The sequence below is a fragment of the Misgurnus anguillicaudatus genome, chromosome 16 (assembly GCF_027580225.2).
Source record: "Misgurnus anguillicaudatus chromosome 16, ASM2758022v2, whole genome shotgun sequence".
NCBI lineage: Eukaryota > Metazoa > Chordata > Actinopteri > Cypriniformes > Cobitidae > Misgurnus > Misgurnus anguillicaudatus.
Genome location: NC_073352.2, coordinates 2442300 through 2586478, shown reverse-complemented (window position 1 = coordinate 2586478; position 144179 = coordinate 2442300). Strand labels below are relative to the sequence as shown.

The 144179-nt window shown below is 38.7% G+C and overlaps 4 protein-coding genes across 10 annotated transcripts in view; 2 read left to right on the top strand and 2 right to left on the bottom strand.

The window, feature by feature from the left end:
* The first annotated feature begins 31871 nt into the window (after positions 1-31871).
* On the top strand, positions 31872-107411 carry LOC129422700 (mitogen-activated protein kinase kinase kinase kinase 4). Of its 7 annotated transcripts, none has more exons than XM_073854003.1 (31): positions 31874-32042; positions 32626-32691; positions 45953-46009; positions 52425-52550; positions 54398-54509; positions 54821-54910; positions 66990-67120; positions 67632-67686; positions 67783-67861; positions 68582-68757; positions 70675-70747; positions 71131-71320; positions 71667-71735; positions 71818-71907; positions 72006-72146; positions 72691-72813; positions 73966-74030; positions 74133-74197; positions 74283-74347; positions 74605-74690; positions 76404-76494; positions 77625-77771; positions 78328-78445; positions 78529-78669; positions 80849-80992; positions 85704-85838; positions 86021-86121; positions 86734-86883; positions 97750-97909; positions 105996-106135; positions 107073-107411. In XM_073854003.1, the coding sequence occupies exons 1-31, from the start codon at positions 31986-31988 to the stop codon at positions 107154-107156; spliced, it is 3327 nt and encodes a 1108-aa protein (XP_073710104.1). In that variant the 5' UTR covers positions 31874-31985; the 3' UTR covers positions 107157-107411. The 7 variants fall into 7 exon arrangements, with proteins under 7 accessions (XP_073710108.1, XP_073710104.1, XP_073710103.1 ...); XM_073854002.1 differs by having other exon boundaries at positions 74133-74203; positions 77628-77771; XM_073854004.1 differs by having other exon boundaries at positions 74133-74203; positions 78409-78445.
* Positions 107412-111562: 4151 nt separating this feature from the next.
* Positions 111563-113799, bottom strand: tmem129 (transmembrane protein 129, E3 ubiquitin protein ligase). Its single transcript, XM_073854000.1, has 3 exons — positions 113391-113799; positions 112088-112722; positions 111563-111907 (listed from the first exon to the last, which is right to left on the bottom strand). The coding sequence occupies exons 1-3, from the start codon at positions 113593-113595 to the stop codon at positions 111665-111667; spliced, it is 1083 nt and encodes a 360-aa protein (XP_073710101.1). The 5' UTR covers positions 113596-113799; the 3' UTR covers positions 111563-111664.
* A 176-nt stretch (positions 113800-113975) lies between these two features.
* On the top strand, positions 113976-119138 carry LOC129422702 (uncharacterized). Its single transcript, XM_055178755.2, has 3 exons — positions 113976-115049; positions 115741-115938; positions 118690-119138. Exons 1-3 carry the CDS (start codon positions 114644-114646, stop codon positions 119091-119093), a joined length of 1008 nt encoding a protein of 335 aa, XP_055034730.1. The 5' UTR covers positions 113976-114643; the 3' UTR covers positions 119094-119138.
* Positions 119139-137252: 18114 nt separating this feature from the next.
* Positions 137253-144179, bottom strand: part of LOC141350008 (uncharacterized) — a 7615-nt gene continuing 688 nt past the window's right edge. Inside the window, exon 2 of the mRNA XM_073853999.1 lies at positions 137253-144158. Coding sequence (XP_073710100.1) covers positions 138218-143932 — 5715 coding nt within the window. The 5' untranslated portion in view covers positions 143933-144158 and the 3' untranslated portion in view covers positions 137253-138217. The remainder of the gene's footprint in view (positions 144159-144179) is intronic.

Below are 144179 nucleotides of genomic sequence, written 5' to 3'. Positions count from 1 at the left end.
AACCCACAAATACATGAAATTTATCAGATCTAAAGAAGATTTGTTTGCTTCTTTCAATACCCAAAGACACTGTTGGCATCTGCTGTATCATTTGCTAATTTTATGTCCAGGAATCTTTCTCAAATTCAAACTTACATGAATCCATTTGCTTAAAAGCACTGAATGTTATGTCCAGAACTTTATATAAAATTTTTACTCAAATGTCCAGCAGAAACCTTAAGCCCACATCAGCTATGAAGACTGCTTCAGGAGACATAGGAACAGTAATAAAATGAACAACCTACTGGATTTGGGTAGGCAAAATAGAATTTGCAGCCTATAAGCTGACCACAAACTCTATCAGAGATAAAGAAGTGACTACTTGTCAGTAGAGAAATCCACTTAAACCTGGGGGATTTGAACCTGGGACTCCCAAATGGGAGAATCAGTGCTCTAACCACTAGACTACAGAGGATGAGTTGAAGCCGGGCTGACAAAATCAGCTCCTGTTTATTGCTGCCTATGCTCAGACTGTTGGCTTGTACAGTCAGAGTTAAACCCACAAATACATAAAAACTATGAGATCTAAAGAAGATTTGTTTGCTTCTTTCAAAACACAAAGACACTGTTGGCATCTGCTGTATTATTTGCTAATTTTATGTCCAGGAATCTTTCTTAAATTGAAACTTACATGAATACATTTAGCCTGAAAGCACTGAATGTTATGTCCAGAACTCTATCTTAAATTTCATCTCAAATGTCCAGCAGAAATCTTAAGCCTACATCAGCTATGAAGACTGCTTCAGGAGACATAGGAACAGTAATAAAATGAACAACCCCCTAGAATACAGAGGATGTGTCGAAGCCAGGGAGCCAAAATCTGGTCCTGTTTATTGCTGCCTATGCTCAGACTGTTGGCTTGTACAGTCAGAGTCAAACCCACAAATACATGAAAACTATCAGATCTAAAGAAGATTTGTTTGCTTCTTTCAATACCCAAAGACACTGTTGGCTTCTGCTGTATCATTTGCTAATTTTATGTCCAGGAATCTTTCTCAAATTGAAACTTACATTAATCCATTTTGCTTGAAAGCACTGAATGTTATGTCCAGAACTCTATATAAAATTTGTACTCAAATGTCCAGCAGAAACCTTAAGCCCACATCAGCTATGAAGACTGCTTCAGGAGACATAGGAACAGTAATAAAATGAACAACCTACTGGATTTGGGTAGGCAAAATAGAATTTGCAGCCTTTAAGCTGCCCAGAAACTCTATCTGAGCTTAAGCAGTGACTACTTGTCACTGGAGAACTCCATTTAAACCCTGTGGGACTTGAACCCAGGTTTCCCATATGGGAGAATCAATGCTCTAACCACTAGACTACAGAGGATGAGCTGAAACCCGGCTGACAAAATCTGCTCCTGTTTATTGCTGCCTATGCTCAGACTGTTGGCTTGTACAGTCAGAGTTAAACCCACAAATACATAAAAACTATCAGATCTAAAGAAGATTTGTTTGCTTCTTTCAAAACCCAAAGACACTGTTGGCATCTGCTGTATCATTTGCTAATTTTATGTCCAGGAATCTTTCTCAAATTGAAACTTACATGAATCCATTTTGCTTGAAAGCACTGAATGTTATGTCCAGAACTCTATATAAAATTTGAACTCAAATGTCCAGCAGAAACCTTAAGCCCACATCAGCTATGAAGACTGCTTCAGGAGACATAGGAACAGTAATAAAATGAACAACCTACTGGATTTGGGTCTGCAAAATAGAATTTGCAGGCTATAAGCTGCCCACAAACTCTATCAGAGCTAAAGAAGTGACTACTTGTCAGTAGAGAAATCCACTTAAACCTGTGGGATTTGAACCTGGGACTCCCAAATGGGAGAATCAGTGGTCTAACCCCTAGAATACAGAGGATGTGTTGAAGCTGGGGAGCCAAAATCTGGTCCTGTTTATTGCTGCCTATGCTCAGACTGTTGGCTTGTACAGTCAGAGTCAAACCCACAAATACATGAAAACTATCAGATCTAAAGAAGATTTGTTTGCTTCTTTCAAAACCCAAAGAGACTGTTGGCATCTGCTGTATCATTTGCTAATTTTATGTCCAGGAATCTTTCTTAATTTGAAACTTACATGAATCCATTTTGCTTGAAAGCACTGAATGTTATGTCCAGAACTCTATATTAAATTTGAACTCAAATGTCCAGCAGAAACCTTAAGCCCACATCAGCTTTGAAGACTGCTTCAGGAGACATAGGAACAGTAATAAAATGAACAACCTACTGGATTTGGGTAGGCAAAATAGAATTTGCAGGTTATAAGCTGCCCACAAACTCTATCAGAGATAAAGAAGTGACTACTTGTCAGTAGAGAAATCCACTTAAACCTGTGGGATTTGAACCTGGGACTCCCAAATGGGAGAATCAGTGCTCTAAGCCCTATAATACAGAAGATGTGTTGAAGCCGGGGAGCCAAAATCTGGTCCTGTTTATTGCTGCCTATGCTCAGACTGTTGGCTTGTACAGTCAGAGTCAAACCCACAAATACATGAAAACTATCAGATCTAAAGAAGATTTGTTTGCTTCTTTCAAAACACAAAGACACTACCGGCATCTGCTGTATCATTTGCTAATTTTATGTCCACGAATCTTTCTTAATTTGAAACTTACATGAATCCATTTTGCTTGAAAGCACTGAATGTTATGTCCAGAACTCTATATTAAATTTGAACTCAAATGTCCAGCAGAAACCTTAAGCCCACATCAGCTATGAAGACTGCTTCAGGAGACATAGGAACGGTAATAAAATGAACAACCTACTGGATTTGGGTAGGCAAAATAGAATTTGCAGGTTATAAGCTGCCCACAAACTCTATCAGAGATAAAGAATTGACTACTTGTCAGTAGAGAAATCCACTTAAACCTGTGGGATTTGAACCTGGGACTCCCAAATGGGAGAATCAGTGCTCTAACCCCTAGATAACAGAGGATGTGTTGAAGCCGGGGAGCCAAAATCTGGTCCTGTTTATTGCTGCCTATGCTCAGACTGTTGGCTTGTACAGTCAGAGTCAAACCCACAAATACATGAAAACTATCAGATCTAAAGAAGATTTGTTTGCTTCTTTCAAAACACAAAGACACTACCGGCATCTGCTGTATCATTTGCTAATTTTATGTCCAGGAATCTTTCTTAAATTGAAACTTACATGAATCCATTTTGCTTGAAAGCACTCAATGTTATGTCCAGAACTCTATATTAAATTTGAACTCAAATGTCCAGCAGAAACCTTAAGCCCACATCAGCTATGAAGACTGCTTCAGGAGACATAGGAACGGTAATAAAATGAACAACCTACTGGATTTGGGTAGGCAAAATAGAATTTGCAGGTTATAAGCTGCCCACAAACTCTATCAGAGATAAAGAATTGACTACTTGTCAGTAGAGAAATCCACTTAAACCTGTGGGATTTGAACCTGGGACTCCCAAATGGGAGAATCAGTGCTCTAACCCCTAGATAACAGAGGATGTGTTGAAGCCGGGGAGCCAAAATCTGGTCCTGTTTATTGCTGCCTATGCTCAGACTGTTGGCTTGTACAGTCAGAGTCAAACCCACAAATACATGAAAACTATCAGATCTAAAGAAGATTTGTTTGCTTCTTTCAAAACACAAAGACACTACCGGCATCTGCTGTATCATTTGCTAATTTTATGTCCAGGAATCTTTCTTAAATTGAAACTTACATGAATCCATTTTGCTTGAAAGCACTCAATGTTATGTCCAGAACTCTATATTAAATTTGAACTCAAATGTCCAACAGAAACCTTAAGCCCACATCAGCTATGAAGACTGCTTCAGGAGACATAGGAACAGTAATAAAATGAACAACCTACTGGATTTGGGTAGGCAAAATAGAATTTGCAGGCTATAAGCTGCCCACAAACTTTATCAGAGCTAAAGAAGTGACCACTTGTCAGTGGAGAACTCCACTTAAACCATGTGGGTCTTCCATATTGGAGAACCCAGGTCTTCCATATTGGAGATTTAGTGCCCTAACCACTAGACTACAGAGGATGAGTTGAAGCCGGGCTGACAAAATCTGCTCCTGTTTATTGCTGCGTATGCTCAGACTGTTGGCTTGTACAGTCAGAGTTAAACCCACAAATACATAAAAACTATCAGATCTAAATTCAATTCAATTCAATTCAATTTTATTTATATAGCGCTTTTCACAATTTGGTAATTGTATCAAATCAGCTTTACATAATAGATGCAGTGAAAAGCACAGAAAATCGACAGATAGCACAACATAATAAACGATAGCACAAGCAGTTAAATTTGCTACGGCTATAAATCAACATTATAAGCAAACGTATTACTAATGTAACGTATAGAAGTTAAGCCCAAAAAGGCTGCCTCCCCGGGTTGAAAAACCCCCTAGGAGAAAAAAACCCCGGAATTTTAGCCGGGGAAGTAAAAAAAGTCATAGGAGGAAAAAACCCTTGGGAGTTATATATATATATATATACACATTGAAACGGAAGGAGATTAAGCGGAGAGTAAGCGGAGATTAAGCGGATATTAAGCGGAGATTAAGCGGAGATTAAGCGGAGATTAAGCGGGTTCTGCCGGTGGTCTTTGGTCAGGCATCAGCTGGACATCACGTTGAAGAACAGCTAGTAGATCAGTTGTGTGCCGACTTTCACATGTACCGGAACTGGATCTGTTTGTCTCGTCCTCGGGATCAAGGACGAGACAGGGAGAGAGAAACAAAATCTTATTAGCGTAGGGGCCGTTCACATAGAAAACAAGTGTCACACAGTAATGTGGTTTTAGTCAGCTCGGTTCCGGACAGGCTAACTATTGCTGGTTAAGTGTATTACATATAGTTGATGATTTTAGAAACGGAAACAGAACTCGTTTGACTAAGGCCAGAGGCCCCACTGCTGTCGTTAATACTAACGTACAGTGGCAAACGGTTCTGTATGACATACTATTTTAAGGTCATGGGAAAAGGCCAAAATTGCAAGCCGGCCATATTTGGCAGTTAAGACTCAATCGAAAACCAATTCAAAGTTTCAGCATATTACTAAAGAGTATTAATGAGATTTACCATGCTTTGAAGTGTTGACGAAAAAAAGGTTTTAATTTATTAATTAATTTATTTATTTATTAGGTTGTACAAGCTAGCTATTAGGAGATAAGTACCATTGTTAAAACAACTATTTGAAAGCCCTGGTTAAAGAGAAAAGTTTTAAGTCTAGATTTAAAGTTATCTACTGTCTCTGATTTTCGGACGTCGGTTGGTAAATCATTCCATAGCTTAGGGGCTAAGTAGGAAAAGGATCTGCCACCTTTAGACACTTTTGATATTTTAGGGATAATTAAGAGGCCAGAATTTTGTGACCGCAATGCACGTGATGGATTGTATTCTGATAATAATTCTCTAAGATATGAGGGTGCTAGGCCATTTAAGGCTTTGTAGGTGATTAGTAATATTTTAAATTGTATACGATATTTAACTGGTAGCCAGTGTAAAGATGCCAGAATTGGGCTTATGCGGTCATACTTCTTAGTTCGAGTAAGAACTCTTGCAGAAGCGTTTTGAACTAGCTGAAGCTTGTTGACCTGTTTTGCATGGCATCCTCCGAGTAACGAGTTACAATAGTCTATTCTAGAGGTCATAAAAGCGTGGATAAGCTTCTCTGCATCTGATGCAGACAACATATGGCGTATTTTTGAGATATTTCTAAGGTGGAAGAATGCTGTGCGGCAGACATTGGAGATATGGATGTTGAAGGATAAACTGCTGTCGAACATCACACCTAAATTCTTAACCGTGGAGGTTGGCACCACAGTGCAGCAATCTATGGGCAACTTGTAATCTGTCATATTATATTTGTAGCGATTCGGTTCGATAACAAGTATCTCTGTCTTATTGGAGTTTAGCATAAGAAAGTTATGTGACATCCAGTCACTTATATCGCTGATGCAGTCTGATAGCTTAGAAAAATTTTGTGTTTCGCTAGGATGCGAGGAGATGTAAAGCTGTGTGTCATCTGCATAGCAGTGAAACTGTATGTTATGATTTCTGATAATATCTCCCAGAGGTAACATATATAACGAGAACAGGATAGGACCTAAAACTGATCCCTGCGGTACGCCGTATTTAACCAGGGAGTGATGTGACTCCTCCTCATTTACATAAACAAAGTGATAGCGATTGGTTAGATACGATCTGAACCAAGCTAGCGCCTGACCACTGATGCCAACATAGTTTTCTAGCCTATTAAGTAAGATTGTGTGATCTATTGTGTTAAAGGCTGCACTAAGGTCTAAAAATATAAGGAGTGATATTTCACCACGGTCGGATGTTAGGAGAAGGTCATTTGTAACTCTAAGCAGCGCTGTCTCTGTGCTATGGTGGGGCCTGAATCCTGATTGGAACTTTTCATACGTACTATTATTTGCTAAGAATGTGCGTAGCTGGCTTGCCACTACCTTTTCTAATATTTTGGAAAGAAAAGGGAGATTTGAGATTGGTCTAAAGTTATTTAGATCTCCCTGGTCAAGGTTTGGTTTTTTAATGAGCGGTCTAATAACTGCTAGTTTGAAAGCTGTTGGTACGTAGCCTAATTCTAATGATGAGTTAAAGACATTTAGTACTGGGTTAGACACTATAGGGAATACCTCTTTGAGTAATTTTGTGGGAACAGGGTCCAATATACAGGACGATGATTTGGATGACGCTACTAATTTAGTTAGCTCATCTAATGTAGTAGGTATAAATGACTCAAGATGTTCGTATGGTAGGCAAGCGTTAAATGTATTACTGGGTAGAGTGGTGGCTGCTTGGGTACCTACAATGTTTTCCCTAATAATCATAATTTTCTTAGTAAAGAAGTTCATGAAGTCGTTACTATTGTGTGGGAGTTTATTAGTGGGTTCTGTTTGTTCTTTATTTCTAGTCAGTTTCGAAACTGTGCTAAAGAGGAAGCGAGGGTTATTATGATTTTCTTTAATTGCTGAGATACGTAGATCTGGCGATTTTTATAGCCTGTCTGTAGTGTTTAACACTCTTTTTCCATGCTGCACGCCATACCTCTAACTTTGTGCTTCTATAATTTCTTTCCATTTTTCTAGCAGCCTTTTTAAGGGCAGCGGTATGATGGTCGTACCATGGAGCTGGCGTTTTTTCTTTGATTCTCTTTTTTCGAATTGGAGCTACGGCATCCAATGTGTTAGAACAAATACTGTTCAGGTTTTCTATTACAATATCTAGATCTTCAGGGTTATCTGCTACATGTTTCATTTGGGACAGGTCTGGAAGAGTGCTAATAAAGTTATCTTTAGTGGTGGAAATTATTGTTCTGGCTAGTCGGTAGCGTATTGTGGATCGAGTGATCATATCTAGAAGTACCGTGTATGAGACAAGGCAATGGTCTGAAACTGCATCGCTCTGAGGTGATATCTCGATTTCATTAATATTGAGCCCGAGTGACAGAATTAAGTCTAATGTGTGCCTATGAGTATGCGTGGGCCCTGTCACGTTTTGTCTAATATTGAGAGAATTTAGAATATCCATAAATGCTAATCCTAATGTATCTGTTGGGTTATCAACATGTATATTAAAGTCACCAACGATAAGAGCTTTATCTACAGTGACTACGAGGTCAGACAGGAAATTTGATATTTCTTTAAGAAAATCTACATGAAGGTTCATCTGTAAACGTATTGTTTTCTAATTTATATGTTAGTAAGATTTGTACGAGACGAGGTAAACGGTGCTCTGTATTCGTTTGTTCGAGGAACGCACACAGTTGAAATGTGTTGATACTCTGGTAAGATAGACTCTAAGTTCTGGGATATATGTGATCTTGACATGTCAGAGCAACTAACAGATGGACGGGTAGGCCAATCTATCTGTTTCCTGACCTGGGCCCTGTGTAGTCAAACTGTATTGGAATTTATAGTATTGGTCAGATTTCTAGAGAGTATAGCATTTCCTTCCGATGACGGATGAAGGCCATCTCTCTTTAGCAGGTCAGGTCTCCCCCTGAAGTGTTTCCAATTATCTATAAACCCTACGTTATGCTGAGGGCACAATTTTGACATCCAGTGTTGAAGAGACACTAATCTGCTATAAGTTTCATCACCCCGGTAGGCGGGGAGGGGACCAGAGCAAATTACATTATCTGACATTGTTTTTGCAATTTCACACACCTCTTTAATAGTATATTTGGTGATCTCTGACTGGCGGAGTCTGGTGTCATTTGCGCCGGCATGAATAACAATTTTAGAAAACTTACGCTTAGCATTAGCCAGTACTTTAAGTTTGGATCTAATGTCTGACGATCTGGCTCCCGGTATACAGTCATCTATGGTGGCTGGTGCCTCAATGTTCACGTTCTTAAGTATCGAGTCTCCAATAACAAGGGCACCTTTAACAGATTTCTCATCCGGTGTATTGTTTAGAATGTCGAATCTGTTAGAGATTACTAGGGTGGACTTCGATGGGCATCGAATATGACTACGCCGCCTGACAGTCACCCAGTTAGTCGGCCGTGTTAAATCAGTTGCCGGAACTGAGCTATGCGTACTACGCGTTACCGTAGGCGCACCAGAAACAGTGTTTGAAACATTAACATTAGCATTAGCGGTCTTACTGTCCTCAACGAGCGTTCGGATGTGCGCTTCTAGTTCTGCAACCTTCTCCGTCAGCCTTACTACTTCAATACACTTAACACATGTAAACCCCTCTGTGCTGACGGAAGAAGCTAAACTGTACATGTGGCAAGCAGTGCAGGTTACAATGACAAGCGGAGTCTTACCGTTTTCATTTTGGGCGATGGCGTCTCTGTTCGCCTGAACGCGGTCCGTGAAGCTGCATCGAGACCGGTGCTCGCTCGCTGGCTGCCTCGTACGTCTCCGGGTGTCTGGAGCCAGGGTGATGTGAGGCACGCTGTACCGACTGTTGCGAATGCCGGGCCACAACTCCTCCACAGCTTCCAGCTCTGGTGAGGAAAGGTCTGAAAAGCATACATCGGATGAGTCCGCCATTAGACCGAAAAGGAAGGCAGATTTACAGTAAACAAACAGTGAGGAAACGGTAAACAAACTTCAGCCGGCACGTTTGTTGAAGCTAGCGGGCTATATGCTAACACTAAGTGTTTACCAGTGATAAATCGATTTAGTTATAAATACTGTTGAATAATCTTCACGCTAAAGTATTCCTAAGATGAACTAGTAAGTTATATTATATAGATAGTAACAAGATAGTAAGAAAATAGGATTTGGATGATGAACTCGACGGAGCTCCGATAACAGTGTTGCCACTCTCTCTTGTGTCTCTCTCTTGCGTCTCTCTCTTGCGTCTCTCTCTTGCGTCTCTTGCGAACATGTGAACATGCTGTACCTTTCGTAAACGTTGATCGGGAAATCTCCACGATGAACCTTATACTTACTTCACAAAGGACTTTTGTCAAAAAAGGAATTTATTTAAAAGTAAATATGGATTATTCTTTTTTCTTTACGAAGCTACAGAAGTGCACTCAGTCAGGAGCAGCGAGTGATTTTCTATTCTTCTTTTGCTATTTAACTTTAACGACAGAGACTTTACAGGTTAGGCTTATTATGAGACTAAAAGCAATGAAATGTTTATTCGTTTAAGACATACAGTAACCAATCGTTTACTGTTGTAACGCTCGCAACTATTTTAAGTCACAGAGTGTACAAAATATAATAAAGGGGAAGATGCTCGCCTTTTAATCAGTAAATATGATAATAGAATATAATGACACAGACACCAATAACTTTTAACTTGCCCAAGTGTATTATACAAAAGACACAGATATATACAATAACAAAAATATACAAGACAAACAACGAGTAATACCGTGATTGTGCGTGTATGTGTGTGCGTGAAAGTCTCAAGTCCAATTTATTTACAAGTTTAATTAATAAAATGTAATATCTTTATTAATTAACATTACCATTCCGGAGTTGAACAACTTTGAACTGAGTTTCTTATAATGTTAATGATATTACAGTGTTTAGTCTTAACAGTGTATGATATTCAGCTCGTCTTGATTTAATTACTTTATTTTGCCGAATGCGAAAAAACATTTATATCTGAATGAATGGGACTCAGGAAATACAATATACGCACATTAGTAAAACCTACGGCAGATCACGTTGGCCAAAACACGAAATGAACCGCGTTTTCAAAAGATATTGCGGGCAAACACAGACATTTGCATCCGGACGGGATACAATTTCTCAGAGGACCTCTGAGTTCGACGAAAAACAGTAGGTAAATTGCTCTGGAATTGTTACGGAGGTCGTCAGAGAAAAACACAGACATGGCCAATTCGGACGGGATTAAAAACACAGAGGACCTCTGAGAAGCACGATTTTCTCAGAGGTCCCCCTGTAAAACTAATCCCGTCCGAATAGGGCTTAAAGCCCTATTCGCACGGGATTAGTATTACCTGGTGACCTCTAGTGATTTGTAATAATTACAGAGGTTGTCTGTGATCTTAATCCCGTGCGAATCGGCCATGTCTGTAATTTGTAAAGTAAAAATTCCTCCGCAAATGACCTACCATATTTCGCTGAACACCGAGGTCCTCTGATAATATTAGTCCCGTGCGAATCGGCATCTCTGTAATTTGGCCAGCATTTGTTACCAGTGAGCCTTTTTTATTTATTTATTTTCTCAGTTTCTGCGCCTCTCGCACTGCAGCTGTGAAGCGCACATACAGAGACACATCCCTTCGATTTTTTTGGCTTTCATTGTGAAACTTGAGGACTTTATTAGTATATTTCTAATTTTAAACTTCTAATCAGTCTCTCTCGTCCATCTTGATGATTAAAATATGCAGAACTGTCAATATTTGCGATCTCTAAGTTTAGGTGGAGCTATGGATGTCGTGGTAAAGGAATTTCATTTGCGGTGATTTTGCGTGGCTTACTAGCGTGTTATACCTTGTTTATTAAAATAAGATTATTACTTAAATCCAGAACAACGAGATGCACTGAGGTAGAACGCAGGGTGCTATCTTTCCCCTATGAGAATATATATATTATATTAAAGAACATTGTTTAGGCTTGAAGGCAATACACATTAGGACATTTTCAATTTGTATCTATAAAGTTTGAAATTAAGTTGTAAGATCATTTTTAGTCATTTGGCTTTTTTCATCATTTCAGAACAAGCTTAACTGCTATTCATAAAAACTTATATTATATTCCGTGTGTTCCTTGGTTGAAAATATGTAGAAATATATGCGAGTAAAAAAGTACAGAACAAAAACATTTAGCTCACGCGGAGCGAACGAAAAGCCGTTAATAAAGCAGACTCTCCGTAGAGGACGTGCTGAAACAGTCGAGTCGGCAGATGATCATGATGTTAATGTTTCACGCAGATATTGTTGATGAAAAACTTGCATATCTAAATGTCCAGGGGAGAGTCAAGTGTTCAGTCAGTTAATATAAAGACAGACGTTACATTGGCTGCTGCCTCCTCGTCCACGGAGCGGAGAAATTCGGTTTTTATTAAAAGCGGTTTTAATGCTGGTAAGCAATCATATTTTGGCGCTTGTATTTGTGTTGATCAGATAGTTAAAAGTAATTTTAATCTTTAAAACGGCATCTAGAGGCAGAGGACGCTAATTCTGTCATCTCAGTTTCACTTTTTTCCCCACACTTTCACTCACTGTATGATTTAACGAAGTATGATTTGGTAAAGGTACCTTTTACAGCATGTCGCGGTGTTGCGTGATAGTGTTATGCAAAGCCTCAACATTATATCAGGGAGATAAGTCAGTAAATTTGAGTGAAATCACAGGCTTTGCTTATCCCGTGCGAACCGGCCACACGAAACTCAGACGTAGGGAGGTAATTTCTAAATCACACAGGGTCCCCAGGTAATACTAATCCCGTGCGAATAGTACATAAGAGTGTATATGTTGTGGATGGTCGGGATTTTATGGTTGCGGCTTGTGTCTTCAGCTTTTAAAAATCTTGATATTGCATGTTTGGACGAAACAAATGCACAGTTTGCACAAGACTCATAACTTACCTAATCAACATCATTTTCCTCAAATCCGAAATATCCAAAGAACTGAGTATATGACCCTTTTCGGGGAACTAACGTACGTATTTCTGCACTTTCTTCTTGTTGCTCTGCCATTATGTTTGTTCAAGATGAATGACTGTAAATCTCGTGATACCAACTTAATTTTACCATAACACAGATTGCGCTTGCAAATATCCACTCCGTATACTCTGACTCCGCCCATATCAAGCAAACACATTGCTTGATTCTAGACCGTCTGCTTTGTGCTTGGTCTTTACACAATAATTGCGACGATTGTCTTTAACTAATCGTGAACAAAATTTTTTAACTTTTTTGTCATCATTTACTATATGCCCCAAAGTAAACCATGAGACTGAACAAAATCAGTCACTTTGTGCATTTAAAGGTAAATACATCAATGCGGTGCATTATGAGAGTAAAAATAAGTCGCTAGATCTATGAGGAATTTTATGTTCCTATTAACAATTTTGTGCTCTATTAGTAAAATCTTTGGTTGCATACAGTTGTGGCCAAAAATATCAGCACCCTTGGTAAATATGATCAAACAAGACTGTAAAAAACTCATCTGCACTGTCAATCCCCCTGATTTCCTATTCAAAAAATTCACAAAAATGCATCCCTTCACTGGATAATAAGAATTTAAAATGGAGGGGAAATATCATTATGAAATTAATGTTTTTCTCAAATACTTGTTGGACACAATTATTAGCACCCCTAGAAAATCTTATTGGTAAAATATCTCTGAAGTATATTCCCATTCATATTCACAATTTTGAGAACTCCAGCATGATTGTAAACACAAAATCATTCAGCTCTGGCTTCTGTTTCACAAAAATATAAAGAGGATGGGAAACAAAGCCTAAATTCCCTTAATCATCCATCACAATGAGAAAAACCAAAGAATATATTTCTGATGTGCAGCAAAAGATAAATGATCTCCACAAATTGGTGAAGTGGCTTTAAGAAAAGAGCTAGAGCAGTGAAATGACCATTTCCATCATCAGGGCAATAATTAAGAATTTCCAACAATCAGAAAATGTTACAAAACTGCCTGGAAGAGGACGTGTGTCTATATTGTCCTAATGTGCGGTGAGAAGGAGAGTTTGAGTAGCTAAAGACTCTCCTAGGGTCACAGCTGGAGATTTGCAGAAAATTGTTGAGTCTCTGGTTCAGAAAACCTTTAAAAAAAGTGTCAAACAGAACCTATATCAACACATGTTGTTTGGGAGGGTTACAATAAAAATTCTCCTAGCTCATTCAAAAACAAACTAAAGCATATTCAGTTATCAGCCATGACTGGAACTTTAAATGGGAATGGCTTCTATGGTCAGATGAAACTAAAAAATGAGCTTTTAGCAGCAAACACTCAAGATGGGTTTGGTAAACACAGAGAAAAAAAGTACCCCATGTGTACAATGAAATATACTGCTGTGTTTTTGATGTTGTGGGCCTATATTTCTGCTGGAGGTTCTGGACATCTTGTTAAAATACATGGCATCATGGATTCTATCAAATACCAACAGATAAAAAATCTGTAAGTTACTGACTCGGTTAGAATTCTTATGATGGGCCATGTTTGGATCCTCTAACTGTACAATAACCAAAACACAAACCTCAAAAACAACACAAAAATGCGTCACTGAGCTCAAAACCAAGCTTCTGCTAAAGCCTTCCACTCTTCTGACCTGAACCCCACAGAAAATGAGAGGAGTGAACTGAAGAGGAGAAGCAACAACATGTAGCTGGGAATCTAAAAGGTCTGGAGTGATTCTGGATGAAGGAATGGTCTCTGATCTCTTGTCAGGTGTTTTCTTACCTCATCAGGCATTATAGGAGAAAATTTAGACCTGTTAAACTGGCAAATGGAGGTTTTAAAAAGTATTGAATAAAAGGGTGCCAATAATTGTGGACAATCTGTATTAGAGAAAAACATTTATTTTATAATCATATTTCCCCCCATTTTAAATTTTTATTATCCAATAAAAGAATAAATTTTTGTGAATTTTTTTTAATAAAAAATCAAAAGGATTAACAATGCAGATGAATTTTCACAGCCTTATTTGATCATATTTACCAAGGGTGCTAATATTTTTGGCCACAACTGTATATGTATGGTAATAATAGGGCACACAAGCCACATACACAACATGTTAAATGAGATTCATTGTTGGTCAAAACATGTTTAATGTTTATATAATAATTAGACTGAGCATTTAATAAATATTTATTAGGGGTGTTACGAGACACGAGATTGGGTTTATGAGAAGGAGACGAGATTTTTACACTTTTTTAAGAAATCCTCAGTGATTAAATAAATGGGAAACTGAAATCATATTATTTTTTAAATTATTTAACTAATCTAGGACTGTCCCAGACAATTATTTTGCTAATTGATAGTGAAGTAATTTGATATTTTTCGTAATAAAAATAGACTCAAGTGAGCAATAACCTTTAGGGCTCTATCTTACACCCGGCGCAATGCAGCGCAATGCGCGACGCAAGTGTCTTTCGCTAGTTTCCACCCTAATTTTCACGTTTAGCGCTGCGTTGTTTAAATAGCAAATGCATTTGCGCCCCCTTTGCGCTCATGGGCGTTCTGGTCTGAAAAACGAGGTGTGTTCAGGCGCATTGTTGGCGCGTTGCTATTTTGAGGCAACTAAAATAGACTACGCCATTGACCAACAAAAACCTGGTCTAAAGTCTAAAGTCAATGGCGCAATTTGTTTTATGTTATTTAAAGAGCGCATTAGTAATATGCGCCTATAAATGGGAGGACAACGCGGGTTTGCTTATCACAAAGTACATAAATGCGCAGCAGCACAAAAATGCTTTTAAATATGAAAGATTAAAGGATTGAATTTAAGAGATTATTATTGAGTCTCTTGGACATATTTATAAATGGGGACTGATTATGAGACGTTAGAAGGCGCAAAGAGCTGCTTTACCTGCAGCCTGATATGTAAATAAATGCTTTGCTTTAAACAAATGCGTCTGTTTTTAAATGTTTTTTTTTAATGCTACCTCACGGATTTATTGTATATGATGTACCTGTGGATATGGCGAGATGAGAAACATTTGTAAGTAATGCTTAAAAAAACTCTTTGCTAAAAAAACGCTGTCCAAAGTGCTGAAACGTGAGGAGAGCCGTTTGTAAATTCTTTAGCTCCTGTTTGTTACAAATAAAGTATTTTTAGAGTACAAACCTTATCTTAGATACTTGTAAATTATTTTTTGATGATATTGGATAGCCATACATTTAAAGCAATTACAAGCCTGCTTTTTACTTCCATGACTAAAAGAAAACGGGTTTTAAAGGTTTTAATAAAAAAAGAACAATTTCAATATAAGGGAAAAACAACACAATTATTTAACATTAATCTTAAACTGGGGATCTTCTACCTCCGCTTAGTTTTTCAGTTTACAAAGTCCGTCATCTAAATATGGATTAGACATAGTGCCAGCGCAACTTGCTTTTAAAGGGAATGAGAGCTGTGACTCTCATTGGTTTACTGCACGTTACGCCCAAAATACTCCCATTACAATAGGACCTACCCTTTTCGACCATGCGCTCGGCGCAAAAACGATTTTTCCCGTCGTTAAATTAGCAAAAGTGGATTCGGACACGCCCATTTAGACGTTGCGCTGTGCGCTTTAGACAATGCGCTTAGATCGTTAAAATAGGGCCCTTTAAATTACATAATAATTATGATCCAATAATAATTGTAAATAAAGTATCAAAACCAAGTTACATTAAACAACATTACAATAACAAACACATTACATTTATGTAGCCTGTGTAATAAACCAGCTTTATGTATTATAACAAATGCCTGCAAAGGGCGCTAGAGAACTCGTCTCGCGGATGTTATTAGCACTTTCACTTTAGACGGAGAAATGCTTATTTTTAGCCAACGTTTAATATTTGTCAAATTCTTTACACAAGAAATGATAGACCCACTGTTATTCTTGAGCAAGAGCATGCAGACATTAAATCATATAAACTCAGATAAGGGTTTAATCTCCTGACTGAGACAACATATGATCAACAGACAATCACAACGCGTCTCAGACTTTATACGATTTGATTTCCCAAACGAACATTATTGGAAACCCAAACAAAAAAAGCACATGCAGTAAAAGACATATATAATACAGGCACTGTAAGTAGGTCAAACAGAAAGCTGCATTCTCCGGACGTCGCATATGCATGCATACGTCATCAAGGTTTATTTATGTTAACCATAGACTGTAAAAAAGATGGACGACGCCTGTTCGTTCTTTTCCATTGGTGAAAAGTGAAGCCGCCAGTTGCCCGATATGGCGCTGACATCTTGGGTCTTGAGTCTGCGCAATAGCGATTTCAGGACCAGTCATGCGCAGTAGTGAGCAGGAAGGGAAGGTGTGAAGTCAAAACCCCGCCCTCGCTCTCGTAGAATGCGCATATCACACGATATCACAGCTGTCAATCATGACGTGACACCACCGTTTTTATATCATTAAATAACTAACTAAACACAAACCTATTTTAAAAACAAACATTTGAATTTACATCAGCGTGATAAAAGCTACAGTAAATGACAGAAACCAGCTTCGGAAAAAAAGATAATTGAAGTGTAATTAATTTTTTTAGTTGGTCTCAAGTCCCATTGAATAACATGGGGAGGCGGGCTTTACGACCTATACTGGGACCGGTCACTGGGGGGCGATCGAGACGTTTTGGCTTCACTTTTTAGGGCTTATGTTAACGCTTGATGTTAACTGGTTAACTGAGCATTGCATTCGCAAGTCATAAGCATATTACAACAACGTGATCAACTAAATACATTTAGTAAACTTTATAATTCTTAATATTCCCTAATAAGACAGTCGTTATGAGGTATATGCAGTCTACTAATTAATTTGAGAAACGGCCAGCATTTCACCTCCACGAAAAATCTTGTGACATAATTAATTTCGCGAGATCTCGTCACACCCCTAATATTTATTATTAATCTAATATTTATTACACAATCTTTGCACCCTTCATTTGAAGTGGATAATGTAACATTAAAGTTACTTAATTCAAATGATGTTGCGACTTAAACATTCCTAGGTGTCTGGAAAGCCAGTCAAGTGCACTTGTCTTTTGCATCAAGAGCTCCGCGAGCTTCTCGTCATCATATTATTCTGTAATCACATGCACTAACGCATGCACGCACCAGAATAACGAACCATCAAGAGGCGCGAATGTATGCGGGTATTTAGGGTGATGGTTTGCGTGGATGCGTGCGTTAATGCGTTACATAATAATATAATACAAGCAAACATTTTGACACAAACGCAACTTTATACTGAAATGGCGAGACAGCATTTCAACTCGACGAGAATTCATGTAACGCTTTTATACACTCCTTATATTTACATAGTCAAAGCCATATCTATGGTCTAAGCAGCAAGCAAATGTCTTCGGTCTCCGCTCGGCATCTGCAGCTGGCTCTCAACCACACTTCAAAGACCCGCCCCATCCTACTTCTGATTGGCTAGTTTGTTAGAGTGAAATATGTGTGGCTCTCATACTATTTGTAGGCGAACGCATGTACTTAAACTGATTTTTTTTACATTTGTCCCCAACGCCGCACGCCGGAGATCCGGCACAGTGCCGGAAAACTTTTAGCCCTGGAGGTCTCTGAGGGGAAATAATTCGACCCATTTTGAGTGATAATCCACCAAAACAAGGAGGTAAGCATTTTGGTTCTTGCTAGGTGGAAAGGGCCCCATGAACTCCATGCCCAGCATGTGTCCTGGCTCTGTGACTTGGGTGTGTTGCAAGTAACCACTGGATTTGGTGTTCTCTGGTTTGTGTTTCTGACACATCTTACAGTCCTTAACTCTTTCCCAGTCAGCATTTTTCATGATTTTAACAAAAGTTTAATGCCTTCCAGAAAATGCTCCTTTTTAAATATATAAACATACAATATATGATTTAAAAGAACAGACCCTCTGCTTTCAAACAAAAAATCTGTTTCATCCTACCTTCATGTGTTCTGTTTTTATCACCTCTCAAATATGTGTAGGTTTAATCAAAAACACCAAATTTTGAGCAAAAAGCTGAGATAATTCCACTTTTGTGAAGGACTTTTGATAGAGATCAGATGCAGAGCGATCTTTAAAACATACACGGACATACAACTGTTTGCCCTAGGGCAATACATCCGGGTTTTATAAGTTGTGGAATAATAGGTGGATAATAGCGGTATTGCAGATTGACAAGATAACTCGTCAGAAAGAGTTAACATACTGCCCTACATCTTTTCGTACAGTCGGCCACCACGCTACCTCCAACAGCCTCAGCAGTGTTTTCAGCCTCCCATGATGTCCGCCCAGAGGGTTGCCATGGTAGTAGTGGAGAAATTGTGGTACTACCAACTGAAACTTTTCTCCCATGTTCTTTGAAGGAACTCTGCGATACATCACCCCTTGGTGGCACTCAAAGGAAATCTGCTGGTCTTTACGGTCTTTATGAACCGACTGTAGATGGCTGATGGTGCTGTCTGTGATTTGTGCTCTGGCTATGTCCTCCAGGTTGTCCGCGTCAGATCCTGACGTGATGGCCGGTGGCAACTTGCTTAATGATGGGAGATTTCTTGTGGGAGGTAAAGCATAGTGTATGGTTAATGCAGCATCGTTGACAAGTGCATGTGGAAATACCTTGGCTTTGGCTGACACCGGGGTTGTAGGCTGAGGGATGGATGAAATATGAGAGGTGGTTTGAGTGACTGCTTGCAATCGTGAGAGTGAGGGTGTCCGAAGTTTCTTCATCTGACGTTCCCATTTTGCATCTCTCCTTAAGCCCAGGATACATTGCACGATAATTGGCTGTCCCAGACGAAAGATTGCCATCGTGAAACTATCGTCGCGATTTCTGTGATCGTGGCTCTCCATCGGTGGTCCTATGTCGCACAGTGAGAGAGGCTAAAAAACGGCCGTTCTCCCGGTCCTGCGTCCAAAGATAGCCTACGATAGATTTCTGGCAGTGTCAAAAATTCGGCATGATCACCGCACAGTGTGTTTGCTGCTACGACCTGCGCGCCGGTACAACCTGTTTGTTATGGCAACGAAAGAGACAAAAGTGTCAAGTGTTATTCTATTGTGGTGGTTAGGATATAGTGTCAAAAATTGTCATGTAAAAAACTGATTTGCTATTTTAGTGTTTGTTTACCAAACATTTTTTTTCTGTCAAGAATGTGATACTGAAGTATGACATCTGGCGCTCTCATATCAGTTTGTCATTTAGACACCCAAACATAAAGAATCAGAGTATGGATCTCAATAATAAAATGAAAAGCTTCATGCTGCAATGCATTCTGGGTATCAACAAATTACAACTCCCAGAATGCACTGCGGTATGAAATAATCATTTTGGCATTATTCTTTGTAACCATTGTTGAGATTCATACTCTGAGACTTGATGTTTGTGTGTTAAAATTACACCGTGGTTAATTTTTAAGTATACATTGTTTAACATTATAACAGCCAGAGTCCAACTAAAACAAACAATGATCATCATGATGGTGACTTTAAATAAATCAAAGAGATCAAAAACAGAAAAATCAAACAGAGATGGTGATAGAGAAGATAAAGTCACAGATTAACTCCACACTATTTAATTTGTGTGGACCTTAATAAACACTGAGCAGCATTAATTTAACTCTGGGGATTTTGCTGTCTACATTGGCTCCAACAATAATTTTTATAGAATGTTTGTAGTTGTTGTGGTTCTGCTGGTATTTTCTCTTTATTCTCTTCTTGTCCATCTTTCTTTAGTGATTCTGTTTATTAACAGCAGGTGTTTAGCATTAATGGTCAATCATCACTTCATTCATCTCTTCATTATCTAAATAACTTCATCACTTCTTCAACCCAACCACACCCATACTTGGCTTTGGTTTAGGGGGCGTGCACACCAACGCTTTTTTACGCCCGCGGCCGGCGCATGTTTTCAATTGTTTTCAATGGAAGCTCGGCGTTTTTCAAATAAGCCAGCTGCTAGCGGTTTTCTTCCGCGCTGAAAACCGGCGCCGCCAGTTTTTCCGCGCTCAGCGCTGAGCACCGAGAGTTGAGAAATGTTCAAGAAGAAAAGCTCCGCTCGTCAATGTCAGTTCTCACGCGGCCGTCCAATCACAGTGGAGGAGGGGCGGGACATTACCACAGCAGCCAATCGGCTCGCATCTGAAGTATCACAGCTAACAAAGGGCTCAGCTGAAGAAAGCTGGCACTCAGCTGAAAAACAGCTGGCATTCGGCGTCCTCAAGGCGTTTTCAGCCGCGTTTAAAAGTTTTGGTGTGTCCAGCCCCTTAGTCCACATTGGCTTCTGTTTCTACATAAGGTTCATGTGGGCTAAGTGCGTCAGATGGGGCCAGCATGGAACCTGCTGACAAACCAACTTGGGGCCCATATTGCAAGGCCAAATGTGGCCTAATTGGCCCCACAAAGCAATGTTAGCTGGGGACTTGCCTGTTGTTTTTCATATCAACTGCTATTGACATTTTTTAATCTGGACAAATGACGAGTGATTCAGAAGGAAACCATTTGCAACACATCCATTCCAGGTGGCTAATTTCTGTCCTTTTGAGTTTTTTGTCCTTTTGAGCAGTATTTTTTTATTGTAAAGCTGTAAGGGACTTGGCCTAGACATCTTTGCATACACCATTTGGCATAATTTCTGATTTCCTTAAATCTCCTTAAACAGAGGTGAACCTTGCGTTTGCAAGACCACAATAGACAAACAATGGAAAATGCTTTAGGTTCAAAGAAAGCACCATTATCAATGTGAAACATATCCTGTAATACACACAGGTTGCTTTATATCATGAGCCTAATCCTATTTTCATGAGGACACAGTCAAAGCTTTAAAAGGTAAACTGAGAAGTTAACAAAACTTTCATGTGTGAATATCTATGCCAATTTATTTCAAACATGGATAGGCAAATGTTCATTCATTATTGGATAATTTTGTATATATTCTGTTTCCTTTTCACAGACCTTGTGATAAAGCAGTCTTCAATTACTACAGTGTCTGAATGGCAAGTGACCCTCCACTGTTTTGTGTTTTGGTTCAGCTATTTACAGGTTTATCTTAAGTTGATTAAATGGCAGAGAATTACATTATGATTATTATATAATCATTGCTATATTCAGTGATTGCATACTTTTCATTATGTAATGTTAATGTTGTACAATTTGATAAAAGTAACTCTGTAATTGAATTTCTCTGATATTTGTTTTATATTGTTTCTCTCTGGTCAAGAGATTATGTATGTCTCTGTGCTTGATTCATTTACTTTAGATATTTTGGTAATGTACACAACATAATATGAAGTATATTACATTGTTCTGGATTCAAAATCTGTGTATGTGTCTTAATAATTCATTATTTTGCATATTTTAATATAACATTTTAAATATTAAAATCAGCTTTATAATAAAATGGTAGTGTAATGCTAATACATTTCTATTAATGTAATGCTATTTCTCTTGGTGTAATGCTAGTATATTTCTAATATGCTGAAGTACTATCAAAGTGTTCTTAAAGCACAGCTAAATTAAGCTAAAACTGTATTTTGACTGTATGAGGAGAGCATTTCAAATGAATTTTAAAGAAGTACACTTAAATTGCACTAAATGTATTTAAAGCTGTTCCAACACAATTTCAATATATTAAATATAATGCAAATAGATTACTTTAAATTGACTTTAAATATATCTTGAAATGCATTTAATATGTTTGAAGTTGTTTTAAAATAATACATTTAATATGCATTTAGTATAGTATCATTTAAATGTCAAAAAAAACTATTTAAATATATTACTTTTTCACCTGCATGGGTCTCATTTATCATAAACGGTTTTGAGGCGTGTGCAGCAGGCACTTATTTTGACAAATGCAAATTTTTTGTGATGCACATGGTTTACATGACACAACAGACACATATTTTGAAAAAGCAAGCAACACACATGACACTCCGAACACTTATTTTGAATTAGCGCGCCTCAAATGAGCAGTCATGAGAAGCCACTTACCTATAGTAATTATTCTGTATTGATATCGATGATATTTGAATTGATGCACTACAGTGGTTGCATTATAACAACATTGCTTAAAATGTTGGACTTAAATAAAATGGCCCTAGGCAAACCCGTTTTCATGGTCCTAGGGCCTCATAAACCCAAGGGCGGCACAGGTAACATAAGCCAAATGTCCCCCCTGTTACAGGAGATTCTCAGCTGTTTTAATAAGTGTTTAGAATAAATAGTTACTTTAATATTTATTTTTTATTAATTTTTTATTTTTCTAAAATGTACCTCAGTTTACCCTGCAAATGTATTTTACAAAAAGTATTAGTAAACAATTTTGGTATTAGTAAATAGTAAGTATTAGTAAAACATTATTTTAAAGTACGTAATTTTTTAGCAAATTAAATTTTGTCGCATTTAGTTTAAAATGATACTTAAATGCAATTAAGTCCCATTTTTAAGTGACTTCATTTTGTCAATGAATTCCTTGCAAGTAACCACAAATACATGCATAGTATTTGTTGATTTTGTAGGTGATAATCCATGGCTAGCCATGCATTAAAGCAGGGATGGGCAACTTCGGTCCTGGAGGGCCAGTGTCCTGCAGAGTTTAGCTCCAACCATAATTAAACACACCTGAAGCAGCCAATTAAGGACTTATTGGGCATACTAGAAACATTAGGCAGGTGTGCTGAGGCAAGTTGGAGCTAAACTCTGCAGGACACTGGCCCTCCAGGACCGAAGTTGCCCATCTCTGCATTAAAGGATTTTAATGCACGACGTAGAGGCAAAGAACCACCCGACGCGTAGCCATCCTTTAATGCATGGCTAGCCGTGGATTATCCCGCTTGGTTATTTGCCCGTTAAAAACAAGTTACAGCTGTAATTAATGTTTACAGTGTCATTTTTTAACAAACGGGTAAAACGACGGTCATTTTCTTAAGTTAAGGCTCGCACTCTGTCCGCTTTAAATAAAGTAGGTCCATCGTATTGCTTTTATTTAAATGAATTATCACATTTACTTAAATTCATTATTAAAAGAGAGAGACAAGACTAGAGAGAGAGAGAGACACACGCACACATAGTAGCGGATTAATTTCTAACTGTAATCAAACTGACTGGAACTACCTGTGCATTGAACGGTTTTAATGCACACCTTCCAGCCAATCAGAATCGAGTATTTAAACAGACCATGGTATAAATTTAATTAATATAAAAAACTGCACAGGTAACTGTCACGGTAGGATAAGTCCATCGTGACTTTCTGTGTTGTGTTTGTCTGTATGACTGAACGGTGTGTGTGTGTGCGTGTCTGATCGCTAATGATCTGAGTGAGTGCAGGTGTGCGTGATTGCTTTGCTCCAGCTGGTGGTAGTTACCTATACGGCATATATACTCATCCATTCTCTCCTCTCACTGCCAGATGATTACGCTACATGTCTCACCTGTGTTCTCGTGTTCGTGTGTTCCTGTGATCTCGTCTTCGTGTGGAGTTTTGCCCGTTTGTGTATCCGGTTTCACCCGACCACCAAACTTCATCCACGCTCACCAGGAATTGTCACCGCAGCCTTTGTCTGTCCAACCATTTCAGCATTATCATCTGTGTCATCTGTTTCAATAAACCTTTGTTCATCTCACCTTGCATTTGCTTCCTGTTATTCTCATCCGATCATAACAGAATCATCTGGCCATAATGGAAGCAGCAGGTAAAGGATCCCCGGCTCGGTTCGAAGAATTCATCACCGCTGCCATTCATCGCTTCACCACTCAGGATAGTCGTATCGAGGAACTGAGCCGGGGAATGAAGGATATGACAGACAAAGTGTCTGAGCTCACCCAGGCGATCCAACAGCTGACGCTACCCACTGCGCCACCCGCACCGTCTGTTCCTACCACACCACCCGTGAGCGCCTCCCGTCAGGAACCAAAGCTCTCCACGCCAGATAAATACGCAGGTGATCCAGAAGGTTGTAGATCATTTCTATCTCAATGCTCTCTTCATTTCTTTCTTCAGCCCCAGACCTACGTTTCAGAAGAAAGCAAGGTTGGATTTGTGTTGTCTCTGCTGACGGGAAAGGCGGCGCGTTGGGGAACAGCGGTGTGGGAGAATCGCGATCCGTGTACCCAGAATTTTGAGGCGCTTTCCACGATGATGAGAAAGGTGTTCGATCGATCTGCCGTGGGAAGAGACGCTGCCAGGAAATTGGCTGATCTTCGTCAGGGTACACGGTCGGTTTCTGATTACGCCATTGACTTTCGTACGCTTGCAGCGGACACGCATTGGAACGAAGAGGCGCAGTGGGATATTTTCCTGCATGGGTTAACCGGCCGCATTCAACGTGAGCTCCAACACGGAGAGATCCCAGCCTCTCTGAATGGTTTGATTGAGGTGGCCATCCGTGCGGATATTCGATTAAGGACTATTTCTGCTTACGACGATGAAGATGGGTCTCAGACTGGCAGGGAGAAGACGCCCCCGTCGAGAGAGTCTGCGGCCGGTTCATCCTTTTCCGATCCGGAGCCCATGCAGGTGGGTCGAGCTCGGCTTTCCCGGGAGGAGAGGATTCGTCGTCGATCACTGGGTCTTTGCATGTACTGTGGAGAGGCCGGGCACCCCCTCCATCGGTGTCCGGTAAAAGGCAACGCCCGAGAGTAGTGCTGGGGTTACTTTCGGGCGGAATCTCTTCAGAAAAGACCCCATTAACATCTACCCTCCTCCCGGTGAAGCTGCGGTGGCGCAATACACATCTCACCTGTGACGCACTACTGGACTCGGGAGCCGAGGGGAATTTAATCGATCACCACTTTGCACGAAAGCTCCAGGTTCCATTGACAGTTCTCTCCAAACCCATCTCACCCTTCGCACTCAATGGTAGTGAACTATCTGTCATTACACACATCACGGACCCGGTCACCATCTGTATTTCTGGAAATCACTCTGAGACTTTGCAATTCTACGTCACCGTTTCCCCTCTGGCTCCCATTGTACTTGGACATCCTTGGCTGCTTAAACATAACCCATCTATCAACTGGAGATTAGGAACTATCACCAGTTGGAGTGAAGCTTGTCATAAGTCTTGTCTTGTTTCTGCTTGTGTATCTGTCTCTGCATCTGTGTTTCCTGAGGAGACGGTGGACTTGACTAACGTGCCCGTGGAGTACCAGGACCTGAAGGGAGTGTTCAGTAAGTCTCGGGCCGATTCTCTACCTCCTCATCGTCCCTATGACTGTGCCATATAGTTATTGCCAGGTACGTCTCCGCCTAAGGGCAAGCTTTACTCTCTATCTGTTCCTGAGATGAAGGCCATGGAGAAATACATTTCTGATTCTCTAGCAACCGGATTCATCCGTCCTTCCTCATCTCCAGCGGGGGCAGGGTTCTTTTTTGTTAGTAAGAAGGATGGATCCTTGCGACCTTGTATTGATTACCGAGGGTTGAATAACATTACGGTAAAGAATACTTATCCTTTGCCGTTAATGTCTTCAGCTTTCGAGAGGTTGCAAGGAGCATCCGTTTTCACAAAATTGGATTTACGCAATGCTTATAATTTGGTTCGCATAAGGGAGGGGGACGAATGGAAAACTGCTTTTAACACCCCTCGTGGCCATTTTGATTACTGCGTTATGCCTTTCGGTCTATCTAACTCGCCGGCAGTTTTCCAAGCACTCGTTAATGACGTGTTGCGAGACATGGTAGATCAGTTTCTGTATGTTTACCTGGATGACATACTGATTTTTTCTTCGTCTCTCCAGGAACATGTGCAACACGTACGACGAGTGCTTCTTAGGTTGCTAGAGAATGGGCTTTTTGTCAAGGCGGAGAAATGCGAATTTCACGCACAGTCTGTTTCTTTCCTAGGGCACATCATTTCGACTGAGGGTGTCCGTATGGATCCGGAGAAGGTTAAGGCTGTGGTTGATTGGCCATCCCCAGAGTCTCGCAAGGCCCTGCAGAGATTTCTGGGGTTCGCCAATTTTTACCGGCGTTTTATTCGCAATTTCAGCCAACTAGCCGCACCTCTGACTGCCTTGACCTCCGCTAGTACTGCGTTCAGGTGGTCGGAGGCAGCCCAGACTGCCTTTACCAAACTGAAAGGCTGCTTTGTTTCAGCCCCAATTCTTGTGGCCCCTGATCGTAAGCGTCAGTTCATAGTGGAGGTCGATGCGTCAGATGTGGGGGTAGGAGCCGTGTTATCTCAACGCACATCCTCAGACGGAAAGGTGCATCCCTGCGCGTTTTATTCCCATCGTTTATCGCCTGCCGAACGTAATTACGACATTGGTAATCGGGAATTGTTGGCTGTCAAACTAGCACTGGAAGAATGGCGGCATTGGCTTGAGGGGTCGGGTGTGCCTTTCATAGTTTACACTGATCACAAGAATCTCGAGTACATCAAATCTGCTAAACGTTTGAACTCTAGGCAGGCTCGGTGGGCTTTATTTTTCGGTCGTTTCGATTTCACTTTGTCCTACCGTCCAGGTTCTAAAAACACCAAACCTGATGCTTTGTCCCGCATTTTTGAGCGTTCCGATCGTGCCTCCTCTCCCGAGCCCATTTTACCGGAGACCATATTCATCTCCGCGCTCTCATGGGAGATCGAATCGAAGGTGACCAAAGCCTTAGAAGGGGTAACGCCCCCGGCCCGTTGCCCACCGAACCGGTTATTTGTGCCAGAGGGACTGAGATCAGAGGTACTTAAATGGAGCCATAATTCCAGTATAGCTTGCCATCCAGGGGTCAGTCGAACCAAGTTTTTGGTTAAGCAACGATTTTGGTGGCCAGGGATGGCTCGTGACACACACGATTTTGTATTGGCTTGTTCGGTTTGTGCTGTGGGTAAGGCATCTAATCGTCCTCCTGACGGGTTACTTAGACCGCTGCCAGTCCCTTCGAGACCCTGGTCCCATATTTCGCTCGATTTCATTACCGCCCTCCCACCCTCCCAGGGTAATACGGTGATTTTAACCATAGTGGACCGATTCTCGAAGGCGGCTCATTTTATTCCCTTGCCCAAATTGCCTTCAGCCAAGGAGACAGCGGTCGCTATCGTTGACCACGTATTCCGGTTACATGGCCTTCCGACAGACGTGGTCTCCGATAGGGGTCCCCAATTTATATCTAAATTTTGGCGTGAGTTTTGCAAGTTGCTAGGGGCTACGGTTAGTCTGTCTTCGGGGTTTCATCCTCAAACCAATGGTCAAACCGAGCGAGCCAATCAGGATGTGGAAAGAGTGTTGCGATGTTTGGTCTCCAAAAATCCTTCCTCCTGGAGCCAACAACTCTCTATGGTGGAGTACACGCACAATTCATTACCAGTGTCAGCTACGGGCCTGTCTCCGTTTAAGTGTAGTTTAGGTTACCAACCACCATTATTTCCCAGTCTGGAATCCGAGGTCGCGGTTCCCTCCGCACACGCTTTCGTCCAGTGGTGTCGTCGCACTTGGAGTAGGGCACGTGAGGTCATACTCCAGGTGAGACAGCGCACCAAGGCCAAGGCCGATCGCCACCGGTCGAAGCCTCCCGTTTACGTCGTGGGTCAAAAAGTGTGGCTTTCTACTCAGAATATTCCGATGCGTTCCGTCTCGAATAAATTGACTCCCAAATTTATAGGCCCATTTGCTGTTGCTAAAATCATTAATCCAGTAACAGTCCGCCTTAATCTCCCTCCTGTGTACAGACGAATTCATCCGGTGTTCCACATTTCTAAAATTAAACCCGTGTTTAAATCTCGTCTTAATCCGCCTGTCCCGGTCCCCCCCCCCCCCCGCCTCGTATCGTAGATGGGGAACCAACCTATTCGATCAATCGTATTCTGGACTCTAGACGGAGGGGACGCGGATTTCAGTACTTGGTGGATTGGGAAGGTTACGGTCCGGAGGAGAGAAGTTGGGTTCCGGCTCGGGACATATTGGATCACTCCCTTATTGATGATTTCCATCGCAGGTCAAGGAGCCCGGGAACGTCATGTGACGTTCGTGGGGGAGGGGGTACTGTCACGGTAGGATAAGTCCATCGTGACTTTCTGTGTTGTGTTTGTCTGTATGACTGAACGGTGTGTGTGTGCGTGTCTGATCGCTAATGATCTGAGTGAGTGCAGGTGTGCGTGATTGCTTTGCTCCAGCTGGTGGTAGTTACCTATACGGCATATATACTCATCCATTCTCTCCTCTCACTGCCAGATGATTACGCTACATGTCTCACCAGTGTTCTCGTGTTCGTGTGTTCCTGTGATCTCGTCTTCGTGTGGAGTTTTGCCCGTTTGTGTATCCGGTTTCACCCGACCACCAAACTTCATCCACGCTCACCAGGAATTGTCACCGCAGCCTTTGTCTGTCCAACCATTTCAGCATTATCATCTGTGTCATCTGTTTCAATAAACCTTTGTTCATCTCACCTTGCATTTGCTTCCTGTTATTCTCATCCGATCATAACAGTAACAGGGTGGTCATCACACCAGTGAACAACAAAACATTTCATTAAAGAAAGGCAACTCATTTACTCCACCCTCACCCCACCTGCAATAATAAACTGTACTGAAACCATGCAAATTGTTAAACTAATCTTATTTGAATGTATAAAATAATAAATAAATAAATATCAATACAGTGTATACAAGTACAATCATTCCTACAGTAACAGGGTGGACGGTAACAGGAGTGACATTTTATGTGGTAAACAACATGTTTATTAACAATATTTATCAAAATTAGAAAAAGAATCCTCTAAAAATAAGCATAACGGGGGATGTGTTATGCTTTACCACATCAGTGAACTATTTTAAATTGGTAAATAAAAAATAAAAGATAAAAGACTGATACTTGCTTCTAGATGATTTCCCTCTAAAATTGTAAGCTTATTCCTGAGGAGCAACCAGGGGTTGTGTTCAGGGGAATTTCCATAAGAATATAAGGGGGGACATTTATCTTAGGGACACAACTTTATTTAAAGATTTTAATAACTAAAAATACATTAATAATTAAAAAATCATTTGGTGAGGAATTTTATAAATATGGCTATACAACAGCAATGAAAATTTTAGTTTAATTTTTATTTAATTAGATATATTTGTAACTAAAATTAAGTATACATGAATCTGGACATGGCAGCCTACTTGCCCTAAATAACGAGTCATTATTTTAAATTTAATTTAATTTTAGGTACATGTCATTGTGTTCTATGTTGGAGGGGAGTTTATCATATAAGACAAGCTTTAAAAATGTATAGCATTTTTAAATAAAATGACCAAGCTGCTGCCACCTTAAACCAACTGGATTTTTCAGTAGGGGTCTGGCAAATGTGTATAGCCTATGTAGATGTAAATATTAAAATAAAGAAATACTAAAATTACAAAAAAAATTTACCACTGAACTTTCCATCTAATACTGTATTTAATGCTATGTTTATATCATTATTATAATTCGTATTTTCAATATGTATTTTTTATATGATTAAAGGAACAGTATGTATGAAATTTATATCAATTAATCATAAAATGGCCCTGATATGTCACTAGACATTAAGAAATCATTTCCATTTCAAATACTTATATCACTTACAACAGTGGTTTGGTCAGGATATTGTCATTTAAAAAGTGGAGTTGCAGCCCTCAACTGATGTTTATGTTGTTATTTTGTGTATTGGCCACCAGTTGGGTGATTGCAGTACCAGTCTTAGCCACAAGTTTTGTGATTCCAATACCAGTTTTGGCCACAATCCTACATACTGTTCCTATAATGTTACCAATTTTCCTTCGTTTTGACTCCCTGAGGTTTTTTACTCTTACAGTGTTTGTCTTTTATTGTGCGGTAGTTAATGTTTGCTTGGTTAAAGTTTGACTTACAGAAACTGGGGTGTATTACAGAAAGCAGGGTTAACTTACCATCAGATTAACCCTGAACTTTGGGTTGATCAACCATAAACTTGCTTACTCTGGGTATGTCGGTTCCAAAACACAGTTTAAGAGTTAGTTCAATCAACCCACTGAAAGTAACCCAGAGTTAATGCGCACTCACGGTAACAACATAAAGGCATTGTCAATGGATTTCACGAGTCACCATGGAAAAGTTTTTAAATGAGAAATAACATTATAAACCAATACTTTCTGTCAAAATCAATGTTTTATAATCGGCTTAGAAGTGTGTGATTACAAAACAGATAAAATTAATTTATTAAATAATTAATACGAACCTTTTAAGTCCAAAATTATATGTGTCTCAACAAAAATACACATAATATTATTTAAATATTATTTAAAAGCCTGTAAAAATAATCATAGATTTTATATATGATTTTTAAATATATTAATTATATCTAATTAGATATAATTAGACATAATTAAGATGATCTTTTCTCTTAAAAAAATTAACAATGGTTTTACTACAGTTAAAAAAAACATGGTAAAACCATGGTAACCACAAAATAACCATGGTTTTGACAACCATGGTTTTCAAAAACCATAGTTAAACCACAGTTAGTGTAGTAAAACCATGGTTTTGCTGATCAATGCCCCCCCCCCAAAAAAAAAAACATGGTTACCACAACTTACACCAATAAAACTATGGTTAATTTTCGTAAAGGTTGTGGCACATCAAGTGCATAATCTGTCATAAGGCTTATTTACAGGATTTTTTTTAGATATTATTGTATTGTGTATGCATAAAATGCACTATGATTATATTCACTATATTGTTCACTTCTGCTCCTTTGGAAGACCCCGTTTAGTTTTTGGACTTTCCATTGTATGACACTATCACCTTGGAACTTTAGATTAATCTCAGATTATCTAGTAAGTGAAAGATGAGGTTATTTATGAATTGACAAAATTGATACGGAAATGTACTTTATTGTTAAAATTAATTAACTGATGGAAATGTGTTTCATACATCCACTGATATTTGGAGATATATTAATAATGAACATAATTAAATGTATAGTATTTAGTCCACACACAAATATGAATAAATTTTTATTAAAAATGGACATAATTTAATGTATAGTAATTAGTCCAATCACAAATATCAATCCATGTTATTAAAAAAATGTTTCTTTAAAGAAAAATCATAATTTTTTAAGAAAGCAATAAATATTTGCGACTGTAAATGTAATAAAATAAATGCTTTAACATTGTATATTATGCAAAATATATGCTTCCACGCCCGCTGCACGCTCATCATATGTACACGCACATCCTCCGGAGCCTCGTTTTATTAACTAAAATGAATTTACCCTGCAACATAACCTGGTCCGGAGCAGGTTATCTTCAGAGAGTCAGTTGCTGTGGTTACTTACATAACCCGAAAGTTACCTCCGTTTTTGGAACCGAAAGCAGAGGTTATTCGCTTACTCCTAAACTTACCCGGGTAAGTCACATAACCTGCTTTCTGGAATACACCCCTGTAAAGTTGTGTTGTGTGTTGTTTTAGGCAAAGGAAGCGGCAGTTTTTCACTTTCTTCTCGTGTTCCGGGTTTCCCGTGTTTGTTTGTCCTGGGATAAAACAAATTCTACAACGTTGAAGGCTTCGCTCATGAATATTAATTCATTAATCATGGTAATCTTCCATCAACGTCAGTCACGTAACCTAATTAATATTTAAAAGACGAACGTTAACTGGAGCAGGATTCGTTTGTTCGTTAGATCACTAACGCCCACTTACTGGTGTTAGCCAATCAGATAATGGTATAGAGCGAACGTCCCGTTATATGATAAATATTTATCAGTACGTGCCTTCGCTATAGTAGGACTGGTGAATCCGCTACTGAGGAGCTGGAGATGGGCAGACATACTGTTGTTTAAACCATGATCAGTTAGTAAACTATGTAACTTAAGTTATCGAGCTCATTAAAATGGCTAGAGACTTTACAACAACAAGTTTAAGCAATATTGATCTCGCTTCCTTACGAGTAAGTATTGTGTTTTGTTCTTATTGTAAGTTAGTTTGTTTACATGTTTTCATCGTCAGCGATTGTTCGAGGATTCACACAAAGTTACTTCCAAGACATAATGTTTCGGTGGCGATTACGTAAAAACTTTGCATTTATAATAATTTCCTCAAATGATCAGTCTTTAAACACAACTGTCAAAGATTATTTACTAACTTACTCGTTACTTTAAGCTTTTTGTTTGTTTTTTATTTTACTTTAATGTTTTTTTTCTTTGCTTATTTACAGTATCTTACATGATTATGACAATCGAAATGTACACCGTTACAACTGACGTTAATTAAATGTTTTATTCGACTAAACGTGGGCTGCGTTTCACATTTTCGGAAATATTATGCATAACATGATGCATTTTTTTGGGCGTGATATATGGATGATATTCAAAAATGGTGTCAAATAAGTTTTTAGACACAGGCATGATGTTGCTTTAATCATACTATGTCATTTTGCCAAAGGTCTGTAGTACATCATGAATGACTGACACACACAAAACTCACTATTGGCTCAGAGATGTTTTACAGTATTTCTATGTTATTTATTTTAGGATCCTGCAGGAATATTTGAGCTCATTGAGGTGGTTGGCAATGGGACGTATGGGCAAGTGTATAAGGTTTGTGCTGGCGTCTCTTTTCATTTTATTTGACCGTGCATATAACTGCAGCAAGCATAATGCAACAATTATTGTAAATGTGGCTCAACCGATTGTGTCATTGTGAGTTCTTCATGAACATGTTCTTTTTTGGGTATTCCTGTGTTTCTAGTAGAACTTACATGTGTGGTTTTGCTCTTTGACACCCTTTGGGTGGAGCTCACTTCCTCATGAAGGTCAGGACATGTTTCACATCAAATCGAATGTTTTTGAAGAAGTGTGAAATAGGCCTCACTAAAACATACTGTGTGCTGTGTAATATGTTGACACATTCTCTGAGGTTTTCAGACATATGTCTTTCATTCAGATTAGGGTGGATCTGTTGCAGTTAGTTTAACAGAAGTCACTCGCACTGAATCAGCAATTCAAAACAATATTCCCATTGTGGATCATCTTGTGCAATACATATCTGTGTGACTGTTTCTCACTGTTTCATTGCCCTTTCCAGCATTCCTCTGATAACCCACGTGCACTAATAGCAGCACATCGTGTTAATATTTTTTATCATTGTGCAAATGTCTTAAGGCATATAAGATGTTTCAAAAAGAGTTTGTAAGATATTTGTTTATAATGTTTTGCCTTAGTGTGTCAGGAGCAACAAAAGAGAAAGATCCGCACACCAAACAAGCTCCCTTTCACATGTGCGGATCTTTCTCTTTTGTTGCTTATATATTTATTTGATCCTGGACCCGTATTAAATTTGGATGTGCGTGATTCTATCATTTTGCCTTAGTGTGTCAGGAGGAAATATCTGATCTCTGCGTGAGACCATACTGTCTGTAGTAAAGCTTGTTTTACATAAATAAATCTTACTTGATTATTATAGCCAATGGTAAACATCTACATTTATTCCTGACACACTAAGGCAAAATATATAAATCATCTAATATGCCCTTTGCACAGTAATGTTTAATACACTTACCGGACACTGTATTAGGTACACATGTTTAAATGCTTGTTGACATAAATTTCTTGAAGTTTGCAACTCAATGCATCTAGACATGGTGAAGACGGGTTGCTGTCAAGTTCAAACTGAGCATCGGAATGGGGAAAAAAGGGATTTAAGTGACTTTAAATGTGGCGTGGTTGCTGGTGCAAGACATACTGAGTACTGCTGATCTACTGGGATTTTCATGCACAACCATCTCTAGGGTTCACAGAGAATGGTCCGAATAAGATAATATCATCTTTATTACCTTGTCAATACGAGCATGAATCTTATAAAGAAATGTAGATGAGCAAGCTGATCGATCAACTTTGCCAGCGCGACTTGAGCAGAACGTAACAGATTGGTAAGGTAAGGATTACTAAAACATTAAATCCATGTCTGCATGATCGTAGTAACGACAAACAACAAGCGCTACTTGTGTTTGGGTCCCGGTTTGGTCAGTGGTGGATTCTTTGAGTGTGAAGACATAGAAGCGGGCAGAATTGTGGTGATGTCTGTCTTGTCCACGTCAACAGGCCCAGGATTAAACTGTGGCCTACAATCGTGTGCGTTTGTTATAGTCCAAGAGAAGAGATTATATTGGAGGTGATAACTCGGGTCATTGTAGACTTTGGGATTTGTAACTTTGTGTAACTTTTACACACCAAAGGAAATGTAAAATCAGGAAATGAAAATAGAGGCTCTTTAACAAATGAAATAAGATTAGAAAAAAATTAGAAAATTGGCCACATAATTATTCATCACATTTACAGTATGTTTTAGTTATTTAGTAGTTGTTTTTATCCAAAAAGCTTACAAATGAGGAACTTCAAAAGCTAACTTATGCATTCTGTACTGCAATTGCAAGTCATATTATGCATTACACAATTTAATGACAGTTTTAGAAACATGCAAGGATGTCTTAAAATAAGTTTAAATGGAAAAAACTTGACTTCCTCTTTTGTGGGTTCCTCTTTTAAAACTGCGTCCTTGAAATCAAGTGAACATTCGGTTTTACACAATTTATTTAAGCGTAGCTTTGTGATTTGTTTTCAGCTGTCATTTCTTCTGCAGTTTTCTTTTAACAGCGCTTCCTGTTTATGGTCTAGCCGTCTAATACAATGTGGCGCTTCACAGGCATCCTGGAGATCATGAGGAAATCCCCTTAGACAGAAATATCATCTGAAACTCAGTTTATATCTTTACCTCAAATAATGTTTTTCCTCCATTTAATCTGTACTTCACTTAGCTTTGCACTTGAATTTTTTTCAAAATATTCTAAGTTGACAAATATTGTTTGCATTACCTGTGTACATTACTAATTTCTGAGCCTCTAGCAGTTTGAAGAGATTATTGTTTTCAGTAGGATTTTCAGAACACTCCAAGCAAATAGTGACATCCTAAAGTCATGCTATTGGCTGAGCCAGTGTTGTTGTATCTGTCTGATTGGGTCACATGGCAAAAAGAGCCATGATTACATGTAACCAAATAATCTAAGTAATAAGTGTCATGGCTTAATCAGACTTTATGTAAACGCCTTTATCGATCTGATTTAGGTCAACTTTACTGTAATCGGACAAATTGGATTGAAAATGGTGGTGTAGACCAATCTGTGATATAATCATCAGGAGAAAAATATGCATGTAAATACATAAATCACAGTTTTGTATCAATCAGATCCAAAAATACCTTTTGCAAATGCACAGTGAAATTATGCTTATGTTCACATCATATATCTACTTCTTACTTGCGATACTCATCACAAAAACATGTAATAGCAAGCAGGGTTTTTTTTCTGGTTCAAAATGAGGTAAAGATGGTGCTATCCTGATGCACACATGAATGTGTACCGTGGCTCATCAACACACTTTACAAGCAATGTATTTTTAGTGTTAATAATTAATTGATTAAAGACAATATATCTTTTTATTTTATATGAAAACATTAAATTAATTAAACTGTTTAACTGTAAACACTTTGCTAAGTAAAATCAAATAAAATATATCATAACCTTTTTATTTACTGTTCATTATGCTCTTTTGCAGAAAGTGCCGCACAGTAAAAGTGTGAGGGAGACAGACTTACCTGTGCAGTAATATTAAAAATTGAAGATCAAGATATCGGATTAAATCAAATTATTAACATAATAATCATAATTGAATCGAATCGTGAGACCAATGATGATTCACGTTACTATCATTGCTTTTATATGAACGCATCACCTCATGCCAAAACTGAATGATTTTGTGGATAATTAACTTAGCTTGACTTGTAATATATTGAAAAGTTTGTCAATAATTTGCATTATAAGTCTTACTAATAAGTCTTGTATGCGTAGAAATGCTACCTCGCGTCCTTCATAATACATTTCACTCACTAATCTGATTTACTGAGCTCTGATTGATTTACTTGCTGACTGAATTGTTTTAAAGAGCACCTATAATGCGATTAATGATTTTACATTTCCTTTGGTGTGTAAGTGTGTGTTAGTAAATGTTAATGATATGCAAAAGTTACAAATCCCAAAGTAAACGATGACACAAGTTATTGTTTCCAACTTAAATCTCTTTTCTTGGACTACAACAAACAAACGGATTGTAGGCAACAGTTTTCTTCCTGGGCCTGTTGACGTGGACATGACGGTATTTATCATAATTCTGCCCGCTTCTATGTTTTTATATTTAAAGAATTTACTACTGACTAAATCATGACTCAACATGAGGTTTGAGCAGTGCAGAGTAGCGCTTGTTGTTTGTCGTTTCTACGATAACAAATGCAGACATGGTTTTAATGTTTTAGTATCCTTACCTTTCCAATCTATTACGTTCTGCTCAAGCCGCACTGGTAAAGATGATCGATCAGCTTGGTCATCTGCATTTTCTGGATCAGATTTGGCTTATATCAATAAGGTAGTAAAGACGATATTAAGTAGGGATGCACCGAATATTCGGCCACTGAAAATTTTCGGCCGAAAATGGCCCAAAAGAGCATTTTCGGTTTTCGGCCGAAAGACTTTTATCACCGAAACAATATACGGCTGAAATTTTGTGATGACGCAAACAGAAATCACGACCTGCACGTGCTTGTCTGAAGCAACATGTATGCGGTGTGGATTTATTTAACCGCAAAAAGGCGCTAGAGTGAGCAGTTGTCTGTACGCACAGAGGCACATGCGGTTGTGTCCGGTCCAGACGTGATCATCACAGTATGCCCTTCAAAGATCAGAACTCTTGATGTGTACACTTTAGAGAGAGTCGCGCAAATTTGTCTCATACTGTAGTCCATTAACATACATTTGCAGAATAAAGCAAAAACAACATAACGATTTTGTGCTGCGCTGTTTGGGATTCGCCCTCGGTCTCTGTGTGCGCGCACGTTTAAGTGCCCTCAATAGTGCACACACGAGTGAGACACAAACAAGCGAACGTAAAATCTTTCTGTTATTGACAGGGCACATATAAACAAAATTATCTCCAAAGTATTCAAAGTATTCTTTTTCTAATAAAAAACATTTGTTTATGTCTTAAGTGTAAGTATAGATTACAGTCAGAAACCAGTCTCTGCTTATTTAAAGAGACAGTAACCTCAATTAACCTACTTAAGTCTGTGTCATTAATGTTAATCAAACAACCCAAGACAAAGAGAAAATCACTTCTGTAGCTCTAAAAATAATAATATATTTAATTTATACAATAAAGACAGTGTTATAACTCATTTAATTCGATTTCTGTACCTAATGCTAATGTTAGCCCTTATTAATGTGCAACTTTGTTCTTTTTTATAAATGTTTGCAATTTCTTTATTTGTTCTTAGATTTTCCCCACCCCCTTTTTGCTGATCTGAAAAATAATCCGATCCGTGTCTCAAAAACTGTAATGTCATCTGAACCGTTTTCAGTTTTGTGATCCGTCACACACCCCTAGTAAAGTTAGTACACAGTGATAGCCATAAATGCATTTGTAGTAATAATTGGCATAATAATTTATTTTGGTGTTTCGGTTTTTCGGCCTTGGTTTCCTCATATTCGGTTTTCGGTTTCGGTCAAGAATTTTCATTTCGGTGCATCCCTAATATTAAGTCCTGTCAGCACTGCATTGGGAGCTGATCTTTCAAACATGGTAAGGAGCGTCACATTTCCTGCTGATGTCAGAGGTATTCAGGCCAATCACAAAGTACAGGTTAGCTGGCCAATCAGAGGACACTGCACTTTTCGGAACGGTGAGCTTTGTACAATATCAACACATTTCATGATATTAATCAGCCTAGATACAAAACATAAATGTATTACACAACGTGCATCTATCTGCACAAAATGCAAGACTTAAACTATGTACTGGACAGAAAGTTTAACTCTAGTTAATGGATGCGCACCATGACCATAACAGCATCTTGAAGTCTTTTGCAATTTATCTTCGCGATTAGCTGTGTCATGTCATCCTCTCATCTTTTCTCAGTCAAGATGTTATGTTCGTAGGGCTCTCTGGTATCTTTTGACATTTGATGTTTAAATATGAGATGATATTGCATTGAACTTGTGACGGCGCTGCACCTTTACCTCTTGACAGGTGTCAAACTTATATGCAGGAAAAGACCTGGCATAAGTAAGATCACTATAATGCTAAAGATGTATTGTCATGACTGTAGAAAAAATGTGGTAATTGTTGAGACAAACACTAGGACCACATCAAACACAAAGTGCAAAAAATCTGTTCAATCAGTGTCGTTTGACAGTGAGAAGACACAGAGCTAAGGAGCAGAAATGTGTGATGTGGTGTGAACTTGTGTGAAATATATAAAGTATTTCTATAAAAAGATACATTGCTGTTCACTTGTATCTCTTTTGTCCTGTTTAGGGCTGTAACAATTGATTTATCTGTATCAATTGAGGTTTTATTTAAACGTTTTCATTGGTGTTGCTCAATTATAATAATGATATTGGGGAAATAATAATAGTGGCATAGCACTGTGTCCGCTACCCTCCAGTTTACCCCCGAGTTATGCTTTTTTAACACGCGTTCATCATAATTTGTACTGAAAACCCTCATCATCAGGAGATCAAATAGAATGAGCTGTTTATTTCTTATACGTCTGAATAAAACGACACCACTGGTGGGACTAATCAATGATGCAAGGATTGCAGATTTTAAGCAATTACGTGGGCAAATAGGTTGCATGGCTCAAGGGCTCGTTATAGTTGCACGTGGGTCCTACGGCGTAGGTTCCGCGTCGGTTTTCATTTATACTTTTGCATCGACGTGCAAACACCAGGCAGTAACCACACGTGTAACCACAGTAGCAGCGCAAATGTCAATGAAGAAGAAGCTTCGTAAGTTTACCCACAAACGAAGAAGAAACACACGTTTTTCCCTCCTAGGACTTTTTATTTTTTTTTCCTCGGCTCAACAACCCGGGGTTTTTGTTTTTTTTCTCCTAGGGGGTTTTTTACCCCGGGGAGGTAGCCTGCTTGGGCTTAATTTAGCTTCTTCTCCTAGACGTTACATTAGTAATACGCTCGTTCATAATGTCGAGTCATAGCCTCAGCAAATTTGACAGCTTATGCTATTGTGTATTATGTTGTGCTATCTGTCATTTTTCTGTGCTTTTACTGCTTCTATTAATGTAAAGCTGCTTTGAAACAATTGAGTATTGTGAAAAGCGCTATATAAATAAAATTGAATTGAATTGAATTGAAACAGCAACTTGTTATGTATAATTTGAGAAGACCAGCAATAATGGAAGCAAATAAACAACGACTTTTGATGCAGTTTAAGTTAAATCGCTCCTCAACTTGGCTCATCTTTGTTTCACCATCACAAACGGAACTTCCTATGACGCAGTTTTTTTTTACCTGACGGGAGGGGTTCTGGTGGGCCAATCACAGCGCTTGCGGTCCGTGTAGATCCGACGCGCAGTTAAAATTTTTGCGATGTGCACTAGGGCTGTGCTGATTAATCGTGCAAATGCGCGTTTTCTTAATGAATGAATTTTAATGAATTACGGTGAAATGCCGCCACATCCAAAAGCCAGAGGGCGCTCTCGTGCAAAAACGACATTTGTGCCACAGAAAAAGTACCATTACAAACGCTATTCCAGGAAATGTCTATAGGAATATTTGTATTGCTGTTCTTCAGATTGTTTCAGTTATTTTCATGATAATAAAGATTACTTTTAATTATTATTTTTGACGAGTGTTGCTTTTTTAAATGCACGTTATAAACGACTCATAGTGATTTTAGATTGATAAGGACTTCCTATTGATCACATAGCCGTAGTACATACACAAGCTGTGCATGAAACACAGAATCGGAGCTTAGCGATTTAGAATCGATTTCAGAGAGGGATTTTTTAATGGGGAACGCGATGTATCGGCACAGCCCTAATGTGCACGTCAGGCTACGCACTCGCAGAGCTACGCACAGGCTACGGATAGCCTAAGCCATAGCTACGACGTAGAACTTGCGTACAACTATAAACCGGGCTTAAGGTTGAAAATGTCAACAAAATGTCAAGATTTTATGTGTAAAATAAATGGTACTAAGTTTATAGTTATGTTAGATGATAGTTTATCTAGTTTTCACCACAAAAAAAAAGAAGGAAGAATGTGTTTCTTCCTCCATAACTGTACATATAAACTTTTCATGGAAAGTGTCCAGTAACTGGGAAATGATCAGTGAAGTTTCTTCATCATTCTTACAACATGTGGTTTTGGCAACACCACACACCCATTTTCTTGAAACTGTCAGCGTTGTGTCTCAATGAATGCGACTGTGCTTGAGAAACTGGAGTGTGAACACAGCATATGAAACACAAGTGTAGTTTTTAGGATGCAAGTCATGTGTCAGATAAACAATGATGAGTTTGAAATATGAGTCATAGCTATTGTGCCTTTCAGTCTGGCTACCAAAATGTCTGTCTGGGCTGTCTTGTGAAGGAAAATATATATGCTTTTGCATTCTCTCACAGATTTGTTGTAATTTGGGCTTTGGCTATTGAAATTGCGCTTGCTTTTTACTCACAGTATGGATTGGATACACAAAATTATGTTCTCTTTCGTGTCTTTACCTGACACATACATACAAAACAATCTTAGCATGTTTTCTTGAAAGAAAACAATTATTTATATCTTGAAGTAAACAATTTTGAATCGATCTGGTTTTGTTTGTGATCTATTAGTTGCGGTGAATCGGCCATTATTATTGTTTTATACTGTTTCTGGGGTCTACTTAAGACATTCGCGTGGATTTTACATTCAAAAACTTAAAAAGCAATAAGTAATAGGCTATTTTGTACCCTGTTCTTCATTCTACAATAACGCTTGGGCTGTTGAGAATGCACTCCACTCTGTGGTTATCTGGTTAGCAGGGGCGCCACTAGCAATTTTGGGCCCTATGAAAGAATATGATGTCTGGCCCTAGGGCTGCACGATTAATCGAAAAATAACCGAAACCGAAATTCAGAAACGTTAACCGACCCTATTTTATCATGTCGGTTATTTCGGTTTTTAATCCTGTTAATACTTTCCCTTTAAAACATACTACCGCGTGTGAGGTTACGTGGCTCCGCCCCATCCATTCAGTTGCATAGAGAGACATGGAGGAAAACTCAAGCACTGTGTTAACTGAGCAGATCATTTAGTGCCAAAGAAATACGAAGTAGTCGCGCATGTGCAGGCCGCGTGATAAAACTACGGAATGCGCACACTGGTTTTTACCGCAAATTTGCATGACGCGTAAAAGTTTTATGTCACCTTGCGCTCAGTTGAATCTACCGATGAGTCTACGCAGCCCGAGAAAAGTCAACACATGCCTCAGAACCGCGAGAAGACGCGGGAGCGCCCGCACATGTTTAATTAGACATGGCAGAGATGAGAGAGAGAGAACGGGAGAACTTCTAATCTACATTAACACCAAATCATTATAGATGAGATTAAGGTATTGTATAGCAGTGCCCAGTTAAGGAACACTGAATAGAAGACAAGAAACGTGTAAAGGATACAATGTGTATTATCCTGCTACTCATCTCATTATCTGGATATAACTTGTATATGTATCTTATGGCTAGAATTAGTCATGTGGGTTGTATAATTCTTTGGTTCATAAGTTTCTATTCTGAAAGTTTCATCAGTTGTGCATAATAACATGTGCAGCAACTGCATATGGTCAAGTTTGAAATTTCAAATTTAGTATTTTTCAGTAATGCAGTTATTTTGGGGAGAAATGTAAATAATTGCATTGCAGGCTGATTTAAGTTGTGCTCTAAATTTTCTGCTTGTGCTCCTTAAATTTTCAGTCAGGGGGTACAGTTCTCCTAATGACAAAAAAGTTAGCCTGGAGCCCTGAAGTACTAGACTTAAAAATTGTTACTTATTTATTTTCTACTTTTTCTTTAGGAAACTTGCAGTAGACAGTAAACTAAAATGTGACTGTTTTCATTTCAAGCAATGTGTGCTAAATAACCTTCACACAAAATACTTTCCTCTTCACTTAATTCTTTTAAAATCACAAAGATAACAACAAATGCCCTTTCAATAGAAAAATATATCCCACCTTTAATATCTGAGCATATTTAAAATACAAACCTTGTCAGCGAACTATGAGGCAAAAAATTATAATAATCGCTCATTAATCGTAACTGATGTCAAATGTTAAATTAACCAAGGTTTTGATTTTAGGTCAAATCGTTCAGCCCTATCTGGCCCCCTACCATACCCATTTCGCACCAAACCATTCAACCTAGCTATTCAAAATCTTTGTCTGCAATTTAATAATACAGGCTTATTTCTTTTGCTATTGTTTTGACCACAATTTAAGATTTTTTAAATACCTACAATGTCTGCAGCTAAGATAATTGATTGTGCAAATGTAAATTTAATTGAAATACAGTACAGTAATCAAATATTCAGAGAAAATGCAACATTCTTAAACAAATATTAAAGATAATTGTGACCCCGTGTGTAAAAACCCAGCTGAATTATTTATTTGTGGTTTACTGTTTTCATCCTAATCATCCTACATAATGTAAAGAACTAAGGGTGGGTTGCACCAACAAGGATTAAATGAAGCAGAGTTTAGAGCTATTCTAGAGTTTGTTGATCTCAGTTTAATTTTAATTCGAGTTGTGTTGCCCCACTTAAATTTAAACACAGATTACAAATCTTAGATTCAAACTTTAAACTGTATTAAACCCTTCATCTGTGATTTATTTTGTCCGCCATATTGAATTTTCCGGTGTAATTAAACAGCAACAATGTTGACGTAGTCTTTCAAAAAGGAAATAAACAGTTTATGCAAGCAAAGGTAATTTTTTTTATTATAAATCACCTACATACACCGGTAGGCTAATCTAATCTAAAGGTCTGATTCAAATAAAAACATGTAACGATCTTTTAAAACAATTGTATTGATTAACAGACCAGGAAATATAGTGACAGGAAATATCGCAAAGCTCAGATATTGTGATGCATTTGTCATGAAGTGCCACCGTGTGTCCGTTCATTCACTGCCCTTCGTCTGACTGGAGCGCGCGTGACAGAGGAGAAGCACATACGAGCATCGGTAGCTGTCAATAATCTTTTTGAGCCACCAAACTCACTTTGTTGAGACGTTATAATAAACGCATCTTTGAATAGCGCCACCACGCTCGCGGTATGTGATTCTAATCATTTAGCCAGACATTTAATTGTAAAAAAACCTCATATGCAAGTTTAAAGTTAATCCCTCACTGAGATTTAAAACGGAGTTTTAAGTAATGGAGCAACAGGATTAAAGATAATCTAGATTTACTGTAAAATTTAAACCTGGATCAAAATGACAGTTTAAATTTAAACCTGTTTATTTTTAAACAGGTTTAAATTTTGGTGCAATGGAATTATTAAATAACCTTTGATTTAAACCAGATTTAGGCCTAATCCTTGTTAGTGCAACCCACCCTAAGTATCTTTAATATTGACTGAGTAATGTCATTGACTGAGTAATGCTTGAAATCAAACTGTGACGCTTTAATATTGACTGAGTAATGTCATTATTGAGTAATGCTTGAAATCAAACTGTGGCGCTCTTTATCAAAATGCTTGACCAAAGCTTGTATTATAATTATTAGCATTATTTATAAGGTAAATAACAGGTTTCACAAACCAGCAGCTTCAGTAAACCAAAAATAACAACAGACCATTAAAACTGTGAACTGGAGAAAACAGCTTATATCCTAAATGATCGTCAGACTGTTTTGTATCAATGGGGTTCTAAAATGAAGTGAAAAGGACAACTATAGCAGATTACAGCATACATTTCCATTGATTTTTTGACGCTGTTGCAAGGTGAGAAGCTTTATTATACATAATTTGACTAGTTTAGCCTTCGTTGCATTTCTGTTTTATCACAATCATCTCGATTCTCGACTGCATAAAAACACTTCCTTGGCATATTGTGTTACAAAACATTGGAGTGTTTAACTGATACCGTTTCTAGTTTGTTAGCTTATATGGGCTACATTAATTAAAACAGCTTATATGGGCTGACTTCGCATTAGAATCATAACACCAAACAGGGAACGTAAATCACCTTGTTTGTTTTTTTACTGTGGTGAACAAAGCGAAGACTTTATAGTGGAAAGAAAATTGCACTGTATTGCTCCAGCGTCACATTATGTAAACTGCATTTATAGTAAGGAAGTGCACATATGCAGATGTCATTGCAAATAGCAGTAAATACACAAACCTTGTTCTCTTCTGAAGTTCACTGCGCACGGTGAGACCGTGGATTGAAGAAGGTGATAAAAACACAGAGTAAAGACAGGGCAGAGCTAAGAGGACCCAGCTTAAGGGGGTTCCGCAAGCGGCACAGTCCTTGGCTGGGGCCCCCAAAAGTTAATGGGCCCTTAGAATTATCCTAAGCCCCCCACGGCACCCCTGCTGGTTAGAACAACAGACGAATCTGAATTTGGATCTGAAGAATATCTGACAGACTATCTAACATTTTACAAATAATGTTAACTAACTTGATACTTCATTGCTGATGGTGCAAAGATACAATATTAATTTAACAACACTTCAGAAAGACAGAGCTATTGCTTTCTGTTTGCTATTAAGCAGCCATCTGCAGATTTCAGGTTCATTCTCCACAGAGCACCGCATGTAATAAATGTTCTCCTTTTTGTTTCGTTCTATGTGTCTGTTTCGTTTAGCTTTGTTTTTACAAAATCAAGTAGGCTATATATCAGGAGCTAACAAATCTCTTATGATGCATTATACCACGCGTCTGTTGAATGCTGCATTCTGATTGGCTGAGAAATGTTCTATGGGTGTTGATTATTTTTCTGTAAATAATCAGACCTAACTTGTCAAATGTCTTAAAAATAGGCACCAGAGCAATGTTTGTGGTAACCGTGGTATAAGCGGAATAATTGACTCCGGTCCTTTGAATTATTTGAAAATAATGCACACCTGCGGTGTAACGGCACTCCGCTTCGCGTCGTGAAGAAATGGCCCGTCGTCAATTATTCCTTACGTAATGCAGAGCATGTCTAAATAACATGTGAGCCGGTGGACGAAAACAAACAACCTGACGTTAAAACTCTAAGCTTAATCCTGGAATAGATCTTAGTTTTATTAGGAAATATAACTAGTTTTAACAAACATGCTTTACTAAAAACATTACTTGTGTGCATTTTGAGGCAAAACAAAGGGCACTGATGTATATTAATATGCATATAAATTTAATATTATAAGTTGTTTTCAGTTTGAACAGCTCTTACATTTATTTTAGTCTAGTCTAATCTCTGTTCGGGAAAACGCCCCTAAATATCTAAATTAGTCTGTAATCTAAATTGCCAAAACAATCAGAAATACATACAAATTCATTTTCATTTATATTTTACCTGAACATTTGTAAAAGACGGTACAGGTGAAGTTATAAAGCATTAAATAAGCAGTAGCCTTAACCCTTTGATGGCACATTAAAAATCAAACATCCAAATAGCATTTTATATATTTAAATAATTACTGAAGATCGAATGTTCGACCATTCATGCACATCTCTGATGGCCAATGGGCTGGTTTTGTGGATCTGGCAACTCTGCCTTTCACTATTGTTTGGGAGCTGGTCAATGAGAGCAATAAAAACTTGATTTTCTCCACAGGGTGTCTTTAAAAAACGCAATAGTCTGTTTTAAGCAAACAAATAAACTGGATCAGTTTCATACATGGTTTCAATACTACAGTATGTTTTATAGTATCAGGCTCTTTTATCTGACATGTTCACAAGTGGAATTTCTCATTGATGACCTTGTGTTTGACAGGGTCGGCATGTGAAAACAGGACAGCTGGCAGCAATCAAGGTCATGGACGTGACAGAGGTACAGTCATTTTTCTTTAGCCCTAAGAAACCAGTCTATGTGATACATAGCATCTACACCGCACGCTAGTGGTATGATGCAGTAGATGTGAAGTCAGGTGTAGACAGAATCTACTGTCTACAGTCTTCTATTGAATTTAGTGCTTTCAGGAGCCCACTGATTCACAGTCACCTATGTGTGTTCATATTGTGTCAAATGGATAAAACTTTGTCATTACTTACTCAACCTTGCATGTGTTGTTTGAATCCCCAATGTCTTTCTTTGTTTTTTTTTGAACCCAAACACAGAATTTGTGTTATTTTTGGGATGGCGACCACATCTTTAAGCTTTAAAAGGGCCCAAAAGTGTTAAACAAATAACTCCACTCAACTTGTGTCACATATTTTAAGTGTCTTTAAGCCACGCAAAAGCGTTTGGTAAAACAATATTTAAAATATAGTCCTTTATTTGATGAAAGTCTTGACCTGAGCCTCTCTTTTAGTGCACATTCTCTGTCTGAACTTATTTAACACTTTCTTCACTGAACTTCAAAGAGTTTTCTGGTTACTATGGGAGTTAATGGTGACTGTCGCTGTCCCATTGCCACCAGAAAACCCAGAAAAACACTTTTTTTTTTTTTTTAAATCTGGATTTGGGTTCTATAAAAACTAAGAAAGATTTTGAAGTTCGAACAACATGTGGGTGAGCAAATGGTGTATTCCTACCTGTCTTGTTTTGTTTGATTGAATTCAACTCGAGTTCATTTCCCTTGTTGGTGTGGATCTTTTGGGCAGGTATTAATATAGCAATCGTGCTGGAGTGCGGACCAAACATCCGTACCAAGACCCAGTTGAAGGAGTGGTCTCAGTCCTGTTCCAAACTAACTCTGGTATGGTTCGTTGAAGATGTGAACATAGCCCGACTTCCATCTGACCCAATTACAGAAAGCACTGAATCTTTTTGAGGTAAAGGCCTCCCGTAGTCAGGTGCATAGGCGCTGATTTCAGTTTCTGCTGGTGGGTGCTTCACAACGTCACCCAGCGCTTAGGCTAAGCAACAGCAGATGCTATGAAAGTGCCCAAGTGCTTTGGAAAGTAGGAGGAAAACGGCGTAACCAAACGGTTGTAGGCGCGAAATGTAAAGCTCTCCTTATTGAGCTTATTTGTAAAAGCATTGTAGATATTACAACTTGGAAGATTTTCCAGTCTAAATCTAATTATAACATCGTTTAGATGACTTTCATACAAGTTTCTGCATATTGTGTTAGTAGCTGATGACACAAAATCTTTGAAAACCAAAAATTGCACTACAAAATATGTCCATGATTAGCATATTTTTGCACTTCCTGCTTTTCCCCACATGACAATTTCTGTCTAATAAATGGATAACCATTTTGTTTACAAATTTTGCAAAAAGTGCAGTGTGAAAGCAAACTCAAAAAAAAATTGATTTGGTGCTATCAGCTACTAACGTAATATGCAGAAACTTATAAGCATCATATGATTTAATGTCATCTAAAACATTTTGTATTTACGATTTTGCAAAGATGAAGATGTGCGGGAAGACTATTCTCTTCGGAGCTTCAGGTCAAACCATGTCTCATTTTGCAATGGTTAGCAAATGCAGCAAACACAACTCTTTCCCATAAAAGCCCATTTGCCCCAGAAGGCTGCGGTGCTTTTTGCGTTTGGGTCGTGTGGAGATCAGGCCGTGTCCGCACTTTGGACGAGGCATACCAGAGTTTGTTTGGTCCGCACCGGAATGCCTGATCAGATTTAAATCCCTCATCTGTACCTTGCGTCAAATTATATCATTGTCACCATGTGATCAATTAATCTGGTTGGGACTTTGGAGTGTTTGCCCAGAGAAGAGCTGTCACCACTGATCTATATAAATGACAGGATTGCGCTTGATTACACAATTGTGATACCACCGCCCCGCCATATTGTTATGCCCCAAACATTCTATTAAATGAATAGGACGTTATCAGATTTTAATGATAAAACAGTACTTTACCAGTCTCCGTTTTAATATCTGAAGTCTCCCTGTGCATTATTACAACGCAAATGTCCTGTACATGGTTATTTATTGAAAGTTGTACATTTTACTTTTTAAACATTCATCTCTATTACAGTATCAGATCAGCAGAGAGAATGCAGTATATGTATTATTAATCACAAACGTGTTCATTCTGAAATCTAAATAAATAATCATGCTTTAAGTACTGTATGTGCATGCAATAATTTGCTAGTTTTGTAATTGTTATGTTACACAGTATTGTTTTTGTTCGTACAGGAAAATGCGTAAAATGTTAATGGCATGTATTTTAAAACCGTTAAGATAACCTTTAAACTGTGGTTAAACTAACACGTGATTCAGCAATATAAAAACAACATCCAATTTTGATGGCGCTGTGCTTATGAAAAGCCATAGAATTTAAGTTTTTATTACTTTACAACTTAAAGAGGACAGAGAATTAAAAATGTTACAACAATAATCTACCCGCATTCACGAACATGTGAAAAGTGTTAGACATTCTGAACATCTCCGTTTCATAGAAATTCTGTTTCATAGAAATTCCTTTTTTAGAAATGTTCACCGGAAAATGGCCCAATCTGAACAATGGATACATGTTACATAAAATGCATCTCACTTCCCCCCATTCTCATTCAATTCCCTCCCCTTCAAAATAATTTGCATAAATCCGGCCTCTCCCCTCCAACGGGAAGTAAATTGCGGCAGTGTTCGCGAAGTTCAAGGTGAAATATCGAGTCACGCTCCGAGGTGTTCTCTTCTATCTGTAAAATTTTGGTCTGTCCGTGTTCTGAAGAAGTTTACATTCTTTTGAAAGGCAGCCAATCAGCGTCAAGTGCTTGCATTTCATAATGAGGTTGCCAGTTAAGCCTGAAGGGACTCCAAATAGGCTAAACACCACACGTTTAAAATCCTCCACCCTAATATAACTTTCTGAGAGAGGTTTTTAGGAAGCTTCAAAGGCATTACAGACACAACAAAAATTTTGTTGTCTACATGTCACATCACAGAACAAGTATAAATACCTTGTTCAATCATTCTACGTCACCTTTAAACTTATTCAGAGAAATAACGCTGACCGTGTAGCTCTTAATGTCATAAAACTTTATTTACACCTGTTTCATTACAACAGAATGCAGCTATAAATCCCTTATCCGATTAAAACAATTAAAGTAACAATTAATTTATGTACATATATCCTAAAAATGTGTGACTGATATGCTGTTAACTGGGTGAATATAGATCATGATTTTGAATGTAAGTCAATGATGCCCTCTGCCGGTTGCGAATACAAAGATGGCGGCTCGAACTCTGCCGGTGGCTTCACCACTTGCTGTTACGTTAAGCATTCTAGGCGCAATCCAGTCATTTATATAGATAAGTGGCTGTCACTGAGAAGTACGAGAAGGAGGTGTGGGGTTAGTTTGGATCAAGTCACAGCTTCCAATGGTGACACCATAATAGGAAGAAAGAACGGGAGATGTAATGCAACACAATCTAATTTACGTATGAGAAAAATAGGCTTAAGCCATCAGATTAGAAAAGGGGAAAGATTAGAAACGTGCATAAGATAAAAGTATTTATGCAGCTATGACACTCATCTCATTATAATTATAATATGTATATAATGTAGTATGGTCATATTTAATATATCATTATGTAGCTTGCTATGTAATTATGAATGAATCTTTCTGTCCAACTATCTTATGTAACATTAAATAGCATACTAGCATTTTATGAGTTTGAATTAACATGTAATCGATAGGGAATAAAAGAAAGCATATTTGGTGTGCTGTCCGAGGGGAGGGCTCCGAGCTCGGAATTTTAGCCTGAACCCAGAGTACTCACCCCTCTTTAACTAGGTTAGATGTTCTAGCTGAGAGTAAGGTGATGGGGTGGAGGAGGGATGCTGAAAAAAAACTGTCATGGGACAGAGGTTAGGGATTCTATTTTTAAGCACCTCTTCGCACTGATTGGTTGGATCACATGACCATGCTCTTCCCGAACATAGTTAAATAAACTTCATTCAAAAGTTTTAGGGCCACTTTACTCAGGCTATTTATTTATATTTTTCCACATTATTACTATAATAGCAAATGAATCAAAACTATGTAACTATGAAAGTCAATACTGTGACTGAAGAAATACATAGTTTGAGGTATAACTAATAAGGTATTTATTTATTTATTTATTTATTTATTGGTAAATCCAGAACAACAAGCAGCAATGAGGTAGAACGGAAACTTCAAAACTGCATTTAGATTCAAGCGACACTAATTCTGTCATCAGTTTCACTCAAGGCTTTTCATACATTCACTGCATGATATAACAATATGAACAGCCTAGTATTTTTTTACATTTTAAATAGGGGTGTGACGAGACACTTAATCCACGAGACGAGACACAAGATTGAGTTCACGAGACAATATTTTTACACTTTTTAAGAAATCCTCAATGATTAAATAAATGAATAAGAAACTGAAATCATGTTATTTTTAAAAGTTTTAACTAATCAAGGACTGTCCTTAACAATTATTTTGCTAACTGATAATGAAGTAATTTGTTATTTTTGGGTAATAAAAATAGACCCAAGTGAGCAGTACCCTTTAAAATTACATAATAACGAAGATGCAATAATTATTGGTTCAAATAAAGTATTAAAACCAAGTTACATTAAACAACATTAACAAAGGCATTACATTTGTGCCCTATAAAAAAAAAGCATTATGAATGTATTATAACAAATGCCTGCAGGGGGCGATAGCGGACTCTATCGCTATGTTCACTTTCCCTTTTAACGGAGAGAAACGTTATTTTTAACCAAACAATGTTTAAATCCATTTTAATATTTAATATATGTCCATTTCTTTACACTAAAAATGATACAGCCACTGTCATTTTTGAGCAAGAACATGCAAACATTAAATCATGTAACCTCTGTGTGAAGGTTTAATCTGCTAAAACTTCACATCTGACACTGATCAACAGACAAACACAACGCGTCTCAGACTTTACACAAGTTCACAAACGAACATTATTGGAAACCCAAACAATAAAGCAAACGCAGTAAAAGACAAATATAATGCATGCACTTTAAAAAGGTCTAACAGAAAGCTGCATCCTCCGGAGGTCGCATATGCAGGCTGCATACGTCATCAAGGTTTATTTCAGATCATTAACTGAGCATTACATTCGCAAGTCGTGAGCATATTAAAAAATTTGCAATTAACTAAATGATTAATAAACTTTATAATTGTTAATAGTCTCTAATAAGACAGTCTTTATGAAGTAAATGCAGTTTAAAAATGCGACCTCCGAAGGATGCAGTCTTTTATTTGAGAAACGGCCAGCATTTCACCTCCACAAGAAATCTCGCAAGACACATTTAATTTCGCGAGACAGATTTAATCTCGCACGTCGCACGAGATCTCGTCACACCCCTAATTTTAAATACACAAAATACAAGATAGTATCTCAACATTGACAATTTATTTAGCCTTTATTATACATGTATGAAGTTTAAAGGAGGAAGGATCATGCTTTATGAATTAAAACCTGAACAGCATGGTCTGCGTTTGGCTTGTCAATAAAAGAGGAAGGACAACGATTCATGATTTAAAACGTGAACAGCACGGCCTGCGTTTGGCTTGTCAGTGAAAATACAAGATACTATCTCAACATTTGTTGTCATTGACAATTTATTTAGCCTTTATACATGTATGAAGTTTAAAGGAGGAAGGACAATGCTTTATGAATTAAAACGTGAATAGCACTGTCTGCGTTTGGCTTGTCAGTAGCGCAGTAATACGGGATTGCGGTTACCGCGACACCCCTACAAGGCCCCCCTATTGTCCGCAAGAATGTTTGAAGGCCCCCCCCACTCACAATTTCTAGCAAATAACAAATACTAGAGCTTGGCATAACTAGATAGATGAATATGCGTTAAAAAAATAACCAAACATTAAGAAATATCTTAATGATATGAAACTCCCTCAATGCAGAACAGTGTTTGGGACCCATGGGGGCCAACCGTGGGCCCCAACCACTGCTCTGCATTTATGGAGTTTCAAGCTTTTAAACATCTTCGTATGTTGATAATGAATTTTATGTTATTCAACGGTTCAGTGATGACATTCTTTTGTTCTTAAAGTCATTATTCACGATAAAAATACAAGTAAGAAATGAGAGACCAAAAGATCTAAGGGTCTTAGATATTTCGTAGAAATATTTTATGGTTTCCTAGAATGTATTTTCTTTTTTGCCTTACTCAAAAATATATCCCACAATGCAAAAATATTAATGTGCAAATAGCATTGCATGTTTGCTTTATGTTTAATCTCTAGTGCTTCTTTAAGAGAGACCTTTATTTAAAATTCTTTGTTTTGTTCAATGTCTTTCATAGGAGGAGGAAGATGAAATCAAACTGGAGATAAACATGTTAAAAACTCATTCCCATCACAGGAACATAGCTACATATTATGGTGCTTTTGTTAAGAAGAGTCCTGCGGGTCAGGATGACCAGCTGTGGGTGAGTAACCAGTAAACCCAAATAAACATCAGTGTGACTTCCTGTGGAACACACACACACACACACACACACACACACTGAAATCTAGTTTCTTTATTTGTGAGGTCTTAAAATGTGCAGACATTAAACATTTGACTAATTTTGTGGCTCCAAGCAATCTCGGATGATAGTTAGATAAGATCTTAACATAACATAGTATAAAATAATTTCATATTAGTTGCTTGTGTAAAACTTGGTGTCACTTTAGCTTGAAAAATGTGTAATGGAAATAAACCATCAATTTACAAATACCCATAGGGCGCTTGCTCATTACTAGGGCTGAAACGATTCATTGAGTTACTCGATTTACTCGATTCAAAAAATTCCTCGAGGCAAAAATTCTACCTCGAAGCCTCGTTAAATTCCTATGACGCGCACTACACGCGCCGAGATCTGATTCACACGGACCGTTGTTCAATGTTCAGGAAGCACATCATAGCGCGTGGTACATTTTGAATTTAGTTGGCGCAATGGCGGAGCGAGTATGTCCATAAACGGCAGAGAGAGAATGTCTAAAGTTTGGGATCATTACATTATCATTACATTCAGCATCTGAACTGAAAACATCCACCAAGCGTCGATGAAACAAGGTAACGTAGCTTCCGCTGATTTTAATCCCATACTGTATTTGTAGCGATGTCGTTATGCGGTTTGACTTGATATGATGTTTAGCTTTGATGTTTTTAAGTAGTAAACGTATTCACGTTCAATTGCAGAAGAGTATAGCTTAAAAAAGAACCTCTTCACACACGCGCATGCACTTTACAAGTGTGTGTACCAAAAAACGGCACCACAGTGCAATCATATATGGGCAACTTGTAATCTGATATATATTTTGTTCAATAATAATAATCTGTGTCTTATTGGAGTTTAGCATAAGGAAATTATTCTCTCTCACGCGAGTCAGACCGATCGGGCAATGCATCACATATGCTTAAACTTTTATGTAGCCACGCAACAATAATTTCAGCATGCATTCACTGTATACAGCGGGACGTGATGTTGTGATTTTTCAAACGGATTCGTAACCTAAAATGCACCGCAATGCAAGTGATGCAAACCAAATGCAGCGTTCTATTGAAAATGAATGTATGTATTTCTGCCGTACCAAAATGCAATGAAGCAACTGAACGTCTGACTGGGGTGTCACTCTTCCTCACGCACAGAACGCGTGCACACACACACATACAAACACAGGTTGTTACCATAGCAAATAGGCTCTCCCCAGAAATGATATATTATATGTTAGTAGCCTAATGGTAAATGCTGCAGGTGTAGAAAGGTACATAAACCAGATATTTACTTTGATGTCAGGGCTAGATCACAGCATGAAACCAGTTGTGCATATTAATAAATTAAAGTGCTTAATTGTTGGCACTGGCACTTATAAACACTAAATGGGTAAAAATTGAAATAAATAGGCTTATTTTTGGAGCCAAATTTTTTTTTAGAAATAAAAGCCAAATGCTTGAACATTTTACAGCCAAGTCATTTTCGTTATGCATTATTTGTTTTGGTTGTTTAAAAACACACACAAAATTTTTATCCGATTACTCGATTAATCGATCAATTCAGTGCTAGATTAATCGATTACAAAAAGAATCAATAGCTGCAGCCCAACTCATTACAGAAAATTTCAATGTTTGATGTGAGCATGTTGCTAAACTAATAAATGTAACTGATGAAGCTACTCAGATACGTCATGACATGTCTACAGTATATGGACCACAAGTTAATAAATAAAAACTTCATATATATTTATCATGCCCTTTGTACGAGATGACATGTAAGTTTGATTGAACCATCAGCTGGTAATGGAGTACTGTGGTGCGGGTTCAGTCACGGACCTGCTGAAGAAGACCAAAGGAAACTGTCTAAAAGAGGACTGGATTGCTTACATATGCCGGGAGGTGCTCAGGGTGAGTGATCCCCTTCAGACCAACATTTAATACATCACTTTTGAACATCACATATCAATGAGATCACAATAGAAATAACAGCTTGGCTTGAAAAGAAAGTATGTGCTTTCACTCTCGCGGCACTGTGGTGTAATATGACAATGTCTTTGTATGTTGCAAAGTATGTTGTGGTATTTGAGAGAAGTAGCCTTTCACATCTCACCAAAAGACAGTGACAGTGGGCTGATTATGATGTTGTTGTGTTGTGTTGTAGATCATATCTGTGTCCATATAGTTTTGTGGTTATACTGACTTTTCATGCTCTCCTCAGGGGTCTGTTACACCTGCATTCACATCATGTGATTCATCGAGACATTAAAGGACAAAATGTGCTGCTGACAGAGAATGCTGAGATTAAACTCGGTAAGATATATGTAAAACAGCAAACAGTATGTAAGCAGCTCGAAGTTTTAAAGGGGTCATGAGCTGTGTTTTTAAATTATTTGTTTTATATTCCCTGAAGTGTCTCACAAGCACCACTAATGGATTATTAATACAATACCAGCTTGTTTTAACAAATATGACAAATAGTTTCATCAGATCTTCTGCTCTCGGCCCAATTTAAAGCAACACTATGTAGTTTCCATGTAAAAATGACTTGCAGCTCCTGTGGTTGACTTATGCGGCTTTCACATAGGACGCTTTGCGCGCTGCGCTATGAAACCCATTCATTTCAATGGCTTGCGCTGTGCGAGGGCGGTTTGTTGTTGCGTTGAGCAAAGCGCGGGCGCAGCGAGTGCAACTTGCGCTCACGCCGCGGTCAAAGTTCAAAATAGTTTAACTTTTGCGCTGCGCTCTGTGACGATTACCCGCGCGGCCAATAGAAACGGGGCATCCAAACAAAATGGAGGAAGAGCTGCTTATACTCGGGTCTGGCCAGCAGAGCACAAGCGGCGAGCGCAGCGCACACCGCTTCCTATGTGAAAGCCGCATTATGTGGTTGAAAAGCGCAACAGTGCCTGGTATCAGACACTCTTCTGCAGGCAGGGGTAGGAGCGGGGCTGTGTGTGTCATGGTTCTGCCATCTTGTCCTTTGTTTAATCTAATCTTGTGGCAGAATCATGACAGACCCATGTTTTGTGTGGGATCACGTGGGCTCCCTGGTCATCCTCCTCTTTATTGTTTAACCCATGTCACCTGTTGTCCTCATTTATTCTCCTTTATTTAAAGTCCTTGTGTTTGATGTTCTTTACACGTGCGTTTGTTTCTCTCCTGTTCCAGTCCTGTTTCTTGTGAGTTAATATCAAATAGTATTTTTGTGCCTTGTGTAACAGAAACTCGTTTGACTAAGGCCAGAGGCCCCACTGCCGTCGTTAATACTAACGTACAGTGGCAAACGGTTCTGTATGACATACTATTCTCAAGATCATGGGAAAAAGCCAAAATCGCAACCTGACCATATTTGGAAATTAAGACTCAACCGACAGCTAATTCAAAGTTTCAACATATTACTAAAGAGTATTTATGACATTTACCATGCTTTGGAGTGTTGACGAAAATAAGGTTTTAATTTATTTATTTATTAGCTTGTACAAGCTAGCTATTGTGAGATAAGTACCATTACTAAAACAAATTATGTGAATGCTTTGTTAAAGAGAAAAGTTTTAAGTCTAGATTTAAATTTATCTACTGTCTCTGATTTTCGTACATCGGTTGGTAAATCATTCCATAGCTTAGGGGCTAAGTAGGAAAAGGATCTGCCACCTTCAGACACTTTTGATATTTTAGGGATAATTAAGAGACCAGAATTTTGCGACCGCAATGCACGTGATGGATTGTATTCTGATAATAATTCTCTAAGATATGAGGGTGCTAGGCCATTTAAGGCTTTGTAGGTGATTAGTAATATTTTAAATTATATGCGATATTTAACTGGTAGCCAGTGTAAAGATGCCAGAATTGGGCTTATGTGGTCATACTTCTTAGATCGAGTAAGCACTCTTGCAGAAGCGTTTTGAACTAGCTGATGCTTGTTTACCTGATTTGCATGGCATCCTCCGAGTAACGAGTTACAATAGTCTGTCTATTCTAGAGGTCATAAAAGCATGGATAAGCTTCTCTGCATCTGATGCAGACAACATATGGCGTATTTTTGAGATATTTCTAAGATGGAAGAATGCTGTGCGGCAGACATTGGAGATATGGCTATCGAAGGATAAATTGCTGTGGAACATCACACCTAAATTCTTAACCGTGGAGGTTGGCACCACAGTGCAGCCATCTATGGGCAACTTGTAATCTGTGATATTATGTTTGTGGCGATTCGGTTCGATAACAAGAATCTCTGTCTTATTAGAGTTTAGCATAAGAAAGTTATGTGCCATCCAGTCACTAATATCGCTGATGCAGTCTGTTAGCGTAGAAAACTGGTGTGTTTCGCTGGGATGTGAGGAGATGTACAGCCGGGTATAGCAGTGAAACCGTATGTTATGTTTCCTAAAAATATCTCCCAGAGGTAACATATATAACGAGAACAGGATAGGACCTAAAACTGATCCCTGCGGTATGACTCCTCCTCATTTACATAAACAAAGTGATAGCAATTGGTTAGATATGATCTGAACCAGGCTAGCGCCTGACCACTGATGCCAACATAGTTTTCTAGCCTATTGAGTAAGATTGTGTGATCTATTGTGTCAAAGGCTGCACTAAGGTCTAATAAAATAAGGAGTGAGATTTCGCCACGATCGGATGTTAGGAGAAGGTCATTTGTAACTCTAAGCAGTGCTATCTCTGTGCTATGGTGGGGCCTGAATCCTGATTGGAACTTTTCATATGTACTATTATTTGCTAAGAATGTGCGTAGCTGGCTTGCCACTACTTTTTCTAATATTTTAGAAAGGAAAGGGAGATTTGAGATTGGTCTAAAGTTATTAAGATCTCCCTGGTCAAGGTGTGGTTTTTTAATGAGCGGTCTAATAACTGCTAGTTTGAAAGCTGTTGGAATGTAGCCTAATTCTAGTGATGAGTTAAATATATTTAGTACTGGGTGTGACACAACAGGGAATACCTCTTTGAGTAATTTTGTGGGAACGGGGTCTAATATACAGGACGATGATTTAGATCAGTGTTTCTCAAACTTTTTCTGCCATTCCCCACTTTGGAGGTAGGGAAGGGTTCCAACCCCCACCTGTCCTAATCACCCCAACAAAATCGTAATCAGCTAGGTTTTAAGTTACCGCGTGACATTTTCTTACAGTGTGATTTATTTAAGTTTTAAGCTAGGTTTATGTTTAAATGTGCCATTTTGAGTGTATGGTCAATAAATAATTTAATTAATAGATTTTTTCCCATTTGTCACGCGCCCCACTTGTAATGTTCCTATTCCCCACCAGTGGGGCCCGCCCCACACTTTGAGAAACACTGATTTAGATGATGTTACTAATTTAGAGAGCTCTTCTATTGTCGTAGGTTTAAATGACTCAAGATGTTCGTATGGTAAGCTAGCGTTAAATGTATTATTGGGTAGAGTCGTGGCTGCTTGCGTACCTACAATGTTTTCCCTAATAATCGTAATTTTCTTAGTAAAGAAGTTCATGAAGTCGTTACTTTTGTGTGGGAGTTTATTAGTGGGTTCTGTTTGTTCTTTATTTCTAGTCAGTTTCGCAAATGTGCTAAAGAGGAAACGAGGGTTATTATGATTTTCTATAATAAGATTGCTGAGATTCGTAGATCTGGCAGTTTTTATAGCCTGTCTGTAGTGTTGAACACTCTCTTTCCATGCTGCATGCCATACCTCTAGTTTTGTGCTTCTATAAGTTCTTTCCATTTTTCTAGCTACTTTTTTAAGGGCTGCAGTATGATGGTCATACCATGAAGCTGCCGTTTTTTCTTTGATTCTCTTTTTTCGAATGGGAGCAACGGTATCCAATGTGTTAGAACAAATACTGTTCAGGTTTTCTATTACAATATCTAGATCTTCACGGTTATCTGCTACATGTTTCATTTGGGACAGGTCTGGAAGAGTGCCAATAAAGTTTTCTTTAGTGGTGGAAATTAGTGTTCTGGCTAGTCGGTAGCATATTGTGGATCGAGTGATCTTATCTAGAAGTACCGTGTATGAGACAAGGCAATGGTCTGAAACTGCATCGCTCTGAGATGATATTTCGATGTCATTAATATTGAGCCCGAGTGACAGAATTAAGTCTAATGTGTGTCTACGGGTATGCGTGGGCCCTGTCACGTTTTGTCTAATATTGAGAGAATTTAGAATATCCATAAACGCTAATCCTAATGTATCTGTTGGGTTATCAATGTGTATATTAAAGTCACCAATGATAAGAGCTTTATCTACAGTGACTACAAGCTTTATCTACAAGTGACTAAAATTTGATATTTCTTTAAGAAAATCTGCGTGATGGCCCGGAGGTCTATAGACTGTAGCAAGAACAAAAGAAAGCTGTGTGTGGTTACGATCAGTTGTTTCCATATTTAACAACATAATTTCAAATGAATTAAATTTTAGTTCGGATTTATGGTTTACGTTAAAAATGTTGTTGTATATTGTAGCTACACCTCCCCCTCTCCCTTTTAAACGAGGTTTGTGTTTATAATAGTAGTCTTGTGGGGTGGATTTGTTTAAACTAATGTAATCGTCTACTTTAAGCCAGGTTTCTGTTAAACAGAGTGCATCTAAGTTTTGGTCAGTAATTATTTCATTGACAATAGGTTCTTTATTTGTAAGCGATCTAATGTTAAGAAGGCCAAATTTTAACATTTGAGGTTCATCTGTAAGTGTATTGTTTTCTAATTTTATGTTAATAAGATTTGTACGAGACGAGGTAAACGGTGCTCTGTATTTGTTTGTTCGAGGAACGAACCTAGTTGAAATGTGTTGATACTCTGGTAAGATAGACTCTAAGTGCTGGGATATATGTGATCTTGACATATCAAGGCAGCTAACAGACGGACGGGTAAGCCGATCTATCTGTTTCCTGACCTGGGCCTTGGGTAGTCAGACTGTATTAGAAGTAAGAGTATTGGTCAGATTTCTAGAGAGTATAGCATTTCCTTCCGATGACGGATGAAGGCCATCTCTCTTTAGCAGGTCAGGTCTCCCCCTGAAATACTTCCAATTGTTAATAAACCCTACGTTATGCTGAGGGCACCATTTTGACATCCAGTCGTGAAGAGACACTAATCTGCTATAAGTTTCATCACCCCGGTAGGCAGTAGGGATGCACCGAAATGAAAATTCTTGGCCGAAACCAAAAACCGAAAAAGAGGAAACCAAGGCCAAAAACCGAAAGCCAAAACACCGAAAGAAATTATGCCAATTATTAGTACTACCATTGCACTTATGGTATTTTTGCGTGTAATAGAAATGGAGTCAAAACATACAATTTGAGAAGAAAATTAAAAAACAGCCAAACAGCATGTGGCATAAACAAACCCAACTTCAGTTATATAGGCTATCTGCCTCCCATCTGGAAAAACTGGTGAGTAGGCTACTAGTGACACATCAGGTTGTTAAAAGTTAAACTGTTTGTTTAATTAATCCTTTGGTGCTTGTTTGCCATGCAGTATACATTTAAAAACTGAGATGTGCTAGTTGTGGTTTTGTTTTAACGTTAATCTTACAAAATGCTGATAAAAATGATGGCATTTTAATTCACGTTAACCCCGAATTGATCGAAGGCTCAGTCAAATATGAATATCTTCTTTATTTAGTCTGACATGTTTTTGTTTAGAAAGAAAATCATATTTAGCCTACCTTCTCCGGTGAAACCTGTTTTTCTCATTAATGCCAGCTGCAGAAAAAACTCTGCTCTGTGGTTATCCAGTGAGAACACTAAACGGATCTAACAAATATATCTGAATTTAATATTATGTTACAAATAACGCAAGCTGGCTTGATACATTATTGCTGAGGGTGCATAGTTACGAGCTTAATTTAACAACACTTCACAAAACGGAGCTATTGTTTGCTGTTACGGCATTTGCAGTTATTGGGTTCGTTATAACCATACTGATGCAGCGGCAGAGAAGCACGTCTAACCGGCATTAAAACTCTAAACACTTAAATGAGCCTGCAATCTGAATTACCAAAACAATCAGAAATACATACATATTAATTTTCATGTATATTTTATATTAAAGTCTGTAAAAGACCGTACATGTGAAGTGAAAAAGGATTAAATGAGCAGTAGCCGTAATGCTGCGGTGGCGGATTAAAAACATTTGAATATCATTTTTCCCCATTCTAATTATTATTGCAGATCGAATATTTGACCATTCGTCCACATCCCTAATTTTAAAAGCAATCATGTTAAATGTCTGTTATTCTGGATGTTAATCTGAATGAATGTTTAGTCGGAGCTTGTGAAAACTGTACACAAATGCCCAGAAAAAACTCTGCGGGTTTGGACACAAACATTACGGTCGTGGGCGGGAGTGGAACTCACAGGTTGCGGAGATCCTGGTCAGAAATTCGGCGGACGCGGGTTTGAGAGAAATCTAGTCCACACCGCAGATATGTTACTTCAGACAAGCACGTGCAGATATGTACCTTCAGACAAGCACGTGCAGGTCGCGGTTTCTGTTTGCTTCATCACATTATTTCGGCCGTATTTTTTCGGTGATAAAAGTCTTTCGGCCGAAAACCGAAAATCCACTTTTGGGCCATTTTCGGCCGAAAATTTTCGGTGGCCGAATATTCGGTGCATCCCTAGTAGGCAGGGAGGGGACCAGAGCATATAACATTATCTGACATTGTTTTCGCAATTTCACACACCTCTTTAATAGTATCTTTGGTGATCTCCGACTGGCAGAGTCTGGTGTCATTTGCGCCGGCATGAATAACAGATTTAGAAAACTTACGCTTAGCATTGGCCAACACTTTAAGTTTGGATCTAATGTCTGACGATCTGGCTCCCGGTATACAGTCAACTATGGTGGCTGCTGCCTCAATGTTCACGTTCTTGAGTATTGAGTCTCCAATAACCAAGGCACTTCTAACAGATTTCTCAGCCGATGTATTGCTTAGAATGTCGAATCTGTTAGAAATTACTAGGGGGGTCTTTGATGGGCATATGACTATGCTGCCTGACAGTCACCCAGTTAGTCGGCCGCCTTAACTCAGTTTCCAGATCCGAGCTGTGTGTATTACGCGCAGGGTTATTATCGTAAACGAGAACTATCACGAAAACTGAAACTATTAGTGAAAAAACATTTTCGTTAACTGAAATAAAATAAAAACGAAGGTTTCTAAAAAAAACTAAAACTAAACTATAACTATAATGTGGACCTGTAAAAGTAACTAAAACTAACTAAAATTTAGGAAAACAAAACTTGCGTTTTCGTTTTTTAAATGTTTTGGATCAGCAGTTGAACACGGAGTCATTCATATTACCGGATCATAGGCAAATGAGCAGATGTTGCTGGATCATTAATGACCAATAGGTGGCAGTCTATTAGAACTCCTGACCTGCACAGCAGCGTCACATGATGTGTATGACGCTGTCAGGGCACTGGATCCCTGCCCCCGAGCCAACAGTTCGGTTCAGAAAACATCATCTTGTTGCTAACGGCTAGTTTAGTAAGACAATTTGTTTCTGCTGGCAAACCATTACAATAACTGAAGAAGGCTTAATTATCTCAGTGTACTGTACACGGAAGCATTAAAACGTTAAATATGGCTGAAAACGCTGACGCCAACCCCTTGCTTGGCAGTGTTAGCTGACGCTTTTTGGTTGCTATGATACAGAATGTCCGCTTAACTAATCTGAAACTATTATATGCCTTTGCGGATAATCAACAAATAATATTATATATTAATATTTAGTCAACAAATAAGTATATTATGTTAGTACAGCGATCTCTTCTTGTACAGAAATGGACACTCATAGACAGAACATTAAACTTTGCATTGATTTTCAGTTGTTGTGCAGACATAAGTTTATACAAATAAGATGTGCTGATTCAATCTAAATTATCTGGGTTATTTTTGTACCCAATGCTGGGAAAATATTAGACAGAACACATATGTTGGTTTATAAATAAACATATGCTGGGTTGTTTCAATGCAGTGCTGGGTTGGTTTAACTCATGTTTGGGTTAACAACAACCCATCATATGACCAAACATGTATTTATATATGTATATTATATTTACCCAAATAACACAACAGAATTTAGAGTGTTGGTTGGTGTGGTATTTGTCCCGGCCTTTGATTGATAGGACTAAATAAACAAAACTTATTTTTTTAAAATCCTCTTATTCTCATCTTATTTTCAACATTTCCAGATTAGGCAAGGTGTATGTACACAACCAAGATATTACGCTAAAGACTAAAACTATACTAAAACTAAATAAAAACTAAAAGTAATGATTTTTGAAAAATAGAAACGAAATCAAAACTATTTATGCACCACTAAAAAGAACTAAAGCAGCCATATCACCCTGTAGCCCAATACAGCTTGCCCACTGAAGCTAAGCAGGGCTGAGCCTGGTCAGTACTTGGATGGGAGACCACCTGGGAAAACCAGGTTGCTGCTGGTAGTGGTGTTAGTGAGACCAGCAGGGGGTGCTCACCCTGTGGTCTGTGTGGGTCGTAACACCCCAGTATAGTGATGGGGACACTATACTGTCAAAAAAGCACCGTCCTTCGGATGAAACGTTAAACCGAGGTCCTGACTCTCTGCGGTCATTAAAAATCCCAGGATGTCCTTCGAAAAGAGTAGGGGTGTGCCCTGGCATCCTGGCCAAACTTGCCCATTGGCTTACTAATCATCCCTCATACTAATTGGCTATATCACTCGGTCTCCTCTCCACTAATAAGCTGGTGTGTGGTGAGCAGTCTGGCGCAATATGGCTGCCGTCGCATCATCCAGGTGGATGCTGCACATTGGTGGTGGTTGAGGAGATTCCCCCATTCATATGTAAAGCGCTTTGAGTACTGAGAAAAGCGCTATATAAATGTAAGGTATTATTATTATTATAAACTGAAATAAAATAACACATTACAAAACGAAATAAAATAAAAACAATTTTTTTTAAAAACTATAATAACCCTGATTACGTGTTACAGTAGGCGCACCCGAAACAGTGTTTGAAACATTACCATTAGCATTTGCAGCCTTACTGTCCTCAACGAGCGTTCGGATGCAACCTTCTCCGTCAGCCTTACTACTTCAATACACTTAGCACATGTAAACCCCTCTGTGCTGACGGAAGAAGCTAAACTGTACATGTGGCAGGTAGTGCAGGTAACAATAACAAGCGGAGTCTTACCGCTTTCTTGCTGGGCGATGGCGTCTCCGTTCGCCCGAACGCGGTCCGTGAAGCTGCATTGCGAAGGGTGCTCGAAGGGTCGCCTGCGAACGTCTGGAGCCAGGGTGATATGAGGCACGCTGTACCGCAAATTGGATCTGCCAAAGCCGGGCAGCAGCTCCTCCACAGCTTTCCGATCTGGTGTGGATAGGTCAGAGAAGCATACATCGGATGAATACGCCATTAGATCAGCAATGAGGGCAGGTTTACGGTAAAAGACGGTAAGAAATGCTAACTATAGCCGGCACCGACTGGTGATGCTAGCGGGCTATATGCTAACACTGGGTGTTACTCGTGATAAATCGTTTCGCTAAGTAATACAATTCAGTAATCGACAAGGTAAATATTCCTAAGATAAACTAATATGTTATATTATATAGATAGGAATAAGATAGTGAGAAAATAGGATTTAGATGATAAGCTCAACGGAGCTCCGGGCTTGCAACTCAGCGTCTCTCGTCACTCCTCAGCGTCTTTCTTCAGGAACAGGTTTTAGCCAATGACGTTTAGAGACATTATTTAAAGGTTAAAAAACTACATAGTGTTGCTTTAAACACAGAGTACAGCCATTTTACCTTAGTTTTTCTGGCGAACAACTGCATCATTTCTTCCTTATGGATAAGGAGGGCATTTTAAGCTATGAAACTTGCAAGATGTATTAAAAATACCAAGACCTCTTATATGTCAAGAGATCAATGCAGTGTTTCCCCTAGGTTTACAGCTTTGGGGGGGTTGGTTGGTCGGGTGTACATATATACATATATATACGAATAATATACACACACACATACACATACATACAAATATATTGCTCATTCATTGTTCGTTAATGTTAGTTAATACATATATGATAAACTAAGTTTAAATGATGCATTTGTTGGAGAAAATAATCCTGTTTTTTACATATTATCTGTTTTGTTGTCAGACATAAAACAAGTAGACTATAAAGTAGTGAGTAAACACGACCCAGTCACACCTTGTTTAATCCAACAAGCTGTTCCTTCAACTCTGCTGAAATCCTGATATATAAACGCGATTTATAATCGTCTGAGAAAATCACCATACATTTACATTGAAGCCTTACTGCTGTTGCGTTTCTCATCATATCTTGTTGTGTTATGAGCTTTTTTCAAATGTGAGTTTTTTTTATTGTATTTCGCGTAGCCTAATAGCGTAGACAATTTGGTGCAAATTCAGAAATATGACAGCATACACTGCTGCAGGGCTCTCAAGTTTTACCAAAAGTGGACTTCTGTTAGGGATTTGCAGCAACGTACCCCTTGGCCCCACCCAATTCTAAGTTTTTGCTAACAGTTTAATTGTACCAATTGTTTTGTAAACAAACCGTTAATGAGCCCCATTCACTTCTATAGTAGGAAAAAATAATACTATGGAAGTGAATGGGGTCCATGAACGGTTTGGTTACAAACATTTCTCAAAATATCCTTCTTCCTGTTCATCAGAACAAAGACATTTATACAGGTTTGCAACATGAGAGTGAGAAAATGATGACAGAAGTTTTATTTTTAGGTGAACTATCCCATTAAAGTGCTCCGTTTTCACACACTAGTTTTGCACGTAATATACCAAAAACTCTTCTTTAGTACTCAAGATAGTCTTAAAAACATCTAAGTGCCCTTATCTCTGCTATTTTGACATGTCATGAATATGAACTTAAAAAGGTGCTTTTAACAAACAATCTCTGTAGTATTATAAAAATGTATACCACTTTTAGTAAACTTATACCCATCTTTAGGCTATATTAAGTACTCAAGTTTCACTTGGGCATACTGTACACATACAGTAGGGCAGAACATTTAATGATGAAAGGGCAATAAAAATAAAATGCGTCTCTATTACATTAATTTCAGGAAGCCTTTAGTACTTTTCTCATTTTAGGTAACCTAACTAAAGCTTCTGGTAGCAAAGCTGTTTTTGGAGAGTTTTTGACTGAATCAATACAAATTTTGCATGAATTTGGTGTTATTCCCCAACATCAGCTCTCATTGTATCAAAGGCAAGTGTTTTCATCCAGGAATCGTAAAATCAAAATGCTTTAAAATGGGTTATATGTACCGCATTCATCGTATCTTGCTCTTCCAACTTCCACTCCATTATATCCATGTTAGTAACGAATGTGATTGTAGCGGCTGTGGGATAATATAATTTAACCAGAAACAATTTCACATTTCTTTCTGATTGCCTGGTAGAATGATTTAATAGGTGTGTACGACTTCATGAGTCGCTGCAAGAAACAACCAGTGGATGACATCAGAGTAACGCGAGAGCGATTTGATATCAGCCTCCTTCGCAAGATTTCTTCAGTACTCTGATGTCATCTGCTTGTCGGCTTTGACGGCGCTGCGTAAAGTTGAGCACACACAAAAAACTCCAAGCAGCTGAACTCGATAGAACTGCACTGTTAATTTTCAGTGTGAGAAATACAAGGTGTGGCGCGTGAGCGTGTGAACAGCCTGAAATGCGTGTGTCTCACGGTAAATGCGTAAGACTTGAGAGCACTCTTTGTTGCAGATTTAAAACTCGTGCGCAGCGCGGGACTATACAGCATGATAGAGAGGGAGTGTGTGTGTGTCACTAATGCTAACCTTTCGTAAAGTCTAGATAAACTCGATCAGCTGTCTTCTCTGTCAGTAACATTTGTGAATGTTTACGCAAAAAAGAAAGTATACGGAGGAACGGACTTTGAAAACACCGTCACCTTTTCAGTTATGTGAGAGAAAGAGAGAGACAGAGGGGTGCGCACTGCAGGCAATGACAGAGAGCGCACGCAGTGAATTAAGCGGAACAGTAAAATATAAATGTGCGCACTCAATTGGATAATTGTAAACGCGCAAACACAGAGAAAAAAGACATGCCATCGTAGATATAAAACAAATAACATATTACTTGATACCTATTTAGTTTGTTTAATAAAATAACAAATTGTTATTTGGCGCTATAAAGAAAAAAAATTACTTGACCTTCAAGGGGGGCGGGTGGAGCCGTTAAGGGGGCGGGGCGCCCCCCTTATATAATGGTAGGGGAAACACTGCAATGGGATTGTGATTCCTCAGTTCATGACCCCTTTAAGTGCTAAACAACATAGTACTCAATGATCAATGATACACTGATGTTTTTTAACATTGTTTTAAACGGTGTCCTGTGATGCCAGTGGATTTTGGTGTCAGTGCTCAGTTAGACAGGACAATTGGACGAAGAAACACGTTTATTGGGACACCATATTGGATGGCACCAGAAGTGATTGCATGTGATGAGAACCCAGACTCCACATATGACTACAGGGTAAGCAGAAAGACCAACGTCACATATTTCCTGGTTCACACTTTTCATCCTAATTACACAATGTTACTGGAATTATGAGATGACAACCTGTGTGGCTCGGTGTGCTTCACATCCTTCCACATGAAATGATCAGTTTTTATGGCAACACTATATAGCTTTATAGCACTAGACGTGTTAGGATCTCTACCTGGAATATTTTAGATTTTTTAATACATTTTTTAGTAGTTTGTCTTTACAGCTGCAGTCTGTAACTCTGGCCTTTCTATCGCCATCTCTGATTGAAGTATAAAATGGCAGTTTTTTGTGGAGTAATGTATTGTGTGTTTATTGGACTGTGATCTGTGATCACTGCATCAGAGCAGATCTGTTATTATACATCCACATGACAGAAGTACATCCTAGTACATACACATCCAAAAACGACCGAACTAAACCTATATTAGTTATCTATTTTCTCCCTGATATCTGTTTTGCTTGTATCACTTCACTTGCCCATTATTGATTGTTTCAGAGTGACGTGTGGTCTTTGGGCATCACAGCTTTGGAGATGGCTGAGGGAGCACCACGTGAGTTTACAGCATTCATACACGCATACAAAATCTTGACAAAAGCGCTGCATACCAGCCAATAGTTACATCTGTTTCCCACAAAACTCTCTTTAGCATTGTGTGACATGCATCCCATGAGAGCGCTCTTTCTGATTCCTCGAAACCCTCCTCCCAAACTGAAGTCTAAGAAATGGTAAGACTGCTGTTAATTTATTATACCGAGTGTTATGACAGGTGCTAGCTGGAACATTTCGGATATAATTTGCAATAAACATTAGAGCTTAATACTTTAGTATGTAAGGAATAATGTTTTGGCAGCAGGTTGTTGTTTCAGAAATAAGCCCCGACAGTGCGATCAGGACCTGACGTGAAGCGGGAGTCTTGTATCGCACGGAAGGGGCTTATTTCGCCATAACGGCCTGCTGCCTGTACATTATCCCACTTATTTATCTCGTAGGTAAGGTAAAGAGAATTAAATATTGATTTGCTCATTTTTAATGAATGCAGACCTTATGTGAGAAATACATGTTTACTTTTGGTTTTAAGATAAGACGTTCAAATGTCATGAAGACATTATTCTGTTTAATCATTTGTAAATATAATGTCATATATGTTATTAAAATACATATTTATATTTATTTTTTGTGTAATATTATACTGTACCCATCATAATAATTTGCTGCTGTGTGTTATTAGTTTTGTGTGGTTGCTATCTCAGAATAACTTTCCTTGGAAACTGTCCAATCAGAATCAAGCATTTTAGAGTGCTATATAATAAAGAATTGTAAACATTACTCAGTTTGCCTCAAATAAGTATTGTTTACTTTATATAAGTTGTTGTTGTTGTTTATATGGCTTTTAAAAAACTTAATGACAAACACAAATGCAGTAAAGACTTTTGTTGCTTCCTAAGGTCTAAAAAGTTTCTGACGTTTGTGGAAAGTTGTCTTGTGAAGAATTACCAGCACAGGCCTTCAACAGAGACCCTCTTACGCCATTCATTTATTAAAGATCTCCCCAATGAACGACAAGTACGAATAACTCTGAAAGATCACCTGGACAGAACCAGAAAAAGGAGACGAGAGAAAGGTTCGAAACTATTGCTTATATAAACATGAAGAGCTCAGAAGCAAAAGCCGCTAAGCACCACATCCTTCAAAATGAGATAATGATATTGACCTAATGCTCTTGGCACGTATAATACATTTAATAAATACTTAAGTTTCAAATCCGCCGAATTCTGACCTCAAGCTATTCAAAAATATTGGTTTGTTGGCAGAATCCGTTAAACACCACATCAAGTTCTCTTAAGTCCACAGAAAACAAACTGGATGAATAAAGAAGTGCGTACGTCAGATGTCAATTGTTAAGCTGAGTTTTTTTTTACTCATATTTGGAGCTTTACCAAATATATTGACCGAATGATTTTGTGCCTTTTACCTTTATTCAGAAAGAACAGTGAAGAGTGACTGGAGTGAGATGGGGTAGGATTGGGAAACGACCGTCTATCAGATTTAAACTCCAAAACCTTTTATGTCTATCATTTTAGTGCCACTGTAGTCCTAGCTAGAGGTCTTTTTGGGTCCAAAGAAATTACCCGACCCGAAAATGACCCTAATCACTTTACATCCGAACCCGACGTGCATACATTTTTTTTTTTAAAAGAGAGACCCGACCCGAGACAAAACCGAGAAAATTAGACCCGAGTCCGACCCGAACTAGTGGCAATTTTTTTAACCCGACTGGACCCGAATGAAAACGACACTGAAGTGTGTGCATTCTGCAGACCCACACGCAGCTGTCAGACAGAAAGAAACTCTGGTGGCCTCGCAACCAATTTGGCGAGCTGCTTCATTTGTTTTTCTTTGTTATCTGATGACAATATCAAGGTAACCGCTAAAATGTACATTTAAAATTGACTGAAACAATTGTCTGTCTCAATGAAAATTAACCTACCGCCAGCCACACAATGTCGCAAACACTCTTGGCAAACAGATGAGAGGTTTAAAAAGGACATTGACGCACACACGCAAGAGACTTCGGGTCTTCTTGGGTCCATTCAGCAAAAACACATTCATTTTAATTTACCGAGACCTGATGCCACGATTATTGTACACGACGGTCGGACCTCGGGTTTTCGGATCTATGTGGTCCTGTGAAGACCTCTAGTCCCAGCACACAGTGTTGCCAAGTGACCTTTTCTATGCTGTTAAAATAAAATAACTGAACCTAACGTAAGAACCTGATAAAAAAGCTAATTTACAAGAAAACATGTCAGACGCACTTAAAGGGTTTTGGATCTGAACTCTTCATGTATACTGTACATGACAATGTTGGTGCTGTAGTGTGCAAACATGTACTGTATAAATATGATAAAAAAATGTTTTGTTCTTATTGTAAAGGAAACAGCATACCACCTTCAAGTGGTTGTCTTGTGGTGCGGTGGTGTTGTGGTTAAAGATCTCTACAGTCCCTGTTTTAATATTTTTCCCATTATAACAGATTAAGGGTGGTTTCATATTAGGTTTGATTGCCTAGTCCAAACCTGTGTTCGATTTCTCCCCTCTTCCCTTTATATAGCTGGTCTCTGTTTACATTATATTTTGTTCTGAACCGCGGTACACTTATCTTCATTAAGCCGCAGGCGTTTACTGATGTTGCGAGACAGTGGCTATGAAAGAAAAGTGTTCGATTGTGTTCATATGAGCAGCGAACCGTACCGCAGTCCACACGAACCGTACCTCAGACATCCAGTTTCAGGTGGACTCGGGTGCAGTTCATGGGTGCGCGAGTTCAGAAAACAGAAAGTGCTAATGTGAACCCCCCTAAAACCTTTTATGTATACCATATTAGTGCCACTGTAGTCCCAGCACACCCAGTGTTGCCACGCTACCCAATTTCATTGTGTCTTGTCTTTTAATCAGGTGCTCTTTAAATTTTGATTTTTTTTGACTGCTTGTCTAAGCATGAAATTGTTTGAATTTTGTCTGTGATCATTCTTAACAGAGGGATTGGAATATGAATACAGTGGCAGTGAAGATGAAGATGATGGTATGAATGAGGATGAAGGTGAACCCAGGTATGTGTTAACCATACTTTTACATTTTGCTCTATTATTAAGTAATAAAAAAAATTAATAAACAAGTAAAATAATATGTCATTCATCTGGGTAGCTCAGTAAAGTAAGCTAAGTAAAGAGGTCGTAGCTGTTCTTTATCATAATGACTAAACTATGGTTATTGTGCTATTTGCATTAAACAACTGTTTGTAGTAATGACATACTGTCCTGTGTTACTGACTCTTGAGTGTCCGGCTCCCTGATATTTTAAATGTTATCTGAGTGCATTGATGCATACGGAGTCATACGGCCTGGATAAAATGCCCTGTTAATGGTCTCAACTTGGCAGATGGCATAGAAGCCTAGACATTGCTCTCTTTAAAGTGTGTGCCGTTTGCCCTCAGCTCTCTAGTGAATCTTCCTGGTGAGTCTACGTTAAGACGAGAGTTTCTTCGTCTGCAACAGGAGACAAACTCGCAAACACAACTGCTCCAACAACAACTACACAATCAAGACAACTACAAGAGACAACTGCTTGCAGACCGACAAAAGAGAATTGAGCAACAACTGGAGGAAAGGCGACGCTTTGAAGATGTATGAATCTTTATTAATTATTTAAAGTATACTTAAAAAGGATACACTACAAATGGTAAACTTTGTTTTCACCGCTTTACCTAAAGGTTTATGCTCATTTCAAGTCCATATGTATCTGCTACTATGTTTTTACTACTGTAATATTAAAGGAAAAGTAGCCACCAGCTTACAGTACATGAAAATCAATACTGTGTGAATTCAGTTTATAAAACCCAAAATCCAATATTGATTTGTTTCTGTTTTGGTCACTGAATAATATTCATACCTCTGTATAGGTTATTAATCATTTTTTTGACTTTGGGTGTGTCCAATGTTCAGATGGGTACTGTGTTGTGTGTTTGTGTAGAAACAGGCCAGGCTGCTACACGAGAAAGGACTCCAGTGGCCCGAGCTTCAGGAGATGATATGGCAAGAGGTAAATAACTTTAACTGATAATAAGGTTACAATGAATGAATGAATCAATGTTTTTTCAGTTGGCGTTTTAATTGAATTATAGCCCAAAGATGGGGAACATCATAGGACTGATAGACAAGAGCAGAAGAGCCCAAGAGTCACATCCAACTGTCCCACAAGACCACATGAAGGGGTAAACAGACAAACACCCAATATCTGAAACATAATGACTTTGCTGTGTTTCTTCAGTACAGACCGTATTAACATGGATATTGAATCTCTTGTATTTAGGTGGCAGGTATGTTGGAATCCATGGACAACCTTCAATTCAATCTGAATCATTTAGCTGCTAGGATTCCTCAGTCCCGCTTGGGATCAGGTAGCAACTCTAGCCCCTGTACACCAGCACTCCAGAGAGCCGCCAAGCAGCCGGTACAACATCACATCATAATAGATCATTAACAAACCTTGTCACCTGCTCTTCATGTAATTTCAAATGATAAATGAATAGACATAAAGGGATAATTTTTCTCACCCTCAAGCCCATCATATGGGTATTTGACTTTCTTCTTTCAGCCTAACATAGTCTAAGTTATATTAAATAATATACTTTTTAGCTTTATAATGACATTGGAAAGTGCCCCAACTTGTAGTCTCAAAAAGCAAATCCATCCATGAAAAACTTAACCATACAGTTATTAAATGTCTTCTGAGGTCAAACGATGGGCTTTTGTAATGTTGGGTCAGACGTGCAGCCTTCTGTTTGAAATATAAATTGTTCCTTGCAAAAACCCATGGGTTCGCTTCAAAAGAAGAAAGTTATGTACCTAGGATGGCTTGAGGGTGAGTAAAATATGGCACATTTTTGGGTGAACTGTTCTTTAACTAAGTGTATGCACATTAATACAATAATAAATATAAATGTATGATAATCTTTTTTTTTTATTAAACAATAATAAAAAGTCTGATCTTTCAGAATATGAGCCTGTGCTCCAATGGAGAGATTCATCACAGCAGCTCTCTGTCTGATGTTTCCACGACTCCTGTCTCCCCAATACTAGATGATGTCTTCTTTAACCCTGCTGAGCAGCCACCCAAGGTTTGTATTCTTCATATTGCTACAGGTCTCTTATATACAATATGTACAGTATGTTTGGTTTAAAGAGAACGACACAATGTATTATGACCAGTGCTGCTCAAACAAAGCAAGAAACAGCGTTGTGCCACAATGTTTACACTTTCGAGAAAATATTTGAACAAAATGATATTGCAACGCTGAGCTGTGAACAAAAGACAAAGGGACAGGATCCAAGTGCAAGATGCTTCAATAAATCCATACAGGTAAAATCCAGGGAGACACGTGCAATCTAACAGCGAACAATCACTGACAAAAAACACAGGAAACTCTGGGGTTTATACAGCCAGGATTATCAGGGGAAACAAGACACGTGTGCCAACAATCAGAGTAGGCAAAAGAACTACAATGCAAAAGGTAGGACAAGACATGTCATCATCCCAACTCACGGCCTAGTTATTTCTTAAAGGATAATTTCGGTATTTAACACTTTGAATCTCATTTCTGGTTTGTTTTGGATGAACTACAGTGATGGACACTGAAATTTTGACAATGGGTCGTGTCTTGACTTTTTGACTTGTTTAGAAGCGTCTCTTGACTGCTTCAGAATGGAAGTCAAGGGCCATGCACAAACATGTCATTAAAACAACACTTAACGTTCATTTTCAAAACTGTGCTACTCACCGAGTGGTTTGCAGGGTTCATTATATATCGGCGCAATGTATGATTTCAATCCGTGTTATTTGCTATAGTGGATCTATTTTTTCAGATACCTCACAACCACGTATATACTATAGTAAGTTTATCCATTTACTATAAAAAATTAAGTTATGACAACATTCTGTAGTTTTTTTTACCCTAACTCATCAGTATAACTTTTTTTATAAAGGCAGCAAAAAAAAATTCATAGTGTAGGTGGCAAGCTGTTAAATTTGTGGTCAAAACAGCTTCCTCTCCCAAAGGGAGATGTCTTCTTTCCTTCCTTCCTTTAATATGACAGATGCATTTAGCACACAGAAATGTGGTCAACAGGTTGCAGCTAAGAAAATGCATTAAAATGTCGCAATAAGAGTGTCTGCTAAATGACTTAAATATAAAAGTGGAAACTATAAAATGTACAAATTATGTAGTAATATAAAACAGATGAATGAAGTGTTTTGTAATATTTGTTTTAAGATCCCTGAGCGAACCACTTCAAAGTATTGCAGAGATCTTATGAGCCATCACAGATTTGGATCCAAGTAAGTGTTACACTGATGCTATTTGAACTACTTGTTGTGAACATTTTATCCTTCACTGATGACCATCTGTTTCTCTCTCTTTCTTCTTTCATCATGAATTAGTGGAGGCTGTCAGTCTCCTCTGGACAACATGTTTTTCTCCAGCAGTTCAGCTAGCAGTCAGTCGGGTATAGGTGTGTAACTGTACCTCTGCATTTATCATGCCCCTGCATATTGCTGTGGCAATTTTTTCTGAGATTCTTGCTTTTGCAGGTCACCAGAGGATGGACAGCCCACCTCAACATAACAGAAACATCGTAACATCGCCACTAAACCAGGTATGTGTGAATGAGAGCTTGCACTCATAAATTCTACTTGAATGTTTCTTATTTTAGTTTGTTTTATGTTGTGCAGCCTGATACAACAGTTATTTCGGACAGGTATTACATGGAGGAGGCATCGTTAGTGCACAGCCATACTGGCCATCGATTGTTTGTTTATTCCATCGATTATTTGTTTGAATAATTAACTAATAGTGTTGATGAGTAAAATATGTGTTTACCTGGGGGTTAATATTAAACTGTTTTGTCTTCAGGGTTTGGTAATGAAGTCGCACTTAAGCCCATTGGTGAAGTTAGCAGAGTACTCTTCCTCCAGTGATGATGAGGATGAGAAGACAAGGTAATGTTACCCTGACAGTTTCCTTTCTTATCTCTTCAAAGCCTCTCCAGCTTTCATATGACATTTTGTATGCATGTTTAGTTTATTCATTTTTAAACATTGCACATTAACACATTAAAGGCACAATATGTACTTTCTGCCGCTAGAGGTCTCTAGACAACAACGGCTACAGCTTCTTAATGCTGTTAAAGAGTGTGAAGTGATGGGAGTTGTATTTTCACCCACTGCCAATTGCTAATAAAACTGCTAATTCTCTGGATTTAAACATTGTTGAAAGCATTTTGGAAAATGTTGGCACACAGGTTAAATAATATATATATAATACTCTGCTGGTAGTTTTTGGAGTTTTTTAATGCAAAATTTCTTTCAGACCACTTGTGGAATATTTTTTTTTTTATTGCTTTAGCAACATTAAAGTCATGCTCAAATAATCAACTGTGGCAAAACCTTATAAACAGTTATTAAACAGCTGTTTTAATGTGTGTTGAAATGATATTGTATTTTTACAGATGTAATTAAATGATAAATTGAAAGTTGTAGAAGTCATGATTTACTGTGATGAGGGATGAACCTGGGTCAATGAACCTTCTTGTAGCGATAATGGTAAATGGACTGCATTTATATAGCGCTTTTTTAACAGACCTATGGCCATCCAAAGCGCTTTACAAGTTGTATCACATTCACCCATTCACTCCCACATTCATACACCGACGGCGGTGTCAGTCATGCAAGGCGCCAGCCAGCTCGTTGGGAGCAACTGGGGTTAGATGTCTTGCTCAAGGACACCTCGACATTTGGTCCGGTGGAGCCGGGGATTGAACCATCAACCTTCCGGTTTGTAGACAACCTACATGAACCACTGAGCCACTGCCGCCCCGATGTAATGTCTACATCATATGATTTAACTGATAATGAAAAGAGGCAGATGGATAGCTCACTATCTTCAAGGTTTTTAACATGTTGGGTTTGCTCATGCCACTGCTTCAAAAGTTCAGATTTGGATTCCCTTGGGCGGTCTGATGCTGAATTTCTGTCATTCTGCCAATGCTCTAAGATTGCCAAACCACATTCGCTTTTACAGAAAGTTTAAATCCAAGAATGGATCCTTCCCTGTAAGTCACAGAAGGCAAACCATACCTGTAACTCTCAATAAATGAAGAATGTTATCTACAGACACCATCTACAGAACCACCTTTGAATAGGTGGACCTTCAGAACCTCTTACAAGAGCCTTGTGGCAGAGACAGTTGCTACATTTATGTAATTAGTCAGTCAACATTACTCTGGATTAGAGGTCTTCTTGGGTCCAAAGAAATGTACCTGACCCAAAATGACCCGAATCACTTTTTACCCAACCCGATGTGCACAATTTTTTTTAAAGAAAGACCCGAGACGAGCCCGAAAAAATTTGACCTGAGTCTGAAATCTTTTATTTTATGTTATATTCATAACTATAAACTAACTTCTAGCAATCAGTGCAGGGGGAATTACAGCAGGAAACAGAAACTGAACTAACACAGAAAGTGACACAGTACTTCAAAATAAGAGCATAACGACAAACAAGACAAAACAGAGAGGCAGACATATAATACATTATTAAGTGTTGCTGGCCTTTAACTTTTGGGTCTTGGGGTTGGCTAATAGCCCCTGCTCTAAAAGAAGTGCTGGTTTTGATTTGTTAAAAATCTCACTTGTTTTTGTTTGTTTGTTCAAGGTGTCCATTGAGCAATGGGAGAAATTTGTTGTCCAGAGGACAGTCGAACGAAATAGTGCTTCAACCTCAACACAACCTGAAACAGCAGCAGGTAAACAAATCTTCAGAATAAATCGTACATAAGGCCTGTATCTAAGGAGTATATATTAGTACCTTAACGGCACATATTGGTGTATACATAGCTGTAAAGAAATACTTTACAGCGTAGGAGAAATACTGGATGACTTCACAAGATGACTTGAAAAGCTCTGTTTGAGAGGAATTAACTTCATTATCATAGACATTTGTGATTTAACTCTGCTGTTTTCCTATAGTTTAACACTGTAAAGGCATCTGACATAGTTTTCCTTTTGAAAAAAAATGCTGTGCATGTTTTGCAATGTGACTATTACAGATGCGTGCATTGAGGTGTTGATGCTGAAACAATATAGACCCTTTTACTGTTTGTATACAATGATGACGTGGCAGCGTATGTGCGTGCATTTAGGGCAACGGAAGTATGGCAAGAATCAGCAGTGAAGCAATACAGACAGAGAAAGTTATTTTAAAAAGTTGACTTTATCAACTTTTTCAACACAGCTACCAGATCCGTGTACTATAGTGGAGTGGATAGAAGACGTTAGCAGATGCGCAAATATAAAGTGGCCAGATACAAATACATATATTAGTATATTAATTAGTGCAACCAAATGCAACAACCAGACATTTTGATGCTGGGAAACCATTTTAATAAACTTTCTGAGTTGCTCACGTTAGAACCAGTGGGGAATAACAGCACTTCTGTTGCCTAAATGCACGCGCAGACTGTTTGATCACGCAAGCTGTAAAAGGGTCTATAATGTGCAGCCCTATTGTACAATTTTTTTGTTGTTGCTAATTTCAGAACAAACTGAAATGAATAAGAACATCCAGATGTATTTTTATTTCCATGTAAATTGATTTCTTTAGGGGTTTGGCAGTTTTGCATTGTAGCAAAGCAGCTTTACAGTTAAATACAGAATAGTACAAGCAAATATGAAAAATAACAAATTTATACATGCATACATATGTGTATATATATGTATATTAGTGATGTTGGTATGTTTATTTTCTTGTAAAGCTATTTTGAAACAGTGCAGCATTGTAAAAGATGCTTTAATGGTATTTCTAGATGAACAGTTTTCCAGAGATATTGTGTAAGCTGGGATTTTTATTTCAGTGGAGATTTTCATGTTTCTCCAGCAGAGTGCAGCAAAGCAGACACATAATGTCCATCAGAGAGCAGTTGGGTCACAATCACATGATAACTGCCATCTGCCAGACCTCCTGCACAAGAGTCCCAAACATGACCTCACCTATCACCAACTAACCACGCAAAACTCATTTGATGTATGTTTTAACTTTATAGACACAACTGAATTAATTACCCTGTCACAAACTTGAGCAGATAACTTTAATATTGGTTAAGATCATGTCAAAGATTGAAATCAAAACTTTGATGCTCCAAATTTTATCATTAGATTATGAGACTTTAGACTGGACTTTAAAGGCAGGGTCACATTTTTACTAGGGGATGTTTAACTTCAAAAGCACTGCATTCATTTTGCACGGACAGCTTTCAAACTGATATAAAAACAAATCAGATGAAAAAAGTAATTGGAAAATTTTTGCCACAATGCTGTTGCAATTTTTAACAAAATATCAAAATAAATAGCATTTATTTAATAGACAAATAGGAATAGCACAGTTTTTATTAAAAAGTGAGACAAAGTCCACTTGGGGGCTGTATAAAAGTCTCGTCACGTTTATTGTAGTGTCTTTTAACAATTTAATAATAATGTGATGAGCACTTTTACACATATTGAACAGGTTTTCTTTTAAATATAACATTTACTGTATGCTTAAGTGTCATTGCATGTTTGTGCTTGCAATTATGTGTTTGCAGAAATTATTAAATAAGCAGGCAGGTAAAAGCACATCATCATCATCCTCATTCTCTCCATTTATTGACCCTCGTTTGCTGCAGATTTCACCACCTCAGAGTCCTGCGGCACACAGCCAACGTAAGACTACATCTGACACTATAGCCATACTAACTTACTTCACTTCACTCATAAATACATCTGTGTTTGTGTGTATACCTCAGTGAATGGCAGAAGAGAGATGCACAGGAAAGGTTCAGTGGTGAACGTCAATCCCACCAACATCCGACCACAGAGTGATGCGCCAGAGATCCGTAAATACAAAAAGAAGTTCAACGCCGAAGTTCTCTGTGCTAGTCTATGGGGTAAGACGCGTATATCACATTACAGATTAAAAGTGAATATTATTATGCCATATTATTATATGGAGGGGCATTCACAGAGTGTTCATATATTGAGCCTAGAGATTTTCACTGTCAAAAAAGATTCACCAAATTAAAATATGTAATGTGGCAAGAGAAAGACAGGTTCCTCATCAAGTGTGTTTTAATTGTCTCATGGGGGAGGGAACACGTCTATGCACACATGGAGATAAACCATAAGTAGCGTCTTTTTTCATCTCAATTTTTTTTTGCACCTTCAGGTTCCAGATTTTCAAATAGTTGTATCTCTGCCAAATATTATCCTATATTGTTCTTTATTCTAACAAATCATTCAAGCAATGGAAAGCTTATTTCAGATGATGCATACATCTCAATTTCAAAGGCTGATCACTTCATGTGTTTTCTCTGATTGGATAGCCATCTGATTTACTAAAACTGTTCCATTTACATTCAGCCACATAAATGCATCTTGTCATCAATCCGATCTCCTTCTCCCACTCAAAATGCAAATACGCTTTTCATTACTCTGCCTTAAAAAATGTAATAAAAAGCTTTGATAAAAGCATTTACTGTATGTTGGGCAAGGGGACACGCAGTACATAGCAGCAGGAGATTGAGACGGCACAATGATTTACATGTCCATGACAGGCAAAAGAGCTTAAAGGATTAGTCCATTTTCTTAAAAGAAAAATCCAGATAATTTACTCACCACCATGTCATCCAAAATGTTGATGTCTTTCTTTGTTCAGTCGAGAAGAAATTATGTTTTTTGAGGAAAACATTGCAGGATTTTTTTTAATTTTAATGGACTTTAATAGAGCCCAACATTTAATACTTAACTCAACACTTAATAGTTTTTTTCAACGGAGTTTCAAAGGACTATAAACAATCCCAAACGAGGCATAAGGGTCTTATCTAGCAAAATGATTGTCATTTTTGACAATAAAAATAACAAATATACACTTTTAAAGTATAACTTCTCGTCATGTAGATCCAGTCGTGATGCGCCAGCTGACCCCACGCAATACGTCATGACGTCAAGAGGTCACAGAGGACGAACGCGAAACTCCGCCCCAGTGTTTACAAGCGTCTTGAAAGAGGACCGTTCCTACATTGTTGTATGTCAACTGATACTAATTAATGTCTATGTGGCAGTTTATTGTTTAAAATGGTCGGCAAATGTGCGTTTTATATATGGAACACGTGACCTCCCTACGTCACTACGCATTTACGTTAGGTCGCGCTGGACCGGACCTAGACGAAAAGTTGTGGTTTAAAAGTACATATTTTTTATTTTTCTTATGCCTCTTTTGGGATTTTTTATAGTCCTTTGAAACTCCGTTGAAAAAAACTATTAAGTGTTGAGTTAAGTATTAAATGTTGGGCTCTATTAAAGTCCATTAAAATGAGAAAAATCCTGCAATGTTTTCCTCAAAAAACATTATTTCTTCTCGACTGAACAAAGAAAGACATCAACATTTTGGATGGCATGGTGGTGAGTGGATTGTCTGGATTTTTCTTTTAAGAAAATGGACTAATCCTTTAACAAAACACTCTCAAAGTTTAATTTCTTTGTTTAATATAATTGAGTTTGTCTCACTGTCGTCGCTCTATAATACAACAAGTGAGTCATCTTTGTTTGTTTGGCTCTCATGTCTAGCTAACATGGGAGTGATGTGCTTACATTTTGGGAGGAGTAAAGTGTGGCTTCCTCAACCAGATGTATTTACATATGTCCCGTTTTGTTTGAAATGCGTCCCAGAACACCTCCTGAAGTGGTTTAAGCGATCAGATTGAAATCCGTCTCAAAAACGTTTCGGGGTCATTTAGACTTGGTCTATCCGATCGGAGAAAACGCCTGAAGTGACCAGCTGTAAAAAGGCTCAAAAAAGGTTGACCATTATAACTGGTTTTGTAGTCCAGGTCACATATGAGATGATTTATGTTCTCCTCATAATAATTATACTTTACAAAATACCTTTATAGAGTAATAGTTAAATAAAAATATTTATTATTTATAAACTGCTGGCCTGCAGAATAAAAGTGCCCGGTGGGCTGAATGTGGTGGATCATGGGCCGTAGTTTGCCCACCCATGCTTTAGGGTCACTACTGTGTGTGTTTGTATGGGTGTGTGTGTGTGTGCGTGTGTGTGTACTGTAGGTGTAAATCTATTGGTGGGCACAGAGAATGGTCTGTGGCTGCTGGACCGCAGTGGACAGGGAAAAGTTTACTCTCTCATCAACCGCAGGCGCTTTCAGCAAATGGATGTACTGGAAGGACTTAATGTTCTCATCACCATCTCAGGTACATGCAACACTTTCATGAACAAAAGAAAGAAAACTACTACTAACAATAACTACATTAGCATCCTTACTATCGTACAATAACGATAATGTTATATTAACTTACTTGTGCATCACAGTATTCATGCAAATCATTTACCTTTAATGGAATTTACAAATTTTTTCGGTTTCCCTTTTTTATTAAAAAATTTGCAATAGTTTACGTGTCATTGGACATGTAAACACAATATGCTGTTCTTGTTGCATTTACAGTGGCTATAAAAAGCAGATGTACTCAGCAGGCTGCCTTTCATGTATTCAATAGTGAATCTAGTTTGCGTAATCTATCATCTTATCTATTGCTGTAGTCAGTGTATTAAAATTAAAAACATTACGTAGCAAATTACACTGCAGCAGTGCTGGATACCTGAGGCAATTTAATGTTACATGTTTAGCAGCCTGATATAACTTTTATATTTCCCACACATGCCAAGTGTAAAACCAGTTGTTCTCAAGATATCCATTTTCTCTAAACCATTTTTGAAAGAAGGATTCCTTTTATCATTCAGGGTTTCCTGACCTCTCCACAATGTCGTCTGTCATTTTAAAGCCAGTAAGATGACAATTTCAAGCGTCCTATCACTGTTTAAAAGTCCCAGACAACAGGTTTAAATGCATGCAAGGTCAAAAAACACTGTAATTTTTTCAAAATATAAATTTAAGATTACCCCATTTCTCAGAGATCCCCAAACGATTCGTGTGAAGTCATTCAACGACTCGGTCTGCCTGGACCCCGCCTTTCAAGGGCCTGCTCTGCTCTGATTGGTCAACTAAAACAGTCTCCACAAAGACCACAGATCAGCGTCACGGACCAACAATAGTGCAAAATGTATTGTCCATAGACTGTAAAAAAAATAGACAACTCCCGTTCGCTCTCTTCCTTTGGTGAAAAGTGAAGCCGTCAGTGTCCCGATACGGCGCTGACATCTTGGGTCTTGAGTCTGCACAGTAGCGTTTTCGGGACCAGTCTTTGCAGTAGTGAGCAGGAAGTAAAGCGGCGAAATCAAGGCCCCGCTCTCGCAGAATGCGCATATAACAGCTGTCAATCTTGACCTGACACCACTGTTTTATAGCATTAAATAACTAACTGAAAACAAATTTACTGAGAAGACATTATCGACATCAATACACATCATTCAACATTAATCCAAGCAATAAAAACGATGACAGAAACGAACGTTTTTACACTCATTTAAAGAGCCACACAGATCCAAAATCGAAACTAACCTTTATTGCAGTGTGTCATGTAGCTGTCCATCAATGTAAACAACGTGTTAAGTAGTTGAACCAAAAAGTGCACGATTAATAAAGTTATTGGCTTCTAAAGCAGGGAGTCGACTCTGAATCGCTGAAACGAGTTGTTATAGGGAGTGAGTCTTCCTGATATTTGACACGTCACACGAATGCATCCACGTCACATGAGATACTAATCTCTGCCTGCAGCCTTGCCCGGGGGAGAAACGAGGGCTGTGACCCGCCCACAGCTAGTTGGTGTGTGTAAACATTAGGGGTGGCACGGTTCATGAAAAAAATCCGAACCGTTCGGTTCGCTTGTCTCGGTTCGGAGCGCGTGTGTGTCATACGGTTCAACGGTTCATGGCATGCGCAATGTATGTAGCCTCGTGCCCTGTATGTGACCTCAGATAGCGTGTTCCCCTTTCGCGAATAGCGTGAAAGAAGAGGTGACTGGTGTGGAGAGTGAGTGCTGCCGGTCATGTTACGTGTAGAAATGGCAAGAGGGAGAGAAAAAGAAGTCTGCCCGCAGTTGGAGGATGCGCCAGCGTCGTATAAGTTTGGTGTGTGGAAACATTTTTTATTTCATGTTACCTATGATGACAGCGGAAATAAAACAATAGATACAGCCACACGCAACAGCCTTCTCTCCGACCATTTATCTAATCTGAGGTAATGAACACTGTTTTACGTCTTTTCGTATTCAGCGCTATTTGTAGCCTTTCGTTGATAAAACGAAAGCGGCTGATTTCCGCGTAGTTTCATTTTGCTAGCGTGTGAAAGTTGCGCGATCTTATTTCATAAACTGCCCCTTAAAGTAATCAGGACAGAAATGGTCAAAAGTGGACAAAAGAGACGGATTTAAATATTACAGGTGTAAACGTTATGTTTCTCTCTCGTTCACATATTCTCTCTGCAGTATTTAAGCAGCCTTTCAGTGATAAATCTTAAAGCTACACTAAAGTTGGCATTTTGATGAATGCAAGTTATCTTTGTGTGCTAAAAATGCACACAAAGTTCATGTAGATGGCAATACACATTCTCTTTTTTGCCAAATAAATGAAAAGCATGTTGAAATCATCAATGTCTTCCCTCTTGCTGTGTCAAAATCTCGCCTGGCTTTCCTCAGGGATGGTCCCAATAATGTGCTTAAAGTCAAATTCAGTTTGTGCATGATTACATGATATAACTTTTTTTAATACTGTATCCTAAATTATGGATAATTAATACATTAATAAGATAATACATTTCTGGAGTGTTAAAAAAAAATAACAACAAGAGCCGTAATGAACCGAGAACCGTGACCATAGAACCGGGATACGAACCGAACCGAGGGTTTTGTGAACCGTGCCACCCCTAGTAGACATCGGCTCGTGCTGTGTTTTCAGTTTGTGTTGTTTTCACTACCAAAGGAGACTTTTTCAAGGAGGGATATACTAAACCTGTCTGGCTGTGAAGAATCAGTGGTTAAAATTAATTTTTAACGGAGGGATTTAGACGTTTGGCAATGAAAGATGGTTCAGTACCCACTTTATTTGGAACAATATGTGTCTCCTAACCACAACCTGTAAGTATGATTATAGCTACAGACTTGCTTAAATGAGTGTAAAATGTCTTCAAAAATGTAAAATGTATCATCATTTTAATTGCTTGGATTAATGATGAATGATGTCATTGTCAGATAGTCACGTTAGCAAGCGGTTAACGCATGCTGCACTTTCGGTTTTGCTATGACCCGGTTATTTTACATAAATGCTTAAATGAGTGTTAAATGTCTATAGTTGTTTTTATTGCTTGGATTAATGATGAATGATATCGTTGTTTAAACTCTATATACTGTCAGAGTCACGATAGCAAGTGGTTAACGTAACTCACGCTCACTAAGGGTTTTGCTATGACCCGGTTAGCTTACATAAATGCTTAAATTAGTGTAAAATTGTTAGTTTCGATCGATCGTCGTTTGTATTGCTTGGATTAATGATGAATGATGTCGTTGTTTAAACTGTTAATTTACTGTCAGAGAGTCACGTTAGCAAACTGCTAACGCATGCTCACTTAAAGTTTTGCTATGACTCGGTTAGTTTACATAAATGCTTAAATGAGTGTAAAATGTTAGTTTCAATCGTCGTTGTTATTGCTTGGATTAATGATGAATGATGTGTATTGATGTTGACAATGTCTTCTCAGTAAATCATGTTAGCACGAGGTCAATACATGTTGCACTATTGTTGGTCTGTGCCACTGATCTGTGGTCTGTGCGACTAATCTGTGATTTATTTGTACTTATTTGTACACACTCTGTCAGTTGACCAATCAGAGCAGAGTAGGCTACTGAAAGGTGGGGTTTAGGCAGACTGAGTCGTTGAACGGCTTCACACGAATCGTTTGGGGATCTCTGAGAAATGAGGTAATTTTAAATTTATATTTTGAGAAAATTTAAGTGTTTTTGGCCTTGCATGCATTTAAACCTGTTGTCCGGGACTTTTGGACAGTGTTAGGATGCTTGAAGTTGTCATCTTACTGGCTCTTTAAGCAAGTATGTATGCTAATCGGACCATGGCAAAAATGTAAACACAAGTGCACATGCGACTTGCTAACGTGACTCCCTGACAGTATAGAGTTTAAACAACGACATCAATACACATCATTTATCATTAATCCAAGCAAAAAAGACGAGGAGAGACACATTTTGCACTTATTTAGGCGGGTATGTAACTTGCAGGTTGTTGTTGGGAGACGCATGTTGTTCCAGGTGGATTGGGTACTGAACCATATGGGTATCTTTTCTCCTTGAAAAAGCAATGGTAACCACCGATTCTTCATAACTTCATTCTTTGGTGGTGAAAAACGGCGCGGACTGAGAGCACGGCTTGATATGATGTTTGCACGCTGACTGGCTGTGGGCGGGTCGTGGTTTTCGTGTCTCCCGGGCGAGGCTGTAGGCGGAGATTATTATGCAAAGTGTTCGTGTTACGTGGATAAAGACAGGCTGAAGATGACAACTCATTTCAGCGATTCAGAGTCGACTCCCTACTTTAGAAGCCAATAACTTTATTAATCGTGGACTTTTTGGTTTTACTACTTTGCACATTGTTTACATTGATGGACACCTACATGACACACTGCAATACAGGTTATTTTCAATCTGTGTTGCTCTTTAAATATTGCAAGCCGTTTACATTTGTTTGTCAGAAATCACTCTGAATGTGATCCCAGCGATAGTGTTCGTTGTATCTTTATTGTTATATTTATGTTGTTAATCAAACATTTATGGTACATTATGCTTGGTGGAAAAGTTGCTTGTTTTGTATTATTAAATCAGTTTCTGTGTTGTTTTACTGGGCATAGCCTTGGTTACTATAACAAATGTCAGTTTGCTTTGTCATTTTGTTAAAGTTTGTAACTGATATAAAACTCTATTTATAATTTCCTATGGAAAGGTAAAAAAAACAAGCTGAGGCTTTACTACCTGTCCTGGTTAAGAAACAAGATCTTGCATAATGATCCAGAAGTAGAGAAGAAGCAGGGCTGGACCTCAGTGGGAGAGTTAGAGGCGTGTGTCAGCTATAAAGTAGGTGAGTGAATGACAATATTTTAAAGATGACTTTATTTATACACAAGGCCCTTGTATAAATGTTGCCATGGCACAATTAGAAGCAAAAGGTCATGGGTTCAATATTAGGGAACACCCAAAATGATGAACATTGTGTTTACCTAGTGATCGACATTTCATTCAAATGTTTTTGCATGATTTCAGTTCGCTATGAAAAGATTAAGTTCCTTGTAATTGCTCTGAGGAATGCTGTGGAGATCTATGCATGGGCTCCCAAGCCATATCACAAGTTTATGGCTTTTAAGGTAAGTCTTATAGAAAAGATGTCAAATAATTATTCAATACAGTGAGTAAATTTTAAGTTACTAAAAATTTGTCAGTGTCCCATTTAACCTGTATTTACCCTAAATCTTAAACATTTTCGGCTCATATTTAAATCTAAAAGAAAATAATTAAACATTGAGTACAAATAAATCTGAGAATTTTTACATAATTATTGTTTAATGGTGAATGGTAAACCATTTAATATAAGAAATGATATCCAGTCTAACATTTCTAATCGCGTATCATTTTCGTGTAGACATTTTTCCTTAAAACTCGGATAGCGTATTGATAGATAAAGTAATTGGGTTTGTTTGCGTAAATGGGTCACTTCAGAATGTGTGTCCTACTTCACTGTTGTCCTGAGAGACTTACTCCATTTCTGAAATGAACTTCTGCCATCTATATTTAAAACGCTTTATTCATGTTGTCTTGGGCACTAGATATGGGAGTATAGGATGTTTACTCCGTGTTAAATCAATGTCTTACCTGCTTTATCAGTTATGTTGTTGTATTTTTCAGATTTGCAAAAGGCTATCATATTTATGCTGTTTATATTTTATGAATTATTAACTAATTTCTTCTGTATTGGGCAGTCGTTTACGTCCCTGCCTCAGAAGCCTCTCTCGGTTGACCTGACAGTGGAGAATGGACAGAGGTTAAAGGTCATCTACGGATCTCACTCTGGTTTTCATGCCATTGATGTGGATTCAGGCACACCGTTCGATCTGTACCTGCCTAGTCATGTGAGTGTACCAGCAAGCACACATTATAAGGAGTTAAAGTCATTATAGCCCTTTTCACACAGACATACCGTAAAATACACGGGAAAGGCATCCGGGATTTTTCCGGGATCCTTAGATTTTTTGTTCATTCACACTGCCATGATTACCCGGCATCTGATGGTCCCGGAAAGACACGTGACCTATTGAAAGTCCCGCCCTCTCTTCTACGCAGCGTCTAAAGTTTGCATATTATATATTATTTCTCTCTCCAAAAACCACTCGCGTGCATTTTTCTTTATGATAAGATTATAAAGGAATGATCTCAGCTTCCCATGCTGATCTCATGCTGGTGAATAATCTCAGCTCCAGAGTGGATATGACCAGCTCCCTGATCTCTGCTTTAATACAGTTTTCAGACATTTCTCATCGTGATTGTTTATATGCATTTAAAACCCGCATTTTGAGGAGCTGAACGATATGTCTTGTTGGGATGACGCGCGGGTATTTTCGTTTATTATAGCTCAAATGAGCACGTGACGCGATATTCTTTTATGATGCTGAATGATCTCTGTTTCAACGCAGAAAGTGACGAGCTAACTTACCTGATATCTGCTTCAGTCCAGTTTGCTGACATTTCTCGTCGTGAATGTTGTAAATCCCTCATTTTAAAGAGTTGAACCAACTTCATGTTGCCATGATACGGCACATGTGTCAATATAGTTTGCAACATTTCTCGTGGTGAATGTTTATATGCATATTATCTCTCATTTTAAGAAGCTGAACCATAACTTTTGTTGTGATGATGCGTGCGTCCTCACTATGACACGCCCATTACGGCATTCTTTCGGCTTCTTGTTCACACAGAGGGTTATCTGTGTATCTGACTAGGTCCTTTTTCCGGCAACGATCCCAGAAGATTAACGGGACGAGTTTGTGTTCACACAGACGCTTGTCTGGCAATTTTACGGGTATTTTCTGGGACCAGAGGTCTGTGTGAATGGGGTTTATGATAACAGTGGTTCTGCATGGCTATTGTCTCAAGCATCCAAAGACCGCTAAAGGAATTTGGAAGTGAAAGTTTCTTACTGCAGTTCAGTAAGGGGCTTTTGTAATGCTTACCTTAACAAGGTAAAATAGGTAATAAGCAAAGGCATCAAAACTAGTTATGTTGTAATGAAAACTGTTTAAAACACTGATCTCTATAAAGTGAAGCCTCAGCTTTTACTCTGTGTTGCATGAGCATCGAGACATTTAAGTTGTATTTTAAAGTCATATGTATTCATTTGGGTGGTTTGTGCGGTGTCACCGGTTTCTTTTACAGTATTTGCCCTTTTAGGTGCTTTGCAACCATTTGAATCCAGTTTTACTTGGGGTCAGCCATTTAAAGAAGAATTTTCTCTTTGTTTTATAACATTGGCTTTGTGCTTTACCTTTTTTTATCGTGTGCAATGTATGCAAAATGGAGGAAAGCACAATAGGTGTTTTTTCACTATGCATTATGGATTGATGCATTTTATTTTTGCATTTAGCATTGTGTAGTCTTTTTAACGGATTGCAAAGTATCTTATCGGATTGACACATAAGAATTTGTAGATGCAGCAGGTCACCTGGGTAATTTTTACCTATTGTTTTATAATTACTGTGCAGTTGGCCATACTACTGAGTTGCTGTACTGTTTTTCACATATTATAGAGCAGGTAAGTGGGCATGTACTAGTTCTTACTTACTTATTCATTTAGCTGACGCTTTTATCCAAAGCGACTTACAATTGCTATATATGTCAGAGGTTGCATGCCTCTTGAGCAACTAGGGGTTAAAGGGGTGGTTCAATGGTATTTCAAGCATTCTGACTTATTAACACAGTTATAGAGTTGTTTCCTCGTGCTAAACGTAGACAAAGTGTCAAAAAAGCCGTTTGGCGTGTTACAGAGTATTTCTGTGTCAAATGCACTTCGCCAGGGTTTGTATAAGTTTGGGAAAGTTTTTTTTTTTCGATTACAGGTCCAGCTGACGTTTCAGGGGGTTCTATACGTATCACTTCTTTTTATGGGCACTTCCCCCGGAAAACCCCGCCCACCTGTCAATCAGCGGGAGACGCTAGAACTTGCAAACATCATATCACGCGACACAGCTTTGTTTAATTTCAAAACTCAACAATGGCACGAAAGACGTGGTGTGTTTTTGGATATAAGGAGAAGAAAGTCAGCCTCATGAAAACAATGGATATAGTTTATTATCCGGAGTAGCAGCGGAGTTTTGCGTGTGTGCTTGGTGCACTGGATTTTCCCAACGGGGTCACGAGTTGCATGCGGTAATTAAGACTTCTGTTTTATGTTGTAAATAGGCGCGTGCATATTATATAAATGACACTAACATGTAATGAATCATACGTTAAACAGTGTTGTATATTAGGGCTGGGAGATATATATCTGGGGATTGTCATGCGCGTCTCGTCAGTGTAGCCGGTTCCTTGATTGGTGGTAGATCGCCATCACCTGCTTTTAGATGGAGCGGCATTTGCTGCGAGGAGCCGTGGTTCGCTGACAATTGGGGAAATTTTGCATTAATTAATTAACGTATCGCCTGCGATAATTAATGCGATACGGCCCGGCTTGTCGGTGAACTACGGCTCTGTGTAGTGAATGCAGCTCTGTCTGGGGGCGGCTGGTGGCGATTTGCTACTGATCAGGGAACTGGCATTACTGACGAGACGCACATGACAATCGTATTCGATATATCTCCAGCCCTATGTATAGTGTTGCATAACTCGTACTCGCTTCTCCCACGGTATAACTTTTCCTTCTTCATTTGTTCGTACGTTATAGGAAAGATTCGGTAAAGCTAATCTTTCTTTTATAAATCTGATTAAACTAAAGACTCTTCGGAGATATAAAGGATGTAATGCTAAAGGTTCTCCAGATTAACATAAAAAATGCAGAAACAGCATGTGTTACTTGAGCTTTAAGTGTCTTGTTCAGGGACACAATGGTGTGTCACTGTGGATTCAAACCCGGGTCTCTCACACCAAAGGTGTGTGTCTTATCCAATGGTCAGTTAGTATATTTTTAACAATTCAATAGTTTACTTAATCACCTCTAAACTGTTTAATTAGTAGATAGTGAAACAATCTTCTGGAATCTATGAGCTTGTTGGAATTTTAAGTATACATGAATACAATTAAATGAATACTCCAGTGAGGAGTGTGAAATGAATACTCCAGTGAGGAGTCTGAATGAATGCTCCAGGGAGGAGTTTGAATCAGTGAGGAGTCTAAATGAATGTTCCAATGTGGAGTCTGGATGGATGTTCCAGTGAGGAGTTTGAATCAGTGAGGAGTCTGAATGAATACTGCAATGAGGAGTCTGAATGAACATTCCAGTGTGGAGTCTGAATGAATACTCTAGTGAGGAGTCAGGATAAATGTTCCAGTAAGAAGTGAATTTATGCTTCAGTGAGGAGTCTAAATGAATGTTCCAGTGTGGAGTCTGGATGAATGCTCTCCCATAGCTCTTTCCAGGAGATCTTCCTCTTCTCCACTCCTTTCCATGCCATCCACTGCCCTTGCTTTGCCTGCCACAGCTTGGGCGCACCTTCTTGCTTCCTCCTCCCGACGTACCTCCTGGAGCACCATCTTTCGTCTCTGAGATGGAGGGGCCCACTGGTGTACTGGCCCCAAGTGGTCTTACTTCTCCCCTCTTGCACTCAACCCACAATGCCTTTGTGTTTGAGTGCTGCCTTTGCCTGCTCAGTTGCAGCCAATGTGGTCCACTTTCTTACTGGGGGCCAAGATGAGGGCAGGTTGGGCTACAAATGGATCGCTCGAATCCAGTAGCTTTATCTCCAGTCTGACTTTGGCACACTTGTCCTCCTCTACCAGACTGGAAATGGGCAGATGTAGCATCCCTTTGCCATAAAGTCCAAAACTGCTAAGGCACCTGGGAAGGCCAAGCCACTTCCTTACATATGAGCTGACCAATCTCTCCGGTTTTTCTATCTTTGAGAGCGGGACTTCATAGAGGGTTAGTGGCCACAGCAAACGTGGAAGTAGTCCATACTGCATGCACCAGAGCTTCAGCTTGCCCAGAAGCAGGGTTCCGTCTGTGTTCTCCAGGCCACTGGCTACCTCCTTCCTAAGCTGCTCTACTTGCTCCTTGACTTTAAAGGGAGGCATCATACCAACGACCTAGGCTCTTTACTGGCTTCTCGGAGAGAGTTGGGATGGGTTCCTCGCCAATATGGAAGCGGTGGTCTGACAGCTTCCCCTTGATGATGGAGATACTTCCAGTGAGGAGTCTCAATGATTACTCCAGTGAGGAGTCTGATTGAATGCTCCAGTGAGGAGTCTGAATGAATGCTCCAGGGAGGAGTTTGAATCAGTGAGGAGTCTAAATCAATGTCCCAGTGTGGAGTCTGGATGGATGTTCCAGTGAGGAGTGAATTTATGCTCCAGTGAGGAGTCTAAATGAATGTTCCAGTGTTGGAGTCTGAATGAAGATTCCAGTGTTGGAGTCTGAATGAACATTCCAGTGTGGAGTCTGAATGAACATTCCAGTGTGGAGTCTGAATGAACATTCCAGTGTGGAGTCTGAATGAACATTCCAGTGTGGAGTCTGAATGAACATTCCAGTGTGGAGTCTGAATGAACATTCCAGTGTGGAGTCTGAATGAACATTCCAGTGTGGAGTCTGAATGAACATTCCAGTGTGGAGTCTGAATGAACATTCCAGTGTGGAGTCTGAATGAACATTCCAGTGTGGAGTCTGAATGAACATTCCAGTGTGGAGTCTAAATGAATACTCTAGTGAGGAGTCTGGATGAATGTTCTAGTAAGGAGTGAATTTATGCTCCAGTGAGGAGTCTAAATGAATGTTCCAGTGTGGAGTCTGGATGAATGCTCTCCCACAGTTCTTTCCAGGAGATCTTCTTCTTCTCCACTCCTTTCCATGCCATCCACTGCCCTTGCTTTGCCTGCCACAGCTTGGGCGCACCTTCTTGCTTCCTCCTCCCGACGTACCTCCTGGAGCACCATCTTTCGTCTCTGAGATGGAGGGGCCCACTGGTGTACTGGCCCCAAGTCCAAGACCACTTCTCCCCTCCTGCACTCGACCCACAATGCCTTTGTGTTTGAGTGCTGCCTTTGCCTGCTCAGTTGCAGCCGATGTGGTCCACTTTCTTACTGGGGGCCAAGATGAGGGCAGGTTGGGCTACAAATGGATCGCTCGAATCCAGTAGCTTTATCTCCAGTCTGACTTTGGCACACTTTTCCTCCTCTACCAGACTGGAAATGGGCAGGTGTAGCATCCCTTTGCCATAAAGTCCAAAACTGCTAAGGCACCTGGGAAGGCCAAGCCACTTCCTTACATATGAGCTGACCAATCTCTCCGGTTTTTCTACCTTTGAGAGCGGGACTTCATAGAGGGTTAGTGGCCACAGCAAACATGGAAGTAGTCCATACTGCATGCACCAGAGCTTCAGCTTGCCCAGAAGCAGGGTTCTGTCTGTGTTCTCCAGGCCACTGGCTACCTCCTTCCTAAGCTGCTCTACTTGCTCCTTGACTTTAAGGGAGGCATCATACCAACAACCTAGGCTCTTCACTGGCTTCTCGGAGACAGTTGGGATGGGTTCCTTGCCAATGTGGAAGCGGTGGTCTGACAGCTTCCCCTTGATGATGGAGATACTTCCAGTGAGGAGTCTGAATGAATGCTCCAGTGAGGAGTCTGAATGAATGCTCCAGTGAGGAGTCTGAATGAATGCTCCAGTGAGGAGTCTGATTGAATGCTCCAGTGAGGAGTCTGATTGAATGCTCCAGTGAGGAGTCTGATTGAATGCTCCAGTGAGGAGTCTTATTGAATGCTCCAGTGAGGAGTCTTATTGAATGCTCCAGTGAGGAGTCTGAATGAATGCTCCAGTGAGGAGTCTGAATGAATGCTCCAGTGAGGAGTCTGAATGAATGCTCCAGTGAGGAGTCTGAATGAATGCTCCAGTGAGGAGTCTGAATGAATGCTCCAGTGAGGAGTCTGAATGAATGCTCCAGTGAGGAGTCTGAATAATAAATAGTCCAGTAAGGAGTTTAGACTCCTGTGTTGTTTCTGAATTAATACTCCACTAAGGAGTCTGAATCCTATGTTGCTTCTGAATTAATACTCTGGGGATGGGTCTGAATGAATATCCCAGTGTTCAGTCTAAGTGTCTGATAAAATCAGATTTTGACAGAAAACCTATTATAGAGAAAATGTATTATAGGGGATCTGCACTGTTTATTTTTTGTTAAGAAAGTTTGCAAAATTCTTGAACATGCATACCCATAGTTTTAACTTGCATCATCAACAACAGCTACACAGAATGACCTGGTTCTAAAATGGGCTTAATATTATATTTTTTTATAAATTTGGTCATTTTCCACATAAAATGAGGATGTCAACCATTTTTATGAAGTGAGATCTTCAGTTAAACAGCTTTTATAATGTGCACATAATACAGACGATCATATAATGTGTGAGCAATGTTGTGATGAGATCTGTAATGAGAGCTGTATCTCACAACACTACTGACAGCTCCACACACCCACACAGCATCTTCTGAGTAGATACATCACAGAGAGGAAGAGCAATGACTGTAGTGTTCACCCACGGTAGTGCCATACCACCAGCCCACACTCCACTGAGCTGTCCCACATAGTTACAGGCTAGTTCACCTCACAATTTGTGTGTGTGCTAGTTTCTCCATACTGATCTCCCGTCCAAAAATAACTCTTCCACTATGCTCCAAAGCATACGCCCATTGAAATGACCTGTTATTTGACAGTTTTTTTTTTAATAGCTGGCAATAGATAAATGTGGTGTGAAACAGCGATGTGAAGCAGAACTGGCGACTGTGCGGCACTTGATCATGTAGCTTTGCTTGTGTATATCTTCGAACTCGTTCCATTATATTCTCTCGCTCACTCTTTCTGGCATTTTTTTTCTCATTCACTTATACACATGCACAGATTACATCTAATGCACCTGTGTTTGATTTTGATCATCTGTCATGCACACTTGTCAGTGAAGTGTTTCCCACACACTTCTCGGGGTGTTCATCTGTCTCACTCACTGTTGGTGTAGTGATTGCACGGTTGGTGCTGATGAGAATCCCGCGGCAGAGGATAAAGATCGCTCTGCGACTCTGGATGCCCGTGTTAATGCTCAGAATTGTGGTGGCTCTACAGAGGGATAACAGCACAGTGTGTGTGAATTTTTCTCTAAGTCAGGCAAGTACAATTGTGTGTGTGTATTGTATAGACAGTTGTATTCAGAATGTTCCTTACAATGCTTTGTTGGTATGATCTTAGCAGGTAAGCAAACTATTGAATATAAAAACTGCATTTCACATGACAACTTTCTGTATTAATTATATACCCCGCCTGTGAAAACGCGGGTAAAATTGCATAATAAAATTATGAGATTTAGATTGTCATGACTATAAAATAACAAATGTGTAATTTGTGTAAAAAGCCTTCAAGAAACAATACTCAAACTTTTATTTATAACATGAAAAATACTTAAATTAATTATTTTATTGTCACTACATTTTATTTTTTTGCGCAAAAATACCTGAACTGGGCTTGCTAAAACATTGACTGTGATTGTCTTTGTATTTTAGACACTGTGTATTTACTTTATTTTTTATTTTTTTTATTTTAGAAACCTCTTTTTATCATTAGAAAGTAAAAACAGAACATTATATCAAATCGCACAAGCGACAGTCAGATCAGCACGGTATGAACATTGTGACTTAAGCCGGGTTCTTATTTCTGTTTGGCTATTTTTGGTGGCATTAACAAAATTTCAGGAACAGCTTATCTGTTTTATAGCTCAACTTCTGGAAAGATAGCCATTCTCGCTTGCTCTGTGCTCGTGCAGTGGTCTTTTCAAGCATGCGCATAGATTTGTGCCGCCAAGTAAACAATCGCTTATTGAACATAACTCTGTTCATTTTTAAGTTTTCTCAACTTTAAGCGAGTTTTGTCTGTTTAGTGACGCGTGCGCAGCTGGAGCGATGTAGTTTGACGCACTGTTTGCATATAGTACACGCATCATTAATCAGAAAGACGAGAAAGAGACGCAACAGTTAAGGTGCAAAGAAAGTAAAGAGCAACAAGACCTTCTCAAAACAGACTCGTTGATCATCAACTGATAGCACCTGTCATATTTATAATCTCCATATCTATTGATCTCATTCCATGTTTTTTCCCTATCTGGTGTGTGCATATTCATACTTGTTTGGTTTACATACCTATTTTTAATGGAATGTATGCATAAATACAAAATACTATGGATACTATAGTCTTGATAAGTCTTGATAGACAGAATCTTTTTGTGTTAACAGAAGGATATGTTAGCATATAAGAAGAATGTGTATGCATGGGGCTGACTGGCACTAAGAAAAGGGCACTACTCATACAAAAAGCCTTGCAAGAAACCTATTGACCTCAAACATGAAACTTTTCACTTTTTAAGTCATTTTTAGTAATAAAAACGACGTTATGCAATAACAATGATAATAATAATAATAATAATTCCAATGTACATTAGCCTCTCTAACTTTTTAGCTTAAAATAATTTTGAAACCTGGAAAATAAAGCTCAAAGTGTCTTCTTTCTAATGATACCACAGTTATGCTCATACTCTAAATAGTTTAGTAAAAACAACCCTTTTAGTGAAACTGAGTCTTTTCATGGTTTGGGCTAGAGGGGAGGTGCTTTTCAAGAGGTTCAGTTCGAGTTAGTGTTTAAGTGAAAATGCACTAATTAAATTTGAGCATTTAGTTAAAAGCTTAATTAGTGTGTGGCAAATTTCTGAAATATTCCAAAAACAATATAAAAATAAAGCTGAAAACATATACAGGGAAATATAATGCTACTGTGAAATAAAATAACTTATTTTGTGAAGTGGATTTTTGATCACACCCCCAGTTTTTGGATCGTGGTACATGATGAATTTTAGTTCTGATGAATGCATTGGTGAATTGACTTGGATATTGTTGCTACAGTACACTCAGATAGCTCTTTTGGTACTGTACATTGATTTCAATGTTTTTAGGCTTTTTGGATCATAAATATTGGTGAAAAAAAGACGAATTTTAGCTTTAACGTGGTATATGGCACATTAACAGGAAAAATATGTTTTATTTATGCTAAAGCTGTCAATTGTTGTGTCTTGTTTATTGTGATAGGATTGTGGGATTGCTACCTTTCTGTAATGATGTCTTGTGGGGGAGCTATATTGACCTCGGTTGTGTCGTGTGGCTATGTGTTCCCCAGTTTTGAGTCTAGCCCCGCCCCCTTGTTATCTAATTAATGATTCATTATTAGTTACCCCTCTTACCTGTTTACCATTATTAGTTTTCCTATTTAATGTCCTGATGTTTTCAGTCTTGTGCTCGTTCATTGTCTTCAATGTGTTTAGTACTTTTGTTATGTTGGGCATGTTAAGTTTTGTCTTGTTTGCTACCTCGAGGGCTTTCTGTTACTGTAAAACTCATTGGTAACACTTTACAATAAGGTTCAATAGTTAACATAGTTAATGTATTAACTAACATGAACAAACTCTGAGCAATACATTTGTTATGTATTAATCTTTGTTAATGTTAGTTAATAAATAATAAAGCTTTTAATTGTTTGTTCATGTTAGTTCACAGTGCATTAACTAACGTTAACAAGATTTTAATAAAGTATTAGTAATTGTTGAAATGAAGATTAACAGATATTAATAAATGCTGTATAAGTGCAGATCATTATTCGTTCATGTTAACTAGTGTGGTTAACTAATGTTAACTAATGAACCTTGTTGTAAAGTGTTACCAACTCATTTTTGTTGAGAGCTGCCTGCATTTGGGTTCTGTCTTTGACAATCATGACAAAAGCTTTAAATATAAGCTTGCCTTTACATTGGAATAAAAAAAAACATTTTCTAAGCCTGAAATACATCAAATCTGACATGACATGCTTTGGCATCAGTCTTAAGCTTAGAGTATAGTTTGTTTTTAACGTGTATGTGAATGTATGCACATGGACAAACGCACAACCTTGCTAAGCATAGTTTATTTTTTGACACATTTTCGAAACATTGACATTGCGACAAAATGCAATGCATCTCCTGGGCTACATACCTCATTCTTACTGTACGTGCAGGTGCAACCTAGCCATACAATTTAGTCACGCGATTACAAAAATCCAGCGGCATGGACCCTTGCTTATGCCTGAAAACAGAACTATACTATTTTTTATTTACTGTTCGAAATTAAAACAAAAGTCAAACCCTACATTTGTGCTACTCCAGAAAATGATTTTATTGTGTGTAGTTTACTACCCTGCCGAAATAAACAAAAGAAACCATTACAGAAATTTGACTTGTTTCCATTAAAATACCTATAGGAACCATTAGCTTTTACCATGTAAAGGACAATAAAAAATAGTGTTGTTACATATTCCAGTAAAAATTAATGGTGCCACCAGTAGAACCCAACACATACCAGTAGATACCATTATAGTTTCCACCATTACAGCCAAATCAATAGAATTTCTTTTCACCAGTTGGATATTAAAACGGGTGAAAATCTATCAAAAGAAGGAATCTGATACATATCAAGAGCTGGTTAAGGGTTAAATTTGTTTCAACAAATCTTAGCCACTGCATAACAATACACTAAAAATACATGAGCATCCACATGAGCAATCACACAGCATCACTATCAACCAAAATACTGTAATCTCATAGCAATGAACTAAAATCTTAATAACCTTATAGCAAAAACCCCAACCACAGCATCCCAGCTTGTGGTGGTGAGTTTAGTATATCCAGGCAATGCTTGCATTTTGAAATGAATATGAGTGTGTGTGTGTTTCAGATCCAGGGTTTGATTCGGCCTCATGCCATCATCATCCTCCCCAGCAGCAGCGGGATGGAGCTGTTGCTGTGTTACGAGGACGAGGGCGTCTTTATTGACACCTATGGCCGTATCACCAAGGAAACAGTGCTGCAGTGGGGGGAGATGCCCGCCTCTGTCGGTGAGTTTCATATCAGATTCTGTTAGTAAAGACACATTCATGTTTCAAAATGTGAATATACAACATTTAAATTTAACCATTTTATTCAAAGTCACTTACAAGATGAGAAGGAGATACACGCTAGAAGAGGGAGAGAGATTGTTCAGTTTAACAGCCTTCAGTAAAACAGCTTGTAAATAAGAGAGATGTGTTGATGATGTGTGTTAGGGTTTGGTAAAAGATAAAATGGCTTGTAGGAGGTGAAAGTAAATTGGAGTACAGCAGTAACAGGATGACTGATGGAAAGCAGAAGTCTGTGAGACTTCAGCATCTGTGAGTGAAGAGAAATAGTATAAGGTAAGGTTTTGGATGTAAATGATCTGTGTTGCAAGGTTTGCTGGTTGTAGTTTTCTTCGTGAAAGTCATCTGCAGGGGTAGTAGTAGGAGTTGAATGGGAGTACAGAGCAGGGAGGTGAATGTCTTAAAGAGTTTTCCAGTGTCTTACAGTATCTGCTGCTGATTTTCTTGTTACAAAAATGACAACGATTATCGTATTTTTCAGTCTAAAAGCCGCGTTTTTTTTTCTTAACTTTGCTGGTGCTGCGTCTTATAGTCAGGTGCGCCTTGTAAGTCAGCATGAATTAATTTTGACATTTATGAGGCAAAAGACAAAATTACTGTCTACAGCCACGAGAATCTGCCATATGCTGCTTCTGTATTCATGTAATTCAATGGATTCAGTAATGTGAATGACGAGTATGCGAACTTCACGCTAGTTGGCTTGTTCGGTTAATTTAGCCTATTCAACCTTTCAGGTAAGTTCTGTATGCTATGATTTATCGTTTAAATAACTGATAATATTACTTTAACGTACAGACATCTATTCAGCCTGCTGTTCTGTCTACTGTTGTTTAGTTGAATAACTTGCCTTTCCAGATTAAATGTCTGTTCTTCGGCTTGGATTTTGTGAACTAATTTTCTAAATAAACGCGACATATAGTCCACTGTTACTTATATATGTTATTTTGTCTTAATGACGCAAAATAGTACTCCCAAAAGTGCTATTACGCCATACAATATAGTTCCTCTTTTAAATCCGCTTAGAAAAGCGCTACGTTTTATTTTTATACCACCAAACTTGCTCGTATAACTACTCGTCTTAAATAGGAAAAACGTTGATGTGTTTGGTCACTTCTAACTTTATCTCTGTTTGATACCATTGAATGAATGGGGCTAAGCTAAATGCTATCGAAGTGTCGCAGTGCGCTCCAGCGCTTACGTGCACGCACACAGATGACAGAGAGATGTATCAACAATTCTTAGTTAAGGTAATAACATAGTTTAATATTGAAAATGAGTAGACTATTCCTTTAATATGTGTCTATATTTCAAGATAGAAATGTTTTGCTCTCAGCATAGATGATGTAACATCTCTGTTGTGATCCATTTCAATTCAATTCAATTTTATTTATATAGCGCTTTTTACAATACTTAATTGTTTCAAAGCAGCTTTACATTAATAGAAGCAGTAAAAGCACAGAAAAACGACAGATAGCACAACATAATACACGAAAGCACAAGCAGTCAAATTTGCTACGGCTATAACTCGACATTATAAGCGAGCGTATTACTAATGTAACGTCTAGAAGAGGAAGCTAAGTTAAGCCCAAGAAGGCTGCCTCCCCGGGGTTAAAAACCCCCTAGGAGAAAAAAACCCGGGCTGTTTAGCCGAGGAAATAAAAAAAGTCCTGGGAGGGAAAAACCCTTGGGAGATATATATGTATATATACACATATAAATGGATAAGGAGATTAAGCGGAGATTAAGCGTGTTCTGCCAGTGATCGTTGGTCAGGCATCAGCTGGGCATCACGTTGAAGGACGACCAGTAGATCAGAGGTGTGCCGACTTTCACATCAACCGGAACTGGGTCTGTTTGTCCCATTGTCCTCGGGGTCGAGGACGAGACAGAGAGAGAAAAACAAAATCATATTAGCGTAGGGGCCGTTCACATGTAATGCAAGTGTCACACAGTGATGTGGTTTAATCAGCTTAGTTTCAGACAGACTAACTATTGCGGCATAATTATATTATCCACATCTGCGACGGACGGTATATATGGTAACTAAGGGTCACCTTCCGATCTTTAAGAGAAAATGAAACCTGTTGACCCGTTTGACTAAGGCCTGTAACCCCACTGTCGTCGTTAATGCAGGTTCAGTGGCAAACGGGTCTGTATGGCATACTATTCACAAGACCAGGCACGTGCACACATAGACATCAAAGGGGGCTTGAGCACCTGCCCTTTTTATTTCTGGAGAGAAAGTGCCCTTTTTTTCTGGGGTGCTTTTTTATTTTTTTAAAATAATATTATCTTTATTCACAACTGATGTCTGTCTGTTTCTTGTGTTTTTTACTTATTACTTATTTAATTTAACATGAATTTATTCAGGAATCATTTAAATTAGATTTAAACTCTTATAAAAAGAAAAATAGCGCTATTTGTGGTACACAAACGGTTAACAGATGAGTCCCGCCTCCAAAACTCACATCGCTAATATGATTGGCTTTACCTTTCCTAAGTCCCGCCTCTCTAAACTACTTTGCTTCATGATTGGTTTCGTCTCTACTCGTGTATTGTAGGCTGCATTTGCGCTTGTAAGAAGCGCCAAATCTCAGCCTGAACGAGACGCGATGTGCATGATTATCCAGGCAGCTACCGGTAAGTGTGTGAGGAAGAAAGCATTCTTATATTAACAGTTTTATGCATAAAATATGGGACACGTTGTTACACATAACGATTCAGGGACATTGTTTTCCACGACAATCCCATATTAAGCTGAAGAGTTGCAAACTTTTAACAGTATAGTGTATGTAGTTTAAACAGACTGCTCAGAAAATAATAAAGCACAAACAATAAAATAATTGCTAACTACAGTACTAAGCTTTTTTTCGCGTTTTTTTGTAATGTCTGTTAAATAAGTATAATGTGTTATACTGGAGTGCTGGAGTAGATTGGGAAGAAATCTGATGGTTCAGTATTTTACTTGCCCAGTCAGAATTTTCACTGACATCACAAAAAAGTAAAATATAAAATACAAATAAAATAGGCCTAATCTATATTTGTTGTTTCTGACATGTGTAACCCTAATAAATATGAAATCTAAGATGGTGCCAAAGGATGTGTTGCCATTTATGTTAAATTGTTCTTTGATAATTACATAGAAGGTATGTGGCTTTATTAAGTGCAAAAATTATCCAGAAAGTTTGTACATGTCTATTTACAACTCTTATATTTGTCATTTGAATGAAATGGTCTATTTTTGCCCTATTTGAAAGGGTCATGAATAATAATGTTGAGCTCTGCTCTGATTGGCTCTGCTCTGAGGCTCATGCCAGAAGCTCACATTATTAAACAGACCTTATATTTTGAGCCCTTATCAGAAAAAAAGATTTTGAGTAACAACTAATTGTTAACTAATTGAACTTTAGCTAAACGCTAGCATATAGCATTTATTGGCATGTAGCACTAACTCAGCAGTCACAACTTTGTTTTTAGCATTTTAACAAATTTGTAATTAATGTGTAATTTAATGTTTTCAAAACATGCACATTGTGTAATGGTTTCCTTTGCTGCTCTATAAACCTAAAATACTAAGGAGAACATGGTTTCTGTGTGAACTGATTATTTTGTAGACATCTTTTGAAAATGAAACAGTTGTGTGAGTTTGAAGAAGATAAAATTAATTAACTTTTATATATATACTTATATATATACTTTTTTGTTTTAAAAAAGAAAAAAAATACATAATTATGACAAGTGCCCTTTATTTCACTTGAGCCCCTGCCCCTCATAAGGTCTCTGCACGTCCCTGCACAAGACACATGAAAGCGCCAAAATCGCAACCCGACCATACGCGTCAACCCGTTTGACTAAGGCTGGAGGCCCCACTGTCGTCATTAATGCAGGTTCAGTGGCAAACGGGTCTGTATGGCATACTATTCACAAGACACATGAAAGCGCCAAAATCGCAACCCGACCATACGCGTCAACCCGTTTGACTAAGGCTGGAGGCCCCACTGTCGTCGTTAATGCAGGTTCAGTGGCAAGCGGGTCTGTATGGCATACTATTCACAAGACACATGAAAGCGCCAAAATCGCAACCCGACCATACGCGTCAACCCGTTTGACTAAGGCTGGAGGCCCCACTGTCATCGTTAATGCAGGTTCAGTGGCCAACGGGTCTGTATGGCATACTATTCACAAGACACATGAAAGCGCCAAAATCGCAACCCGACCATACGCGTCAACCCGTTTGACAAAGGCTGGAGGCCCCACTGTCGTCGTTAATGCAGGTTCAGTGGCAAACGGGTCTGTATGGCATACTATTCACAAGACACATGAAAGCGCCAAAATCGCAACCCGACCATACGCGTCAACCCGTTTAACTAAGGCTGGAGGCCCCACTGTCGTCGTTAATGCAGGTTCAGTGGCAAACGGGTCTGTATGGCATACTATTCACTAGGGATGGGCATAATTAATCGACGATCGATAATTGATTGTTAAGAATTTCGTCGATAACGTTAATTTGTTATCAATTAATCGAATGCATTTTTTATCTAACTCCTGTTTCACAAATACTCAGTATGCAGTGCGTTTGCGTATGTGTGCGGCGAATCCATCAAGCACCCGTTGCAGTGCGCTGCTGACCGCTTATTCTGCATATAAAACGTTCATGTGATTGACACTTTCTGTGAACACTTTTCCGCATCATTTTTTTTTTCACAAAACAATATATTTTAGATAGTATTTGACAGACTAGTAAGTGTGGATTAAGGATGTTTAAAATCCCTAGCCTGGTGGTCAGGATCTGAATGGATCAAATCAGCAGTTTTGCAATGCTTTATTTATCTCCACATATATCAAAAATAAAAATAAGCAGAGTAATTTTGCAAGTCTACCCTTCCACATTATATATTTCCTACTATGTATGATTTCCAAATAATAAACGAGAGTATTCAACGACAAAAAGCGTCTCATATGGAAATAAATCCTCACAATATTATTATTTCTCAAAACTTTATGACAAAAATAAGCAACTGTATTCCTACAGTTATTCAAAGATGCAGACATTATTCCGCATATAATTTGAATATTATATAAAAGTATTCATTTAACGGCACGTTTCATATGGCAAATAAATATCCTCACATTAACATAACAGCATAATGAAATGAATAAGCAGACAATGAAACAGGATTGAAATATAAATTGTATTATTATTACCAGAAAAAAGCAATATTGCTAAAATAATCTCTGAGGTAAATGCGTCAAAAACGCTGTTACCCGCACAATAAGTCTAAATGAGCAATAACAGTGAAAAAAGCATTATTAGGCCATGTCTCAAAACTTTATATGACAAAATATATTTAAAAGTAATGTATACTTACAGTTATTCAAAGATGCACACATTCCATATTACTCCCGTTTAGAAGCACGTTTGTCTCTGGCCTCGCTCTGTTATGTAATAGATTAACAGGTGCGCATCTCCGTCTTTCAAACATATATAATTTTGTAATTACTACCTTAGGAAAATTAGCCATGATTTTATCATTGTGAAAATGTTTTTTTTTTTTTTTGCAGATAAAAAACGATTTGTATTTCCGCAATTTTATTACAAATAACATGGTTATGGTAGGCTATATTGTGGAGTTGGAGACCATAGTAAATTTGTGTCCACTGTTGTTTTACAACAAATAAAAACTAAAAGACTATGTTAGTATAATTAAACAATGGTAAATAGGGCTCAGAAAACGCACGCTGTTTCACACTACTCTGTATGCGGAATAAGCCAAGTTAGCGCTGAGTTACCTGTGCATCCCGGTCCGTCTCCTCGGAGCAGCTGTTTTCGGCGGCGGCTGGACTGACGGTCACCATGGGTTGCGGTCGCGTCTGACCCCAAAACATGTTTTTATTTCTCAAAAAAAAAATCAGTAGACTGGTGCAGAAGTTTTATGCGAGTTACTAAAGTAAGTTATTTTTCACGAGGCTTTAATGCCTAATTTGTTATAGCCTAATGTTAGGAAGGCTAATATCTTGCACTTTCTTCTGGCTTGAATAATTTTGAGTTACATTTTGACAAAACCTTTCAGATCTAAGTATTATGTTTTTTGTTTAATTTAATGTTAAACATGAATCTGTTTTTTGTTTTTTTTATTTTGGAACTAATGAGGTCTCTGTTTAAGAACGCTGGCTCGCAGCTGCAGGTTCCGCTGCTTTAGAGCACCGCACATGCACGCACATATATGTTTGAAACATAGTTTAACTGTCTGCCACAAGTTGATCTTGTAATAAAGGTCTCATCGAGGAAAAACACGCTGTATATTTGTATTCATTGCATTTTTTAAGTATAAAAGTTAAATAACAAATTTTATTATAAAAATATTAATGATTAATCGATAGTCGATCGTTAATTCTCCCGACGATCGACAAAGAAAACTTAATCGAATGCCCATCCCTACTATTCACAAGACACATGAAAGCGCCAAAATCGCAACCCGACCATACGCGTCAACCCGTTTGACTAAGGCTGGAGGCCCCACTGTCGTCGTTAATGCAGGTTCAGTGGCAAACGGGTCTGTATGGCATACTATTCACAAGACACATGAAAGCGCCAAAATCGCAACCCGACCATACGCGTCAACCCGTTTGACTAAGGCTGGAGGCCCCACTGTCGTCGTTAATGCAGGTTCAGTGGCAAACGGGTCTGTATGGCATACTATTCACAAGACACATGAAAGCGCCAAAATCGCAACCCGACCATACGCGTCAACCCGTTTGACTAAGGCTGGAGGCCCCACTGTCGTCGTTAATGCAGGTTCAGTGGCAAACGGGTCTGTATGGCATACTATTCACAAGACACATGAAAGCGCCAAAATCGCAACCCGACCATACGCGTCAACCCGTTTGACTAAGGCTGGAGGCCCCACTGTCGTCGTTAATGCAGGTTCAGTGGCAAACGGGTCTGTATGGCATACTATTCACAAGACACATGAAAGCGCCAAAATCGCAACCCGACCATACGCGTCAACCCGTTTGACTAAGGCTGGAGGCCCCACTGTCGTCGTTAATGCAGGTTCAGTGGCAAACGGGTCTGTATGGCATACTATTCACAAGACACATGAAAGCGCCAAAATCGCAACCCGACCATACGCGTCAACCCGTTTGACTAAGGCTGGAGGCCCCACTGTCGTTGTTAATGCAGGTTCAGTGGCCAACGGGTCTGTATGGCATACTATTCACAAGACACATGAAAGCGCCAAAATCGCAACCCGACCATACGCGTCAACCCGTTTGACTAAGGCTGGAGGCCCCACTGTCGTCGTTAATGCAGGTTCAGTGGCCAACGGGTCTGTATGGCATACTATTCACAAGACACATGAAAGCGCCAAAATCGCAACCCGACCATACGCGTCAACCCGTTTGACTAAGGCTGGAGGCCCCACTGTCGTCGTTAATGCAGGTTCAGTGGCAAACGGGTCTGTATGGCATACTATTCACAAGACACATGAAAGCGCCAAAATCGCAACCCGACCATACGCGTCAACCCGTTTGACTAAGGCTGGAGGCCCCACTGTCGTCGTTAATGCAGGTTCAGTGGCAAACGGGTCTGTATGGCATACTATTCACAAGACACATGAAAGCGCCAAAATCGCAACCCGACCATACGCGTCAACCCGTTTGACTAAGGCTGGAGGCCCCACTGTCGTCGTTAATGCAGGTTCAGTGGCAAACGGGTCTGTATGGCATACTATTCACAAGACACATGAAAGCACCAAAATCGCAACCCGACCATACGTGCCAACCTGTTTGACTAAGGCCAGAAGCCCCACTGTCGGGTCTGTATGTCAATAAACAAGAGAGCATCTGTCAGTGTGTAAAGTCAGACTCAATTCACATATAACTCCTTTCACATATACATTCTGGTAAATTACTTGTTAGTAGGCTTTTCACCAAAAAAAGATACAGTCCCTTATTTCTGATCTGATTATTAATATTATTATTAATATTAGTGTTAATGATTTCTTTTTATGCTAATTGTTTTCAGCCTATCTTCAGTCAAATCAAGTGATGGGCTGGGGAGAGAAAGCCATTGAACTGAGAGCTGCCAAAACAGGGAACCTAGAAGGAGTCTTCATGCACAAAAAAGCTCAGAAACTCAAGTTCCTGTGTGAGAGAAACGACAAAGTAAGATTTATATTCTCCATATTTTTTTTTTTTTTATTTAACAACAATTCATAATTGTAATATACATAAACATGTACATATAACCTTTCACAAAACAAGCTTTGCTTCCTTGGTCTTGGGTCGGTCCATTCAGCTGCCCTCCAGACATCACAAATTGTCCAACTTGTTTGTTTGTTTTGTTTTTATTTTATTTTTTTCTGTAGGGAACATGTTTGACTGGGAGGTAGCGCTAATCTCTCGCCCGAGCTTTCTTCATTTTCATTTGTAAATTCATATGTGCATTAGCGCTGGACCAGAATATTTGAATAGTCACATCAAATATGTGGGTGACATCAGATTTAAAATGTTGTTTGTTAGTAATTACTGTGCTACTAATTCCTGGTATGGGAGTTATTTTATTAAAAGTATTGCTGTGTGTTTTGTATCATTAGTGCAGTGTGTTTTCGGAGCATCGCCGTCTTGTGCTGTTCTGTAGTTTATTAAAATTGTTTATTCTGAACGTGTCGCTTATATCATATTGCACAAAATGCAACACTGCACTCCCTTGGGTCCACAGCAACAAACCCGCCACACGTGGATGAACGGTTCTCGACAAAATAAAAATGCATACGGACAGACACATAGATATTACTGCGTTTATTAGAGAGAAGAATATGTTCAGCCCCCTCCCTCAGAAGCTTCGAATATTCAGTGTTGGTTACTACTGAAGCTTCGAGGCTCAAAAAATGGTATTTGGACCAGCCCTAACGTGCATTTGTGGGCTGTTCTGTTGTTAATGATCTCAGAATAAAGGACGAGATTTACCATATACAGTCTGTGATATGTTTTCATGGGTTTTTTTGATGGTGAACTATTTCACTGAATGTGGTTGCATTGGAATTATAACGTGTAAGCACATGCATGATTTTATAATGAAACTTTTGTGTTTCTCCTGCAGGTCTTTTTTGCTTCTGTCCAGTCTGGTGGATGTAGTCAAATATACTTTATGACATTAGGACAGAACTCACTCTTCAACTGGTGATCTTTTGAATTCCAAACAGTTTAACTGGGTAAATGTAACCAAATTACTCCTTAGAAATCCCATACTGAAGACATTTCCCATCCTTTCTGTATTCACCTGTAATTCTGTATTCACTTTTTATACGGCATATGTGTATATGTATATATATGATATATGTATAAGTATTCTGATATGATATAAAACAATATAAATAAATGATATTAGTACAAATATAAACATACATATATAAATCTATATAAAATTTGTTCTGTCTGACAGTGTCCCCTTTGTTTTTTTATTTAAAAAATGGACTGTTTTATCTCAATACCTTATTTTATCACATAATAACAAATATGGCTGGTACAAGGTTTGGTGTGAAACAAATTCTTACAGCAAGTAGGTTAATAACTGTCTTACAAAAAAATTGCACAATAGTTCACTCTGTAAGTTAAACCAACACTTCAATACTGAAATGATATTAAAAAGCATAGCCATAAACATTTAGCTTTTTAGCGTTTCAAATCAACAGCTGATCTTTCGTTGTTTCTTTGTAATAGCGCTACTAATGAAATCAAATCTAATAATAAAACAGTTGGCAGGACCATAATTGACCAAAATGTCATTGTGCCATTTTTTTAGGTTTGGCATATAAAGCAAATTATCGCTTTATTGTTGTTTTCGGCTGTTTTCGGCTTATGCATATTATAGAGCCAATTAGATATATTATGAAGCTATAATTGTGTGGGTGTGTTGGTATGGAGTGTGGTTTGTATGTGTGGACTGAAATTTTTATGTGTGTGTGTGTGTACCTGGTAATTATCACGTTGTGGTGACCAATTGTCCCCACAAAGATAGGAATACCAGTATTTTTGTGACCTTGTGGAGACATTTTGTGGTCCCCATGAGAAAACAAGCTTAGAAATCAAACAGAATGATGTTTCTTGAAAATGTGAAGTAGTGGGGTTGGGTTGGGGTAGGTAAGGGGAATAGAATATACAGTTTGAATGGTATAAAATGCATTACGTCTATGAAACGTCCCCACAAAACGTGTGTGTGCGCGTGTGCAGTTTGAATGAAAAAAAATATTTTACTGGGAATCACAAGATTACAACCGCTGCAAAGGAGGTGTCGTTTTTTTTTGCATTTAGTAAAAAGAAAATAAATAAAAATTTTATTTTTTTAATAAAAACAGCAAAGGCATTATTTAAAAAAAACAGCAATTAAAGGGTTAAAATTATGAAAATTAATGAATGTTTGGTCATTGTGATTAGAGCTGATGCTGGTTAAAAAAATGGCATCAGTGAAAGTGGAAAAAAATATTAATCTAAAATATTTTTATGACACTTTTTGGACATGGACATTTTTGTCCCCTATGAACCTATGTGTAACTTTTTTTAATTGATGCACAAGGGTTAAAGGGTTTTCACCTAATTGGTTGACTGAATGAACACTGCACTGAATTTCCAAAAAAAAAAAAGGGAAAAGGAGAGCAAAAGTGTGGTCAATGAAGTGAAACCTAGTTGGATTCTTCTTGTAGTGGGTTGTCTTTTTCAAGTGAGAGAATTCTGCATATTGTTAACCTTGCAAACAGTGAGGAAGCACTTGACATTAAGGGTGGGTTGCACCAACAAGGATTAAATTAAGCAGAGTTTAGAGCTAATCTAGGGTTTGTTGATCCCAGTTTAATTTTAATTCGAGTTGTGTTGCACCACTTAAATTTAAACACAGATTAACAAATCTTAGATTAAACCTTTAAACTGTATTAAATCCTTCATCTGCGATTTATTTTGTCTGCCATGTTGAATTTTCCGGTGTAATTAAACAGCAACAATGTTGACGTTGTCATTCAAAAAGGAAATAAACAGTTTATGCAAGCAACGGTAATGTAATTTTTGTATTATAAATCACCTACATACACCGGTAGGCTAATCTAAAGGCCTGATTCAAATAAAAACATTTGACAATCTTTTAAAACAATTAACAGACCAGGAAATATTGTGACAGGAAATATCGCAAAGCTCAGATATTGTGCTATAATGAACAAGATGTGTCGACGCATTTGTCATGAAGCGCCACCGTGTGTCCGTACATTCACTGTCCTTCGTCTGACTGGAGCGTGCGTGACAGAGGAGAAGCACATACGAGCATCGGTAGCTGTCACCGGTGCTGTTAATAATCTTTTTGAGCCGCCAAACTCACTTTGTTGAGATGTTATAATAAACGCATCTTTGAATAGCGCCACCATGCTCGCGGTATGTGTTTCTAATCATTTAGCCAGACATTTAATTGTAAAAAACATATTTAAACCTCCTCATATGCAAGTTTAAAGTTAATCCCTCACTGAGATTTAAAACGGAGTTTAAAGTAATGGAGCAACAGGATTAAAGATAATCTAGATTTACTGTAAGATTTAAACCTGGATCAAAATGACAGTTTAAATTTAAACCTGTTTATTTTTAAACAGGTTTAAAGTTTGGTGCAACGGAATTATTAAATAAGCTTTGATTTAAACCAGATTTAGGCCTAATCCTTGTTGGTGCAACCCACCCTAAGTGAAGTAAATCAAAGAATGACGGGGGATGATGATATGATGTCATTTTAAATCAGAATATGAACACAGAATTTAAAACAAAACAATTACTTTTCATGTATATGGATATTTGATCTACCTAATATAATGTTAGGTGTAATGATAAAGATGTTAAGAGTACTGACTGTTTGTGTTAGAACAGGGCAAGAAGATTTCAAAATAAATGTGTGCACTAAACTCAATTTAAATGTATGTTATTTACTGACAACAGTTTGTTCAAAGTTAAATGAACGTTAAACATAAACAAGTCTTTATCTGAGGATTTCTGGTTCCCCAGAATGATTTGCATGAGGCTGATATTTATTTTAGTTTTATTCTGTAAAGATGTACGACTTTATAATAAAAAGCCCTTAAACAATGACAGACACTCTCATTATTAATCTGCTCTTTTTTATTGAGGAATTTTTAAAGTTCAGAAACAGTTTTCCCATAAGACACCATCATGTTAAAAAAGAATTACAAACACAGTCTCCAAAACACATCAATTGTTAGAAATAATGCATTGAATCAAAATTATACGTACATAAATTGCAAAATAAAGAGTTTTCAAATGCTAAGAATTTAAATTTAAAGTGCTGTCAGAATATTGTAAGCATTGTTTTAAAGGATGAACCTTCAAATACATGATAATATTAATAATATTAAGCAGCACTAGAGAGAACAAAAAACCTAAATTAAAACAAATATGCCAAACCAACTCTATCTCATGGCAATGTGTACGTATTTACGGCTGCCTAATTCACCAGATTTGTACATTTTTGCTTTTTGTCCCTTTGACTTTGGGGTTAGGGGTGGGGTTTCGCTATTGTTTTTTTAAGATAATCATACATTTTTGTACAATTCACTTCATACTAATTAGCCAACTCATAAAATATATACAAATTCTCGTGAGATCAGGCTGGCCAAACACAAGCCACTCAAACGTTAAATTTTGAAATTTGGTTCCTTAGTCAGATGGTACAAGTTGACTTAACAAAAAACATCTAAATGGCTTTTAATGACAGCAGGAATTGTGGTGGTGGCGTTAAGGCCGTTAAAACATTTCTCTGTAAACAACTGTTTAAACACAGCCTGATTGATAAAAAAAGAGTTTAGCACAACTACACATTTCTGTCATATTTATTCTGATAAACACATAAAGGTAAATGTCACAAAATAACACCTAGGTCTTACTCCAAAAGCAAATAATAATATAATTATATTATGTGTAAATACATAAAAGCCTGCTTTTAAGACCATTTACATTTTTTGAATGGACATTTCCTTCTCCCAATGTTTTGGGCTTTTGAGCTATTATGTAATTCCATTATTGGAATGAGAGATTCAATTAAATTAAGCATACTGTAGTACTTAAAGGCTGAGTCCATGATGTTTGAAAGCCAATGTTGATATTTGAAATCACCTAAACAAACACGCCCCTACCCCAATAGAATCTGGACCTTCTGTTGATAGACCCGCCCCACACATACGCAACCCGGCATTTGATTTGATTTGATTGGCTATAAGTGTGTTTTGGTAGTCGGCCCGTCTTCTTTTCCAAAGCGTTTTTCAAACATCGTGGACCCCGCCTTTAACCGCCAGAAAAGAATTTTGTAGATCAACAAATTATACTACAGTCACATGAAAATACTATTAAATTTGAGAGAACGTATGATTTTTGAGGAGTATGCTTAATGTTTATTAAAGTTTTCTAATAACTGTAACACCTTTAATAATGTTTAAAATGAAGTTTTCTTATGTTTTCAAGAGAATGCATAATCATACGAGGCACAAAGGTTTGATGTAGTTTAAGATTCGCTGTGTTTAACTGAAATAAGTAGAGTCAACACGTATCTCATACTTGGAAATCCACTTAAAGTGCTTTATGTACAAATGCTCAGAAATACCAGGATGAATGTTAGAAAGATATGCAGATATGAGAAGCAAATATAATATTCAATCATATTATGGGACAGACATCTAAAATGCAGAACTTGGCCCTGCAGGTGGGACACGGTACCCTGCTGCTCAGCCACGTCTCTGGCTGCTGCTGGTCCTGTCGACTGGCAAACCATTTACCCATACACGTAAGACACCACATGGGACGACAGTAACACTGCTGGCATTCGCTGTCTTCCTGGCACAGCCGTACGAGTTTGACATTGGCATTGACTTGCATACATCCAATACATGCCTCAAGTTCCTACGATAAGACAGAAAATTATCAGGCACATTTTGGCCTTCTTTAAATTAACATGTCTTCAGGACCCTCCAGTTACATGTTTATTATTGTGTTGTTTAGATTTAATATGTTTATATAATCATTGCCTTTGTTAAATATATAAGAAAATATATACACATATATCAAGTACAATGGGTTCACCTGTCCACTTGGGCACCGGTAAACATCATTCATCATCACATACGTCTTAAAGGTCTCCAGAAACAGCTCACTCATTGTCAGATGGATGACTACATTGGCAGCATTTCTGATTGGTGCATGCAGCTTTTCTTGTAGCTCAACATATTCAGTAGATTTCAACCTGATGTCAAAAGACTTGACTCTGGGATTGATACTGGCAACGGTGATGGTAACAATCTGCACAGGTGTGTTTAAATCAGGTGACAGGCTGTGATGTTTGGAGTCTGTCACAGTCAAATGACAGTCCTGATGCAAAGCCACGTGTAAGTGGTATGTTGTGACCTTCATCACCCAGGTATCGGTGACGATCACTCTTGCACTAGGGGAACCTGAAGCAAATTTGTCAATTCTGCGAAATTCAATGTTAATGGATGAAGCCACGGCCCTCCAGCTTGAATGTGATAAGGCATGCACGCTCAGGGCTTTGCATATAGGATGATTGGCCCAGCCGTGTCTGGACCAATAGAAAGCCAGAGCACAGCTCAAAAGCTGAATGGCCAATGAAACGCTCAAGTAGATTTGCCATCCTTGACTTGCAAGATGGATGTACAAAAGATTTTGTTCGGGAGCAGCGAAACACATTCCTATGTAGTAACCTGCAACACATGATCAGAACAACAAGTGGCAAATGTTAAGATGAACAAATTATACGTAATATACATATTATTTTATTTGGGAAATATGCATTGGACACTTTTTAATATTTACATTTTAAATACATGTAATGCTCTAAATCCATTAAACTCTAAGAGTTTATGTCATAATGATGTCACTTAGACAGTATTCTATATAAAATGTTACATATGGACAGTGCCTTAAATAGCTCTTGTGTCATAGAGGGGAGAATATTTTGAGTAATTTGCATTAAGTTTGACATCTCTAGGACATAAGCTCTAGGAATTCAATGGATTTAGAGCATTACATGTATTTAAAATGTAAAACTTACTATAAAATATGTCGTGCTATGAATGGGTTTTTTTGAACATTTTTGTGTTGGTATATTATCATAAAATAATTTGGTTAAATTGTTTGTTTTTAAGGCTTAATTAATAATATTTTTATCTTTGATTTTAAGCCTTGTACTATGAAGATAACCTTTTTATGTGAATTTATGCTTGTTTGGGCTCAACACGTGGAATGCACAGTGTTTAATGGGTTTGAATATCAACTTTACCGCAGTAATGGTTGACCATTCGAAATCACATGAATACAGAAAATGCATTGAGAAATAATATGTATATTAAACACCAATGTAGTGTCATACCTAGTGGCAGGAAGCAATGCACGAGCAGAGTTAGTGTTGTTCTTTTAATGTGGTGTTGAATGAAGCAGATGTCTTCACTGCCCAGCCATCCTGCAAACATATGCTGCACAGTAAAACCTGCCGAGCGAAACTCATTGGGTGTAAATATAAAGCAGAGAGTGAATACTGCATAAGCCAGACTGAATGTAGTGTCCGGCCTGTCCATGTTTACATCACAGCATAACAGATGTGAAGCCAGCCGCTGACATTTTCAAACGCAAAAACACAGTAACTGTAGATATACTCGATTAGTTTACACTTTCTAACAAAAACATACGTTTATTTGTGCTTGTAAAAACATTTTAAAGCGGGCTAACAAGAAAAAGCAAAGAACATGTTACAGTATTTCGTCAAATCCGTAACTGAAAGCATTATTAAGGGTGGCGTTTGAACATTTCAAAATAAAAGCCACAGCAGACAGCATGGGTCTGTTAATATTATACAAACTTAAATATGATTTAAACTATTTTAATTATAATAGAATTCAAAATGTATAAACATATGTATACATATCTATATTCGATTAAAAGTATACGTTTTGAAAAGTTAATTCAGTCAAATGTTATCATACAGCATAATAAAATATACTTAAAAATATTTTAATAAATAGTATTTCTAAAAGGTAGCGTCTACTACCGAGTGTGCTTATCGTCCTGCTGTTTCATATATTATCTTTCTGTTCTCCCCACTTTTTACTAAAAATTTAGATCATTTCTGGAATGTTGTCAATTTTATTATTATTAAGCTACACACAAACAAATTATACATTATTTTATGTATATTTCATTAACGTTTAGATCACATAAAAAAACTGCATGTTTTCATAATAAATTGTGGGTCAAATGAATGCAATAATCCGATTGCCATAATCCTATTACTTACAAAAGCAAAAAGAGCCCTGAACACTGATTGGCATGTTGTCCATCCAATGATGTTGTAACCCCTCAACTACACAACCAATGAGAGGGAGACATTCGAACGCCTGGAGACGGGAATCGGTCTTCTGATTGGCTGTGCTCTGTAGGGGCGGTGTGCAGCGACATGAACGTCTTTGTCCGTCCGTTTACTGGAGTCTGGAATCCGACAGCTATAATAATCAGAATGAGGTCTCATGTAAACACGTTATTCTGAATAGACACTGTAAGTTAAGAATTATATATTTTTGTTTATTCGTGTAATAAAGCAGTTGTGGGTTCCTTAAAAATCAGACAGAAATGTCTAACAATCGTACAATCAGACACTTCTGGAACGAGAAGGAGACAGATTTCCTGTTGCAGACATTAAAAGAGATGAATATTGATCGATATAAAGACGGACGCAAGAACCGCAACAGTCTCATCTTCAGAAAGGTTTGCGCTAAACATAAAGCAGCGGGATACAGACGCTCGTGTGATCAGGTGAAACACCGCTGGAAAACACTCAAGTCCATTTACTATAAGGCTAAAAGACAAAATGTTACAAGTTCTGACGCATTTAAGCATTTTGATACAATGGAAGAAATATTTGGACATAGACCTTTGGTTGTGTCAAAAGAGACTAGAGCTGACATCGACTCTAAAGATGTATCTCCTTTGTCAGAAAGCAAGTCTTTCACTTTTGAAGGTGATGAATGTGATGAAGGTGAGTTTTATTTCATTTAAAGTTATTGAAGATAATATTATTAAATTAACTTAAGTGACTGTTTTATTTATGTTTTGTGTATATTTTTTATGATGTTATTGTTATTTCATTTTAATGTAGCTATTTTGTAAATTTAGTTAAACACTTTGCTTTTCATTTTTTTTTTTTTTATTTTGTACTAAACTTTATACTTTATAATAAAAATGTGACACTTATTGTTACCATACATCATGCTTTATTGGAAGATGCTCCAAAAAAAAGAAGCTTCTTTTTAACATAGACCATGTTGTTTAAATATCTACCATGCTATAACCTCCTAAGACCTGGGGCCCGTTTCAGAAAGGTGGTTAAGTGAAAACTCAGAGTTCAAGTTTAAACTCAGCGTTGGTTGAACCTCCTTATTGAAACGGGCCCCTGGTGTGTCCACATATGTGGATATCACATTTTTTGTTGTTTGCACCATAATACTTAATTCTGTGTAACTGGAAACTGTTGTACACAAACATGGACAATTACACTGCTTCGTGTTCAAAAAGAAAAAATATTTGTTGATATATTTATTAGTTCTTCCTAATCCCAAATAGTTGGAAGAAATCTAAATTGCAAGCCAAATCAAAGCTCAGGTCTTAGGAGGTTAAATAAAGTTCACATTTAGTAGTAACATTGAGTTTTAATCTTGTTTCTTTAACAGAAAACGATGTGGATGATGTGGAAAGTGGAAATCAAGAAATCCAGACATTGAAAATTGAGAACGATCCTTTCATCCTCACTCAACCATCACTTGAGAACACAGACCCTGTAGAAAGCTCAGCATCCAACCAGCCATCCATTTCTCTAGAGATTACAAACTGTACACAACCATCCACTTCCCAGCAGACCCCTGTTCAAGGTTGAATTTTGTTCTCATTTGTTTTTAACAGAACTGTGTTACTTTCTGGATATCTTATTTCATATATTACCATGTACTGTACTATACGGTGATACTGTGTCCATTTTTTTGCAGCGTCCGCAAAAAGTAAAAAACTTAAAGGGGACATATTAATGAGATTTTTGTAAGATGTCAAATAAGTCGTTGGTGCCCCCAGAGTGCATAATTGCAGTTCTAGCTCAAAATACCACACAGATAATTAATTATAGCATCTTTAAATTGCCACTTTGTAGGCCTGAGAAAAAGTGTGCCGTTTTTGGGTGTGTCATTTAAAATGCAAATGAGCGGATGAAGTGCAAACACTGATCACAATGATGGTGGTTTGTTGCAATTGAAACTCAGTTGTGCTGTCAATTAATTTCTTTCTCTCTCTTTCTCTCTGCACTAAATGGCTGTGCTGTGGTTGGATAGTGCAGATTAAGGGGGCGGTATTATTCTATTCTGACATCACAATAGGAGCCAAATTACAATGACCTGTTTTTTCACATGCTTGCAGAGAATGGGTCTCATTCATCAAACACGAGCAGAACGGATTTGTGTAAACCGTTTGTAAAGTCGTTTTGGCGTAAACTTTCGGATTCATGAAAATGTTTGTATTTTCCAAATATTAGTTGGTACGAAAGAAATTTACACCTGCTCCCCACTACGTGTGAATGGTGCGTAAATACTAAAACATTCTGTATTCTTTTAGAAAAACTGACGAGACAGCATTTTGATGAACTAGATGATATTTCACGAGTGCCCTGTCTTTATTCGTTTTTTACTCTTTACCTTTGGGAAAAACGCAGATCTTGTCCCTGTCCTTTTAGCCGTCCATATACAGTAGAGGAGGGGGGGACAAAAACTACATTGACCAACCATCATACATGTACAACAAGCAATGGAAAAGTTAATATAAGCCAGTACCTCATTTTTAAATTCAGTAATATTCTTCAAAATAAGATACTAGTAACATGTAACTGTTCTCTATTGACCTCTGTTGGAAGAGTACAAATTGCCCTTCGCTTTGACTATGGCTGAAAAACTTAATAACTTGGCTCTTGAAAAGCTTACATATGTAATAAGAAAGAAACCCTCTGAATTTTTTTTAGATCTGGAGGATGTTCCTAGATTTTGTAAAAAATTAGATATTCAAGTAGCCTTGGATGTGTGAAATTATAGAATATAAGATGTTGTTTATTTATTTTTATATTATTTAATGACTGATTTGTATTTTATTTATTTACTTATTTTATTTTCATTTTTAAATCCTGCCTGGGGTAAGGGGCTATGGGGTTTTTCTGTTTTAAATATTTTGCAAAATCTCAATAAAGACATGTTCTACAAAACATGTAACTGTTATCCAAATCACAGCAACAATCGTAGCCATACCAGAGAATGGAGCCCAGAGAATAATCATTAGATATATACTTGATTTGCGTAGCTAGTAAATAAGTAGGTATTATGCTAATTGAATGAGCATGCATGCACGCCCTGTTTACGAATGACTGGAATTCATTAACTTACATTTTACTAACAAATCTTTGAATCCGGAGACGAGTTTTCGGAAAGGTCTGTTTACGCGTAAATCACTCATATACTTGCGAATATTTACTCATATATTTACTCATATACTTACGAATGTTTCATGAATGAGACCCAATGGTTTACCAAAACTAAGTTACTATGTCGATCTTTTTCACATTTTCTAGGCTGATAGAAGCACTGGGGACCCAATTATAGCACTCAGAAAAGTCAGATTTTCATAATATGTCCCCTTTAAAAAAAGCTAAGTATGCTTATCAAGAACTAAGTACTGTAATATAAACATATAGATCAAGTGGAACATAGCCATTTAGCTTATGTGAGCTATACATCTGTGGTTACGTGACTAACACACCTGTGTAGTAATAGACAGTCATAGGAGATCAGGAAACTCTAATGAAAACATTGGTTCTATCAGACATGCAAAAGAGTCATAGAAATTTATGTAGATTATCATTTTTGATTTTTGTTTTGCTCTGCTGTAAATTTTTCCGTTCATTGGGGATCTTGTTTAAAACAAGCTCTTTAAACCACCGATTTATTGGCCTCCCCTCATTGTGATGCCAGCCGATGTCTGACCAACGTCAACCGTACGCTTTCCTTTATCGTGATGCCCAGCCGATGTCTGACCAACGACCGCTTCTCTTTATTTCAAAATGTTTTGATTCTTAATAAATCTTATAGTTATCATTTTTTTCCTACTGGATTGCCCAAGTCTGCTCAGCGAGAACCAACCGCTTATTTTAACTTTTCATTTAAATTATTAAAATTCACATCAATTAATTTACATAAATGTTTTTATAATATAGTACTCAATATAAAAGTTATCTTTTATAGGATCAGCTATGTCTGGCTCTCTCTCAAGGTTTTTTCTCCCTCTGAATTTTTCCCCACAGGGTTTTTCTCCTAGGAGTTTTATTTCAACCCCTTGGGAGTCAGCTGACTTAAGCTTAACTATGTTACATTACTGTTTTCTCTTGGTTTTTTTATGTAAAGCTGCTTTGGAACAATTCATGTTTTGTGAAAAGTGCTATAAAAAATGTATTGAATTGAATGTGCACTTCTAAAATGGAATCTTGAAATTCAAAAGATAAATGAGTCTGATGCACACTAATAAACAGCATTATATTGCTGTATTAGGGTCTAATAATATCTCTTTTTTGTTTTGTTATGCTTTCTATGTTTCAGATGTGTTTAAATGCAAAAGCCCTTGTTGCACTTCATTGCATGCACAGTATCAAAGCTTCATTGAAAGAATGCAACAGACACAAAACCTGTGGCTGGAGCGGCAGCAAGAACAGAGTCATGCCCGAGAGGAGCGACTCATCGCTCGAGTGCTTGCTGAACACACCCGCTCTATGGAGGCTTTAGTCAACCAGTTATTTGCAGGATTAAGAAGCCTCCTGCCCCATTCAAATCTACAGGCAAGTCCCACACCTATGCGTACACCACCAGATATCTTCAACACATACCCTCATCATGTCAACAACAGTGCTGAGAACTGGCAACCAGCACACAACCCAACATCAAGCATTTCTTCTCAACCTGAAGACAATTCACTTCACAAGATATCAGAGAGTGTAAACCAATGATTCAAAACATCCTGTTTTGGAGCAATAAAGCATCTCATTAACATATTTCACTGTGATTGTTCAGTTGTTCAAGATTCATGACATGATCAGTTTTTTGCCTCTACTTTAGTTTTAGTAGTTGTTGTTCCAGCCTTTACATTAGGTGTATTACAGAAAGCAGGGTTACATTTTTGTGACATTATCCAGTGAAGTTTTAGGTTAATAAAAGCAGTCTGTAGTTCAGTTAATCTTAATGTTGATGTGTGAGGAGTCATTGTTGACAAGGCTCTGAATCCCAGAGTCACCAAAGAAATGGCGCTGAGATGCATATCATACTTCTGTTACACTAAACTTCAGTCCAGTGGCGACTGGTGACCTCTCTTTCAAAATTCAAAATATGTCTTTGGAGTGTCAAAATACGTGCCTGCTGCACACGCGTCGAAGGGGTTTATGATAAAAGAGACGCTCACATTCACAAAACACCTGCAAGACACTAACTTAACACTAAACTCTAATTACACATGAGATTAAGTGAGTATCTGGCAAACGCAAGCGTCTCTTTTATCAAAAACCCCTTCTAAGCATCTGCAGCAGGCACTTATTTTGACATGACGTGTAATGCACATAGGTTCACATGATGCGCTGAACACATATTTTCACACGACTGGCAAAATACATGTTTTGACGAGCATCATGCACCCTCGAATAAGAAGTCACCGGCCGCCACTGCTTCAGTTGCTAATGATTTTAATAGGTTTAGAAATGAGACAAAACACAAGTGATGTGAATAACGACATTATAAATAAACAGCGTTACTAACGCCGTTGCTTTTTTCAGTAACGACGAGTAATCAAACGAATTACTGTTTTCCCCGTTACTGACAAAAAGATGCTGTGTGTTTCTATACTTGACTATAATTCTTTAATTGTTTTTTCTCCAGTGTGTGTTTGGGGGGTGGGACACATAACTGATGATGATGATTAGCTAAATTTCCCTCGTTAGCCAACCAGAGGCAGAGTGCTGCTTGTGTTTGTTTACACTCAAGCACATATACAGTCTGAGCAGTGTTGCCAACTTGGCGACTTTGTCACTAGATTTAGCAACTATCTAGACCCTTTTAGTGACTTTATTTAAAAAAGCGACTAGGACAAATCTTATCAACTTTTTCTGGCATGGTTGGAGAGTTTTGGAGACTGACGTGAAAGCACGTATCGTTCTCTTTTTTCAATGAGCAGCGGTAGCTGCTGTTGTGAGCCCCATCCCTGTCCCATAGCACTCACAGGCAGCCCAGTCCTCACGCAGCAGTCCCTCCGAGTTCAATACAGGCATCGACAGAGCGATTGCAAGTACAACGAGCTCAAAGATAGCGGTCGCACACACTGGAAGTAAAATAAGCACTACTTTTCCATCGTTGAGGTGAAAGGCAAGACTATTTAATGTAACGTGTTAGACGTGTAGTTAGTTACTTTTATAATGATGTAACGCCGTTACACAAGTCCACTGTTAGCCATTATAACGCCAGCATACAGTTATTACGTTTAAAGTTATGTTCAAATTTAATTGCTGTATTGATTGTAAACAGCTTTAAACATTACAATAAATAAATGATTTTTAATTCTAGTGGGCTGTCCTATGTGTACACTTATCCTTACATGTGCAATTCTGGCTGTATTATTTGTGTCCCCCTCTAAATTGCCCTTAAGAAATGTTATGTTTATTGCCCCCCCCCCCCCCATTGTACCTTTGAATTTGGCTAACTTAACTTTGTAACTCTGCTTTTTTGGACAATCTCCGTGTGACCTCTGTTTTAATAAAAATCTTTATGGTTTGTAATAAACTTGAAATAATCCAAACAATTTAAGATTTTTTTGTATGTTGTGAATGCCAGACTAAGCAGCAATTTACATCAATGAAACCTTATTTTATTCTGCAAATTAATTAAAGGGATAGTTGAAAAATTCTGTGATCATTTACTCACCCTCATATTGTTACAAACCTAAATTTCTTTGTTCTGATGAACACAAAGGAAGATATTTTGAAAAATGATTATAACCAAACCATTCGTGGACACCATTTATTTCCATAGTATTATGTTTTCCTACTATGGAAGTGAATGGGGTCCATGAACAGTTTGGTTACAAACATTTCTCAAAATATCAGAACAAACTGATTTTTTAGGGGCATATTTTTTGGCCATTTTTGCCTTTATTTAAACAGTGATAGAGGAGAAGACAGGAAAGTACAGGGAGGAGAGAGGGCTATGGGATCGGCAAATGACCATGAGCCGGAATCGAACTCGAGTCGCCGAAAGTACGAAAGCACCACATGTCGGAGCAATGCCCACTACACCATCGGCTCTGACAAAACAAACCGATTTATGTGGGTTTGTAACAAAATTAGGGTGAGCAAATGATCACAGAATTTTTATTTTTGGGTGAACTATCTCTTTAAGTGGCTTTTCACTAGATATTGGGTCCCAGTTCCTGCTCCTGGAGATCTACTGTCCTGCTCCAACACCAGTCAAACACAACTCAACCAGCTTATCAAGTTGTTCAGAGTTACAGGCAGGTGTGTTAGAGCAAGGTAAGAACTAAAACATGCAGAAAGGTAACTCTCCAGGATCAGGGTTGGAGATCCCTGCACTAGAAATGTAAGGTGATAGTTGGACCATGTGGGTGCTGTGCTTTTACATCTGTTTTGACTCATAGCCGTATATTGACTATCTTTGTAAAAAGATTAGCACGCGCTTTAGTTCAGTTGTTGTACAATTTTTATGTACCGTACCTTGCTCTTAACCATTAGGCCACGGCTGCATATTTTTTATGCAGGCTTCCACACCACACGATTATGCACCATTCAGAAAGTTTATGTATCTCAACATAACACCAACTGTGACGTTACAGTCACGATGTACACAAATAACATTAAATTAATTACAGTGTTGTTACAATGCAAAGTTGCTATATGCTATATGCTAGTTAATGCTATTTATGTTAACTTAGTTACGTTTAGTAGGTCCATACTGAAAAAACAAATACACTTGTCACTCAGAAGCATCCATTTCCAATCTCCAAACAATTGTTTATTCCTATCTTCATCTGATACAGGCTCAAACATTTAAGGTCTGTTTGCTTTGAGAGTTACCAGCAATGTTTAAGTTTAATATAAGTGTTAACTAAACACGTTTTTTAATACAGAGAGTATGTTAAAAGCGCATTGTAGTTCATATTCATGTTGTTTAAAAATAGCACAAATATACACTTAACCGTGGAGAACCCAAGAACCCTTCTCTTAGCATCAATTAACATTGGCCAAATTTGACCCGTGGGTTCTCCAGGTTAAATAAGCACTTAAATGGGCGGTTTCCTGGAAAGGGTTTAGATTAATCCAGGTCTAGGCCTTAGTTATATTAGGACATTTAAGTCGTTTTTACAAACAAACCTTACAAGAAAACAATACTGGTGTGCATCTTGAGACAAAACAATGGTACTGATATATGTTAAGATACGTCAGTAGGTGTTCTGAATTTTGGCAACTCAAATATGCATCATAGTCTGGGACTAGGATAAGCCTTGTCCAAGAAACCGCCCCATAAAGTGCTAAAAAGGAAGAAGCCTTTTTTTGTATATTAAGTACAAAATTAGTAATAAATCAGTGCTTGACAAGAGTGGGTTTTATGAGTCTTTATGCATGCTAAATATTGGTGTATGGGGGTGTTTGAGAGTACATTACCCCTCAGAGATGTGTGGCCACATTGTGTCAAATTTCTGTGCCATCAATGCTTTTGTCATCAGGTGTGTAAACACACAACACAGATCATTAACTCAGGGGCCAACTGATCATTTGTCAAGTAGGGCACCAGCAAAGTTTCCCTGCACTGGAAGTCTTTAAAGGCCTTTCTGGTAATAAATACGATTAAATGTAAAAAAAAAAGGCCTGTCTTTAATGAACAGTTTGTTTTGTGAGATGTAAGTTGGAAAGAAAAAGAACTACGGTATAAAGATTATAAACTCAGGTATATATAGTTCTTCAACCTCTTAAGACCTGGGGCCTCATTTATAAAGTGTGCGTACGCACAGATTTGATTTTAAAGTGTGCGTAGGCCAAAATCCAAGGCAAAGTCCATATTTATAAAAACTGTCTTTGACGTGGAAAAGTGCTTAGGGCCACGTCAGGGTCTGAGCAGACGTACGCACTTTTGCTTGTCTGATTGCTGCAGGTTTTTGCAAATATAAGCCATTATTGCTGTTTGAAATTGGGTTTAAACACTGACAAGCGCTCTTTTATATGTCTGACATTAATTAGCTACGCATTGTTTAATGGGAGAGATCTAAAAACTGCTCGACTGCGCGCACAAGTTCAAGTTCATTTGCATGTATAGATTTGAAAGGTGTACGCACGTTTTCTGCGCGTACGTTCGGTTTATGAATCACACGTACGCATTTTTGTTAAATGATCGTAAGATGAAATGTAGGATGTTTTTTATGCAGCATTTTATAAATGAGGCCCCTGGTGTGTCCACATACGTGGACATCACATTTTTTGTTGTTTGCACCATTATACTTAATACTTGTACACAAACATGGACAATTACACTGCTTCATGTTTAAAGAAAAAATTTGATTATTATATTTATTGCAGGAAGAAATCTGAAAAAAATGACAAAACTCAGGTCTTAGGAGGTTAACTTATAAAGTGTCGCTAACATTTTGAAATACTTTAAAGCAGTGCGCTTCCCAATCCTGGTCCTCAAGCACTCCATCCCAAAAAGTTTTAGATGTCCACTTATCTAAAACACCTGATTCAACTTATCAGCCTCCTTCCAAAATGGTAAACATGTCTCCCTAATAAGCCAAAAAGTTAAATCAGGTGTGTCAAACAAAGAGACATCTAAAACTTCCCGGGAGGGGGCGCTCGAGGACCAGAACTGGGAAGCACCGCTTCATCATTAGACGTTATGAGAAATCAGTTATGCATCTCCACCACTAGATGTCATTACAGTGCTTTGCATAAGAGTCTTTTAAATTTCTTATTTTTACAGGAAAATGACCTTTTCCAAACCCTTTGCCCATTTACTTGCAAATTTAAACACAGAACCAAATTTTCAAATTACATTCTTAAGATCTCTTGCCTCCACTGACAAAATCAAACAATTGCCTCAAAGTCATTTTACCTACACTTTAAAATCATACAACCAGTCAAGGCAATATATAAATAATAATGGAGCCTTTGTTAAACTGTAAATTAAAAAAATAAATACAGTAAATATAAACATAAAGAGACTTTGTTTGACACTGCATCAATATATGTAGCATGCCGCAATATAAAAAAAATTATAGAGACTTAGACACTGCATCAAAACACAGCACAGTTGTGTATAAAACATTACAGAGGTTTGTTAGATGCTGCATCAAAAACCAAGAGCACAGCCGATGTACAAAACACTACAGTGACTTTGTTAGAAACAATACAGTGACTTTGTTAAAAGCTGCATCAAAAATCAAGAGCACAGCCGATGTACAAAACACTACAGTGACTTTGTTAGACGCTGCATCAAAAACCAAGATCACAGCCGATGTACAAAATACTACAGTGATTTTGTTAGACACTGCATCAACAATCAAGAGCACAGCCGATGTACAAAACACTACAGTGACTTTGTTAGAAACACTACAGTGATTTTGTTAGACACTGCATCAAAAATCAAGAGCACAGCCGATGTACAAAACACTACAGTGACTTTGTTAGAAACACTACAGTGACTTTGTTAGACGCTGCATCAAAAACCAAGAGCACAGCCGATGTACAAAACACTACAGTGGCTTTGTTAGAAACACTACAGTGACTGTTAGATGCTACATCAAAAACCAAGAGCACAGCCGATGTACAAAACACTACAGTGACTTTGTTAGACGCTGCATCAAAAACCAAGATCACAGCCGATGTACAAAACACTACAGTGACTTTGTTAGACGCTGCATCAAAAACCAAGAGCACAGCCGATGTACAAAACACTACAGTGACTTTGTTAGAAACACTACAGTGACTTTGTTAGACGCTGCATCAAAAACCAAGAGCACAGCCGATGTACAAAACACTACAGTGACTTTGTTAGAAACACTACAGTGACTTTGTTAGACGCTGCATCAAAAACCAAGAGCACAGCCGATGTACAAAACACTACAGTGACTTTGTTAGAAACACTACAGTGACTTTGTTAGACGCTGCATCAAAAACCAAGAGCACAGCCGATGTACAAAACACTACAGTGACTTTGTTAGAAACACTACAGTGACTTTGTTAGACGCTGCATCAAAAACCAAGAGCACAGCCGATGTACAAAACACTACAGTGACTTTGTTAGACGCTGCATCAACAACCAAGAGCACAGCCGATGTACAAAACACTACAGTGACTTTGTTAGACGCTGCATCAAAAACCAAAGAGCAAAGCCGATGTACAAAACACTACAGTGACTTTGTTAGACGCTGCATCAACAACCAAGAGCACAGCCGATGTACAAAACACTACAGTGACTTTGTTAGACGCTGCATCAACAACCAAGAGCAAAGCCGATGTACAAAACACTACAGTGACTTTGTTAGACGCTGCATCAACAACCAAGAGCACAGCCGATGTACAAAACACTACAGTGACTTTGTTAGACGCTGCATCAACAACCAAGAGCAAAGCCGATGTACAAAACACTACAGTGACTTTGTTAGACGCTGCATCAACAACCAAGAGCACAGCCGATGTACAAAACACTACAGTGACTTTGTTAGAAACACTACAGTGACTTTGTTAAACGCTGCATCGACAACCAAGAGCACAGCCGATGTACAAAACACTACAGTGACTTTGTTAGAAACACTACAGTGACTTTGTTAGAAACACTACAGTGACTTTGTTAGAAACACTACAGTGACTGCTAGATGCTACATCAAAAACCAAGAGCACAGCCGATGTACAAAACACTACAGTGACTTTGTTAGAAACACTACAGTGACTTTGTTAGAAACACTACAGTGACTTTGTTAGAAACACTACAGTGACTTTGTTAAAAGCTGCATCAAAAACCAAGAGCACAGCCGATGTACAAAACACTACAGTGACTTTGTTAGACGCTGCATCAAAAACCAAGATCACAGCCGATGTACAAAATACTACAGTGACTTTGTTAGACGCTGCATCAACAACCAAGAGCACAGCCGATGTACAAAACCCTACAGTGACTTTGTTAGAAACACTACAGTGACTTTGTTAAAAGCTGCATCAAAAACCAAGAGCACAGCCGATGTACAAAACACTACAGTGACTTTGTTAGACACTGCATCAAAAACCAAGATCACAGCCGATGTACAAAATACTACAGTGACTTTGTTAGACGCTGCATCAACAATCAAGAGCACAGCCGATGTACAAAACACTACAGTGACTTTGTTAGAAACACTACAGTGACTTTGTTAGAAACACTACAGTGACTGTTAGAAACACTACAGTGACTTTGTTAGAAACACTACAGTGACTGTTAGATGCTACATCAAAAACCAAGAGCACAGCCGATGTACAAAACACTACAGTGACTTTGTTAAAAGCTGCATCAAAAACCAAGAGCACAGCCGATGTACAAAATACTACAGTGACTTTGTTAGACGCTGCATCAACAACCAAGAGCACAGCCGATGTACAAAACACTACAGTGACTTTGTTAGAAACACTACAGTGACTTTGTTAGACGCTGCATCAACAACCAAGAGCACAGCCGATGTACAAAACACTACAGTGACTTTGTTAGAAACACTACAGTGACTTTGTTAAAAGCTGCATCAAAAACCAAGAGCACAGCCGATGTACAAAAGACTACAGTGACTGTGTTAGACGCTGCATCAAAAACCAAGATCACAGCCGATGTACAAAATACTACAGTGACTTTGTTAGACGCTGCATCAACAATCAAGAGCACAGCCGATGTACAAAACACTACAGTGACTTTGTTAGAAACACTACAGTGACTTTGTTAGACGCTGCATCAAAAACCAAGAGCACAGCCGATGTACAAAACACTACAGTGACTTTGTTAGAAACACTACAGTGACTTTGTTAGACGCTGCATCAAAAACCAAGACCACAGCCGATGTACAAAACACTACAGTGACTTTGTTAGAAACACTACAGTGACTGTTAGATGCTACATCAAAAACCAAGAGCACAGCCGATGTACAAAACACTACAGTGACTTTGTTAGACGCTGCATCAAAAACCAAGAGCACAGCCGATGTACAAAACACTACAGTGACTTTGTTAGAAACACTACAGTGACTTTGTTAGACGCTGCATCAACAACCAAGAGCACAGCCGATGTACAAAATACTACAGTGACTTTGTTAGACGCTGCATCAACAACCAAGAGCACAGCCGATGTACAAAACACTACAGTGACTTTGTTAGACGCTGCATCAAAAACCAAGAGCACAGCCGATGTACAAAACACTACAGTGACTTTGTTAGAAACACTACAGTGACTTTGTTAGACGCTGCATCAACAACCAAGAGCCCAGCCGATGTACGAAACACTACAGTGACTTTGTTAAAAGCTGCATCAAAAACCAAGAGCACAGCCGATGTACAAAACACTACAGTGACTTTGTTAAAAGCTGCATCAAAAACCAAGAGCACAGCCGATGTACAAAATACTACAGTGACTTTGTTAGACGCTGCATCAAAAACCAAGAGCACAGCCGATGTTCAAAACACTACAGTGACTTTGTTAGACGCTGCATCAACAACCAAGAGCACAGCCGATGTACAAAATACTACAGTGACTTTGTTAGAAATACTACAGTGACTTTGTTAGACGCTGCATCAACAACCAAGAGCACAGCCGATGTACAAAACACTACAGTGACTTTGTTAGAAACACTACAGTGACTTTGTTAGACGCTGCATCAAAAACCAAGAGCACAGCCGATGTACAAAACACTACAGTGACTTTGTTAGACGCTGCATCAAAAACCAAGAGCACAGCCGATGTACAAAATACTACAGTGACTTTGTTAGACGCTGCATCAAAAACCAAGAGCAAAGCCGATGTACAAAATACTACATTGACTTTGTTAGACTATTCATCAAAAACCAAGAGCACAGCCTATGTACAAAACACTACAGTGACTTTGTTAGAAACACTACAGTGACTTTGTTAAAAGCTGCATCAAAAACCAAGAGCACAGCCGATGTACAAAACACTACAGTGACTTTGTTAGACGCTGCATCAAAAACCAAGATCACAGCCGATGTACAAAATACTACAGTGACTTTGTTAGACGCTGCATCAACAATCAAGAGCACAGCCGATGTACAAAACACTACAGTGACTTTGTTAGAAACACTACAGTGACTTTGTTAGACGCTGCATCAAAAACCAAGAGCACAGCCGATGTACAAACACTACAGTGACTTTGTTAGAAACACTACAGTGACTTTGTTAGACGCTGCATCAAAAACCAAGAGCACAGCCGATGTACAAAACACTACAGTGACTTTGTTAGAAACACTACAGTGACTTTGTTAGAAACACTACAGTGACTGTTAGATGCTACATCAAAAACCAAGAGCACAGCCGATGTACAAAACACTACAGTGACTTTGTTAGAAACACTACAGTGACTTTGTTAGACGCTGCATCAACAACCAAGAGCAAAGCCGATGTACAAAACACTACAGTGACTTTGTTAGACGCTGCATCAACAACCAAGAGCACAGCCGATGTACAAAACACTACAGTGACTTTGTTAGACGCTGCATCAACAACCAAGAGCACAGCCGATGTACAAAATACTACAGTGACTTTGTTAGACGCTGCATCAACAACCAAGAGCACAGCCGATGTACAAAACACTACAGTGACTTTGTTAGAAACACTACAGTGACTTTGTTAGAAACACTACAGTGACTTTGTTAGAAACACTACAGTGACTTTGTTAAAAGCTGCATCAAAAACCAAGAGCACAGCCGATGTACAAAACACTACAGTGACTTTGTTAGACGCTGCATCAAAAACCAAGATCACAGCCGATGTACAAAATACTACAGTGACTTTGTTAGACGCTGCATCAAAAACCAAGAGCACAGCCGATGTACAAAACACTACAGTGACTTTGTTAGACGCTGCATCAAAAACCAAGAGCACCGCCGATGTACAAAACACTACAGTGACTTTGTTAGACGCTGCATCAACAATCAAGAGCACAGCCGATGTACAAAATACTACAGTGACTGTTAGAAACACTACAGTGACTTTGTTAGACGCTGCATCAACAATCAAGAGCACAGCCGATGTACAAAACACTACAGTGACTGTTAGAAACACTACAGTGACTTTGTTAGAAACACTACAGTGACTGTTAGATGCTACATCAAAAACCAAGAGCACAGCCGATGTACAAAACACTACAGTGACTTTGTTAGACGCTGCATCAAAAACCAAGAGCACAGCCGATGTACAAAATACTACAGTGACTTTGTTAGACGCTGCATCAAAAACCAAGAGCACAGCCGATGTTCAAAACACTACAGTGACTTTGTTAGACGCTGCATCAACAACCAAGAGCACAGCCGATGTACAAAATACTACAGTGACTTTGTTAGAAATACTACAGTGACTTTGTTAGACGCTGCATCAACAACCAAGAGCACAGCCGATGTACAAAACACTACAGTGACTTTGTTAGAAACACTACAGTGACTGTTAGATGCTACATCAAAAACCAAGAGCACAGCCGATGTACAAAACACTACAGTGACTTTGTTAGAAACACTACAGTGACTGTTAGATGCTACATCAACAACCAAGAGCACAGCCGATGTACAAAACACTACAGTGACTTTGTTAGAAACACTACAGTGACTGTTAGATGCTACATCAACAACCAAGAGCACAGCCGATGTACAAAATACTACAGTGACTTTGTTAGAAATACTACAGTGACTTTGTTAGACGCTGCATCAACAACCAAGAGCACAGCCGATGTACAAAACACTACAGTGACTTTGTTAGAAACACTACAGTGACTTTGTTAGACGCTGCATCAAAAACCAAGAGCACAGCCGATGTACAAAATACTACAGTGACTTTGTTAGACGCTGCATCAAAAACCAAGAGCACAGCCGATGTACAAAACACTACAGTGACTTTGTTAGACGCTGCATCAAAAACCAAGAGCACAGCCGATGTACAAAACACTACAGTGACTTTGTTAGAAACACTACAGTGACTTTGTTAAAAGCTGCATCAAAAACCAAGAGCACAGCCGATGTACAAAACACTACAGCGACTTTGTTAGACGCTGCATCAAAAACCAAGATCACAGCCGATGTACAAAATACTACAGTGACTTTGTTAGACGCTGCATCAACAATCAAGAGCACAGCCGATGTACAAAACACTACAGTGACTTTGTTAGAAACACTACAGTGACTTTGTTAGACGCTGCATCAAAAACCAAGAGCACAGCCGATGTACAAACACTACAGTGACTTTGTTAGAAACACTACAGTGACTTTGTTAGACGCTGCATCAAAAACCAAGAGCACAGCCGATGTACAAAACACTACAGTGACTTTGTTAGAAACACTACAGTGACTGTTAGATGCTACATCAAAAACCAAGAGCACAGCCGATGTACAAAACACTACAGTGACTTTGTTAGACGCTGCATCAAAAACAAAGAGCACAGCCGATGTACAAAACACTACAGTGACTTTGTTAGAAACACTACAGTGACTTTGTTAGACGCTGCATCAACAACCAAGAGCACAGCCGATGTACAAAATACTACAGTGACTTTGTTAGACGCTGCATCAACAACCAAGAGCACAGCCGATGTACAAAACACTACAGTGACTTTGTTAGACGCTGCATCAAAAACCAAGAGCACAGCCGATGTACAAAACACTACAGTGACTTTGTTAGAAACACTACAGTGACTTTGTTAGACGCTGCATCAACAACCAAGAGCACAGCCGATGTACAAAATACTACAGTGACTTTGTTAGACGCTGCATCAAAAACCAAGAGCACAGCCGATGTACAAAACACTACAGTGACTTTGTTAGACGCTGCATCAAAAACCAAGAGCACAGCCGATGTACAAAATACTACAGTGACTTTGTTAGACGCTGCATCAAAAACCAAGAGCACAGCCGATGTTCAAAACACTACAGTGACTTTGTTAGACGCTGCATCAACAACCAAGAGCACAGCCGATGTACAAAATACTACAGTGACTTTGTTAGAAATACTACAGTGACTTTGTTAGACGCTGCATCAACAACCAAGAGCACAGCCGATGTACAAAACACTACAGTGACTTTGTTAGAAACACTACAGTGACTTTGTTAGACGCTGCATCAAAAACCAAGAGCACAGCCGATGTACAAAACACTACAGTGACTTTGTTAGACGCTGCATCAAAAACCAAGAGCACAGCCGATGTACAAAATACTACAGTGACTTTGTTAGACGCTGCATCAAAAACCAAGAGCACAGCCGATGTACAAAACACTACAGTGACTTTGTTAGACGCTGCATCAAAAACCAAGAGCACAGCCGATGTACAAAACACTACAGTGACTTTGTTAGACGCTGCATCAAAAACCAAGATCACAGCCGATGTACAAAATACTACAGTGACTTTGTTAGACGCTGCATCAACAATCAAGAGCACAGCCGATGTACAAAACACTACAGTGACTTTGTTAGAAACACTACAGTGACTTTGTTAGACGCTGCATCAAAAACAAGAGCACAGCCGATGTACAAACACTACAGTGACTTTGTTAGAAACACTACAGTGACTTTGTTAGACGCTGCATCAAAAACCAAGAGCACAGCCGATGTACAAAACACTACAGTGACTTTGTTAGAAACACTACAGTGACTGTTAGATGCTACATCAAAAACCAAGAGCACAGCCGATGTACAAAACACTACAGTGACTTTGTTAGACGCTGCATCAAAAACAAAGAGCACAGCCGATGTACAAAACACTACAGTGACTTTGTTAGAAACACTACAGTGACTTTGTTAAAAGCTGCATCAAAAACCAAGAGCACAGCCGATGTACAAAATACTACAGTGACTTTGTTAGACGCTGCATCAACAACCAAGAGCACAGCCGATGTACAAAACACTACAGTGACTTTGTTAGACGCTGCATCAAAAACCAAGAGCACAGCCGATGTACAAAACACTACAGTGACTTTGTTAGAAACACTACAGTGACTTTGTTAGACGCTGCATCAACAACCAAGAGCACAGCCGATGTACAAAATACTACAGTGACTTTGTTAGACGCTGCATCAAAAACCAAGAGCACAGCCGATGTACAAAACACTACAGTGACTTTGTTAGACGCTGCATCAAAAACCAAGAGCACAGCCGATGTACAAAATACTACAGTGACTTTGTTAGACGCTGCATCAAAAACCAAGAGCACAGCCGATGTTCAAAACACTACAGTGACTTTGTTAGACGCTGCATCAACAACCAAGAGCACAGCCGATGTACAAAATACTACAGTGACTTTGTTAGAAATACTACAGTGACTTTGTTAGACGCTGCATCAACAACCAAGAGCACAGCCGATGTACAAAACACTACAGTGACTTTGTTAGAAACACTACAGTGACTTTGTTAGACGCTGCATCAAAAACCAAGAGCACAGCCGATGTACAAAACACTACAGTGACTTTGTTAGACGCTGCATCAAAAACCAAGAGCACAGCCGATGTACAAAATACTACAGTGACTTTGTTAGACGCTGCATCAAAAACCAAGAGCACAGCCGATGTACGAAACACTACAGTGACTTTGTTAAAAGCTGCATCAAAAACCAAGAGCACAGCCGATGTACAAAACACTACAGTGACTTTGTTAGAAACACTACAGTGACTTTGTTAAAAGCTGCATCAAAAACCAAGAGCACAGCCGATGTACAAAACACTACAGTGACTTTGTTAGACGCTGCATCAAAAACCAAGATCACAGCCGATGTACAAAATACTACAGTGACTTTGTTAGACGCTGCATCAACAATCAAGAGCACAGCCGATGTACAAAACACTACAGTGACTTTGTTAGAAACACTACAGTGACTTTGTTAGACGCTGCATCAAAAACAAGAGCACAGCCGATGTACAAACACTACAGTGACTTTGTTAGAAACACTACAGTGACTTTGTTAGACGCTGCATCAAAAACCAAGAGCACAGCCGATGTACAAAACACTACAGTGACTTTGTTAGAAACACTACAGTGACTGTTAGATGCTACATCAAAAACCAAGAGCACAGCCGATGTACAAAACACTACAGTGACTTTGTTAGACGCTGCATCAAAAACCAAGAGCACAGCCGATGTACAAAACACTACAGTGACTTTGTTAGAAACACTACAGTGACTTTGTTAGACGCTGCATCAACAACCAAGAGCACAGCCGATGTACAAAACACTACAGTGACTTTGTTAGAAACACTACAGTGACTTTGTTAGAAACACTACAGTGACTTTGTTAGAAACACTACAGTGACTTTGTTAGAAACACTACAGTGACTTTGTTAAAAGCTGCATCAAAAACCAAGAGCACAGCCGATGTACGAAACACTACAGTGACTTTGTTAAAAGCTGCATCAAAAACCAAGAGCACAGCCGATGTACAAAACACTACAGTGACTTTGTTAGACGCTGCATCAAAAACCAAGAGCACAGCCGATGTACAAAACACTACAGTGACTTTGTTAGAAACACTACAGTGACTTTGTTAGACGCTGCATCAAAAACCAAGAGCATAGCCGATGTACAAAACACTACAGTGACTTTGTTAGAAACACTACAGTGACTTTGTTAGATGCTGCATCAAAAACCAAGAGCACAGCCGATGTACAAAACACTACAGTGACTTTGTTAGAAACACTACAGTGACTTTGTTAGACGCTGCATCAAAAACCAAGAGCATAGCCGATGTACAAAACACTACAGTGACTTTGTTAGAAACACTACAGTGACTTTGTTAGATGCTGCATCAAAAACCAAGAGCATAGCCGATGTACAAAACACTACAGTGACTTTGTTAGAAACACTACAGTGACTTTGTTAGATGCTGCATCAAAAACCAAGAGCACAGCCGATCTACAAAACACTACAGTGACTTTGTTAGACGCTGCATCAAAAACCAAGAGCACAGCCGATGTACAAAATACTACAGTGACTTTGTTAGACGCTGCATCAACAACCAAGAGCACAGCCGATGTACAAAACACTACAGTGACTTTGTTAGAAACACTACAGTGACTTTGTTAAAAGCTGCATCAAAAACCAAGAGCACAGCCGATGTACAAAACACTACAGTGACTTTGTTAGACGCTGCATCAAAAACCAAGAGCACAGCCGATGTACAAAACACTACAGTGACTTTGTTAGACGCTGCATCAAAAACCAAGAGCACAGCCGATGTAAAAAACACTACAGTGACTTTGTTAGAAACACCACAGTGACTTTGTTAGACGCTGCATCAAAAACCAAGAGCACAGCCGAAGTACAAAACACGACAGTGACTTTGTTAGACGCTGCATCAAAAACCAAGAGCACAACCGATGTACAAAACACTACAGTGACTTTGTTAGACGCTGCATCAAAAACCAAGAGCACAGCCGATGTACAAAACACTACAGTGACTTTGTTAGACGCTGCATCAAAAACCAAGAGCACAGCCGATGTACAAAACACTACAGTGACTTTGTTAGAAACACTACAGTGACTTTGTTAGACGCTGCATCAAAAATGTAACTATAAGACACTTATGCAATCGTTATTTGTATTGTATGTAAGTGTTTTGTATGTTATGTAGCAAACAAGTTAACTCACCGACTGTAGATACCATCATGACTCGAGTGATCATTTATTTAATACATGGACCATGAAACGATGATCCAACACACATCTTTAATTTCTCAGCACTGTTGCACTTTAAACACTTTGTTCTGTGCCCGAAAACTTCTCCCGAACTGGTACCGGTATGCCCCGGATCCTTAGCATGGCGAGTTCGGCGTTGTAACTTGTCTTTGTTTTTTACATATGCAGATTATTTTCTTCAGTCTGAAGTAAAAACATAGCAGGCATCTTCCGTTGAACAGTAAATTACTGGTGATCCCATTTTTTTTTGTTTTAAATCTGCAGTTTAATCTGTAGACAGATGAATGCACATCTTGCCAGAGACTCAGATAAACTCCGCCTTTGACCTTTACCACTCCCCTAGCCCCAAGAAGCCTGCTCTTGCCCAAGGTATTCGGCGGGCCAGAAAAGCCGGCCTTAAGCCCCAACGAAGCACCAGCGAAGCACGATCTATGTTCTTGTCTACTGTAATCGTCCTTCTGTTATTGACAGTCATGAAACATTAGAGCACTGAAGGACATGTGTGTGATGTTTGCAGTGGCAAAACATGGGTCACAACATGTTACAACAAGTTAAATGAGTCAAAAGAGACCATCCCCATCTCTCTACGATGTTCTGAAGCAGAGAAAAAGCTCTTGCAAAAACGGGTTGATAAGGTATTCTCATTGGTTGCTAGAGAATAAATTGACATCCACCCGTAATTATACTCCAAGCCATGAAAGGAAAAATCCATGATGACTCATGATTTTAGACGTACTGTTGCAGTAGTTTTAGGCAAAATAACCATTTTCTATCTCAAAACCACTAGGGGGCGCAATGACAAAATTGTGCATGCAACCTCAGGTCATGACTGCGTTACTTTGAGCTAGTTTTATGACTATACACTTTAGTTTAGTGAAGAAACAGTTGTATGACCATAGGGCTGGCTTGATATCACAGGTTTTGTTCAATTACTCCCAAGCAACTGCCATGTGATTGGTTGAATAGATAATTGTATTAATGAGAAATTGAACAGGTGTTCCTAATAATCCTTTAGGTGAGTGTATAGTGCACTGAGTGCTCTCTTCAGCAGTATTTAAACTGCAGGAAAGGAATTACTAATCTCTAATCGTAACTTGTTGAAAAAATGGATCTTTGAAACATAAACCAGAAAATTGAATGAGTGTCACATTAATTGTAATAATATAAAACATAATAATACGAAACAATTATATTTATAGTTAAACTAATAAATAGCCCATGTAATCCTTTCTTAGACTCACTTCATTATTTATTTAAATACAACAACAGCCAATGGCAAATCTGCAGCAGCATACCTTTCAATATGTTTATATTTTGTTTTAGACGTTCTGTTATTAGAATATGGAGTCTGATTGTGGTATGATACATGGTTTTACATTAAGCTTACAGTATTGTTGTATTGTTTCTTTTGCGCTGTTGTGCATTGAATGCAGTCTTAAAATCAAAACTTGGCAGATCTACACCATCATCAGCTCATGTCTGGGAAAAAGTCCCATGCAAAAGTCTACACAAGTGTAAAGTTCTTTGGAGATTTTACTTCCTAACCAAGATTAAATATTTTAATACAGATGTGTGTTTGTTTATTGCTATCTGGTATGTACTGTTGTTATTATAAAGTTGTTGCTGGAACTAAAGACTCTTGTTTACATCGTGTCTAGGCATAAGGTACAGTATGTGTTTTGTTGTCGTTGTTACAGTTTTTTACGATTGCTTAAGCACAATTTTGAAAACAGGACCCGGTTTGTCAAAACACTACACACAATTAACACAACCCTTCACCAAAGTAGCACCACATTTCAGATAATTTGCAAAATGGAACACTTTTGTCAAAACTATACACAACTTTATAAAAACAATATTTTGTTACCATAAGAAACACACACATTTCACAAGAATTTTTTTTAACCAGTTACACACTGCTGCTGCTAACCTAAAACACTTTTAGCAAGTCTAATTCTTATTGATTAGAGTACTACAAATGAAGTACAAAGACAAAGTGCAACTATAAATATAATTGATCAAAATCAGTCAACATGGAAAATCACAACAAAACATGTCCCAGTTGTCATGCTACTACAGTAGTGTGCATAACACTGTTAGCTCAGCAAACAACAGACAAATATAAAATACTGTATCCAGTACAGGTTACAATTTACAGTAAATAACAACAACAACAAACTGACAATATTGTAAAGAAAATACTACGGTTGAAATAATGTTTGGATAGATGTTCACTTTTAGAATAATATCTGGTTTAATTGAAACCCACCACAGGGTGTCTGGTAAGAGACTTAGTCGATTGATGTCTTATTTGGGAGTAACCCGTTTAATTGTCACCACACAACTCAAGCTTTGGATGAGCATCCATACACGTGTGTATATGTGTGGTTTTTCTATAAACACAGAAAATGCACATTAACATAAGTTTGTGAATAATAACAATTAACATTGCAAATAATATGAATGTAACAAAGCTGGCTACTGTATGTAGTTTAAATAGTAAACACTGAACAGTGACATTATGCACTTTGCAAAAGCTAGCAGGTGGTTTAACAGCGCTGCGTTCTCTGGGCATGTACCACGCATATGCGCATGCGTTTATTTACTCTGACATATAAAACGCTTTAAATCCAGATGTTTAACAATATAATTACACAATGACATAAATATGTAGAGATGACAATGACATAAGTGAAATATAAGTGTAACAGAATTAAATGACCACGTAAAACCGTTTAAATAATAATTATTAAGCCTAACAAACCAATTCACGTTATGATGACAAATATAATAAAGAGAAGTCAAACGGAACACAGGATTGGTCATTATCGAAGTAAAATAAGATGCACTTACTTTGCATTTACGCACAAACACACATATTATGAAAGAATCGTCCTTAAAGCAACAGCAAAAAGTTAGAGTCTGTATAAGCGATCTGGCTCAACTCAACACTGAGTTCTGTGGGCGGGATGCTCGCCTGCACGTAGATCGCGGATGCTGATTGGCTGCTGTGCTGTATGCTGTGCGTCAGTCAATCTCGGCAAGAAAAAGAGATCTTATTAGCGAACTTTTATTATAACTATATAACAAGTAACAGCCCTTTTAACAGCCGCCCCCAGATTCCCGGAAGGGAATATGTTTAAATGCTGAAAAAGCCTCTAATGATAAATGTACATTACTCAGGAATATTAGGCAATTGTATAAGGCGTGCTATGGGACGTGTGTATGTCTTTGTGCCCACCTTAATATCTACAGTTCTCACTCTGCCGTCAGTCCCAGTGAAAACTTCTGACACCCGTCCCACTGGCCAGAGTGCTCTAGGCAACTGTGGGTCAATAATCATCACTGTTGTGCCAACTTGAGTATTTGCTGTGTCCTTTTGCCACTTTTGACGCGTTTGTAGACCGGGGAGATAGAACCTTAGAAAGTGCTTCCAGAAGTGGTCTGCGAGGATTTGGCTGTGCCGCCATCTGCGCCTGCTTATGAGCTCGGACTCTGGATATACTACTGAAGGCAGGGAGGCATCCGGCCGCCCCATGAGGAGAGAGTTTGGAGTAATAGGGTCGGGGTCGGCAATGTCAGATGAAGTATACCCCAAAGGTTTGGAATTTAGAATCCCCTCAATCTCTACTAATACCGTTTGCAGCACTTCAAATGTAACTGACTGTGCTCCTATGGTTGCGGTGAGTGCTTGCTTGAGAGAACGAATTTCTCGTTCCCAACAGCCTCCAAAATGGGGAGCATTTGGGGGGTTGAACTGGAATCGGATCTGTTTTTTGGCCAACTGTTCACGCAGTTCAGGGGCAAGAGCTGCAAATGTTTCTCTGAGTTCTCTTTCTCCCCCTTTAAAGTTGGTGCCCTGATCTGAAATAAGTTCAAATGGGTTTCCGCGTCTGGCCGTAAAGCGCCTAAGAGCCATAAGGAAAGAGTCTGTGTCCAAACTATGCAAAAGGTCAATGTACACTGCTCGAGTGGTTAGGCACTTAAACAAGATTCCCCACTTCTTTTCAGTCCTCCTACCAACCTTGACAGCATAAGGGCCAAAGCAGTCCATACCTGTCGAATAGAATGCAGGCCTGAATAAGCGTAATCTGGCTTGAGGAAGGTCTGCCATCTTAGGGATTTCTGGATTCTTTCTCAACTTTTGGCACTCAACACAGTTTCGTTGACACCGTTTAACAGCTTCCCTACCACGGAGAATCCAATACTTCCTACGCAGTTCAGCGAACACTCTCTCATATCCTGGGTGGTGGAGTTTGGTGTCATAAGCTTGTATGATAAGCAGTGTGACTGGGTGTTTTGGATCGAGAACAATGGGGTGCATGCTGTCTTGCTCAAGGTATGAACTGTGACGTAGGCGGCCCCCAACTCGAATTAGCTGGATCTCACGGTCAAGTTCAGGTGCTAGAGCCTTTAAGCGACTGTTATGAGCAAGAGGTTTACCAGCCTTTAATTGTTCAAGATCTGAGGGGAAAGACTCTTCCTGGCATAGTTGTAAAACTGTGACCTCGGCACTTCTGTAGTCATTGTCTGTTAGGCTAGCACTAGCCGCCCCATGAGAGGCCGTGGCCTCTATCAACTCTTGGAATGTCTTAGAACAATCAAGATAAGGAATTGATGTGCTGATTACCAGGCATGACAGTGTGCACAAGCCAGTTTTACGCAGCTCCTCTCCATCCATATCGACAGGGTGTAGTGGTATCACAGGCCATGAACTCGGAGTATCCTTTAAGAATGAAGGTCCCTGATGCCAACGGCTGTCTGGTCCAAGCTCATGCAGTGTCTGCCCCCGTGTTATGTCATCTGCTGGGTTTTCAGAAGATGGCACAAACCTCCAAGTATGCTGATCTGTGAGGTCCTGAATCTCTGCCACACGGGTACCGACGAAGACCTTGAACCGACAAGACTCCGACTTAAGCCAAGTCAAGACTGTGGTTGAGTCAGTCCATAAAGTAATGTGCTGAATGGGTAAGGTAAACTCAGTTTTAACAACTCTGGCAAGTTGAGCACCGGTAAGAGATGCACAAAGTTCTAGACGGGGGATGGACTGCTGCTTTTTGGGAGACACTTTCGATCTTGCTGTAATGAACGCTACTTCCACGTTTCCTTGCTGATCTTCTGTCCTTAAATAAGCAACCGAGCCATATGCTCGTTCAGAGGCATCACAAAAAATGTGTATGTCTCGCTTACTGGTTTCCTTGTCTTTTGCAGGACTTGTGTAAGATCTCGGAAGGGCAATGTGCGGTAGAGCTGACAACTCTGTCTCCCACTCTTTCCAAGTTTGCAGTAGTTCTGGGGGAAGGTTTGGATCATCCCAATCCCTTTTCTTATCCCACAAGCGCTGAACTATGAGCTTAGCTCTAGTGGTATATGGGATGAGGTAGCCAAGGGGATCGTATTGCCTTGCCAGTATTCTGTAAATGTTCCGCATGGTAGTCTCGGTATTGCCTGTGGGATGATGCTTGTAGGAAAGCGTGTCCTTTTGAGGGTTCCATAGCAGTCCCAAAGCAAATTCTGGCATTTCTGCCTGTCCATGAGTAATCCAGAGCTCAGTGCTTGCTGATTTCAACTCTGAGGGTAGATGATTGATGGTTGACAGCTGATTACTAGACCATTGTCTTAAGTCAAATCCTCCTTCTGCCAGTAAGGCTCTAAGCTTGTCAACGAAAGCTTTAGCTTCCTCTGTGGTCGTGAAGCTTTGTAGGCAGTTGTCGACGTAAAAGCATTTCAGGACAGAATGCCTAACATCTTCCCCGGGTTGGCTGTGATCAAGGACATGCTTTTGAAGGGCGTACACAGCGCAACAGGGACTACAGGTGGTCCCAAAGGGCAGGACTTGCCACTCAAACACACTGGGTGTTTCCTGCACCTTGAGGTCTCTCCAGAGAAATCTCAGAAGTGGTCTGTCTTCGGGAAGCAATCGAATCTGGTGGAACATTCCACGTATATCACTGCTGACTGCAACTGAGTGTTCCCGAAATCTTAGCAGAACAGCGAGTAAAGATGGTCCAAAGACTGGCCCAGAGAGCAAGAGCTTGTTGAGGTTTTGGCCCTGATGTTGAAATGAGCAATTAAAAACCACTCTATTTTTGCCATTATGTTGGACCATGTGATGTGGGATGAACCATGAGTAAGTAGAGTCCTGTTCAACATGATGATCTACTTTAGTAACATACCCCGATCGTTCTAATTTATGAATCTCTTCTGTGTAGGCAGCTGCTTGGTCTGGATTTTTAGCCAATCTCTTTTCTGTAGATCTCAGCTGTGATATCACTGCTTCTTTGTTTGCATGAAGCCGTGGCATGGTTTTGATCCGCAGCAGAGGGGTTGCATATCTTTTCACTCCATCTACTTCGACCCTGACTGTCTTGGTATCAAGGAGCTCAATTGCCTCATGATCTTGTCTGGATCTAGTGCTTGCCTTTTCACTGCGCCAAGGTAGCACATCCATCTGCCACAATCGTTCTACGTGCTTGAACAGATCTACATCAGAAGGTGAAGCTAAGGTAAAGTAACATGACTGTTCATTGAACTCATGCTGTAGATTCTGCACAGGGCCCTGTAATGTCCACCCAAGGCGTGTTTTGACAGCAGCAGGTCCCCCTGGGGGACCAAGGCGGACCGGCTCAACTGGAGTTATGAGATGGGGGTAGTCAGAGCCAATAAGCAATACAGGACATACAGTCTCTAGGTGCCGAAGTGGAAGTCCCCTTAGGTGTTGGTATTTCTCTTTCAACGCTTTGACTGGGTGTGTGTGCTCAGCCAGGCTTAGTTGTTGGGCCGTAAATGCTCCTTTAATGTGAAACACCTTTTTGGGTTGTGACAGTGGAGAGATAGAGAAGGACACTGTTGCACCACTTAGAACCTGAAGCTCTTGTCTGACAGTGCGGAGCGGTAAGTCCTCAGGTTTGCCTTTAAGCCCAAGCTGCTGAGCAGCACTGTGTAAAAGAATGGTTCTCTCCGATCCGTCATCTTGGATGGCATATGCAGTCATGTGGTGCTTTCCATTCCTAAGAATCACCTTGCTGATCTTCAAAAGAACCTTACGGCTGGCAGGAGGCTTCCGAATGAGAAGATGCTCCTTGGTAGTATTAAGAAGACAGGAGTTCGTTGTAGTAACAGCAGCTTCATTTGACACGGTCCGTGAGTTCTCAGATACTTTCACTGTAATGTCATGAAGAACTAGTAAATGACGGCTATTACACTGCTTGCAGCGCATTTTTAAGCTGCATTCTGCTGCTTGATGGTTCCTGCCACAGCGCCAACACCGGTTGTTCTCTTTGATCCAGCTACGTTTCTGATCTGTAGTAAGCTGCTTGAAATTGGCACAGTTATTCAAGGAGTGTTTAGTGTGATCGCAGTAAGGGCAGTACGGCTTTGGAGCAGCTTTCTCTGTAGAAGATGGTGTTGTTGTGTCAACCATTGCCTTTTCAGTGTTAAGTAGGATGTTAGCATTCTTGCTCGACAACTTGTGGTCTTTGAACACTTGTTGTGTCCGTTGAGCAGGCCCTCTGCGCTGATTGATTACAAACCTTGAAGTGTCATCCTGTACCTGGATCTCATACTCCAGCCATTCAGATAAATCCAAGAGGGTTGGAATGGGCACATGTTGGGGATGTATAAATCGACGGAAACTGGATCTGAAATCATGAGGTAATTTTCCCAACAGTCTGGAGACATGTGAGCCACACTGCAGTTCATTAGTACCTGTACTTCCAAGTTGGGTTAGCATACCAACGAGAGACCGGACTTTTAGCGCAAACATTCTGAAGGCTTTAATGTCCCCGCTGTTAATATTTGGGCCATCCATTAGTTCTGCTATTCTTTGTAATGCAAGCTGGTGGGGCTGACCATACTGCTGATCTAGCGCAGCCATTGTTCTGGTGAAGGGGTACTGAGAGTGGCAATATGAATCAGCGATCAGTAATGCCTCTTCTAGTTTGAGATGATCTGTTAAAATCTGAAATTTAAACATCTCTGTGGCATTTGCAGGAAGGGTGTTCTCTAGAGCAATCTTCAGCCTTGAAAATTCTCGTGGATTTGGATGTACTAAGTCGGGTATGGTTGGCGTAGGACCTTTGTACATTGACACCTGTTCGACAGGAGGTACTTGACTCTGTGAGCTTTGAGTCACTTGGCGGCGCCACGTAGAAGTGTAAGGACCATATGTAGAATGCTCTGGCTGATATGGGGAATAATTGCGCCCATGACAGAAGCTTTCCTCCTCTTTAGGAACATCCCAACCGGTAAGATGAGCCTCTGGGGTTTGATAGTAGACCAAGTCATCTTTTTCTTTAGCGCCCAATGGAGAATACGCAGAAGAGAGTCTGAAACGTGGTGCTGGCACAGGCCTGAATTCTCTTCCAGCAGTCTGTGTATTGCGTGGAGCAGGAATAGGTTGGTGTGCAGATGTAGCAGATAAAGGAGGTTGGGCTACGGGACTCTGTTGTTCGACCTGAATCTGTAGTTGTTGCATCTGACGCTTTAGTTGAGAGAGCTCTTCAGCATACTGCCTATTTGTCTGTTGCAATATTTCTTTTTCCTGCTGAATCATCTGCATAGAGTGAGACATGTACTCATTTGACTGACGAATATCCTTATTCCATTGTTTAAGTATGCCTGTTTCAGACCTACTTTGCTCAGTGTCAGACCACTCATCTGAACTAAGATGCTTTCCGCCTGGAGTCTGCAGTACACTGAATGCTGTTGCACCCTTCTGTTCGTCTTCATCATCTGGACGATTGGAGGGTCTCTGAGTGTGTGATGACACGGGTACAGAATTTAACGTAGGCATGACGAAGCCTGTGAGATCATAATCTTCATATCGGACGGGAAGGGCTTTCTTCCTTCTGACATGCCCGGCTGGCTCTTTCTCTGCATGTATTGACATCTTATAGCCTGCAGTAAGTCTCTATCCGGCTCGAAGGACCATGAAATAATGTTTGGATAGATGTTCACTTTTAGAATAATATCTGGTTTAATTGAAACCCACCACAGGGTGTCTGGTAAGAGACTTAGTCGATTGATGTCTTATTTGGGAGTAACCCGTTTAATTGTCATCACACAACTCAAGCTTTGGATGAGCATCCATACACGTGTGTATATGTGTGGTTTTTCTATAAACACAGAAAATGCAC

What these genes read in the sequence shown, in the direction of transcription:
- LOC129422700 (XM_073854001.1), top strand. Translation starts at nt 31,986, where the DNA reads ATGGCTAGAGACTTTACAACAACAAGTTTAAGCAATATTGATCTCGCT. An exon ending in AGGAGATGATATGGCAAGAG is followed by an intron (nt 71,736 to 71,817) that starts GTAAATAACTTT and finishes ATTGAATTATAG; the next exon opens with CCCAAAGATGGGGAACATCA. An exon ending in TGTTCTCATCACCATCTCAG is followed by an intron (nt 80,993 to 85,703) that starts GTACATGCAACA and finishes TCCTATGGAAAG; the next exon opens with GTAAAAAAAACAAGCTGAGG.
- tmem129 (XM_073854000.1), bottom strand. Translation starts at nt 113,595, where the DNA reads ATGGACAGGCCGGACACTACATTCAGTCTGGCTTATGCAGTATTCACT. An exon ending in GCATTGCTTCCTGCCACTAG is followed by an intron (nt 112,723 to 113,390) that starts GTATGACACTAC and finishes CATGTGTTGCAG; the next exon opens with GTTACTACATAGGAATGTGT. An exon ending in ACCGGTGCCCAAGTGGACAG is followed by an intron (nt 111,908 to 112,087) that starts GTGAACCCATTG and finishes GTCTTATCGTAG; the next exon opens with GAACTTGAGGCATGTATTGG.
- LOC129422702 (XM_055178755.2), top strand. Translation starts at nt 114,644, where the DNA reads ATGTCTAACAATCGTACAATCAGACACTTCTGGAACGAGAAGGAGACA. An exon ending in AGGTGATGAATGTGATGAAG is followed by an intron (nt 115,050 to 115,740) that starts GTGAGTTTTATT and finishes TTTCTTTAACAG; the next exon opens with AAAACGATGTGGATGATGTG. An exon ending in CCAGCAGACCCCTGTTCAAG is followed by an intron (nt 115,939 to 118,689) that starts GTTGAATTTTGT and finishes TCTATGTTTCAG; the next exon opens with ATGTGTTTAAATGCAAAAGC.